This window comes from Saimiri boliviensis, chromosome X (genome assembly GCF_048565385.1).
Source record: "Saimiri boliviensis isolate mSaiBol1 chromosome X, mSaiBol1.pri, whole genome shotgun sequence".
Classification (NCBI taxonomy): Eukaryota; Metazoa; Chordata; class Mammalia; order Primates; family Cebidae; genus Saimiri; species Saimiri boliviensis.
The window spans coordinates 24,860,468-25,004,646 of NC_133470.1; the positions used below are offsets into that span (position 1 = coordinate 24,860,468).

General features: G+C 37.4%; 7 protein-coding genes across 7 annotated transcripts; 3 read left to right on the plus strand and 4 right to left on the minus strand.

Moving 5' to 3' along the window:
- Positions 1 to 39,068: 39,068 nt before the first annotated feature.
- LOC101034805 (sororin-like) lies at positions 39,069 to 39,824 on the minus strand. Its single transcript, XM_039475464.2, has one exon. It carries the CDS (start codon positions 39,822 to 39,824, stop codon positions 39,069 to 39,071), a length of 756 nt encoding a protein of 251 aa, XP_039331398.1.
- Positions 39,825 to 69,841: 30,017 nt separating this feature from the next.
- Positions 69,842 to 71,632, plus strand: LOC120366599 (DDB1- and CUL4-associated factor 8-like protein 1). Its single transcript, XM_039475634.2, has one exon. The coding sequence runs from the start codon at positions 69,842 to 69,844 to the stop codon at positions 71,630 to 71,632; it is 1,791 nt and encodes a 596-aa protein (XP_039331568.2).
- Positions 71,633 to 80,012: 8,380 nt separating this feature from the next.
- LOC141582854 (DDB1- and CUL4-associated factor 8-like protein 1) lies at positions 80,013 to 81,827 on the plus strand. Its single transcript, XM_074392135.1, has one exon. It carries the CDS (start codon positions 80,013 to 80,015, stop codon positions 81,825 to 81,827), a length of 1,815 nt encoding a protein of 604 aa, XP_074248236.1.
- Positions 81,828 to 90,162: 8,335 nt separating this feature from the next.
- Positions 90,163 to 91,953, plus strand: LOC141582822 (DDB1- and CUL4-associated factor 8-like protein 1). Its single transcript, XM_074391921.1, has one exon. The coding sequence runs from the start codon at positions 90,163 to 90,165 to the stop codon at positions 91,951 to 91,953; it is 1,791 nt and encodes a 596-aa protein (XP_074248022.1).
- Positions 91,954 to 119,537: 27,584 nt separating this feature from the next.
- On the minus strand, positions 119,538 to 121,301 carry LOC101030172 (DDB1- and CUL4-associated factor 8-like protein 2). The gene has a single exon (XM_039475632.2). It carries the CDS (start codon positions 121,299 to 121,301, stop codon positions 119,538 to 119,540), a length of 1,764 nt encoding a protein of 587 aa, XP_039331566.2.
- Positions 121,302 to 129,102: 7,801 nt separating this feature from the next.
- Positions 129,103 to 130,932, minus strand: LOC141582858 (DDB1- and CUL4-associated factor 8-like protein 1). Its single transcript, XM_074392170.1, has one exon. The coding sequence runs from the start codon at positions 130,930 to 130,932 to the stop codon at positions 129,103 to 129,105; it is 1,830 nt and encodes a 609-aa protein (XP_074248271.1).
- Positions 130,933 to 138,802: 7,870 nt separating this feature from the next.
- Positions 138,803 to 140,593, minus strand: LOC101034487 (DDB1- and CUL4-associated factor 8-like protein 1). The gene has a single exon (XM_039475638.2). The coding sequence runs from the start codon at positions 140,591 to 140,593 to the stop codon at positions 138,803 to 138,805; it is 1,791 nt and encodes a 596-aa protein (XP_039331572.2).
- Positions 140,594 to 144,179: the final 3,586 nt, after the last annotated feature.

The window sequence follows — 144,179 nt, forward strand, 5'->3', positions numbered from 1 at the left end:
TGCAGTATATTCTTTCCCACTGTGACAACACCATCTTGTATTCAGATATCTGGCCCAGACGACATGTCAATGAACTTACTTAACTGAGCAGAGTAATTTTGGAGAAAGATTTCCTGAAGAAGGGCCAGAATTCTATCAAGAATAATCAGACTTAAAGGTAGCCATCCAGTGGAAGCTCCTTAAAGCCCCAGGGGACATTTGGTAATGTCTGAAGACATTTTTTGTTATCATAACTGAATGATAGGTGCTTCTGACATCTCAGTGGTAGAATCCAGGGATGCTGCTAAGCTAGGCATTTTTTAATGCACAGGATCTCCCAATACATACCCTGAAGAATTATCCTACCACAAAAGTCAACAGTGCTAGTATTGGGAAATACTGATCTACATAGGCGTGTATCTCATTTTCTACTATAATAATAATGTAGAGAGCTTTGCATAGTTAATATTCTAGCAAGCTCTAACTTACTGACAAGACAACAATCTATGACATATATCTAGTGCATTGTCTAGTATAGTAATCACTAGTCCACTTGTGGTTATCACATTTAAATTAAAATTACTCCAGAATAAAGTTGAAAATTTAGTTCCCTAGTCACACTAGCCAGATTTTGAGTGCTCAATAGCTACACGTGGCTAGGGAGTACTGCATTTTACCATTTCCAACATTACAAAAAGTCCTATTGCACAGTGCTAATCCAGAGACTCCCCACATTAACAAAATGAAAGTGAAATATTGTTGACACAATGATATCTCATGTGTGTGGGGGAGATGTTATAAGAAAGCTTATCTACTTTTAATGATCACTCATGCAACCACAAAAATATCTAGAGGAGTTGAGAAATTGAACGAGATAACAGAAAACAAAATTAAAATTTCCTGCGAATGAGGCCAAACTGGAATTTAAACTGTATAACAATGTAATATCCACGCATAATGTTCAACAGGTTTTGGACACCAATTTTTATTTCCCTCTTAATCAATAAATTAGAATAATAGTTAAGCAATTGGTTTTCTCTTCTGAGTGTCAAAAGCTGCTATGGTTCCACTCCACAAAATCTTCGTTGGGATATAGATCTTTTTCCCAAGCTCTGATTGTATTGACCTTGCTGCGTTTTCTAAGAATGGACTTTAATAATAAAGTCTATGTTATAATTTCTCTCTACAAAAAGCATCGCATCTCTTTTGATATGCTTAGTGTAATGTCAATTATGGTCCCCAGTATAGGTGCAATAATTGATCTCATTTTACATAACATTAAAGATAAACAGCTTTTCTTTCATACTCCAAAAGAAAAATTATACCAGACCAATTAAATTGGGAAGGAAAAATTTACTTAACACTACTGCAATAGGAGAGGGAGATTGAACTCAACTCCCCGAAACAAAAGGCAAGAGGATTTTAAATGCCAAAGAGAAGATAGAATGGGGGAGGTGTGTCTGTATGATTAGGCCATCCCTGTTTACTAATTGGCGCTTATCTAAGTTAGGTTCTTAATCTCCCACAGAGTCTGGGAGACCAAGGCCCTATCTTCCCGGATGATTATATTTCTAAGGGATGGCTCATAGGCTCTTGAAGATAGCCCTAGTTTGTAAAAGATTTACATCTCAAAGAGCCAGAGAAAGGAATTTGTAATTGAAAGTTTTCTAAAGAAAATTCTCTAAGAAAATAAGGTCAGGGGCCTATAGTCAGGAAGAAACCTGTCTAAAACTTGATCATTCCAAAGTGAACATTAGGGCCGTCTTGGTTAACACACAGTGAACTATGTCATTTTGAACCTTAACTGCTGAGAATAGTAATTTCTGATTTGAATTTCAGTCAGAAAAAGAAATATTCCATTGAGCAATACCTTGTACTCCCCCTTATGTAACCAAATTACACATTTACATATTTTATCACCCTGACTGAGGCTTACATTAGTGCTGTTTGTCTTTTTTTCCAGGTTATCAATTTTAAGAAACTCAGTAGTGATTAATGGAAAAAAGAAAGAGTAGAAAGTAGTAAGGACAATTGCACCTAATTACCAACTCAGAATTGTTACGAGAAGATTCATTCATTTTCGGATTTTCTAACAGCAACTTCTGGGTGCATAGCAATGCTACAGTGAATCATACTTGAAGACGGAGTCTCAATTTCAGGAGTTCACAGGGTGGAAGAGATGAATTAATAAACAATTTGGTCATCTCAATGACAATTTGCATGGGACATACATGCAGAATCTCCTTGACTCTAAATAATATTTTTATTTTAATTTCATGTGCTACTTTTCCCTTACAACCAACAGTATGGGTTCTAACTTCTCTTCAGAATGAGGCAAATCTCCCAGTTTCATTTACTCATAACACTGCATTTTAAAGCGTCGCTCACAATTGCAACTATTTAAATATTTGCGTAACTGTTTATTTTTAAATGACCTGTCCTTGTTGTTTGCGAATTCCACAAGAGCATAAACGCTCATAGCTGACTTCGCCATTGCTGTGTCTCTGATACAGGAGTTAAGAAGAAATTACTTAGGCAGATAGTGATGGTATGGAAGTCCCTGGTAAGGTTTTTATTTTAATGAAAAGCAGCCCCACATCATTTTCCTTTCTAACAATGAGCAGCCTGTAAAATAGAGCTGCTGACATAGATGCTGGCAAATCATGTTCAAGATGGCAGCTCTAATGTCCCTTATCTTTGTCAGCCACGTGTTCAGTAAGGAGCAGACTAGATGTTACAGGCCTAAGGAAACGTTCATTTGCATAATAAGATTAGGGTGGGACAGCCAGCCTTCCCACCTCACCAGGTAAACTTCATACCTGATGGACCCAATCTGCGAGCTCTATATAAATCAAACACCGCCTCCTCAAACCTGACCATAAAATCCAGTGCGTCTGCCACAGGCCCTCTTGGAAGTGCCCTCTGTCTCACCAGAGAGAGGGCTGTTTTCCTTTCTCTTTTTATCTCTTTCTTTTGCCTATTAAACCTCCGCTCCTAAACTCCTCATGTGTGTCCCTGTCCTAAATTTTCCTGGTGCATGAGGAGGAACCCTGGGTATTTATGCCTAACAAGGTAGCCACTTCATCTAGCCCAGCACCTGACCAAGAGTAAATTTTAAATAATTATTTTAAACATACTGATATTGTGTCACAAACTTTTGCTTCTTGAGAAACTGACAGGTAAATTACTTTTACTCTTCATCATGTTTCCTTAAAACGTTTTCCAAAATGCAATCTGTTTATTAAAAACAATACACATATTCAAAATAATCCACAATTGCACATTTTGTAAGCTATGACCATGGATTTTTCTCATTGTGTTATATGTTATATGTCATTACATTTCAAGATGAAAATAAACTAAATCCCTCAAATACTTCAAAACAAAACGTTTTGTAGATAAAAGTGGCATAATCTAATGTACCACATCCGTTTTAAAGAACATTTAAAAATATTTGGCCAGTAAGGTTGGTGTGTATTTCCATTAATGTTGGGAAGAAACAACTTCTGGATTAAAAAAAAAAAAAGGTATAATGATTAAAACAAGAGATAGAAATGAGACATAATAAGAAAAAAAGGTTATTTTATTCAAATATAACTAAAATATATGACTAATATATCTTAGGCACACTCATAGAAGCCTCACTTTGGAACTCCAACACAATGTCATGTTTATCAACATCATGGTTACATTTTCAAATAGTTTACTACCAGCCAACATTTGTTTATAATAAGGATTCAAAAAAATGATATACAGAATAAATAATATTTTACATTTACTCTTTTCTCTCACCAATTGGCATAATATAGTAACATAATGTTCAAATCTGTATCAGATTTTATAATCCCATGTAATTTGGCTGTAAATATTTTTGAGTTACTCAAACTTTTTTGAAAACAGCATTTCAAATTAAATTTTGTGTATTTAATTTTAATATAAAGTCAGAAGATTTTGACCAAATTTTTTTTTTTTTTTTTTTTTTTGAGACAGAGTCTTGCTCTGTTGCCCAGGCTGAAGTGCAGCGGCGTGATCTCGGCTCACTGCAACGTCCTCCTCCCAGGTTCAAGCGACTCTCCTGCCTCAGCCTCCTGCGTAGCTGAGGTTACAGGGGCATGCCATTACACCCGACTAATTTTTGTATTTTTTAGTAGAGATGGGGTTTCACCATGTTGGTCAGGCTGGTCTCGAACTGCTGACCTCACGATTTGCCCGCCTTGGCCTCCCAAAGTGCTGGAATTACAGGCATGAGCCACCGCGCCCAGACCGTTGACCAAAGTTTTTTTCCTGAAATGTCTTTTATGAAAATTATTTAGCAGCAAACTGTTTGTCATATAGAAAATATTGGCCTCCCAAGCTATTTTAGATGATCAAATACTCTTTCATTTTTTAACCAAAAAACCCTTATATAAAAAATGAAACATCATGAAAATGTGTTTATTAAAATTTCCATTAGCATTGCAGATATTAAAGATCTGAAGGTTATTCGGGATAAACAAAAAGAGAGTTAATTCATTAGTAAGTTCAAAACATTAGGCCAGGCATGGTGGCTCACGCCTATAATTTCAGCACTTTGGGAGGTCCAGGATGGTGGATCACTTGAGGTCAGGAGTTCAAAGCCAGCCTGGCCAACATGGCAAAACCCTGTCTCTACTAAGAATACAAAAATTAGCCAGGCATGGCGGTGCACACCTGTAATCCCAGCTACTCTGGAGGCTGAGGCAGGAGAATGGCTTGAGCTGGGGAGACAGAGGTTGCAGTGAACCAAGATCGTGCCATGGCACTGTAGCCTGGGCAACAGAGTGAGACTCTGTTTCAAAAAAAAAACATTATTGAGTGACTACTATATGTTGGGTACATCATTTGCATTCCAGAAATAAAAGGGTTGATAAAATAATTGTAAGGCAATTTAAATTATACAGGATTTATTGTCGTATTTATTTTTTTCAAAAAATATAGATTCAGTGGGTACATGGGCAAGTTTGTTACATGAGTATATTGCTTAATGCTGGGGTTTGGGCTTCTAGTGAACCTTTCACTCAAATGGTGAACACTGTACTCAATAGGCAGTTTTTCAATCCTTGCCTCCTTCTCACCCTCCCCACTTTTGGAGTCCCCAGTGTCTATTGTTTCCATCTTCATGTTCGTGTATACCCATTGATTAGCTCCCATTTATAACTTGAGGTATTTGGTTTTCTGTTCCTGAGTTACTTCTCTTAGGATAATGGCCTCCAATTCCATCCACGTTGCTGCAGAAGATACTATTTTGTTCTTTTTAATGTCTGCATAGTATTTCATGGTGTATGTATGCCACATTTTCTTTATTCAGTCCACTGTTGATAGACACTTAGGTTGATTCCATGGCTTTGCTATTGTAAATAGTCCTTTGATAAACTTATGTGTGCAGGTGTTTTTTTTTATAAAATGATTTCTTTTCCTTTGAGTAGATACCCAGTACTGGTATTGCTGCATCGTATGGTAGTTCTATTATTAATTCTTCGGGAAATCTGCATAGTGGTTTCCATAGAGGTTGAACTAGTTTACATTACTGCCAACAGTGCATTAGCTTTCTCTTTTCTTTGCATCCATGTAAATATTCGTTATTTTTTGACTTTTTAATAATAGCTATTCTGTGAAATAGTGTCTTATTGTGGTTTTGATTTGCATTTCTCTAATGATCAGTGATGTTGAGCATTTTTTCATATGTTTGTTGGCCGCTTGTATGTCTTCTTTCCAGAAGTGTCTGTTCAAGTCCTCTGCCCAATTTTTCATGGGGCTATTTGTTTTTTGCTTATTGGTCAAAGTTCTTTATTCTTTCTGAAAAGTCCTACTTTTGCTTAAAAAATATTTGCATCATTATAGCATACTGTAGTATATGTTGAGGCTATTGTTTCTAAAACAAAAATGAATGCTTAATATTCTGTTCTTAATAAATGATATAATATGTTGTATTTTAACTTTTGGAGAAAACCACAATATTATTGTATTAACAAGTACATGAGTGCCATCTCACTCTCTCACTCTCTTGGTCTTACTTTTGCTCTCTTGCTCTTGCTCTCATTCTCTCTTACTCTGTAATTTTGGAAGAAATATTAATATATTACCTTAACAGCCCATATCCAAATGGCTAGGAAATTTAACCAACTTCCAAAAGCTTTGCTTTTCTATTTTCTTACATTTTCCTATTATCACTTATATCCGTAGTATTATATTTGCTTACAATACACGATGTAGTGTCTGTCTTGTTGTGCAGGGCTCAACAAAGTACCTTTCAAGGGCCAAATCCAGCCCACCACCTGTTTTTGTAAATAAAGTTTTATTGGAACATAGCCATTCCCATTTTTTTGTCTATTATCTATGGTTGATTTTATTTTACAACAACAGAGTTGAATAGCTGTGACAAAGATTATACAACCAGTGAAGTCTAAAATATTTGCTATCTGGCTCTTTGCCCCAAAAGTTTGCTATGTCCTATTTATTGTCTGAAATACAGCAAGTGTTGAATATATACTTATATCTTAATTAAATTAATAGATGGATACACGAATGGATGACAAGTGATAGAGAGATGCAGCTTTATGTAAGAGAATACCACTTCATTTCATTCAGGGTGTTGAGATCCGAATTGATTTCTGGAGTACAAGAGAGTTTTATTTTTGTTAGAGGGAAAGAAGAATGTATCTCTTCAAAGAAATAATAAATATTGGGACAAAGTATTGAAGTGAAAATAACTAAAAACTTTAGTTATTGACTTTTGTAAAAACTATTTATTTAATTTCAAATCAGAAGAGTGGACTAATTTCTGATTGCCTCCAGTTCTGAAAAAAACAAAACAAAACAAAACAAAACTGAATACTCAATAAGATCATGAAGTGTGGTAGAGTTCACTATTACATAACTTAAAATTTTTTATACTCTAATATATTTCTTAACTTGAGGTGGTTTCATTGCTACTTCTTCCTTCACTATGGAAATGTTAATTATTAAGAATTGAAAATAAACAGCATTAATGAAGTTTTTTCCTAAAGATTGTTATAATTTTTTTTTTTTTTTTTTTTTTTGAGACGGAGTCTTGCTCTAGTCGCTCAGGCTGGAGTGCGGTGGCACGATCTCAGCTCACTGCATCTCACCTCCCGGGTTCAAGTGATTCCCTGCCTCAGCTTGCTGAGTAGCTGGGGCTACAGCTACACACCACCAAGCCCAGCTAATTTTTTGCATTTTTAGTAGAGACGGGGCTTTACCATTTTGGCCAGGATGTTCTGGGTCTCTTGACCTCGTGATCCACCCACCTCAGCCTCCCAAAGTGTTGACGCCACCGCACCCGACCGATACCAAAGTTTGGAAGTAGAAGAGCTTTAAATATTTAGGGAACTTTTGATTATCAGATTTTCCTGTCCTATTTTGATATCAGAACAGTCCTTTGAAGTCTGGATAAGTGGGGTACATAGACCTGGCTTGAGTAAGAAGTTTGATGGAAGTTATGCAGCAGAAATTCAGAGACAGTTTTTTTTTTTGTTTTGTTTTGTTTTGTTTTTTGTTTTTGCTTTTTTGAGGTTGGTTTGTTTGTTTTTGTTTTGTTTTGCTTTGTTTTTCCTTTAGTATGTGAAGCTTAATCTCTTGGATTTCTCAAATAAATAGATTATGGATTATAGAATCTTCAGAGAAGTGTCTGGAGACCAGAAATTTCCATGGTTTGTAGGAATACATTTTCTTTGGTCATCTCTGAAGCAATCTTGACAATGGGCAAATGTACTATATAATAAGACTGTCAACTTTAATGTTTAAATTTCACTGCTTTTGTGGATTTAAGGCAGCTTTATAATTTTGTAATATATCTAGTATAAAAACAGAATGTATAATTGGATTCTTCAAAATATATAAATGACATTTATGTCTCATTTCCACTCTCAGAATTTTTATTTTATTTTTTTCATTTAAATTATCTCTGTCATGCCATTTTCCATTTTTATCTGCTTTTTTATTTATACTTGTTTATGATGAAAGAAAAATGCATAATAAAGGCTGTGGTTGGCAATAAATAAGCCGTGAGACTGCATATTTTTAAACAGTGGAGGCTTGGGACATGAAACAAAAGCCCTGAGCATTCAACTTTCCCTATGTCTGGCCACAGGGGACTGCTGTATTACCTTCTGAATAAAAGAAGACCTGGCTACAGAGCTGTGAGGACTAGAAAAATTTCTCTTTGCAAACACTGTCCAATTTGCAAGTTAAAATGGAATACAGCCGGACAATAAATTTAAAAAGCAAATCTACCTGCCATAAAAAGCATTACTGCTTTTCAATCAAGGGACCAGAGAAAAATAATAGTTAGGAAGATACTGATTTTAGAAATCAGCACTTTGAATACAAATGTTTAACACTGGAGAGAAAAATGACTTTATATGAGGTCTATATCAAACTATCTGACATATCTAGGCATAAGTTATTTGTGGGACACAAAGCAAAATATCAGTCCATTGTTAGAGTCTCTTCTATCCTCTCCCAAATGATAGAATCTAAGAATGAAAAAAGACTCCACGAATGAGAGAAAAGAGACTCTAATTTCAAAAACAGCCTACAAAAGAATTCCTTCCTTTGATTTTATCAGTCTTTCTTCATTTCCTTCCTTTTTTCTCTTCATTTGATGATTTATGCATTCAATAAGCATTAAGTGGCTATTATAATTTATTGTGATAAACACTGATGATAAAATATAAATAATAAAATAATGTAGTAAATTAAATAATAAAAATGTGCACATAATATTATTGCATACCTGGTAGAAGCATATGACATCACTTAAAATGAGAAATTCAGCATGGAAATAACCCGTGTACTGGGTCATGTTATGAGTAAACTGTAGGAATGCTGACAGAAAGGAGGTGAACCAGTAGAGATTGGGAAGAGGATCTTCTTGATCATTAGTGCATTATAATAGAAGTCTTTGTGAAGCAAAATTATATAGTGTGTGGAGAAAACAATGGCCACTCTGGGTTACTAATTAAGTCTAAAATAGGGAATGGCCAGTAGTAGGGACAAAAAAGGAAGTTGGGTCAAGTCATATGATAATTTAAAATTTTTGCAACTATTCTATGAGAAATTATGAACCATGGAAGCATTTTAAGCAGATGAATTATTTGGAATATTGCTTTACTGCTTTTTAAAGAGATCACACTGGTGGTTTTTTGCAAGGTGGGTTTATACAGGTTGAATGAGAGGGAATATTAATTATTGTTTGCTCACCCAACAAGCATACTTAGGATGTTGTTTTAATACTGAAGAGTTACATTAAAACCCGAAATTAAAAAGCTATGTAGACGAATAGAAATGAGCTCATTTAAAAAATATTCAGAGGGTGAAATGACAACATATTACAACAAATGAGATGTCAGAGTTGAGAGAAAAAGAGATTTGAAAATGAACCTCATTTTCTTTTCCAATCCAGATACCTTTTATTTCTTTTTCTTGTCTAATTACTCTAGCTAAAGAGTTCCAGTGCCAGGTTGAACAGAAGTGGTGAGAGCAGGCACCCTTGCTTTGTTTGTGATTTTAGAGGAAATGATATCAGCTTTTCAGTATTGAATATGATGTTAGCTGTGGTCTTTCATATATGGCCTTCAACATGTTGAGGTCATTTTTCTTCTACTTTTACATTTTTAAGAATTTTTAAACATGAAAGAGTGTTGAATTTTGTCAGACAATATGATAACAGTGATTATTTAACAATGTATTCATGTAGCAAAACACAGAATTGTACACCTTACATATACACAATTTTTGTCATTCATAAGTCAATAAAGTTGAAAAAGAGATGAGCCTCAGGTATCTAGCTTGAATAATTGGGTGGATGGTAGGATAACTAAATAAGATGTAAAACAATCTAGAACAAAAAAATTTGGTTGAGGAAAGTTTAGCACAATGTTCTTATGTGCTACAATGAAAGTGCCTGCAGACAGCTGGACTTAGTGTTTGGCTCCAGGAGAAATCTAGGTAGCCTAAGGGTGAGGATGAAATCATGACAGTGAATGGACTCATACCATGCAGTGCAATAGGTGAAGGGTAAACAACTAAATATTTTCAATATTCAACAGATATTTCCAGAGTTGAGAAGGCAATGGGTGAAGAATGGAAAATAATATTAGAAAAAGGGGTCCAAAGAAGTAGATCATTGAAGTGAGGAAACAAAACGTTTGAAGTAATATGTCCGTTAATCCAGGGTAGCTCCATGTCATGTTCATGGAACTACTTTTCAACCAAAACATGGCTGACCAAGGGGGAAGGTCCACTGTTCATTTCATTTTTATTTGTTTTCTCACTGTCATCTTCAATTTAAATATTTGCTATACCCCAATATGTGTATGTGTGTGTGTGTGTGTGTGTTTCATTATTCTAGAAAATTAGCCTTTGATTTGCTTAGCTTTTTGTAATCATATAAATACGCTGGCAGACTCATTGTGAGATTATTTTGTTGTTATTTAGTTGACTTTGCCATGTGTTTTGCCAGGCACTGTGGTAGATATCAAAGAAATAAAAAAAATACGAGAATGGTAATCCAAGGTCTCTGGGATTTATAATCTAGGTAATAAAATATACTTAAGAATCATTATCATTTGCTATACGAATTAGAGTGAGATAGGTGGGAAAAAATGTTATATAATAGGATCCCAGTATTTTTAGTTTCCTTCCTTTCTCCCATTTTAGAAATGATAAAACTGAAGCAGAGAAAACTGATCTTGACTTTCCCAAGATCATGAAACTAGTTAGTGTTTAAATATATAGTTTTCAGGTGAACAAATGGATGCTTTGAAATTACGATTTAGGAGATGGCCTCAGGATTAACTATGCTCCAAAGAAGTACATGTTGTCATAGAGTTGACTATATTTAATTGCTTCTTCTTTAAAAAGCACATTATTTAATGGAACATTCAAAATACATGACATATCAATTTCCATTCAGTATACTTTGCTACAACAATTCTATGCATTTTATAAAAGAAGTCAAGCTCTTTTAAAACAGAAAAGTCAAAGTTCTTCCTTTCAAAGCCCTTCACTGCTTCTTTCAGGATATATAGTATATCCTTCTGGCTGATGCTGAGTTGCACACAAATAAACAGATTGTTCTTGATAGGCTCCACGAGGAGGAATGACAGGAACCCAAGCATGAACACACAGCCATGGTCTCTGACATGGTAGGGTGCAGCAGTCCCTTTATTTTGCATAGAGCCATGTGCTTAATGTATACCTCTTGAAATGTTGCTGCTTCCAGTCCTGATCTGCAGAACACTATTAAGATAGTTCTCAGGGAGAACTGAGGAAATTTTTATGGCAATGATATATGAAAATGAAAGCATCTGATCCACAGCTTCCATAAAGTTAGCTACAGTGACCAGGCCAGAGGAGATAGGCTTCTGCTGGGAATAGACCTTTGTGGCATGCCTGTAAATTTCCACACAGTCATCATGGATCTCTGGAGAAGGCTACTACCTTGAAGCACATCCTCAAAGGCCTTTAAATCTTTGAGTGAGGACACTGAACTATGCTGCTGTTTGGCTGTTGTGTACAGCACTGGAAGGACATCCTTGCAAGACCCAGTAGACTAGACACTTGGTTCATCATAATTTGTTCTGTGTTATAAATGGTCAGGATTACCAGTGGGACATCCTTGTGATTGGGCCAGTCAAAGAGATTGTACATTATGTTTTGTTTCGAGTCCATAGAAGGTTGAACTGCTCACGAGCAGCACAATAGTCTCCAGAGACAGTTTCCAAATTATGTTACAGTAACTTTATTATGGACTATATGTGTTGGCCTTTGTACATTGTAATTCACATGGTACCACTAAAAAGGCCAAATATCCAGGGCAATCATGAGCAAAAAGAACCAAGATAGAGGTATCACACTACTGCTTTGCAAACTATATATCAAAGCTGTAGTAATTAAAGCAGCATGATACTGGCAAAAAACAGACACCTCAACCAATGGAACAGAATAAAGAGCCCAAAAATAAACCCATGCATATACAATTGATTTTTGACAAAAGTGCCAAGAATATGCAATGGGAAAATAATAGTCTCTTCAGGAAATGGTGCTTGGAAAACTAGATATCCACAAGTAGAAAAGTAAAATTGGGCCCTTATCTCAAAACACATACAAAAATAAACTCAAAACAAGTTAAATACTTAAACATAAGAACAGTAACTGAAATTCCTTAAAAAGAACATAGGGGAAAACCTACAGGACAGTGGTCTGGGAAATTACTTTTTAGATTTGACCTCGAGAGTGCAGGCAACAAAAGTAAAAATAGACAAATGGGATTACAACAAACTAAAAAGCTTCTACACAGCAAAAGAAACAATTAATAGTGTGCAAAGACAACACATAAATTGGGAGAAAATATGTGCATATATACATCCAACAAGGAGTAAATATCCAAAATATATATGGAGGAAAAACATCTCAATAGCAAGGAAAAACAGTTAAAATATGAGCAAGGAATCTGAATAGACATTTCTCAAGAGAAGTGGTCAGAAAATATATGAAAAAAAAATTCACTAATCATTGTGGAAATGCAAATTAAAACCACTATCAGACATCACCCCACACCTTCCAAAATGGTTGTTGTCAAAAAGGTGAAAGATAAGTGCCGACAAAGATATGGAGAAAAAGGAACTTTTATACCCTGCCGTTGCCAATGTAAATTAATATAGTCATTATAAGAATTGGTATAGAGGTTCCTCACAAAACTAAAAACAGAATTACCATATAATACAGTAATCTCACTTCTCGCTATTTACTCAAAGATTAGAAATCAGTTTGTTGAAGAGATGTCTGCACTTCCATGTTCATCCCAGCACTATTCACAATAACCAAGTTATGGAAGCAACCTAAGTGCCCATTGGCAAACGAATGGATAAAGAAAATGTATATATGTAATGGAATACTAGCAATTAGGTTTTTTTTTTTTTTTTCTTTTTAATTAGGTTCCAAACATCTGCCTCTCATGCTTGGGTCTTCTGTCCTTTAAGTCTCTTTTACTTTATAAGAGCTCACCACTCCTATTTCTTCCCTTTGTCATTGATTTTCTGGAGAAACTAGCTCACTTGTGCTTACGTATTTTTAGTTCCGTGTCTTCTTCATCATTTACCTTGTTCATTTATGCCATGTATTTCCTGTAAGCTCTGAGTTAAATCTAGAGTTAATTTGATTTAGGTTCCGTTTTTTTAGAGCAACAGCACTTCATTACATTATATCATAAGGCACATGATGTCTTTTTGTACCACTTACAATGATGCTGAGATTGATCTTAATGGATTCAGGTGAAGAAATGAAAGAAAAATTGTTGGGGATGTATTCCATTCTAAATGGATTGCATTCCATTACATTTTATTACAAAAATAAATCAAATAATGGGTAGGGAAGAAATATATTTGGACATTTATGATTCACCACCTTCCTCTTTAAAAGGAGACTTCCATGTGGACAGTCAGAAAGCTTTACGTCTGCAGTAATGAGACATGGAGAATCAGTGCTTGACTTCTGTTTGAGTGAGCTTGAAGTATTTGTAATCACCAAATTTAGGTGGTTACATTGAGAATAGCCTACAATCTTTGGGAGAATGAAATGTTCAAGTGTGTTCTGTGGACTAGATACGAGAAAAAGCATGAATTTGTTTTTAGTCCTGTTCATTAATAGCATTACATTACACCACTGAATAAAATGGGCAGGATGAGACTAAAAATTGTACTGTGCTCATATCCTAAGTTGAATATTCAATATTCTGGTAACACATGAAGACACAGACTGGATAGAAACGCAACTAGTGAGGATGACTTGCAGATGAGTAATGTAGGCATAATGGAGAGACACTTCCCAGAAATGTGGCTGGGATTGGGCTAGTAAAGAGACTGGAATAAAACGAAGGGATTGAGAGACTATCCAACAAGGCCACATAGTGGGAAGCAGACACCGTTATCAAGTAACTGGAAGTACTTTGAATGCCTAGACCTTTGAAAAAAGTTGCAAGCAATCATTTGGAAGACAGAGAAATATACTTGTATCAAAGGAATTGCAGGAATGATTCCTACCGATAGGAATTTCCAAAGACTACAGGAAAGTTTCCTGGGAGAAAAGGAAGGTAAAGTTTAAAAGTAAGGAAACCCATGACAATCCTTTCAGATACTTCCAAAGTAGAAGTATTAACAGCCATAATTGTAAAAGGCTGCACACTGGAATCACTTGGTCCATATCCCCGAATTATTAAAGCAGAATCGATGCTGGCAACCCAAGCATCACTATTGTATCAGAGACTTCCAAGTGATCCCAACATGCGGCGAAATTTGAGAACCACTGTAATAATGGTATAATCAATTCAAATGAGAATCAAGTTTCAGTAAAGGCAAAAGTATGTTATAGTGATTCTAGAGTATGAAGTAGAAAGGGTACAAGAGGAAGGCTGCAGTGGGAAACTGTTTCAGAGATCATAATGAGCACAACAGCATTGGAATCATGGCGGGTGTAAAGCCTGAATTTTGGAGTATCATAATCCTACGTTCTAATCTGGGCTCTACCACCTTCAGCAAGTTACCAATCTTCTCTCAGATTCAATTTCCTCATTTATAAAATGGTTTTGTTACTAGTACCTTTCTTGTTTATCTGTTTGTTGTTTGTATCCTCAATGAAATATCAACTCCATGAGAATAGGATTCTTATTTGTCTTGTTCCAAATTGAATTCCCAGTGCCTAGAACAATCCATGGGCATGTTGCAGATATTCATGACATATCTATTGAATGAATGGATGGAAATACGTTTAGTTTTTTACTATATTCTGAGCACTTTTTTAAAAGCACTCATCTTAGTCGATTTTGTTTTTTTATAACTGAATACTTGAGACTGGGTAGTTTATATAAAAAGGAGGTTTATTTAGCTCATAATTCTGGTTGTTGAAAAGTTCAAGATTAGGCATCTACATCTGGCAAAGGCCTCAGACTGTTTAAATTCATGGAGGAAAGCAGAAGGAGAGCCAGTGTGCACAGAGTTTACATGGTAGGAGGGCAACCCAAACAGAAAAACCAAGAAAGCCAGACTCTTTTTAGAACCCTACTTTCTCAGGAAGCAATCCATTCCTGTGAGAACTCACTACAGCAGAAAGGCATTAGAGGGAATTAATCTATTCATGAGAGGTCTGCCCTAATGACCCGAATGCCTCCCACTAAGACCTACCTTTCATAGCTCCCACATTGGGGATCAAATTTTAACATGTTTTTATGAGGACACACAAACCATATCCAAACCATAGCAGCAGTTTGCATCCATCATTTTGTTTAATCCTTAACCCCAGAAGGTAGGTACTATGATTATTTCCAATTTTCAGAAGGAAATGAACCAGGAAACAGTTAATTAGTAGACAGTGGAGCTGGCATGATACATGTATAGCATGTAATTAGCCCAGAAAATTCTCACTAAATGCTAGCTAATAATGAGAAGAGAATAAAAGTCATAGTGAAATTAAGTGCCCTCAAGTTTCACAGATTAATAAAGGTGTTACGTTTTGTATGTGAAGTCATGTACATGGAACTGGATATTGAGATATCACAAGCAAGATGTTTAGAAGTATGCAGCCTTTGTTGACATTCCAGATAAAGCATGAGTAAAACGGGGATTGGGTAGCAAGCCCTATATACCAAGAAAGAGAATTTTACTCACCTTGGACTTTGGCCTTTCCAGACCTCAATCTCTTGTATCTAAACTGTCAAAATTTGTATTTGATTATTATTGCATGGAAGGAAGAACTGAAGAAAGTGATAGTGTTTTGAGCCAAGAACTATAGTATTCTTGGGAAAAGCTTATAATGGGCAGGTTTTTTCGGTTAATAGAAATGCCAAAAACAAAAAAAATGCTGCACAAAACTCAACTCTCAGGTCCCATAGATGTGATGTCAACTCTGGACACTTTTTAGCTTTACCATTACTAACCATATGAGCACAAATGTATTTATATCTTCAAACTCATCTTGAATCTTGCCATTCTGTTGAGATTGTCAACAACAAAGACAATTATCTCAAGACATTTTCATGAGCAGAATGTTTTAAGTGATATGGTTGTATTATTTTTAAAGTGTCAAACTTCATTGTAAATCACTGGCCTATTTTATTCTGAATTGCAGCATTTTTCCCTTGCACAGATACTGTGCACTTAAGTTGACAGTTTAGTCAAATGATCTTTTTGCAGTTCATCCAGCACAAAAAATGACCATTAAAAGATCAGTATTGAAATGCATGGGAATGTGCAAGCAATCTCTGGACAGGATTAAAACCAAATTATCTGCCAACTTGGTACCAATAGGGAGAACTGTGTTTTATGCACTGTCCGGTAAACTACACGCCCTATTTAACAAAGGAAATATGTAAAACTAAATTAAAAATAATATTTCTACTTACATAATTGCTGAGCTTCCATAAGATTTCTATTTCTTGAAATAATGTAAGCAAAACAACAATGTAGATGAAATGAATAATTAATACTATCAGAGCCTTGTAGTATGTATTTAAAATTTAATCCACTAAATGCAAGCATATTTTTCTAATGTGAATTTTTTATTAGCCTGTAAATAATATAACATAATTCTACCAAAGGGTCATTGCACATGCACATCATTTCTAAAGCTATGTGTAAATATGCAGCTCCTTGAAATGAAGTTTGTTGAAATAGTTTCATGTATCAAAGCACAGCTGCATATCCAGTGGCTGAAGAGGAATAGAGTAGATTCAATTGTCATTCCTAATTTTCTACTCTCTCCTTGAAACTGAATTCGCCACACATTCCTTTTGCCCTGAAACTTGGTACTGTCTATTAAACTAATAGGTAGATTTTTCTTCTTTGCTCCATTGGCTTTGAGCTTCATCATCTGAGTAGCTTTGGATTATGAATAGTTAGCAAATATAATGTGAGTGGAAGCTTTAATTGTGTTTGTGTGGTTTGGCTTGGCCTCTTGTCTTTCTATGCGTGCAGCAAAAATAACTGCTCCTTTCCAATGAAAGACATGTGGAGAAGACCTAGACCCAACCCACAGTCTGAAACAAAGGTCCTCTAGTTGACCTGCAAACCTGTCAGTGAGGGAAAAAAAAAGAATGTTTATTGTTGTAAGCAGTTGGGATCTACCAGAGGTTTTTGCAGTATTGCCGTAGCAGAGAAGTAAAGGATACAAGAAGAAATGAGGAAACAGATTTGCAGAGCAAGAAAAGGGCCTTTCTCAAGGCTACATAGCAAGTCGACAGACACTCAGATTTAAAACCCGACTGTTCTTCTTTAATCCAAGTACATTATTCCCTTGACCAATGTATTATTTTTGATAGAACAATTTATTTTCTTATATAGGTATATATATATGGTATCCACAAATTATAATGAACTTAATCATTTGGGAAGGAAGACAAGTCAAACTTTAAATGCCCATTCAAATAAACAGAGGAAGCATTGAGCAAACCAGAGCTCAGAAACTCTGGCTTTAAAATCCACATAATATTTTACCATCTACTTGCTTATTGTTCTGCACCATGTTTTTTTTTTTTTGAACCTCCATTTGTTTAATTGCCGAAAAGATGTAACAATTTTTTCAAGAGTCTGTGAAAAAAATATTTTAAGTAATGGCTTAGTAATTGACTAGTGCATAGTATGTAATAAATGTTTTCTATTAAACATAAATTTAAGTTTTCAACATCCTATTATGTGAATTAAACATATTTTATTGCTAATTTATAATTTTCACATTGTTGATGTCAATACATCACAGTTGATGAAATCTTCCTCTCTAGAGCTTTTCCTCTAAGTCATGTATAGTAAACTTAAAAGTGAATTTGATAAAATTGTATATTCCCAAATATCCATCTATTGTTAACAGAGTGAAAATGTCTTTTAAGAAGCATTTTGTTCTCCTGTTTTCTTATTGGAAATGCTTTGATACTACAAAATAATTGCATAGGATGGAGAACAAAGAAATATACCATAAAAAACAAAATACTAATATAAAGAATTTTTTCCTTCTCAGCATTTTCAGAGTTTTGCGATTCCTGGAATCAACAGTAGAAGTAATAAAACTGCAGCTGTTCTTTAATTTCTGAAAGGAGATTTTGCCTTGCTTACTGTAATTTAAATGCCATTGACTGAAAATATCACAAAAATATTTGGTTTTCGTGGTCAATTAAGGTAATAAAACTCAGAATCAAATGCTTTCACAGGGAATCTTTTTAAAGAATTTTTAAAAGATTTTTAAAAGAATCTTCTACTGCTATGCAAATTGATACAAGTTTTTAACTTGTAGCCTACAGTCCAGATGTCTTCCTATTATGGAATCTTATTGTTATGCTGAATATTTAGAGTTTATCAATATTATTTTTATTATACCTGTAAATTAGAAATAATAAATAGTGTCTGTTTTTCTAAGAGGGTTTTTAGCTATCCGTAATTCCTCTCCAATGCAAACCTAGGAATGAACTGATGCTGTTGACCAGCCAATAAAAAGATTAGAGCGGCTGTGCACAGTAACTCATGCCTATAAACCCAGCACTTTTTGAGGCCGAGGTGGGCGGATCACCTGAGGTCAGGAGTTCAAAACCAGGCTGACCAACATGAAGAAACACCCTGTCTCTACTAAAAATACAAAATTAGTCTGGCGTGGTGGTGCATGCCTGTAATCTCAGCTACTCGGGAGGCTGAAGCAGGAGAATTGCTTGAACCCAGGAGGTAGAGGTCACGGTGAGCCGAGATGGTGCCATTGCACTCCAACCTGAGCAACAAGAGCAAAACACTGCTTCAAAAAAAAAAAAAAAAGATTAGAGCAACAGCAACTTAAGTCTTAACCTTATTATTATCATGTATTTTATAGTTACATTTCAAAGCCAAGAGGTATGTAATAAGTGAAAGGGATAAAAAGGAAAATATAATGGTGTCTGTTATACTATTGATGGCCTGGCAGAAGAAATTTAATTATCTAGTGCCCTTATGCCTTGAACAAACTCAAGTATTTCAGGTGGGTAGGCAATACATTACCAGTAAAATATTTATTTCCTATAACATAATGTAAACATAAATCTATTTTGAAGTCTTTTTCATTTTCACATTATTACTTCTTCTGTTTTTTTGAGAAAGGCTCTCCTTTCGCCCAGGCTGCTGGAGTGCAGTGGCACAGTCTTGGCTCACTGCTCACTGCAACCTCCACCTCCTGGACTCAAGTGATCCTCCTGCCTCAGCCCCCAGAGTAACTAGGACTGTAGCTGCACGCCACCATGCCCAGCTAATTTTTGTATTTTTAGTAGAGATGGGTTCGCCATATTGGCTAGGCTGGTCTCAAACTCCTGGCCTCAACTGATTTTCCTGCCTTGGCCTCCCAAAGTTCTTGGATTACAGGCGTAAGCCTATTTTTTTTTTTTAATTAAATAACTAGCAAAAAATAATGACATCTATAATTCATCAGAGGTAATTGTTAAATTGACACATTTATACTAATTAATTAGATTAATATATAAAATTATGCTGGATCATGGTTATACTTTATTGGTATACTTATTGGGGTATTTATCAGTTTGATAAACATTCAACCATTTCCCTGAATATAAGTAGCATCATGTGTTTTAGAAAAATAATATATTTTTTTCTTCTGAGAAGAATCAAAGTCATATTCCCATGTTATTTATGTATCTCTAAATATTAGGATTGAAAAAAGTAATAAAAAGAGAATAAAGTTAAGAGCAATGCTAAACACTGGAAATTAGAAAGATAAACAATGCTGTTTGGTGCTTAGGATAGGTCAAATCTTTGAAAGCATTTGGAAAATTCTTAGACTTTCACCGGTCTTAAGTGCTTCAGTGTTTGCACTAAGCTTAAGCTAGTTTAATAAAATATGGAAACCTGCAAAATTATCAAAATGCTCCCTTTTTCCTCTATAATAATTTGGCAATGATTCAAATTATTTTTCCAAAGTTACATTACACCGATTTTTAAGAGAACTACTTGAAGAACAGTTAATTTTGTCAAAAGGGTTATAGCTGAAATACTTTGAGAAACTTTTATTAAAATAGAAACTTTACCCTGGAAAGTCATATATAGATGCATATATATATAGATGTATATAGGTTTAGATATGGGTTGGTGTTTATAGCTTGCGTCCTCCACTTTGTCCTTGTCTCTTATCTCTCCCTGGCATAATGTAGCTGCTAACTACATTAAAACAGTTGCAGTTTCTACATTTTTCATGCTGGTTAGTTCATATGTGTCTTCACTGCCTTGATCACTTTGCTTTCCACTTTGATAATTCAATGCAAGAACCACATTTTCCAAGAAGCTGTCCTGCCCCTGACCCCCACTCAGGGTTATGTGCTGTCTTTTGTGCACTTATTGAATCCTACAGTCATTTTAAAGCAGTTTTCTCACTCTATTATTGTTTTCCTGTCTATCTCTCCTCCAGACAAGTACTGTACACACTTCTATGACTGTCTACTCTAAAATATTAAAAATGTATGATAATAAATATGTGCTTTCTGAGATCTATGTTTGTATGTACACTTCTTGATAAGTTTCTGGCAATATTTCACTCATTTATATGCGTATTACTACTAATCCTTAGAATAAATTCTTCCGAGACTTGTTTTATAAGAAAAAATAAAAATAGAAAGAAGTTTTCACATACCATTCCTTCAGTTCAGTAATTCAGTCTGGATCCTCCTGAGGTATAAGGGACTTTACTTTTAGGCCATTCCTCTCAATAAAATGATTTCTTTGAGAGAAGGTGCTTTGTGAAAACTTATCTGTAACCCCAGCACCTGTGTTTGATGCAGAGCAAATACACATCCCTCATTAAATGATATGCATGATAATTTTGGGTTGATTTCAGGTAGCAGAATTAGAGGTTTCTAATACAGACTGAGAATTACAGAAACCGATGGAACCCTAAGGGCCACTAAACACAATATCCTTATTGTATAGATGAACAAACACATAACTTAGACAGGTCAACTCACACATTCAGTAATTGGGAACTAGAGTCTATGCTCTCATTCTGAATCCCCATTCCAGTAGGATGTTCTTGCCGTGATGTCCTTATAATGGTAGAGGAATGTGAGGATGGGGCATTTTCTACTACCCTTCCTCCTACACTCATAACTTGCATAAAATAGCTTGCTATTTCAGAAATAGACCAAGTGTACTGGGAATAACCCCTTGAGTTAACTAGATTTTCTCTTTCTACTGGTTATTCTGGTTCACTGAAGCTGCCAGTCTGATCTGGAAGCAGTTGCAACCAGCAGTCTCAAAGCCCAACCTAGACACTTGCTGTTCAACAAAACTTTCTGCGATTATGTAAATGGTCAGTATCTGCACTATCCAATACATAATCTGTATTTAAATGTGATCAGAGTGACTGAGGAACAGAATTTTTTATTTTATTTAGATTTTAGTTAATTTAACTCTAAATAGCCAAATGTGGGTATTGGGTGCTGTATTTAATAGTGAAGCTCTTGACTCAAAAAATTAAATACCACGTTAATGTTGAAAAAGCATTTACATGAAAATGGTACCTTTTCAATTTAGTCTCTGCAAAAAATAAATAAGTAAATAAAACCCAAAAAACAAAAACAAAAACAAAAAACAGTATATTTTTAGATATCTTGAACAGTTAGCATCCAGGCAAAGATGTGCTTGTCCATTGTGGTCTAGGCCTGAGAAAAGTAGTGAGTATATTATCTGAAAATTAGGATGACCAAGTGAAATTTTCTTTTTCATTTCAGAAAATATTTTGAACGGTGCTTTTCAATCCTTAATGTGCATATGAATCATCCAAGGAGAGGGTCTTCTAAAAATACAGATTGTGATTCGGTGTCTGAGGTGGGGTCTGAGGTTCTGCATTTCTGATGACTTCCAGGCAATGGTGATACTGCTGATCTATGGGCCACAGTTTAAGCAGCAAGAATTTAGACAAAATGTAAGCTCTCAAGGAAAAAATAATAATAGTTGTGAACAAAGGGTAAATAAAGACATTCCAAAGAAATCATGAACCATATAAAGCTAGATTTAGAAATGAATCCCACACAAATCCATATTGGATTATTTTGACAAACAAATAAATAACTATGAATTTCCAACACTAGATACTCAAATTGCATCTTTTATGAGATGTGACAGCAGCAGAAAAATCCTTTGCCAAGTTATGTATCCTTGTGTCACTGTGGCCAGAAAAATACTTTTAAAGCAACAAAGGGAATGGAACTTGATTGTTACTGGCAAGGAATTAACTGAAACTCTCTGAAGGAAAATCTGCAAGAAGCACTTCAATGTAGTGATAACCAGAACCATGTCTTTGGGAACAGGATAAAGTGGAAATCATTAATGATTTATGAATGAAAATGGTGAGGCTTCTTGCTTGATATAACTTGGATATAGCAGCATGACATTTTCTGTGTTAGTTATTTTGCAGATACATTTTGAGGAGAAAATAATCAAAACTTATTATTTCCAGGAGCAATCTGGATACAGACAACCATGGATTTTATTGTTCCTATCAAGAATTTTAGAAAACAAAACTAAGTAATAGTTAACTAGCAAAAACGGCTAGCGGGGCTTGGATTAGGGCAGAACACAAGGAGATGGTCTAGACTCAAAATGTTTTGATGATATAGATAACAAGCAAGTTCAGAGTTGCCTTCACTTATGTTTACAACTGAGCCCACACACACAAAAAAATGTAGTACAATTTTAGGAGACACAAACATTGCCTCCCATATATCCATAGTAGTTTATGAAGGCAAACATGGAGTTTGAAATCTGTTTATCCTACAAGGAGTGGGGAATCTGTTATGTTTTTAGAAACAAAGAAACAATGGACTTAACCAATTTTATGCATTAGGTTAATGAGAGGCAATATCAACATTCGAGTGTCTATGTATTACTAGGGAAATTATTTGATGTTCCACAGTTACATAATATCATGTTCTAATTCTTATTCATTTTTCATTCCCACGGTATTCCTGGCAAACCAACAGAAAAGTAAAATCCTCTAATGGTCATATCTTGCTATATTTTACAGTAAGAAACAATTAACAGCCAATCATTTGTCATCATAATGTCAAAAGATGCTGATGACTTCATTGACTTATAGTTTGCTAAAATGTTTATATATTTTGTGAATTTAAACCACCAGAGCCATAGCTTTTCCATTGACCAATAGAAACACTACAGTGATAGAGGTTATAACGAGGGTAGTGGTGTAGTCATGTTCGAAAACAGTATGTCCTTTCCCTTGTTACTCAACCACTCAGCACACACTTATAGGTATCATTTGGGATGCTTACAGTTTCTACAGTCTAATATCCCATGTCAGTTCTCAAAATGAGGTCATCTGTAGAATTGCTAAAAGATGTTATTTAGATAGTAAACCTGCAGGTATGCAGAGAAAGATTTCCTATTTCTGCTATAGGTTCGTAGAAAATGAATTATTTTGTAGTTGTAAAAGCTCTAAGATGCTAAGATATTTAGGGAAATCTGTAATTTTACTGTTATTTTCCTTATCAATACATAAGTGGCATTCTGCAATTTGATAGAATCAAGTTCAAGTTGTTGATTTTGCTTTACTCTCTTTCATATGAACGAAGAATGCTCCTGAATTTTTACATTGCCAGAAGGAAATACAATTAAAAAGAGAAACAAAATCTCATCTATGTGCATAAAGTACTTTTCTTTGTCTTTGGCAGAAACAAATTGCATAACTTCATTTTAAATCTCCTTCCTTGACTTGTCTCTCTTGCCGTAAGTTCCAAGAAGAGAGAAATCAAACAATATGCAGATGTCAGAAATCAATTCAATTTTAAATTAAATGTCTAATAGAAAACTTTAAACAAATCATTCAGTAAACATAATACAACAAAACAGGTTTGTTACCTAAAGTTACATTATAATATGAATTAAGTTCAAAGTTATAAATTAAATCCCTCTCTCTCTATATGTATGTGTGTGTGTTCATATATACAGAAACAGAAAGACAGTGAATAGATGTAAAAAATACAGACATTTATCTAGTGAATGATTATTTTGTCCTGTATGCTCTTACAGATCTTCAAAACAAATGTCTTGTTAAATGATGAGAATGTTTGACTATCCTGGGAATTTTGTGTTGGTTTGTTTTCTAAAATAAGAAGGTAAAGGGAAGGAATGAGGATGTTTGAAGCACAGGAAAAGCAAAAGTGCAAAGAGGAATGATAATTGTATTTTCTACAAAATTTAAGAGCTGAAAAATAATAATTTCAGTATACACAAAATTCATCATATCTCAATGATAAAAAAGTAAAACATCTCTGTATAAGCTAAAAGATTTAATTCTTCCAATATAATATTTTTTATATTCTTAAGGAATAAAGAAAAAATCTAGGATCTCTGATTACTCTAGATAACACAAATTAAATAGAAAATTTATTCTGTTCTGTTCTACCACTTCTCAACTTTGTGATCTTTGTGGATAGTGGTCCATAAATGTTATCTATTATTATTATGACTTGTTACCTGCCCAAAAAACATATTTTTCTCCCTGTTTTTCTAGATGGAAGTTGATTTCATACTAGAAAAATACTTAATGACCATAAATATGCCACAAAATGTCTAACAGAGTGATTTCTATGGGAAACTAGTATAGTGTATATGTGTGGGAGGGTGGTTTTCATTTTTACAGGAGACCCTCTATGACTTAAAGAAAGCATTCATTTTCCAACATCTACAAATTTATCTGGGGACACAACAAGAATTAAAGAAGAGGCCAGAAACATCTCTACATTTCAAAATTTAAATTACTATTACAAACATCCTATCACCTCCATATTTTTTACCCTAGTGGTAGAATTTTGATTTAGGATGTCTAGTTTAGGAATGTTAAGGCTAACCTGACCTTTATTCTTTGTCTAGAATATATGCGTATGTTTGGGATGTTGGAAGAACTGCAAATTTCAGTGATCAACATTAATAGAAAAGAGAGATATAGTGAGTTACATGAATAAAATCAATGTATTTTTTTCTATTGTAATAGGTCAATTGAACTTGTAATTGGAGATGATGAAAAGCTACACTAGAATTAAGAACCTGTCACTATTTTCATACAATTTTCTTACTTTCCAGGGGCTAACATTTAGATACTAAAAGAAAATAATCCCTCAGACACATAATAAATACTTGAAGTCATTTTAATTGGCATTTTCTTCTTAACAAATTTGGTTGGTGGCACATTGGTCATTTACAACATGTAGATAAGTGAGATTAACTTCTACATGAAAGGCTTTCTTTCTTCTTAACTGTGCTTAACACTGCCCTCCCTTGGCAATTCCAAATGTATCCATAGAAAAATACTTTAAATTTGTGATTCCTTTTGACAAATATGTTGTATTACATCATGACTAATATATAACTGTTATAAAATACAGAAATATTTTGAAAAAATATATTTTTGCTTCCTTGTTCTCAGTTTTAAATTGATCATCATTTAGTTTTAATTGGAAAATGTGTAAACAGATTATGAATAGAAACCCAATTCTTCTCCCCTTCTTGAATGCATACCCTTTGGATGTGACCTCAGTGTTTCTCACATTAGGAAACGCAGTTTAGTATCCCATCTCTAGAATCTGCCTTGACCTCCTAACTTGCTTTGACCCATGGAATGTGGTAGAAGTGACATTGTGTTACTTCCACACCTAGGCTTCAAAGAAATCTTTTGTGCCTGTTCTCTTTCTGTTAGAACCCTGCCACAGCTACAAGAATATGTCTCAACTAGCCTTCTGGAAGACGTGGAGTAGAGACATGTATTCTCAGCCAAGGGCACCATTAACCCTCTAGTCTCCAGCTAATCTGCCAGCAGAGCACAAACTCATGAAGAAGCCCAGCTGAAACCAGGTGTGACCAGCTGATCCCAGCCTGAATTGATGGCCTGCAGAATTGCAAGCTAAATGAATGGTCTTTGTTTTAAGCCACTAAGTTTGGGGATGGTTTATTATGCAGCAAATACTAACTGATATAGACCTAAATATTCAAGTCATGGTGCACACAATTTTGATAATGCCATAAGAAGTTACAGTAATCTACAAAACACATACCAATATTGACTTTACTCCTATTCTTTAAACAAAGAAAAAAAACTAGAAATTAATTTGTAAGTGATAGGAAAAAAAATGAAAAAGAAGCTTTTAGAGTTTGTAATCATTGTAACAACAGATATTATATTTGTTCTTTATCATTTGCATATAGACAGTTTCTGGGTTAATAGACTTTATTATCTTATGTATTTTGCACTATTTGACATACAACATGTCTCCTCGTGTTTACCATAGAAATTCAATAAGGTAGTATAATCTTCCTTTGATATGTCTTGTAATAAGGAAATTCTAAAGTCTTCCTTTGAGTTCCACTAGAAAGCAACTGATCTTCAGTATAAGGATTGAGTGAAAATAATTTAATTTGGAGATTAAAGATATAGCAGTAAAAGATTGGGAAAATGAGACAGGAAAGGGAAGTCAGCCAATAAAGGATAATTATCAAGCAATTTAACAATGTGAATGAATGAAGCTTACTTCTACTGAAGACACACATCTCATAGTTATCCCACTTGAGAGGCAAGGAAGTGGGAATATTTATACTGACTTCCATCAATCATTGATTGAGGGGTGTTCTTGGGTGCTAATAACTGATCATCATTTCTGGCCTGCTGCCTAGCTACAAATCAAACCCCAGAGGCCAAAGGAGTATAAATTCAGCAGCTGGGTGAATTTCAAAGTCCACAGGCATGAACAAGAGATGGTAAGGGTGAGATGATCCATACATGTGGGATGCCAACTATGACTACTACAAGTACTATTTTACAGAACCACTTCAGGGTTTGATTCAACTTATTGAAATTAAAAAAGAATTCAAGTAAACATTTTTCATTGCATCAGTCTCCCGAAATATTTTCTTAACCTTTCAAAATGGCATAGAATCAGCATGTTTAATGCAAGTAAATCTATATCCAGCATTGATCTTAGATTTCCTATAGAGTTCCCATGACAAAGAAAATGCCACTAAATCATGGCCTTTGATTATGAAAAGGTATAGTCAATTTGGATTCTTTATTGTGTATTACTCCAATAGCTTCGCTTGAAATTACTATCACTTTGTACATTTAATCTAACATATAGCTCTAAGGGTCTTAGTATAGGACCTAGTCTCTATTCCCTTTCACACAAATCACTACATCTTCTTCATCCTCATTTTTTGTCAACTGAAACATCAGCCTCCCATTCCATTTCCATTGCCTTTAACCAAACTATTTTCTCCTTTGAATTAGTTGATTGGAACGTTCTTACTTTTCTGAAATCAGAGGCTTCACTGTTATTTGCTAAGGAATTACTTTACAATCCCATTATCTCCTCAGGTCACGAGGTTATGGGCATGATGACAGCAAAGAGCCTAGATGTCTAGGAAGAAGAATACTGAAGCTCTTAATGGAAATGTCAAGTGAGAAGGGACACGTAGAGGGGAGTGTGATGCCACTACTTTTCAAAAGGGTCAAGGTAAATGATGCGATTGTGGACTACTTTCTGTATTACCTAAAGCTATAACAATACTTTTCATTATACTTTGTATGATATCCATAATCCTGAGCTTTTGATTCAACAATTTTCACCAAAATATAGATTTTCTCATTTTTATTGTTGTTTCCTTTATCCATGTAAAAGTTGTTTGATACATATACATATAAGATTTCTCAGGTACTGTTCTCTGTCTGATTCTACATCTTCATCTCCTGAAACTAGTCAGCAGAACTCAGAAAAAAAATGTTGGCCCTTGCTTAAGCAAGGCCTAACATTTTTTGCACCACTAAACAGACTACTACTTCTCTTGCTAGGATATGACACTTCACACATCTCCGTGAGAGAACTCTAGCCTTTTGGCATCAATATTAGTTATCACTTCCCGGCAGGGCCTTTTTGACATTAATACGTTGAGTAAACCACTTTGTCCTCTGTGCTTTGGATCATGTTTTCTACTTATATTGTAGTAATCAGCTTACGAATAATAGTATTTATTCATTTCAATATTCATCTTCTAACTGGACTTTGAAGTCCCTCAGAGAGAAAACTTAGTCTTATTTTTTTGTCACCCAGAACCAAGAAACATCTGGAACATATTAAGAATCCAATAAATATGGTTCATTATTGAGTTGCTTTTTTTCTTGATTCTTTCTTAGAACCTCTCATGCCTTTATGACTTTTTATATTGTAAAATGCATATAGAAATCAACACTTAAAATTTTTACTCTTCTTAAAAAATAATAAAAGGGCATATTGAACTTTACCTGACCCTCCTTTGATTTCTTCTCTTTCAGATCAAAGAAAACTTGTACTTTATTTTTTATAAAGCAAATGCTTACTTTCCTCATTTGAAAATGTTTCATAATTAGCTACACTTACGGAATTTATTTATATAATAAGCATCATCAACCTTATAAGTTACTATAAGACAGTAATTGTATCTAAGTGCTTTATACTCTGTTTTAGTAATTAAGGATGAAAGAAAGAGGAATGGCATGTTCAAGGAGGTGCTTAATAACATAATTATTGTCATCAACGTAATCTTAATTCTCCTACTTTTCCAATATTGTTTCACCGTTACTATGACTACTTATGAAGGTGAGTTTATTGTGGTATAGCAGCAGAACATCAAATAGCAGTCAAGATAAAAATGATCCAATTCAGCACTTGTCCTTTGTTGTGTATCCTGGAATGTACCACTTAACTTCTTAGGCCTTTGATCTTCTTACAAATAAAAGAATTGCCGAAAATAATCTAGAAGCTTCATTCTAGTTCTAAATTATATCTGAGTTTAGGATACAATGCATATCCTTTGCCTTTTCTGATATTGATAGGTCTACATGCTGTACATACAAGATATGTCAAATAAGTGAATTTATAGAATAAGGACTTAAATTTCTATGATCTTAGGAAGAGTATGAAAATGAAGAATACTGATTTTGCATACCTACATGAAAAAGATAGGCATCTAGGCATTAGGTCAAAGAAATGAAAGCCTGGAAGATGATGACTTTTAATTTAGACTGGGCTTATTTATGTTGTGGCCTAGAGATGACAATAAAACCTTTATTTTAATCATTCTTATTGTTAAGTCTATGTAAAAGCTGAGGTTAGGATCTAGATTCTTGAAAGTGATAATTAATTAATAATAATGAGGATAAACTCAAAGAGAATGAAAAGGTGGAAGCTTTTAGTAAAGAAAAGTAAAAAAATGGAAAACAGATGCTGCTTCTCAAGCACTCGTTAATGTGAAATGTGATAAACAATAATGAACAAGTTTTTTCTTAAGAAACAAGTACCACACAAGAAATGCATTAATTTACATGAGTGTGCTAGCATTTAGGATCATGGGGCTTTCAATTAAGGAAGCATAAAACAATGGAATGCTTTGAGGGTAATGAGAAATCTAAAGGTGAAAAAAGAGATCTCATTACTTATTTTCTTTTATTCTAACATTAAAAATGGAAAAACATTTTTAAATATTATTTTTCATCTAAAGCTTACAGTTAGCTATTTCAAACTTAACAGGGACCAGAGAAATTGCATTTCAGATCACAGTGAAGTTATAAAAAAATTAAAAAGACCTATGATAGATTTTTACCTAACATAAAAAGGAATTTGAAGACTATTCTAAAGTTGAAGAATCACGTAGTAAATTGTCACTTGATAAAATCAAAGACACCATGCAGAATAGTATTGAATTTACGGATGATATTCTGCAAATATTTATTAATAGACCAGTAGACATTTCAGTAATATCTGAGATGACAAACCTAACTAAAGCGAATAGGAATTTACCTCAGTGTATCTCTCCTTAATAATAATCAGAAATGTTATATATAACAAAATAAATTCAAATGTGTGAACTCTTTCACCCCACATATTGTCTACTTAGTAAACTATCAAGTAAATTCTTATTTGAAAAACAAAGCTCAGAGAGTTCTTACTGACTCATGCTGTCACAGTCTCAGCCTATCCTAGGCAAATGTGAAGTTATTTTCTACGAGAAATGTCAATGAAAGGTTTTCTAAGCAAATGCCTTTCTGATGTATCAAAGGCAACATGTTCTCTTCACATGGTGTCATAAATCTAATTAACTGTAACTCCTGTAAAAAATTTGAAACCATTTGGAGAAAAAGGAAATTTCAAAACTATAAAAATAAGGCAAAACAGAGAAGTTTCTCCCTATTTAGTACCATTAATTCAGCTGAATTGCAGTGGTCTTCTACCTGCTTTCTCTGCTCCTACCCTGGTCTCCCTATAGTGTTGTCTGACAAGGAGTGAACTTTTTTTTCTTTGAGATGGAGTATTGCTCTTGTTGCCCAGGCTGGAGAGCAACTTCCGCCTCCTGAGTTCAAGCCATTCTACTGCCTCAGTCTTCCGAGTAGCTGGGATTACAAGCATGTGCCACCACACCCAGCTAATTTTTTTGTATTTTTATTAGAGATGGGGTTTCTCCATGTTGGTCAGGCTGGTCTCGAACTCCTGACCTCAGGTGATCCACCCGCTTCGGCCTCCCAAATTGCTAGGATTACAGGGGTGAGCCACCATATCCGGCCAAGAGTGAACTTTAAAAAGTTATCATATTGGCCAGGCATGGTGGCGCACACCTGTAATCCCAGAACTTTGGGAGGCCAAGGTGGGCAGATCACAAGGTCAGAAGTTTGAGACCAGCCTGGCTAACATGTTGAAACCCTGTCTCTACTAAAAATACAAAAATTAGCTGAGTGTGGTGGCACGTGCCTGTAGTCCCAGCTACTTGGGAGGCTGAGGCAGAAGAATCACTTGAACTCAAGAGGCAGAGGTTGTAATGAGCCAAGATTGCACCACTGTACTCCAGCACGGGTGACAGAGCGAGACTCTGCCAAAAAAAAAAAAAAATTGTATCACCATCTTCAAAACTCAGAGGCTTCTGGTTTCACTTACAAGGCCCTTAATTAGCCCCATAACCTCTCTTTCCTCCTCAACTTAGCTCCAGTCACATACTGGTTTCACTGTTACTTGAATACACAGACATTGTTCTCAGAACTTTTTACTTATTCTTCCTCTGTTTATATGCTCTTTCCCCAGTATCATCATGACACAATTTTGTCTTCCTTCAAGGCTTTGCAAAACTAAAAACAACCACAAAGAAAGCTTTATATCCTCTTCCGAACACATTTTCTTCCCATTTCCTTGTTTTGTTTGTCTGCATTGTATATATCAAAGGCTGACGTTTTATGCATTTTTAAAATTTATTCTGTCTACCACCCACTAGAATATAAGCTTCCTGTGGGCAGGGACTTTATCAGTTTGGATAGTACTGCTTTCCTAGCCCCTAGAATTGTGTGTGGTACATGATAGATATTCTGTAAATGTTCATTGAAGGAAAGAATAAGGTTAGATAATACCTAATGGTAATAAATACGGCAATAAATATTAACTTTCTGCTGGACCTTCTGCTCTTAATGTAATGACTTGTCAATTGAACCAATCTTTGGCACATTCAATATAACTAGAGTATATATCTTAAAAGTTTGTTGTGAGCTGCAAAGTATGCAGGTCTGTATTTTTTTCTTCCTAAACATAAACTCAATTATCAATATATGTGCTTTTGAGAAGGCAGCCTAGACAGTCAGGTCTAGAGATGATGCTAGAGAAGCTGGATTTGAGGACTTTGTTTTATTTCTTCTTAGAAGTGTTCAGTTGGACAAGTCAACTGGGTTTTCTGAGTCTTAATTTCCTCATTTCTTAAATCAGATCAATAGAAATAATTACTTTCTGGCTTACCTCATAGGATCATTGTGAAATTCAAGTAACCTAAGCATTTAAATATATTGTATAAATGGACTAAGTGTTTCTGATGTTTGCAAGTATAAGGGAAAATACACATATAAAATAAGAAAAGAATTAATTCTCTCTGATGCAAACAGGGAAACAGGTTTCTCTCTTCTTCCTTTTTGAAAGCACATTTACTATATAAAACTTGTAATTATAACACTTTTTTCTGCCTGTTTGAAATGTACTTACAATTTTTCAAAAGCTAAATATACCTCTTGCCAATTTTAAATCCAAAAATGTTTTCTCAAGGACCTGAGAGCCATCTCTTTGATAGGTTATCATTAAGGAATATAGCACTCCTATCTCCCAGTTTTTATGGAAAGGTAGAAACCTAACTTTGGCTCAGGTCTGGTTCTAAATTACAAAGCTAACTTCTGTCATAAAGATTTGAGGAATTCATATTTCCTTAAGATAAAGACAATTAGAAACACCAATGGTCAATATAACTTCTAGGTGAATTTAAGATGAACTATGTGTGACAAAGAATACTGTTAAGTCTTCTTACTTGAGGACTAGTTATCACTTATCTTGAGAATAATAGGCATCTCCTTGGCCCTATAAAAGGATAAACTTTCTTTCTGTTTTTACAGTCTAAAGAGATTGCCCATGATATGCATCAGATTCTGGTTTTATGCTAAAATAATAATAAAACTGGTTTTTTTTCACTTATAACTCTGTGGATAAGTTTTTTGACTTGGCAGGAGATTTTGTTTTTAATTATATTCTCCCAACACAGGTAAATGAAATGTACATTAATAACAGAACAAGGACTTCTGGTTTCTACTTGGGAAGTAGAGAACTAGAAAAAGCATTAATCCTCACTCTTACAATAACAACAAAAACTAAACAAACTATAAGTTTATAATCTTCTTTGGATCCATAAGTGAGCTTCAGTCACAGGTCAACCAACTAGCCCAAAATCTCAAATTCAGGCGACAAATTGGTAAAAAACAAATGCGAACTGGCAAGATGGTGTAGAGCCCTGGGGATTACAGAGGGAGAGTGCAAGCCCACTCTTAGAACCTAACCTCTTTGGCTCACCCTGGGCTCCCTATCCCTTGCCCTAAACACACAGATTGGTAGAAAACCTGAGAAAGCAAAATACATTGTCAAGAAAATGAAAAGACAAGCCACAGACAGGACAAAAATATTTGTCAAACACATATCTGTCAATCACATATCTGTTCCCAGAATGTATAAAACATGTTCAGAACTTATCAATGAGAAAATACGCAACTCAATACAAATATAGGCAAAAGGTTTTCATTGTCACTTAGTCAAACAAGATATATGGCTAGGAAAAAGCAGATAATACGATGCTCAACATCTATAGTCATTAGACAAATTCAAATTAAAACCATAATGAAATACTAACACATATTTAGTAGAATGGCTAAAAAAATCAGTTGCTGGCAAGCATGTAGAGCAACTGTAACATACCATGCACAATGGTACAATCACTTTGAAAAGCAGAAGCAGTTTGTCAGTTTCCTATAAATGTAAACATACATATACCACGTAACCCAGCAATTCGACTTTTCCCCAAAAAAGAGAAAACTTGTGTTCACACAAACACCTGTATGTGGATGTGTATAGCAGCTTTATTCATAACCACCAAACACTGGGAACAACCCAAATGTCCTTCCATCAGTGAATGGATAAACAAACTATGGTATATCTATACAGGAAAACACTATTCAGCAATAACACTGATTTAAAAACAAACAATTAATACAAGTAACAACATGGATAAATCTCTAATGTGTTTTGCCAACTGAAAGAAACCAGATCAAAAGGCCTCTGTTTTTATAACATGTAAATGTCATATAACCATTTATATGACATTCTAGAAAAGGCAAAGACGTAGAAATTGAAAATAGTTCAATGGTTACTAGGGACTCTAGGTGGAGGGAAAAACACAACAAAAGGAAAGCATGATGAAAGTTTTTGAGTTGATGGAACTGTTCTGTATCATGACTTTGATCATAATACCAGACTTTGTGTATTTGTAAAGCCTCATAAAATTGTATATCACAAAGACCGTATTTTGTGCATGTAAGAAAAATTTTTAAAGAATGAAACAACTTTATAATTTGTCATCAGTAACTATTAAATCTTAACTATGACACATTATAAGTTTCAATTTTATTAAGCGTCATTTATTTTGTTTTAGTGTATCAACAATAGATCAAACAAAAGCCAAAATATTTTCAAACTGAGGTTACAAATGAAAAAGAACATAAAATGTACTTTATAACAGCATGATTAGGTCTGTCCCATTGAAAGAAGGTAGTATTATATTTGAAATATCAGGCTAACCTCCAGTCTCTTTAAGCTAGGAAAAGGATAGTAGTGATTGAAAAGCAGGGGTCAAATGGCACAGAAATAGTTCAGGGTTGTGGATATGCATTACAAGGACAGATTAGTCAGAGTTGACTGGTAGAGTTAAACAAAATTGTAAGATCACTGAGTGGTACAGAGATTTTAAGTAGAAAGAAATAGATTGATTCCAGTAAGCAGTTTGCACCACTGTAATAACTAATTAGATAAACAAGAGGTTGATCAATCAAATTTTAGGAGGGTATTATTCTATAAGCAATTTAAGCAAATTTCTTTACAAAATGGTACTTAGACTACAGAATTAACTGTCAAACTTTTCTATAAAAGAGGAAAATAACTAGGTAAATACATATTGATTACAGTACAGGCTTAAAAGGGAAAATTACTGATAGGCAATGTGCAATTAATCAATAACTAGGAATAGGGAAGTGAAAATTGGAATTCAGTTCAAAGCAGGTTATAACCGATATGGAGATTATAAAGGAATTTGTCAGATATAGGCCAGTTTTATTCAGCATATACAAAGGTTTGTAAAGCATCAAGTTAAGTTTATCCATGTAAGCAGCCTAGTTTAAAGTGACAAAGCAGAGGGCTGAATTATCACTTGAAGTGTAAAGTTTAAGCAAAGCTTTTTGTTTTTGACAACTCAGGGTTGGATGGAATTTTTGTAATGAATAAAAAGCTAACATGTTCAGATGAATTTTCATCTGATCATCTACTATTTGTTAAAAAAGAACAAAAAATAGGACTAGATCTGCCTTCAAATACTCTCTCAATTCTCCATATGTGGGGGAGGCAGAGGAATAAAAAATGAAATGATATTATAAGAGTTTATAATAGAATTAAGCATAACTACAGCCTAGATACAAAAGAACCTTGTCATTACAGGGATAATAGAACTCTGAACTTGACAGTGGACGGCAGGCCTCTGAAAACAGTCTTTAATAAGAAAAAAGTTTTTGGTGAAAAATTCTTTGTTCCTCCTACCATCAGCTCAGCCTTCAGTTATTATCTTTTCTGAAGAAAAAAAAAAAAAAAAAAAAAAAAAAAAAGATCCTACCTTGTCTGAAAGTTTACTCAGCAAGTGTCCTATAGATATCTTCATGAGTTAGACTGTTTTAGATACAGGGGATACAGTGATGAATAAGAAAGACAAAGTCCTTTCCCTCACGGAGCTCACTTAACTAGAAGACAAGTCCAATTACAGACAAGTGAATGTATAAATAAAATTAGATACTTTAGAGTGTTATGTGTAAAGTTGTAAGCAGAACTTTAAATTGCTTTATATAAAATGCCTAGCTGAGAGTGACAACTTAGTGATCATCCAAGAATATTGGTTCTTCTTTTCCTTCCACCCACTTTCCTTCTCTCCCTTTCTTCCTATATCCCACTGCGGCCCTTTATTTTCCCTTTATTTTCATTTCCTTTATTTTCTTGCTTGTGTATAATTTCTACTGCTCCTACCCCTCTTCACCTTCCCAAATGAGATTATTCTATTGTGATTTTCACTTTGGGGAATGACTACTCAAAACCAATCTGAATGCTGCAATGGCAACACTTCCTGGAAGAGCCTTTTTAGTTGTGGGTTTGAATTTCACTGAACTGCCCCCATTTCATACACTTATTATCAATCTCCATTATTATTAATTTAATGCTATTCTCAGCGATTAGAATCTATGTGTGGCTTGAGAAATTCTAACAGGAGCAATTCAAGGTCAATGACTTCCTACCCCGAGGGCCACTGAAATATATTTCTCTGTTCAAGTCTGTAGCTGTTCTCCTGAAAAGCAACAAATGATTTTGTCCCCCCTCTTCACATCTCAGTTGCATTTTCATCTTTTCTCAGAGAATCTCTTGGATTAAAAGTGTCCAGGAAGCAAGATTGGAGGTTATAGTTTTCCCTTCCATTGACAGTCATGTCACACCATGTGAGGCTGTAATATGGTAGATACTAAAATAGATTTGAATGACCTTTCTGCCTGATTATGACATGCTTTAAACATGCTGCACACCAATTCTTAACATGCATATAAAGAGGAAATAATATATAAACAGATATTGATGACAGTGACTTGAGAAAGTATATAATAAAATAATTCCCTTCCTTTGAAATGGTTTTATTCCTATGCCTTGAAATGAAAGTATATATATTTGGATAAAAATTAGCAAAAATATTATCTTGTTAATTTCAAAATGCCCCCATCTTCCTTTTAGATACTTTATCAACAATATTCATCTTGAATGATTTCTAAAATACTGCAACAAAAGACTTGAAGGTATTCATCTCCATTTTCTCTTCTTTCTAAAGAAGTTATATGTCAAATACTTCCATGCTTTAAATAAAGACAGAAGATTCAGAGTTAAAGACTGATCTGGAAACAAAGGCAAACAGAAGATTTAGACTTAAGGACTGATCTGGAAACAAAGGAGTAATCTGCAAAAATGGGAATCTATACTTAAGTAATAAGCTAATTTTGCTTCAGAAATAGTTTTTGTTTAACCCACTGTACCCATTCCACATAACCATGCATCATTGTAGTCCCCTCCAGGACCATTCAAGCCATGAATCACCATAGCAACTCATCCTAAATAAAAATACCATGACAGTGATTTGGGAGGAAAAGTATAGGTGCCGAACTCAAAGCTATTATCTCTCCACTAAAGTTATGTAACAACTGAAGTCACTTCACGGGTATAAACACTTACAGACGTATATGTTAGTGTCTAAAGAGCTTAGCTAATGAGTCATATTTCACAACCTTGAGCTCCGCTCCAGCCACAGCCCAGTTTGTTGTCTTCACAGTTAATGTTAAGATCTTTACTTATCTTCAATTCACTCTCACTCACCTCTGAGGAAATACGTATACCTTTCCCTGATGTGCTTTCTCTATAAACCCATGTCCTTATGCTCCTTCAAAAAAAAAAAAATTTTTTTAACAGACAGAAATTTTATTTTATTTTTAGACAGAGTCTTGCTGTGTCACCCAGGCTGGAGTGGTGGTGCAATCTCACCTCGATGCAACCTCTGCCTCCCCAGTTCAAGCGATTCTCCTACCTCAGCCTCCCAAGCAGCTGGGACTACAGGCGCCCACCACCATGCCCAGATATTTGTTTTTATTTTTAGACACAAGGTTTCACTATGGTGGCCAGGGCTGGTCTTGAACTCCTGACCTTGTGATCCACCTGTCTCGGTCTCCCAAAGTGCTGGGATTACAGGTGTGGGCCACCGCAGCCGGCCAGAAACTCTTTAATTGGAGCTTTTTCCAACTCTAAAACAAAACCCCATTTCCCCCTTATACTCGGTTCCTCAGGAGCAGAGAAGTTTGCAATGATGATCTCAACTCCATATCATCTGGTGACCCCAATTTTGTAGGACTAAGACATTTCCCAAGAGTTCTGCCCCATCAGCCAGTGAGGACGAGGGTTCTTCAGTACGGCTAAGCTCAAGGACACCTAGGCTTGCTTGTAGGTCTGACAAAGCACGGAGCGTTGAACAGATGGCCTGGGACTCCCAGGCCTGGCAGAGTGTTTTCATTGAGGCCCGCCTAGCCTATGCCATTTCATCCAAGTACCCTGACCCAGAGCTCATCTTCCCTGGCATTCTCTGTTATCCACCAGCTCTTCTGTACACCTCGGCTTCTACTTCCATGAACTTGTTGTAAACATCAAAAGGTCCAACGTCCTGGAATGCAGCAGGAGAGTGGGGGTCAGGGCAGCCTCCGAAACCACACCTTCTACCAGTATTGAAAGAAGAGAAAGTGGGGAAATTCTCCAAAGATCATGAGATGCATCCCAGGCAGTGTTCTCATGTGAGAGGGTAGGAAGGCCAAAAACAAGCTGCTGTAAACCCCTGCCGCTGTCTGGCGCTTCTGAGGACTTGACAAGCGTAGTCGCACAATGCTAGTAGGGCTGGGACTCTTCAACGTTTTCTTCTAGGGCCAAGTAGACTCTGTGTAACTTATTTTGTAAGAAATGGGTGTGGTGACAAGAGGGGACACCTTCCGCCCCTGCAGCAGAGTGGTAAGACTCCAGCCTGGGCCCTGTGCAGCAGACCAGCCCAGAGGCTGTGAGCCACGGAAACTCACCGCACCTGGTGGCCATAGGCTGAAATGTACACTGTGCTCCAGGCAGCCAGCGTCCTATCAACCTGACATTTACCAAACATCTCAACAGCAGACCAGAACTAGAAAACACAGCTTCTGGTAGTAAACACTTACCGTCTGAGACCCAAATAAGGCCCCCCATGTCCTTCAAAACCCAGACTCTACAGGCTGAATGTCCAGCTTCTTCCTCCAAGACGGAACTGCTCTCAGCCCACGAATTCTCTACAAAATCGAAGAGGAAACCCACAGAATCCAAAACCTCATTACATAGCTGGGCTCAGGAAGAAAGCCACCAACTGAAGGCAACTCAGGAGGAAGAAGCCAAGGCTGGCAGAGTCCCTGGGCCTGTTTCTAAGAAGTCACCTTCCCAACAAGAGCAGAGGTGCCCTTCACCATAACCCCCAGTCCTTTAACTTCTGACTGGGCCAGTGATTCTCCTCCCCAGTCTGCGGCCCACCTGGAAACTGGCTGTGCTACTTTAGGGAGATAGGAAGGACAGGATGGCAAGAGGACACTAGCGAGTGGCTGGGCCAGGCGGCCCCATTTCCTGAAACCAAGATGGCTGCTGCTGCTGCCCAAGCCCTCAAAGGCGGACAGGCCTCACACGCAGCACCAGCACACACACACACACACACAAGTAACAAGACCAGGGGAGGGGACCCTGAGTGTCCACTCCACAGGGAGGTTGCTATGTACAGGGACAGGAGGGAGAATCTGGCCAGAGACACCCCCACTGCAGCTCATTCAACCAGGAGATCAAACTGCTCAGCAGCTTCAAACTCGACATTCGTGGCTGCAGCCCACTCATCCAGCTCCGTTTTCAGAATCTCTGGCATCTTCTTCTTTGGTTTCTGTGTCTTGGGTGGTGGAGAGATTCCAGGCGGAGTCGTGTCTGGGGCCCAGGGCTTTGCACCGACCCTGGGGACCTCGGTGAATTTTGAGCACACCACTGGTGAGACTCCGGACAAATCTTCTGCCCCCAGCTGCCCATCGAAGCCAAAGCAGGACCAGCGGCCTGGGGTAGAGTTGGAGGCAGAGCCCAGGGTCTCCAGCCGGCTGTAGGAACGCCTGACTTTCTTAAACATTTCCAAGTCTCTGGCGTCCAGCTTTCTCTCCTTGGAGCTGAACTCAGCCTCAGGGTTGAGCACGGGAGAAGTGTTGGGAGTGGCAGGGACGCTGTATATCTTGGAAAGGTCCTCCTTAGTCAGCTCCCTGCAAGGGGGCTTGTTTTCCTTCTCCAAGAAAAAGGCAATCCTAGGGCTCCTGCGAGGCGAGTGAACAGCTGGGACGTCTACAGCATGGGCCACCATCTTCTTCAAGACGATGGGCTTTCTGATTGCAGCCGCACTGGGTGTCTTCGGCCAGATTTCAGGGGGGGTGCTTCGGAGAACAGAGCCTGATTTCCGTTGGGACTTCCGCACAGACTTAGTAGGAGATGGGGCCCTTGGCCCGGAGCGCTGAACGGCCCCTCCGGACCGCGTTCGCCTCCCAGACATAACTGGGCTCCGTATAGATCTCCTCCAGCACCGCCGCCCCAGGCACACACCAACTGGGAGGGCCACTCGCTGCAAGAAACTTTCGAATTGCTCCTTCAAAATTTTACCTTAATGTATCTCCCTTTTGTGTTATGTCAGAACCTACTTAGGATGAATTACTTCTATTATTTTAATGATTTTTTTCGTCTCTCTTCTTTCATCTCAGTTTTATTTCCAATTCATCTTATGTACAACATTTAGTTCTTTCTTGGGACAGCTGTATGCAGTTGATAATGCATGTTTATATGTTCCTGTCACTTGAGCTTAAAGACATTTTTCTATATATCCCTTGTCACTTGCTGATTGATATGGCTGACAGATGACATTTTTTAGAAGAAGCATCATCAACTGCTCAAAATATGCTGACATCTCCAGCAGTAAATAATTCAAGACAGTCATGGTTTAGAAAGCACAGTTCCTGCATTTATAAGAAAAAGAAAATCATAAACTTCTAAGAATATGAGAAAGTAGACCTTTATTCAGAGTGCTCTAGAAAATCATCCCAGTACTTTCAGTAAAAATTTGCAAAGAATATTACTTTTTCCTTCATTTAAAAGATATTTTCTGTGTGCATTTCAATCACTGTCCAAGGCACTCAGGGAAGTCACGGTGAATAAGAAATACAAGAAACTTGTTTTTGTAAAATTTACATTCTTTGTGGGAAAAATAAATATAAACAAGCAAACAAATATGTAAAAAAGATAATTTTGATAATGATAAATGAGAAGAAATAGAAATGTGCTAATAAGTGACAAGCTGTGCAGACATAGTGGTATGCATGTATGTCTGAGGGACAGGGATGTGTAACAGATGCTATTGATGTTCTTCCCTGTGTCTCCTTGGCCTACCTCTGAGATCACCTGCAGCTATGGTAGACTATAGTTCTGAAATTATCAAGTACTGCATATTTTGCCTCATTTTCTGGAGTTTTCTCTGGAATCAAAGGAACATGTTTGACCAGGCACAACTCAGAAGTACTGGAATAGAGTTGACCTCAACCCTTAACCAATGAGGGATGAGAGTTAGTATATGGATATCACAGCCTCCTGCTCTGTTTTAGGTGTGGTCCACAGTTTCTTAGTTTCCCTGAAAGAGTTTGTCCTAATTGTTCAAAGCAGCAGCCTGCCAATTAAAACACATTTTTAGACTTTTTTCACTTCCCTGTCTCATTTTCCCTTCTCTTTCATTTTTGTTTCTTGGTATCAACTCCTAAATAAATTACTTACACTCAAATCCTTGTCTCAAGAATTACTTTTGAGGAAAACTAAAAGTAAGATAGTAGGAAGGGGATATAGAATATTTTAATTGGATGATTAAGAACAATCACACTAAGATAGTTATATTAGAAATGAGATCTAAATGACAAGAAGTTACCACGCATGAGAACATGTGGGGAAGATAGTTCCTGGTGGAATCAAGAACAACTGCAAAAGCCCCAAGGTGAGAATGAAGAGCACAAAAACAGAGTGGCTAGAGTAGAGTAAGCGGTGAGTGGTAGGCAAGGAGGTCAAAGGGGCAAATAAAATATTAGTGTTACAGAAATTTGTATATAAAGGAGTTCAGGCTTATAGTCAGCCTTTGTAAGACTGTAAACCAGGGACTAATATAATTTGATATCTAAGTAACTCTGGCTATTTGGAGGAGGAATAGATTTCAGGAAGACAAGAGTTACGAACTTTAACAGGAAGGAAGCAAGAAGACTAGTTATGAAACTACTGTACTGGGCTAGGTGAGAAAATATATATATAAGTTTTTCTTAGCGAAGAGCAGTGGAGATGGAAAGAAGGTTTATTCTGAAGATACATTTTTAAAGACATGAAACCAGATGTGACCCTTAGGAGTAAAAAATAGCCTAGGGAAAAACTTGAGGAAGAGTTAAAGGAGCTATAAAGCAAACTGTGACAGAAGTGAGCTGAGTAGGTGGAAGTCAGCAGAGTAGATGGAAGACAAGAACTAAGATTTAATGGGCACCAAAAATAATACTTATCAAGAAATACCAGGAAGTAGGAAGTGGTCAACTGTGTGGACTGTTGCTGGAGTACAACTAAGAGGAAGATAGAAATCCAGCCATTCTATTTGTCACCTTTCAGATCATTGATAAGAGCAGCATGAATTAGTGGCATGGAAAAATGGATTGTTATATGTGGAAGAGAAAAAAGAATTTGAGGATGTTGAAATAGAGAATAAAGACACAACTTTTAAAAATCTTTGTTCTTAAGAAGAACAGGGGTATAAAGCAATAGCTTAATTGGGGTATGTGGGATCAGTGCTACCATGCCAGAGAACATGGTATGTGTTCACAACAGTGTTTCCTTTTCCTGAGCATAGAAAGAGTACATTTATCAGCCTTCCTTGCAGTTAAGTTTCTATTATAGGGTTACATATGGACCCCATATAGCGTGTTGTTAGAAATATTGTAACATTACATATGCAACCCCCAATAGCGTGTTGTTAGAAATTATGCATGCCATTTCCAACAAGGAGCTTTAAAAGTATTCTATGGAAGGGGTATAACTCAGTGGCAGAGCATTTGACTGCAATAGTATTCTATGCAATCCTCCACTTATTTTTTCCCTCCAATGGCAAATTCGAAAGTCATGTGTTCCAGATGGTAAAATCACAAAGTGGAAGCCACCTGGGTTGCTGAGTCCATTTTGAAGAAAGCCACCAAGAAGATCCAAGCTACCTATGTTGGACTGTGATATGAGGAAGAAACAAACTTTTGCTGTGTTTAGCCACTGAGTTATCTAGGCTCATTTATTACTTCATCAGAGCTAAGCCTATCCTGACTAATACCCCAGCAGTTGTTTACAAGATTGTTGATAAAATACTATTTTGCATGTTTTAGAAAATGTGTAGTAGGGAGACAGATTTGATATTGCAGAAGAAATAGTATGTAATTACAAGAATATCATACTTAAGAAGATGAAGTTTGAGATCAAGAGTAGCAATTTCTTAGGCTGGCCTTAGAAGTGGGGGCATTGCAAAGAAAGAAATGCAGAGAATGTGAATACAAAAGAAGTCACAATGACATATTTGGTCAATGGAAGCTGAGGAAGTTTCTCATTTAGAATTTCTATTTGATCACAGAAGAATAAGATAAGAATACAGCTGAGAGATAGGATAGATGTAAAAATATTGGCTCTTTGAGGAAAGAAGGCAAATTATGAAAAAATGAAGAGGGGGCAATCAATTAAATTAAAGTAAAAGAAGATCATCTGGCAATGTTGAGTGTATCTGAGGTGTGTGATCATGAATGTAAAGTATGTCCAAGTAGAATATTTGTGTGCATTTTTATGCTGATTGCAATTTCCTGGATGAAGGCATAAAGTATTTGGATAGATTCATTTAGGCAGGCATGCATAATAGAGAAAGAGTGGAGCAAGAATATTGCAAATAATGGCGAAGAAGTGATTTTAATGATGGATCAAGGATCCTTAGCTGGATAAGAAAGAAATATAGACAACCACAAACAATGGATAATCTATCATGTGTATGTGAGAGGCCTCCATAAAGAAAAATAGTTACTGAATTAAGAGTACTGATATACGTGACCTGAAAGGATAAGAAATGGTGGTCAGAATGTCTTATGCTTCAAATCGAGATTTTTAAATAGTTCACTTATTGATGATTAAGAAGTCAAATGTATTGTACAGCAAAGGAAAAAATAGGATTTTATGGTAGCTCTTGGGGGAAATCATCCTAATTCTGACACAAAAAAACTGCTATTTCTGAGCAATAGTTGTTATTGTTTTATGGGTACTGGGAATCATATGAGTTACGGGAAAGAGTTATACACATGGAAAGAACATGAAAGATATTTCTGTTAAATGTGGCACAGAGGATAATAATTCTTAGAAAGAGACCAAGAAATAAATAGTTGCTTATCTTAAAAAGTATGGATCTGTGAAAAAAGAAATTCAAAAGAAAAAAGACTAAAAGTGTAAAGGCAAAAGGAAGAGCAGGCAATTTAGGAAGGGGAAGAAGGCACCATGTGGTGGCCTCTTCACTGCACTAGATCAGCAGTACTTGGAGTAGATAAATATCAGGCCCAGGATAGGGGCTCCAATAGGAAAAAGAATTTATCTGCAGGTGCCGTGAGGATGATACATCTCAAATAATATGTATCTTACCTGATTACAAAGACAGCAGTAGGAAGGAGCCAAGCAAGTCACACTACACTTTGCCTTCTTCACCAAACACAGAGAAGAGGGAGCTATGTAAATGTTCCCTGATTAGATGTCCTATAGACCTCACTGCCCCTTTTTTCCTCGTAGCTGATGGATAACTACTTACCAAGCAGCTCTAGAGCTTAGTAAATGATAAGAGCCTTGTAATGGTGGTAGACAGCAGAAAAATGAAAGTAGCCCTTGTTTACTACCTTGGGAAAACAAATACCAGACCTGTTCATAATTACCATTGTTCAAATAAACAGAATCTGAAGACATATGGAGTTTACACAGTAAGTTCTATATGATAAAAACATAAGAAAAGCAAAGAAAACAAACACTTGAGAAATGCAAACATAGAGTAACCAATTGGTATGTCATTTCAACTAAATTCAAGAAGATGTGGATTTCTGAAGCAAGATTAGGCAATGAGATAGTGAGATAACAGAGTTATCCAGAAAGGAGACTGGGTAACATGAAGAAGCAAAAATTGGGAGGCTCTAGTTCATAAGAAAAGTAAAGATAATATAATTCTGATTATAAAAAGTAAATTGCGTAAGAAAAGGGCAAGGGCAAAAATTATAATTCCAAGATTATGGAAACAATAATATGGAGGACAAATCTGAAATTCTCTTCAAAAATGAATAGGGAAAAGACAAGATGATATAAATTGTATTAATCACCTGGGGCAGCTATATTGAAATGCCATAAATAAGGTGGCTTATAATTAACGGAAATGCATTTCTCACAGCTCTGGAGGCTGGAAGTCTGATATCAGGGTGCCAGCAGGGTCAGGTTCTGGTGAAGGCCCTCTTTCAGGTAGATTGTTGTCGGTTTGTTGTATCCTCACATGGTGGAAAGCAGAGAGGGGAAGCAGGCTCACTCTCTCCTGACTTATAAGGCCACTAATTTCATTCTTGAGGGCTTATCCTTATGATCTCACCTAATCTTAATTACCCCCCAAATGCTCCACCTCCTAATATTATAACATTGGGGGCTAGAAGTTCAATATACAGCTTTTGGAGAGACACAAATATTCAGTCCATAACGTTAAAAGAAGAGAAAATGACAAATGTGAAATTAAAAAAAAAGGAAAATAAAATATACAGAAAATTTGTGATCATATAAAGTAACCAGAAAAATTAAAACGAATGCTGCAAAAATATGATAATAAGCCCAATTCTAAATGTGAATATAGACACAAAACTTTGGTCTAAAGCCAGGGTTCTTGATTTCCAAAGTTGTTGAAAAAGGAACTATCTCCAGATATGGGCTTGAAATATATAATTTTCAATAACATAATAAAAAAATCTATAACCATCCAAGCAGAAAGAGAGAATTTAAAAAATGATTCCTCTAAAGGACGAAAGCCTTACTGCTATCAGTCTTCTCCTGTTTTACATTAAAAGCCAGAAATTAAAGAAACGGTAAGTACAGTTTTAGAATGGAAAAGAATTCTATCCCTAGAAGAGGTTTCAGGTTTTTTTGTTTGTTTGTTTTTTTGTTTTTTATTATTATACTTTAAGTTCTGGGGCACACATGCAGATCTTGCAGGATTCTTACATAGGTATACACATGCCATGGTGGTTTGCGTTTACATCTGAACTGTCATGTGAGCAAGGATTAGAAAATAGATCACTCAACTTTGAAGGAGCATTCAGAAATGAATTTAAAAAACTCAAGAACTAGGGAGACTGATGGGAATAATTAAAACCATTTAACAAAAATTTAATTTTAAATAATTGTTAAAAATGTAGCCAGAAAGAGAAACAAAAAGCGTCTATAAGTTTTAAATTAATAAGAAAAATGAAATCAAAATAATGTTTAAAATGAAGACACCAATTTATACAAACAAACCCTAGAGAAAAGGCACCAATTTATTTTTATATATAGGGATGGACAGTTCCAGAAGGTCTAGTTTAATTTCTAACATTGTCAAATAAAGAAGTGTGAACTCAGTAATTCTTAAAGTATACATATATATATATATATATATATATATATATATAATTACCAGTAGATTTTTCTTAATTGAGGATATACATTAAAATGCACAAATCTTAATTTCTGTGGATTTTTACATTTGTTCACATATGTGACCACTATCCAGATCAAGTTATGAAACAACTTCAACGCCCCAGAAGAACTCTCTTGTGCCCCTACACAGCCAGTAGCCTCCCCTTACAAGGGTACACACTATTCTGATCTCTACTACCACAGATTAATTTTGCCTTTTTGGACTTCATGTAAATGGAATCATATGGTGTGTACTCCTTTTTGTCTGACTCCTTTCTCTAAGCATCATGTCTGTGGAACTAAGCCACATTGTTGCATGTAATGATAGCTTTGCTATTTTCTTTATTGTGTAATATTCCATTGAATAAATATATCATGATTTACCCATTCATTTTTTGATGCACATTTGAATTGTTTCTAGCTTTTGGCTATTATGAATAAAACTTCTGTAATCATTCCTGTACATTCCTTGCACATTCTTAAACACTTTTTTCTGTTGGGTGCATGTCCAGGTGTAAAATTAGTTGCTGAAGTTGATGTATTGCTTAAGTTATTACTGTTAGGTTATTTTCTCTAAAACAGCTGTACAAATTTAAATGATAACAAGCAATGTAAGCTTTCTAGTATCTCCATATCCCTAATACTTGATAATGTCAAACATGTTAGTCATCCAAATGTACAAGTTTTAAAAAGATTTTTTGCCTTCTAAATGACAGCGTAAAAGAAAAACATGTAAAGAAACTTTGTCCAGTTAGAAAAAGGTGTGACAAAACCACAATAGATCAGAAAATAGCATTTATTATAATTATTATTATACCTTGTTAAATTCCATGTTACATCAGACAACTCTACTTCTGTTCTGGAGTTTCTCTACAGAATATGTATTGATGGCTGATCTGTCTTTATAGCTAACTACCAATTTTGCATGAACTTATTGGCTGGGTTTATAAGAAACACACTCTTAATTATCACACTAGTGAAATAAATAAACAAAATAAACAAGCAAAAAAAAAAAAAACCCCTATTAAACAGAGAGATTCTCTGAAAGTGGATTTCAGAGCATAACATCAATACACAAGTGCAAGAGTGGTTAGGGAAGCTAAGTTCTGCCACTGCAGAAACACAGCCAAAGTAGAACAGCTGCTGCAATGAAACCATGCAGTATCCATTGGGATTTCTGAAGCTCTTCATCCTGATTGTTCTTTCTGCTCAGTGTCATCAATTGTAGCAATTGATTAATGTGATAGAAGATCACTCACTTTCTCCTCAGTCAGGAAATTGTTATTATACTCTCAAGTCCTCTAACATTTTCATAGGTATAGCTAATATAATTTAACAATGCAATAGAAAAACAGAGTTAGCATCATCCTGGGGTTGTGAATAGGTAACTATAAATCCAAATTTACTTGAGACCAGTACTTTCCAGGTTCCCCTCTATTATTATGAGTACTTGAAAATGTATATCCAGTATTGTAAATGGTATTTCTGTATCTCATTTTCATTTCGAAGTTAAATAATATTGAACTTAAAGAGATTTTTTTAACATAGTAAAGAACATAGTAGTCATTCTAATTTATAGAATTTAGATAACATTTTATACATCCCTATTTCTTACCAAAAACACAATATTTGTTTTTGCTTCACGTAACACTGAAAACATTTTAAAGTATTTCTGCTTCATATTCAGATTTAAAAAAAAAAAAACAGGTCATGTACCCAATGATATAGCCATGAGTTAAGCATATTTTTGCAATGCTGGAAAATGTTCAGAAAGATTTCATCTGCTTAGTTACTCCCCATAATACACTTAATACCAGTGATTACATGCTTGTTGCCTTTTTCTATAAAAAGAAACTTCTGAAACAGGAAAACCTTTACCCTTGCATGAATATGTAAGTCATGTTCAATGCCAAAAACATCATTACCTTGGATAATGCCATGAACTCTGCTTCCTATTGTGGCATCTTATAAATATCTCAGCTAATTTTTAATGTATTCTCTCTGTATCTACAATGTATTACCTTTATTTAATCTTCAGCAGTAATATCTAATACACCCAGTGAAACTGAATATGATTTTTTTCTGTCACTGACAGTAACAGATAGTTCTTGATAATTATGATCCATGTGTAGCTCTTTCTTTCATTAAGGCGAAGAGCATACAATGCCAAATCAACTGCTGGAGCAGTTTTGTGCCATCAATCTCAAACCACTTGCCAACGTCATGAAAGCACATATCTCCACAGAGTAATATATCTGTGTCATCTCATTGTCATATATCCTGAATTGTTTAGAAAAGCAAACGAGAAAGGAGAAAAACAAGTATGAGTAGTTTTCTGCTCTGTATGAAACGCAAGATAAATGGAATTTTGCTGAGTCTGTGTTTTCCTGTGTGTGTGTATTAGTGTGTGTATGCACATATTATGGGAGGGAGGGGACGTATGATTGCTAGTGTATACATTTAATGTGTGTATTATATGCTGTGATACTCCATCTGTAATTTAACCACCAAAACCATACAGATGAAAAAGGATAGAAAGGGAATTTCTTGGTCGTCTTCCTTTAGTCAGTGTTAAAGGCAAGAGCCACTTTTCCTCAAAATAATTAATGGCTCACTGCTTCATTGTTTAAGATGATAATCTCTTATAGAGTCAAGTTGATGTAATATCGACATCATTGTTATAGCTATGATCCTGAGGTTTTATGATCATCACAACCCATTTTCCTGAATTAAACTCTCCCAGAAGGACTATTTGGGGTTCCAACCATCTGTTTTGGTGGACATACCAAATAACCACATGGAATGGATAAAAAAGATCTAAAAACAATCTCTATATTATTTAAATATAAGAGATTAATACCATGAAAAATAGTTACAAGATTATTTAAAGAATTACTGAAGACACAAATGTAACAAACCATATTTCGTTCTTCCACCTGTTATCAGATTTGCTATAATATGGTTATTTCACATAAAAATAAGACTACATTTATTAATGCTAGTAAAATAGAAGGAATACAGAAGCAAGAAAAATCATCTGTACTCCACCTCTTGCTGAGTCTTTTGACAAAATCACTTAAATTGTTATGCCTCAGTTCCCTCACTTAATTTGTATACAGATTGAGGATCAAATAGCATAAAATCTTTGAAATCATTTTGCAAAATTGTAATCAATGATATATCTGTAACATAATTGTTAGTTGCTTCTTTTTAAATCTTACCAGACATTCAAAACAAATGAAGAATCCCAAGTGGGCAAGACTATTTGGAAACATGTCATCGCAAAATTATATAATATCCCTTGAAATATGTATTAAACAGGATTGCATTACACACAATCTCCAATCTCAGTGGCTTAGCACTGCATGCAAATTTTCTTGTCGTTCTGGGCAACTCTTCAGGTCAGTAATACTTCATGTGGCGATATAGTAGTCCAAGCTTATGAAAGCTCTGTTACCTTCTCGCTGTACCATCTGGAACATGCAGTCTCCTTGGTTAACAGGGAAAGAAAAGCACTAGAGTCTTACTCTGAAAGTTAAATCTTTCAGACTAGAAGTGATTCAAGACACAAAGATTTTAATTCACTGTAGCCTAACATAACTGTAGACAAGTAAGAATGCATAGACCTCTTGTGTTCCTTGAAAGAGAATTGGTTATGGGAGAGCACTGGAAGTCTCTATTATAAGCTTCATTAGTTATGGTAAGTTTTCAATAGCCCCTAAGTTCAATCTCTTATTAGATGATTTATTATTGTAACTGTTTCTACCTTTCTCTTATGTACAGATGAATCAATAGGATGAGATTAAACCACCTGTAAATAAAAATATACTTGGGAAATAAAGATTATATATTATACTATAAATGTAATTTAGGGTTTGAATTATATATTTTTTTCTGTACCAACTTACTCTATTATCTTAAACTGGGCATAGGAATACCAGGTAACTCAGGTAATTTTAGGGCCACAAGTAACAACATAAAACTTTTCCCTGTTTCCCAAAGTTCAGAAACCACATCCACATGTATAGTCATACATATATGCACACAGTTGCATAGACAAACAGGCTGGCTTATTTATTAATTTATATTTCTAATAGTACCCAGACTGGTGTGAAAACATGTCCATTTAAATGGAATAATTTTAAACATCTTAGAAGATTCTAAGTCATCATTACAGAGAGTATTGTTGGAGAAATGGCAATGTTATAAGTTCAAATAACTTTTGAAAATTTCTTTCCCAGTGTAGACAGGCAGAGCACCAGAGGGATATCAAGCTATCATACTCTACATGAAGAAGATTATGAGCATTTCTAAATAACATAGATGTATAGTTATGTGTTTGCTCAACAGAATCTATGAGTAAGAACTGGTAGGACATGCTCCGCATTATCAAAATTATATGAATAGATCATATTTTATATGGCTTATTTTTGATGTAATGACTTGTAAAGGCAGAGTGTGATTGCTGTAGATCTCTGATGTTTGCAATCAAAATCTTTTTCTGTTAATGTTTGTAACATAGCTAGCCTAAAGTTAGAACCTGAGCAATGCCATTTTATACAAGACAAAGCTGTTTTCCCAAATTAAGTTGTAACGGCTGCCCCACTCTCTCACAATAACTGCTGGCCTTGGATTCTGTAAATAAAACTGCTAGTTTGCTCTGCAAAATAACTGCTATGTAAAGCCGCTTACTTTTGCTTATCAGTAACTGCTTTCTGTGGCCCTAATGTGACAGGCAAGCAGTCTTAACCCAAGCCATCTTGGCTCCTGCGACTTTAATAAGTAACTAAGGTCTGTGAATTCCACCCTACCCAGATAATGTGTAAACTAATGTTTATCTTGACTTCTGTGAACCACTTAAGTAACAATCGGAATGACAAAAGTCCCCTGGCCCTTGGAATGTCCGGAGCCCTGGTCTCCGCCCAGGAGGTGATTTACAGAATCCACTAGCCCTCGGAATGTCTGAAGCCCCATCCCCGCTCCTCACCCCGACTCCCAAGGTGGCTTTTCGGGTATAAAAAGAATTGGCACCCTCCTTTCAACACCACGGGTTGGAGAGACGCAAGTCCTCCGTGGCCACCGGCAATAAAGATCCTGCAATTTGGCGTACTTTGGTCTTGGTGTTGACTTTCTATGCTTGGTCCAGTACAACATGTTGGCCTTAAAACCATATAATTTTAAAGAGGAAATCTGAAGGAAGTCTTTCTTAGAGGCCCAGGTAGAATTAAAACCCTTCTTTTTTGTTTCTGCTCTCCAGCAAGTATTTTACAGAGTGTTTCTGATACTTCCCTGATCTTACTTTCTAAATAATTGACTTTTCCTGATAGGCTGTTATTTCCCTAAAGGCAAAAGCTCTATTTTATTTGCATCCTTACCTTTAAGTTTCAAATAATCCCCAAAACATTATGGATGCTCCATAAATATTTGTTGAATGGCTGAATGTGCTGAGAAACTAAAGACAAGTGACAGACAATAAGGAAGACATTAATTTAGGCTAACACTTTTGATACCAGATTTAACTTGGGTCCTACTCAATAGTAATAGTTTCATGATTGAAGAAAGCTGAATTATGAAGGAGTAACCATCTCATATACAATTATATGATATAAAAATAAGAGCAGAGGCTCTGAAATAAGACTACCTGGGTTCAAATCTGGTTTCCACTAGTTAGTTCATTCTCCTGTGATACTAGGTAGCTACTTACATTTTCTGTGCTCCAATTATCTTATCTTTCAAATGATGATAATGATGTCCATCTCACAGGTTTGTGGAGAATATAAACAGAGACAATATATGGAGAGTACTTAGAAAAGTGCATGGCAAATTGACACAGTCGATTAAGCTTACAATAAACCTTATCTGTTTGTGTTATTTTCCAAGGTGACTCTCTGACACATACCCAGAGCAATCTTTGTCTAAAAAGCTTGGAAATTTTCCAGGGATATGACCCAGTGGGAACTATGCTACTACTAGAAGACATGGTCTTTTCTGTTGGAGAGATAGGATTAGGAAGAGATCACAGGCCGGACGAGGTGGCTCAAGCCTGTAATCCCAGCACTTTGGGAGGCCGAGGCGGGTGGATCACGAAGTCAAGAGATCGAGACCATCCTGGTCAACATGGTAAAACCCCGTCTCTACTAAAAATACAAAAAATTAGCTGGGCATGGTGGCGCGTGCCTGTAATCCCAGCTACTCAGGAGGCTGAGGCAGGAGAATTGCCTGAACCCAGGAGACGGAGGTTGCGGTGAGCCGAGATCGCGCCATTGCACTCCAGCCTGGGTAACAAGAGCGAAACTCTGTCTCAAAAAAAAAAAAAAAAGAGGAAGAGATCACAAATGAATTACAACTATCCACATTACAATTTGAAAGGGTCACATTGTTGAGGGAACTGTTTTTCCTTTAGCAGAGTAGGCCATCTGTTTCACATTTGTTGTCCTCCCCCTTACAAGAAAGTCCCTGAACTTTGAAAGAAGGAAAAAGTTGGGGACTACACAATCTAGTGATCAATAATACAGTATCTCTACCAAAATTTGACATAATTGTTAAGTGAAAATCTCCTGAGATTTAAGAAACCAATATGGAACTTGAAGAAAAGAATATTCTCAAAAGTCCAGAAAGATAAGTAATTACAAACTTATCTCCTCAATGAGTTATAAGTTACCAGAGGCAGCCTGTTTCATTTTCCTTTGTTCTATGTCTAATAGTACATACCTTTTACTATAGTATGTAGTACTACATGTCTATTTACTATTAGACATATTCAATCTGAAATATTGGGATATTTGATCTAAAAAGGCCAGAAAAATTATCCTCCTCCTCATCATTGCCTGAGGACAATTGAAAACCACTTAGCCATATTTGCTGAACTGTGCTGGGAAGTTCAAATTAATTGGATCTGCTGAATAGAGCCCAACTGAAAATCAAATCATCAATTTCATGTGAATGATAATAAATCTCCAATTTTCATTGCACTAAGTAAATATGGACTTATTTACATATATAAGTATCTAACATGAAATTTAACAACAAAAAATTTTCTTTCTCTACAGAAGTTCATGTCAACAAAATCACAACTAGATTTCAGGCTGAAAGACCATTTTAGTTTATGAAGAAGTAATACAGAAATTGGCTTACTGTTTTGGCTTCCTGAAATACTTCTGCATTATGAGAAAAGCTGCTTATGCAATTGCATAAAGTTTTTCAGAAATTGTCAAGACAGACCCAAAGGAAATAACTTCTTCTGTAATATACCCTACTTCTAACCTACAGATTTCATATTAATAAGAAGGAGTATTCATTGGTAATTACTAGATATATTTATTAACTTGTTTGAGAGAGTGAATAAAAAAATGTTTAGTTCACCTTTTCTATGAGGCTAATTTTCAAGGTAGAATATGAGAATGTACCTATTCTAAGAAAAGTAATTATTTTCTTATTGATCTACTTACAGCTAAGCTATGAAAACTAATAGAAATTTTAGCTATAAAAGTTGTGTTTTATCAGATAGGAAATTTTGAAGCTCAGTAGAGCTCTCTGTATCAGCACTTCTACCTATATGGAGTGCTCAAACTGGGGCAGAAGTTAAGGCAAAGAAATAGTAGAATGGCATGCAGTAGTGACGAATATTTGCCAAGCATTCATTCATGCATTTTGCATGTGCCAGCTTATTTAACTATTCCCAAAACCCTTAGAGGTGTGTAATTTTATATCTAAGATAGAGTTAGGAAACTTCATAAGGTACAGAATGCCCAGCTAAATTTTATTATCAGATAAACTTCGAATAATTTTTAGTATTACTATACCCCACATATTCTATAGGACATACTTATTCTAAAAAAAAAAAAAAAAAAAATCATTGTTTACCTGCAGCTGAAATGTTACTGAGCATCTTATGTTTTATTTGGAAACCGTATGATAAAAGGAAGGTGAATTTTAGGATGACAAAACCGAGACACATAGGGTTTGAATGAAACACTGTAGCACTCTCAGAATTGAATTATAGGTTTATCCATCTCCAAAGCCCCCAATTTTTCTACCCTACTCCACTGTCTTAGGTTATAGAAATTCTCTAGACTTAATTTATTTATACATATGAGTGTGTGTTTTTCAACTATATTTTTCATATTTTTTTTTTCATATGAAAAACATAGGTAAAAAGTCACCACTTGACCTTTTGGGGGGCTCTTTTTATCCGTGGTTACACAAGTTAATTATCCCTCTTTAGATTCCCAGAAGTTTCATGCTAATCACATAATCTCATGAATAGAACTTTTCATGCAACTTGCTTTGTACTGAAAAGTCACTTTTAAAAATTTTACCATTTTTTTCTTCTGCTACTGTACCATATAACAATGTGAAGCCCTGAAGCACAGACTTCCTAGCGTCGTAACCTACCTGGAAAAAATTAATGATAGCATATTCAAAAGCCTTTTAGGTGATCTACTATTCTGAATAAAGTTGGGAGAAATTGAAGAGATTTATAAAACTCGAGAGAAGTTGGAAATAGTCTCTTAATTGAAATATATTATTGATAGAAGATAGAAATACACTCAATATCAAGGTAATATTTGTCACTAAAACTGAGAGCAGAGTTCATGAAAATAAGCCTCATGAAGCTCATAAAAGAAGGAATGCTGAGATTGAAAGGGTCTAGGCACTTTGTAAAAAAGCCAAACAACTCCAATTCTTATCCGCCATTTATTATTATTTTTTGACTTGGATGTTCATAATAACCTTGTAAGGAGATTCTTGAAAATGCAAACATCTGGGCTCTAAAACCAGAAGTTATAATTGAGTAGGCTGGAGGTGAGGGCAAGTCATGTGCGCTTGAGCAAGCTGTCTAGGTGATTCTGATATGGGTGGTTCATGAAACAGTCTTCAGAAACACCACTGTGTATGTCTGTGAGATCATTTTCAAGATAAAGAAATCCCTATACCAGGAGTTTACTGTTGACATTGGTTCTATAGGCAGACTTGGTAACTTTTTCAGGTGTGCTCAAACTACTTTTCAGTCACTCTTAATGTAGTTTATTAATGATGCGGTTGATTGCTTCTCAAAGGTAGATCAATGAACCCGCTTTAACAGAATGAAATTGAAGAATTATCAAAAATATGGATTCATGTGTGTTGAGAAATACCATAATTAACTGTTTGGAAGTCTAATGTTAATGTCAGAGGAAAATTTGCAGTTAACTGAGAAAAATAGAAAATGTTCAATCTTCGGGCCTGGCGTGGTTGCTCACATCTGTAATCTCAGCACTTTTAGAGGCTGAGGTGGGTGAATCACGGGGTCAGGAGATCGAGACCATCCTGGCTAACATGGTGAAACCTCGTCTCTACTAAAAATGCATAAAATTAGCCGGGTGTGGTGACAGGCACCTGTAATCCCAGCTACTAGGGAGGCTGAGGCAGGAGAATTGCCTGAACCCGGGAGGCTGAGGTTGCAGTGAGTCGAGATCATGCCACTGCACTCCAGCTTGGCGACAGAGGGAGACTCCGTCTCAAAAAAAAAAAAAAGAAAGAAAAAAGAAAAGAAAATGTTCAAATGTTCAATCTTATAATCATTTTTATGGCTCAGGTGTTAAGACAGGATGGCTTTTTGTTGTTGTTGTTTGAGACAGAGTATTGCTCTATCACCAAGCTAGAGTGCAGTGGCATAATCTCAGCTCACTGCAACCTCCACCTCCAGGGTTTAAGCTATTCTCCTGCCTCAGCCTCCTGAGTAGCTGGACGACAGGTGCAGGCCACCACACCCAGCTAATTTTCCTATTTTTAGTAGAGATGGGATTTCACCATGTTGGTCAGGATGGTCTCGATCTCTTTACCTCATGATCCGCCCACCTCAGCCTCCCAAAGTGCTGGGATTATAGGTGTGAGCCACCGCGCCCAGCCAGGATGGCTTTTAATAAGCAAAGTCTTTTGTTCTTGATTTTGCGGATAAGTGAGTTGAATATCAAAGATAGATATTAGGATAATTGGTTATCCTTAATTAAAATAATAGTAATTATTTAAGAAAGAATAATAATATAGAATGAAAATACTGGATGTGTAGCCTAAGATGACAAAGTAGCCTGATCATGGCCATTTTGGAATATTAGATTTTCTGGAACATAGATACCTCTCAATAATGCTCTCTCCATCCTCATTCCTCCAGAACATTGTATGTTATTTGAATGGAAGATAAAAGAATTGTACGAAAGCTTAGGATATTATTGACACTTTGGTAATCACAGATGCATTAATATATTTATACATACGTTTTTCTCTTTAAGTCAGTTTTGGGAGGCTATTACCTGATTTTCATGCTGCATATGCATAAAATCTCATAAAATTCATTGTATGGGTCTAGTGGTCTTGACTTTAATTTTTTCCCAAGAACCACTGAAATATGTTCCTGGATAGCTTTATCTGCAGGCCACATCCTCAGACCTATTGATTTAGAGCCCAGGAATTATTGTCTACTCACTATGTACTCTCTTTCCCCTTAACTCCTCTGAATTCTGAGGAATTGAATTACACTGAATATTAATAACATTCTATTATTTCAAATACTTTAAAAATAAAAATGTTACAAACTGTCTTCTCTAAAAATACAAACTGATTGTCCAGTGTTAGTTTTCTGTTGTTCTATAACAAATTACCACAAATTTCGAAGCTTAAAACAATACCTCTTGGCCGGGCACGGTGGCTCAAGCCTGTAATCCCAGCACTTTGGGAGGCCGAGGCGGATGGATCACGAGGTCAAGAGATCGAGACCATCCTGGTCAACATGATGAAACCCCGTCTCTACTAAAAATACAAAAAATTAGCTGGGCATGGTGGCACGTGCCTGTAATCCCAGCTACTCAGGAGGCTGAGGCAGGAGAATTGCCTGAACCCAGGAGGCGGAGGTTGCAGTGAGCCGAGATCGTGCCATTGCACTCCAGCCTGGGTAACAAGAGGGAAACTCCGTCTCAAAAAAAAAAAAACAATACCTCTTTATGTGCTCACAGTTTCTACAGGCCAGAGGTTTGCCATAGCATGACTGAGTTCTCTGTTCAGAATCTCACAAAGCTCAGCTCAAGGTGCTGACCAGTTACATTCTCATATGGAGCTTGGGATCCTCTTCCAAGCTCATTCAGGTTGTTAGCAGAATTTAGTTCTATGTGGTTGTAGGACTGAGGTTCCCATTCCATTGTTGGCTACCATCTGGGGCTACTCTCAGCTCCTAGAGACCTCCCACAATCCTTGCCATGTAGCCCCCTCTATCTTCAGTGTCAGCAACAGAGACTCTCTTACATTAAATTCCTCACATTTCAAATTTCCTGCATTATGAAGAGCTCAGTGCCTTTTTATAATTTTTATTTTTTTGTTTTAATTTTTTTAGTACATAATAACTATATATTTATGGGGTACATGAAATGCTTTGATATAGACATTCAAGACATAATAATTACATCTTAGAAAATGGTGTATCCATCCCCTCAAGCATATATCCTTTGTGTTACAAACAATGCAATTTACTCTTTCAGTTATTCTTTTAAATATACAATTAAATTATTATTGACTATAGTCACCCTGTTGTGCTATCAAATATTTGGTCTTATTCATTCTTTCTAACTATATTTTTGGTACCCTTAGTGCCTTTTAAGGTTTCATCTGATTAGGTCTGACTCATCTAGTATAATCTCCCTATTTTGCCATCAACTGACTTGAGATCTTAATGATATCTGTAAAATTCCTTTTTCTGTGTAATCAAATATAAGCATAGAAGAAATACCTTATTATGTTCAAGGGTTCCACTCACACTCAAGGGCAGAAGATCACACAAGGGCGGATGAATGGCATACAGGGTCATCTGACAACCCTACTCAACATATTGATTTTATACATCTAAGTAAAATATGTAACGCTTTAAAAGGCTGAAATACTTTGTTGTTTATCTTTGTACAGCTCTGTAAAGAGCACTGAGTTGACAGGTCTATTTCACAGAGATGAGAATTTCTGGGGTTGCACTGCCATACTCTTGTCAAGCTGTTTATCAGCTTTCTTTCACAACCAGAAGATCAACTTTTAGCATGAGAGAATGCAATACACATAATTTGCATAAGTCTTGACAGTGTACTAAGTATATTCAAGCACATTTTCTTCATGTCCTCTTAGCAACACTCCAATTGGTTTTATTTTATCAACAAGGCACTGAGATCCAAAGATGTCACACAGTACCACAGGAGAGTAGTAGAGTGGGGACATGGGCATACAGCATTCCTTATAGGAACTCACAGCTCTCTGCTTTCCACTCCTCACAGCCCAACTGGCACCATAGAAAGATTGCAAAGTAATACTCAGGCTGATTTAGAAGAAAATGAAGTTAAATCGAAGCCTTTACAGGTTTCATAAATGGTTTATTCTGTTTTCTATCAGCCCCTTCCAACATCCAGGGATCAAAATTTTTTTTTTCTATCATTTATACCATCAAATGAGAACTTTATGAAACTCTTATAACTCACCGAGTATATCTCACATGATTAGAATGTGTAGGAGGCAATCTTTCCCAGTATGTAAGTCTTTAAATTGGATTGAAGCCACAAAGATTAACTTTTAGATATTAACTGCTGAATGAGAAAAAAAAACTTTGTGCGTATGTGTGTGTGTGTGTGTGTGTGTGTGTGTGTGTGTGTGGTGTGCGCATATGTGTGCACTTATACACAGATGCTTTGAGCTGGAGGGAGATGGTGAGGAAGGCCAAATGCTTGAAATCACACTACAGATGGATCTGCCTGCTCTGCTTATGCAAAAGGCTGGTCTGGGTTTACGCTACTTAACAAAAGTAAAGGAAGACTCTATTAACTATCCAAAACAACTTCCTTTGATGAAGAAAATGTTCTTCTCTGTCCAATCTAGTAGCCACTAGCCACATGTGGCTGCTAAGCACTTGGATGTGGCTAGTATGACTGAGGAACTGGACTTTTTTTTTTTTAACGTAATTTTAGTTAATTAAAATAGCTGCATATACCTAAGAGCCACTGTATTCAATAGGGAAGATCTAGGTTCATGGGTTAGTTAACAAATCTTGAGATTTAGTCTTAAAGATAGTTATGTTTGTGTATTTATATTTTATTGAATACCAAAGATTTTAGGTGATTATAGAAAACCAATGAAGAATCTTAGTTTGCAAATCTAAAAATTTTACAAATGTTTTGGGCCAATGGTTCTCAAAGTGTGATCCCTAGACCACCAGCAGTAGCATCCTCTAGGAACTTGTTAGAAATGTAAGTTATCAAGCCTCATTCAAAACCAGAGATTTGAAAGTAAGGAGTCCAGCAATCTGCTTTTAAAGAGTCCTCCCAGGTGATTCTAAAGCACTTTTGAAAATAACTGTGGTGAAGCAATAAGTGTATTAAATAATTAACATAAGTCATTGTCTTTACTAAATAGTTAAGTAAATAATTATGTAGTTCTTCAGAAGTATTTCAGATATTAATAGCTCACATTCATTTTATGATTCTGTATAAAATAGAGTGAAAAAGCAAAGGAGGCAATCTAGGCTGATGGATCACTTAGTCTACTGGCATATTTCCTGGGATCCTAATGGTTGTCCCAGTGAGAGGAGTTCCTGTCAGATATTTTGTCATACAAAACACTGCAGCAGCTTTCAGAATCCTGCCAGTGAGGGTTTCTCAAGGTGCATTGCTGCTATGGGGGCAGAAAAAGGTCTCAAAGGTATCATTTGGTTTAAGCAAACTGTGTTGAAGCTGTTCAGTATCAGACCATCTATGTGAGAAGTGAAATTTTTCAATTAATCAGCCACCTTTATGTCTAGGACATTATTGGATAAGAGCTTTATTCCTTATATTCTTTCTTTCCATTTTTAGTCTTTTTATTTCCTCCAGTAAACAGACTGAAAATAGCCATTGTTTAAAGATCAAACTTCTAATTTGTAAAGGTGTAGCATTTCATAACAAAAGCACAGCTCAAAACCCATTTTGCCATCCAGAGGAATCTCATTTCGTTTTTCATTGAAAATGATCTTGCTTATTTTAATTTAATATATTTTAATGAATCACCTTGTGCTAAGTGCCAAAGGCTATGGTAGAAAAAAAATATGGGATTAAAATCATGCTGATGCAGGTGTGAAATCCAAGAATGCTACCTGTGTGCCCTTCAGCAAATTATTTAGTGTCTGTAAGCCTCAGTTTACTCATCTACAAAATGGAAATAATAACACAACTCAGGGAATGATTATGTAAATTTTTTTAAAATAATAAAAGTGAAAGTACCTAACATATTATTAAAAAAATGTTACCAACGCAGAAATCCACAACAAAGGAAACATTATGGTTAAAATGGATATTTTCTGTGAATGAAGCCAACATATTTTAATAATACTATTAGTTGGAATATATTATTTTATTCTCTTGATACTTTTTTCATTAAAAAACAATTAAACTAATATATCCCATTTCTCTATTTAACTCTAGGTTTTCATTACTTTCAAGTATTTCTTCTCAGATAATTACATTCCTGATATTAGTTTCAATTTCATTTGTCTGCTGTAGTGTTTGATGGTTTATCAATCTATATTTTAGTAAGTTTATGAATTAAATAATTGATAACATACATTCTTCTATTCCATTAATTTAGTGTTATATTTTGATATAATTTCACACTTACAGAAAAGTTGCAAGAAAATCCCCTTATTCCCAACATTGCATTTCTCAATTGTTTATATTTGCATTTTACCCTATTTGCTTTAACATCCTATTATTATTCAGTGTCTATTTCTTAAAAACAAGTGTATTTTTTTAATATAACCACAGTACAGGAAATTTAACACTGATACAATACCATTATCTAAACCTCAGCTCATATTCTATTTCTGTCAATTTCCCCAATAATCTGCATTTTATCTATCTCCCTTTACACCAAGTCTTGAATCCAATCAACATTATGCTTTCATTTAGTTGTCATGCCTCTTTAGCCCCCTTACCCTTTATTCTGGAACAGTTCCTTAGCTTTTCTTTGTATTTTTGACCTTGACATTTTGGAAAACTACAATTATTGTATAGAGTGATTGCTGGTTTTTATGGCTATATTCTGTTTGTACATCTGTGGCAGGGATAGAAATAAAGTGTTTCTAATCTATTCTTAATTATGTACTATAAAAAGTTACTTATATCCACACACAAGGGGTATGACATTTATTAAGACTTTATTTTCTCCAGATACAAATCACATAATTGATGCTTCAATGTTATCAGAAATAATCTAGTATTGTGGGGGGTAAGAACCCAGATTCTGGAGCCAAACTGTTTGGGCTCCACAACTTTGTAATTGTATAATATTGCCATGAAATTCCATGCCTTAGGTTTCACATTATGAAACAATATGTTAATTGCACCTACTTCATCTGCTTGATGTTAACATTTATTGCAATATTATTGCAAATCAGTGAGCATGGTGCCTGACATACAGTGTGGCTCAACAATGCTAATGGTCATTGGTGATCATATATATATATATATATATATATATATATATATATATGTGTGTGTGTGTGTGTGTGTATGTATGTGTGTATATATATATATATACATACGTACATATTTTATATGGTAAATATATTAATATGTATATATACAGCCTTTTTATTTTTATTTGTACCCAAAACCTTGCTAGATAGATAAATGAGAGATTCTTTAAAATTTTTAATTCCTGCTTTTCTACACAGACATATCATTTGAAAGATTCAAACTTTGTAATTACAGAGAAATAAATATGTTTTAAAACATTTGCAAATCTAAAGTTATATGTTTTTCTTTTGAATATTTGTTTTAACTTCCTCCTACTTAGAAAAATAGTATTTTGTTTTCTTAAATTATTTTTCTAAAAATACCAATAACCATAACTAGTCTCAAAACAAACAGTATTAACTCACCACTGTTGATAATATCTGACTGAATGGTGAAGTGCTGTTTATATCATTTCCCCTTGTTCACTGTTCTGTAGTCAATTTTAGCTTTTTTTGACAACACATTCTAACCAAAATAAATGGCTGGCTCTTGAAACAACCACTGCTATTCTCTCTGTCTCTCCCTCTCTGTCTCTCTCTCTCTGTCTCTCTCTCTCTCTCTCTCTCTCTCTCTCTCTCTCTCCCCCCGCCCCCACCTCCCTCTCCCTCCCCACCCCCACCTCCCTTTTTCTCTCCTGGTTTCTTGGCAATCCAGATGGAAGGAATCCTGTGAAAAGATTTGAGGAGTCACACACATTTTCACTTTTTTTTTGTAATCAGAGTATGTCTTAAAATGAAGGTGATAAGAAAGCAGTGTGCCATTGCTTAATTAGAATAGTTTGGTATTTTTCTTAACTCTGCACAAAATGATGCATCTTACGATAAATGACAGATTTCATAAAATGCTGAAAATTTTCATGTGTTAAGACAATAAGATTATGGGAATTTTTGTTTCCTTTAGTTTTGTTACAGCAGGCAGCGTTAATTACTCTATTAGAAGTGGAATGTGGTTCCCAGAGAAAAAGAACAGTGTCAGCAAGCACCCGAGACTTAGACAGTTTTGTTTGTTTTAGAAGCTACAAGCAGTTAGGTCTGAGTGGGGTGTAAATTATGTCATGGCAAATGGCAGTAACTACTATCCAGCAGAATGTGACTGGAGCTAGCAAATGCTCTGATACTTAATAACGCATTTTCCTTTGATGGCAAACTGCAAAATCAAGAATATTTATTTGAATGATATTGTAGCTTTTTCATTTAAGATTTTAGTAATGGAAGCATATTGTAAGAAATATTTTGAGGGGGATAAGCCAAATAATTAGCATCAATATGTTATTTTGTTTGATCACTTATTAAGAATAGTCACACGTGGTATAAAATTATTTTACTGAAAATAAGGTTATGACATGTAACTATTTTACTTGGTTTATATGGTTATTTTTATATAAAACATTTTCAAACTACAATGTCTCTTTGTTAACTCTATATTTTTATTCTTAACTTTTGCCTGGAAGAAATGCAAACAGATTTGTTGATGATTCCTTTAATACATTGTAGAACCTTAAATGCATGCAAACTTCAATCTAGGAACATCAGTAATCACAGATGCAATTCAAACTTTATCCCTCTGGGCCTTAAGAAAAGTTCATTTCAGTAAAAGAAACAACATATTTACACTTAAAAAAAGAAAAACCTGAGGCAACTGACCCTAACATGGTGTTCTTAATAAAATGGTAAAAATATTGATATACCTTTAACACCCTCCAAAATTTTTTTAAATAGAATAAACATGTACCTACTTAGCCAGAGGCAATAGACTGAGGAATAATGCTTCTTCTATCACATTTGAGCTTTCCCAGTGATTCCTTCTGCCAATAAAGACATGGTAAAAAGCAACTTACAGGAGTCATTGCAACGAGGAGTTAAGATATTCCCACACAGAATTTGGGGTAGGTTTTATCAATGTTCTCCCAGACTTTTAAATATGTATTTCCTTTTGATCTGTTCGCCATAGTTTTCATCCACAAAATGGAATTGTATTTTGTGCACTCTGATATATATTTATTTGTGCACTCTAATATATATATGTGTACAAACAGAATATGTACAGAGCATGTATATATACATATATACACATGTATATATAAAATATAAACATGTTAAGTGAATAAAGCAAAATAATTTGGCTCTAATAACAATGCCAATCTCTAGGATATCTCATCTGGAGTGTTCCAAGCTGTGTTTAGAGACACAGGATAAGGCAAGTGGTTGTCATGGAGTTTTAGTAGGTAAAATGTCAAATTCCCTGCTTTCTCAAATCAAACCAAACATATCCACTATTATCTATTTTATATGTTTGTATATCCATGATATTTCATTAAAAACTATTGTGTAAAAACTTTTAAAGCCCATTAATATCCTGAACATCAGTAAAGCACCATAATTAAATAAGAGAACACTGGAGTCAATTTGCATTGAAAATCTTCAACCAGCACTTTCTAAGAGCACAATCTTGAGTGAATTACATTTACTCCCTGGATCTCAATTCCTTATAAAATGGGGTTAATAATTATTCCTCACCACATTGATTTGAGGATTAAATTAAATGATACGTGTAAAACTATGCTACACCAAGTTCACATACTGGCTGGCTGTCCATGAACTAGTACTACAGGCTGCAATGAGACAAGGAGTTTACGCCAGAATGTAAATCAACTACATCACTAAGCACAGTATCCAATTTAGCTAACTTTCTGTTTTTCACAGTGAGGCTTTCTCAATGAAGGAAGCAGTGCATTGAGTTTCATTCTAGCACAAGGTCCTTATCTAACTGAAGATTGGTCCTTAGGGAAGCACCAAATTTAAAAATACATAGAAAACTGCCTGGTTAATCTAAATGCTTAAGAAAGTTTCACCACGATGACGATAACTCTAACCCATCTCCTTACCAAAGTTGGCATCCTCTAACACCAAGGATTTTTTTTTTTTTAATTTTACTTTAAGTTCTGGGATACATATGCAGAACGTGCAGTTTTGTTACATAGGTATACATGTGCCATAATGGTTTGCTGCACCTATCAACCCGTCATCTAGGATTTAAGCCCCACATGCATTAGGTATTCATCCTATGCTCTCCTTCCCCTTACCCACCGCCCTTGCCCTTCTACAGGCCCCAGTGTGTGATGTTCCCCTCCTTGTGTCCATGTGTTCTCATTGTTCAACTCCTACTTATGAGTGAGAACATGTGGTGTTTGGTTTTTTTTTTTGTTCCTGTGTTAGTTTGCTAAGAATTATGATTTCCGGCTTCAGACACGTCCATGCAAAGGACATGAACTCTTTTTTATGGCTGCATAGTATTCCATACACCAAGGTCACTTTAATAAATTATTTTTGGCCAGGTGTAGTGGCTCACGCCTTTAATCCCAGCACTTTGGGAGGCCAAGGTGGGCGGATCACCTGAGGTCAAGAGTTCAAGACCAGCCTGACCAACATGGTGAAACCCCCGTCTAAAAAATAATAATAATAATAAAAAGTAATTACTTAGATTTCATTAAAATAAATAAATTTTCTTATAATCTTTGTGGTTATTTGCCATTGTGACCCTGAAATAGGATAATCAAGAGATAAAATCGTACTACTGTCTTTCTAGAATTGTCCACTAAGAAGGACTACCCTCAATTGCATGCTCTCTATCCACCTATTCCTAGCTCCTACACCACTGCTCCTATCATGCTCCTTAATGTTTACTTCTCTGTATTATAATCTACCTGAGGAAGTTGTAGGTACACTGGAGCCAACATAATGGTTGTTTGGGACACTGCCCTGAGACATTGAAGGTCCCCTGGCTTTACTTAGCACTGGATTCTTCAGCTTGAGCTTCCTCAATTGTCATTAGTGAGTGATTCATCCTTTAGCTTCTAAATTTATTATGCATGTGACAAGAATAGTAATACAACACTGGTATCTTCCAACAATCTAAACACTTTTTAAAAAATAATTATTTCCAAAATTAGCAAATCAAATCTCCATTTTTGTACAAAGTGGCATTCTATTTCTTCTCCTTCTCCTTCTTTTTAATGGAGACACTGTCTCACTCTGTAGCTGAGGCTGGTCTTGAACTCCTGAACTCAAATGATCCTCCTGCCTTAGCCTCCCAAAGTGCTAGGATTGCAGGCATAAGCCAGGTGACATTCTATTTCTACCTTGTTCTATACTAGTGACTACTAGAATAATAAATAACATACTCACTGTCACTCTAGAAAAAGAGTTTTTGTCAGGACCAACCAGGACAAACCACACTTAATTCTTTGGATTTTAGCTTTTATATGGGGAAGATTTGGTAAACTGCTATTTCCTAGCTATTGAGCCAGTCCTATGAAAAGGAATGTTAGATGAATTCCAGATTGAAATTCACCTTAATATAGCAGCCAGGTCCCAAGGCAATACATCCCAATTTGCCTCTAAAATATTGTGAAGACATATTCACAAAAGATGAAAAAGAGATTATATCGCTGCCAAAGACTAAAACACTCTGAGAACTTTGTGCCATAGCCTGGGGAAGTTTTTTCAGTAATTCTCATGTGATGAAGCTGCAATCCTGGAGGCTGCTGTGGTGCCTTTCTACCACTGAGCTGCTGAGAATAACAGTTTGGATGCATTCTAAAATAACCAGCCCCAACATGCTTTATATGCCTGCAATGCTTGGTCACAGCCCAAAACATTAGCCACTCTGGTTATCTGTCTGCCTTAAGACTTGTATGCCCATGATTTCTTTTTCTTACCTGGATCTCCTTTTCACTTTGTCTGTATCTGTAAGGACTTTTCTCACAGCTCTTGGTTACGGAGAAATGCCTTTAAATTCTCATTCCTTTCACTGAGTATGCCATCTATTTCCCTGCCTTATATCTGAGCTACTTCAAAAGCCTAGCTATTCTCTAATACCTCCTAATGGTGTACTGCTTATGCTCCACTATTTCATGTATTTCAGAGAACACAGTGTACTCCCCCACTACTTTCAGTATAGACATCCCTAAATACCAAGCAATACCTCTCTCCCTTTGACAATCATGCCATCCGTTATGCTATAATTTACCATCATCTCAGTAAGTCTGTCTAATTTATTAAAGACTTTAACACCTGCCTCACTTTTGTCCACTCTATCCCAGATCCTGCTATTATCATTGGTGATTTCAATGTCTACGTATCAAAACTTTACACTCTCAGTTACTTAATCACCTTCTCTCCAGCGACCTTCAACTCATCATTACTTCAACTATCCACTCCAATGAAGGAATATTTCCTAAGAAAAGCTGTAGTACTGAAATCTTAAATATAAATCTACTACTACCTAACTTACATACCCACTATGTCTACTATACCCATAAATTTCCTTTGTTCTATGCTTAAACCTCATTGAGCCCTACTTGACTTATTTGATTGCTCAGCACCTCTCATAAGCCCCTGATTCCCACTATCAACTTTCCATATCTACTTTCAGATATATGCTTTAACATTTTAATCACTCTTTAGGGGTCAACTGTGAGAACAAATTCATCACTGTCATCACTGTGGGAACAAAATGTTGTGGTACCAGGATATCAAGGTTGTCTGGGAAAGCTAGCTGCCGTGCCTTTGGAAACACTGAAGTTCATGATATGTGTGTAGCCCTGCTCTCAATAGTAGGAAGTCATCCATCCTTGGAGAAGTTAAGTAAAAGTACATCTCCTCTCCCTGGAAGTAGGGGGTGCTCTAGGTCTCAGCCAGCTAATTGCTTGGCTAACTGAAATGAGTTCCCAGGATCATACTTGGCCATTTTTGCTTATTGCTTGGCCCCACTTAAAAATGTTAATTACTATTAGTTCAAGTTACTACTTTTCATGCTAAAGAGATGTCGTTATATTCACATTATATTTAAAAAATTGTAACAGTAAGCTGATTTTTCACCCAGCCCTAATCTTTTTTCTCAGCAGATACATCACTTAATGAATGACTGAGTTTGTTTTCATGAAATCAGGTATTCTGATTTAAATATACTTGAGATTGGACTATTATGGAAACATGGTTGCATGGGGATGCGTGTATATGTGTGTGCACATGGGCTCCTGTGTGTCTGTTACCTTTGCCAATTACTGATAATTGTGATTGCCTTATTGTGCTCCATTCGAAAACAAATTGCTTGGCTTTCCATTATTTTATATGTGATCAAACATTTGTTCAGCATGGAAATTATATCAGAAAAACAACACAACATCTTTACTGAGAACTTTTTTGAGAATCTTGATACAATTTTTACATTCCTCCATGTTAGTTAATTGGTTCAGGTTTTGTATACTTACATCATTTTAGATAATTTTTATTCTCCATACATTTATTTTTCTTTTCAGGTAGATGGAATGGATTTATTATTCCTCTACATTTTTAAACAACTCTCAAGTTTTTCTTTTTTATGCCTCAAATTATATTTATCAATGTTTTCTTTCTTTCTTTTTTCTTTTTTTTTTTTTTTTCAGAGAGAGTCTACCTCTGTCACCAGACTTGAGTGTAGTGGCATGGTATGGGTTCACAGGAAGCTTCACCTCCTGAGTTCAAGTGACTCTCCTGCCTCAGCCCCACAAGGAGCTGGGATTACGGGCACCCACCGCCATGCTCAGCTAATTTTTATATTTTTAGTAGAGACAGGGTTTGACCAGGTTGGCCAGGATGGTCTCGAACTCCAGACTTCGTTATCTGCCCGCCTCAGCCTCCCAAAGTGCTGGGATTACAGATGTGAGCCACCACGCCCAGCCTTGTCAATGTTTTCTATCATTATTTAATTTGTCAAAAATACATGAATGAAACACTTTAAAGAAAACAAGTATTCCATAGCTAATTTGCCAAAATTTCATGTATGACGTACTTTTAAAAACTAGTATTCTGTTTACTGAATTATAATAGACTATCCATATTATAATTTATGATTTTATGCTTCAAATTATCTGATTTTTTAATGGTTTTCTGGGTTTTTTCTAAAATTGTTGTCTAATTAAATAATTTTTTAATAAGGAACATATTCAAACCTATGAATCTTCTTTCAATGAATATTGCTTTTATCACATTTTTTATACTCTTATATTTTAACCAGTAATATTCTCACTGTATTCTGAATTGTCCACAGTTATATGTTTTATGCTTTTCCAATTTACATATTTTAGATATTAAAAAGAATGCATGTTTGTTTTAACAACTGAAGTAATACAAAGTTTAGAAAAATGTAGATACCTACTCTATCCACAGATTACCAATGTTAATCAGTTTGTTCAGTATCCTTTTGCATCGTTTTTTTTCTAATAGTCACTATTAGCTACCCTGTGGCTGTTAATGTTCATGCTCCTGGAAGATCCTTTCAAATCCCTTTTTGTACCATCTACTTTTTCCTTTCCAAGCATCAGTACTAATGTACAGCTCTCTAGTTCTCAAGCTGCCGAAGCTGCTTTCACCCACAGGTGCAGAGATTTTAAAGCATCTGGGACATCTGGGAATTGATGTGCTCATCCCTCCCAGCGGGGCCTTTAACCAATGACTGAACAGTCTAGGACTATGAAAGTTCACTCCCTTGACTGGTGTAAGGATAACTAGGACATAACTCACTCTCCAGAGTTTTCCAGAGGGATCGGGCTGAAACTATCCTTAGAGGGTTGTTCACCCGAGATTTCATTCTTCCTTGGTGTCTGCTGTCTTTCCTTCGATCATTTTCTTACATTAATCAGACATACATCCTCATCTGAGAGCCTATGTCTAGCTTAAGATACACCTATATAGTACAGACGTCACTATCATGCCAAAATATTGCCTTCTGGTGGCAGGGCTAAGAGTATCAGAGTTCTTTGCATTCACGGCGTGACCGTTCTAATGAGAACATTTTCCAAAGTGCAGCAAGTTTCAATCTTCAAAAAACCACAGCGACTTACAGTGTAAGACCTCATGGCACTGGGGCTCTGGGGCTGGAAAAATGAGAGCAGTCTGGATGCATGCCGCTAAGAGAGGAGCAGGTAAGAAGCCTTCTGAACCTCACGGGCTCCCATACTGCCGTGATTAGTTTGTCGCCCTCCTTTGCCGGTCAGAGCGAGCAGGTAAGATGCCTTCTGAACCTCATAGGCTCCCGTACTGACGTCATTATTTTGTCGCCTTCATTAGCCAATCAGGTTAGGGTCTCTTTGCCGCTCAGCTACGGCTTTCTGCCACCGTCCGTCCTCGGCGCAGGCCAGCTCTCTTCTCTGAGCTTTCAGGCGTTTGCTTTTCTAGAACAGCTAGAGCAAACATTGTTCAAGATGTCCCACCAAGAGGGCAACACAGATGGTTTGCCAGACTTAGGGACTGAAAGCCTGTTCAGTCCAGAGGGGCAGTCCGGAGCGGCGGCAGTGATGGAGGCATCTTCAGACACAGAAATGGCGGCCGCAGAGCCATCGACCCGAGCTGGCGGCGATACCAGGGATGGTGGTTTCCTGAACGATGCCAGCACAGAAAATCGAAGCACTGACAGAGAAGGTTCAGGTGAAGACGTGGAACTTGAGATCGTGGCAGACTTTGACCGTTACCTCATGCTTGGTGGAAGCTTATTTTTTTACCCTGTACTGGGAGAGGAGGAGAGAGAAGGGGAGGAGGAAGGAGAGGAGAGAACAGAGGAAGGGGAGGAGGAAGAGGAACAGCCTCAGGTGTGTCCACGATTCGATGGTGCCAACCATGAGCAGTGTTTGTTAGATGAGGATAGGGTGCTGGAGGAGTGGATTTCCGCAGAGACATCTGCCCTGCCCCGACCTCGCTGGCAAGCCGTTACTGCTCTTCGCCAGCGGCAACTGGGTTCAAGTACCCGCTTTGTCTATGACGCCTGTGGGGCAAGAGCCTTTGTGCAGCGTTTCCGCCTGCAGTATCGTCTTGAAGGCCATTTCGGGTCTATCGGTACTGTATGCTTTAACCAGCGTGGTACCCGGCTGGCCACTAGTGGTGGTAACCTAAAGGTGACAGTTTGGGACTGGGTGCGGCAGCAGCCAGTACTGAACTTTGAGACTGGTCACGAAATTAACGTCACCCACGCTAAGTTCCTTCCTAACTGTGGTGATTCCACACTGGTCACGTGTGGCCACGATGGGCAGGTACGGGTAGCAGAACTAATTAATGCATCATATTGCGAGAATACTAAGCATGTGGTACAGCACAGGAGAGCTGCCCACGAGTTGGCTGTGGAACCAGACTCTCCTTATAAGTTCCTCACTTCAGGTGAAGATGCCGTTGTCTTCACCATTGACCTCAGACAAAGCCGGCCGGCTTCAAAATTTGTGGTAACAGGAGAAATGGGGAAGAGAGTGGGACTGTATACAATCTCTGTAAGTCCTGCCAATACCTACCAATTTGCAGTGGGCGGAGAAGATCAGTTTGTCAGGATTTATGACCAGAGGAGAATTGATGAGAATGAAAACAATAGAGTACTTAAGAAATTCTCTCCTCATCATCTGGTGGATTGTGATGTCTCAACAAACATCACCAGCATTGTGTACAGCCATGATGGCACAGAGCTCCTGGCCAGCTACAGTGATGAAGATATTTACATCTTCTACTCCTCTGACAGTGATGGTGCTGAATACGTTAAGAGATTTAAGGGACACAGAAATGATGACACAATCAAAGATGTTAAGTACTATGGCCCCAGGAGTGAGTTTGTCGTGAGCGGTAGTGATTGTGGGCACATCTTCTTCTGGGAGAAATCATCTTGCCAGATCATCCAGTACATGGAGGGGGACAGAGGAGGTATAGTAAACTGTCTTGAACCCCACCCTTACCTACCTATGTTAGTGACCAGTGGCCTAGATCGTGATGTCAAGATCTGGACACCCACAGCTGAAGCTGCCACTGAGCTTACTGGGTTAAAAGATGTGATTAAGAGGAACAAGAAGGAACGAGATTTAGATAGCTTGCACCCTACTGGCATGTTTGACAGCTATAGGCTCGGCCTTCTCACGCAACAGATGTCACAGCGAGGTCATGACCCTGGCTGGAGATATCACAGAGCTGAGTTCCCAGATGAAGAGTTGGATGAGGCTTCCAGCACCTCAGATCCATCTTAAGAGGAGGGCCAAGATCAAGGGGAGTGCTTGCCATCTTGAAGGCCTCATATCCAGTCCAGCTAGATGCCACTTAAGTACACTGGACTTGAAAATTCAGTTTGACTAATTTAGAATTGTCTATAGATAATAGATTTGCTTGTTGTCTTCTAGTTTTCCAAATATATGCTAAAAACCATCTCTTTCATCTCCTTCGTTACTTTCCTTTCTTCCTTCCACACATTCTTTGCCTCTCATTCTTTTCCTCTGTTTCTTTTGTTATCTGTTACCGCTTATAGGAGGGCATACACAACTGATTTATGCCTCTTTTTCTTATACTTGACCTCTAAAATTTCCTAATTTTGTTGAAAAAGTTAATGGCCTTATTAATGTATCTACTCATTTCTAACATTCAGAAAACTGTTACCTATTTACTTTTTTCATCCTTTAACAATTTCTTTTGAAGACCAAGTTCTTCACTTGAGTTGAAAGTTTCATAAATGTGTTTATTCTTTAGGGGTAAAATAAAGCAAACCATAGTTTTGTTCTTTGAATACTGACACTTGGCCACACACGTACACAGGCACACACACACACACACAGTAGCAGAAAAGGAAAGAGAAGTAGTATTTAGATTAATTGCTAACACATACAAACACCCATGCAGCCTCAGAAAAGGAAAACAAGAGTAGTGTGTAGATGAATTCCTACCCAGGTAATTCATCCCCTCAGAGCAAATAACTTGGGATTATCTGCATTTTCTGAATCCATACGTTAATCATATTGGTGAATATGAGTACACTGAAGTTGATAAGAACTCAGTTGAATTTAATCACATGACATTGTTTACTCTGCACATTAAATTTTCCTGAAATTTTATGGTTGAGAACTCCCACAGCATTGCATTCCAGGAAGTCCTCCTGGGACAAACATCTCCTATAAGATGCTAGCTAGGAATATAAACATCTCTCATATTTGGGAAAATATATTTTAATTAACTTTTAAGAATAAGTTGCAATAAAAATTGTTTATACATGCATATAACCATTTGATATAGCTGTTAGAAAAATTCTATTTGACATCTATGTAGTATTTAAAATCAGCTGTTTTGAGTTTAAATTGTTTTCAAAATTGTTGCAATAAAAATTGTTTTATACTTACATATAACCATTTGATATAGTTGTTAGAAAAATCCTCTTTGACATCCATACATTGTTTAAAGTTCTCTGAGTTGTTTTATGAGTTTAAATTGTTTTAAAAATTGCTGTAAGCTTTACTTAGAATTTGACATCCATGCATTGTTTAAAGTTCTCTGAGTTGTTTTATGAGTTTAACTTGATTTAAAAATTGTTTTAAGCTTTACTGAAAATAAATTTAAGTTGCTAGATATCCAGTTACTGTTCAAAAAAATATTTGTTTTTATTTTATATCTCTTGTGTAAATGAATTCAGAAGATTGTGTTTTCCCTAACACCCATGAACTATACTACACCATTCTTCTTTTTTTTTTTTTTTTTTGAGACGGAGTCTGACTTCGCTGTCCAGGCTGGAGAGCAGTGGCACAATCTTGGCTCACTCTGCCTCCTGGGTTCAAGCAATTCTGCCTCAGCCTCCCAAGTAGCTGGGACCACAGGTGTGTGCCACCATGTCTGGCTAATGTTGTATTTTTAGTAGACACAGAGTTTCACCATGTGGGCCAGGTTGGTCTCAATCTCCTCACCTCAGGTGATCTGCCCACCTCAGCCTCCCAAAGTACTGGGATTACAGGCATGAGCCAATGCACCCAGCCTGTACTGCACCATTCTTTGCTGTCTTGTCTTGGAAAAGAAGGATGTAATGAAACATCCTATGTCCTGGCAATGGCTTTTCTTTGGTAATACCTCTTGAGGTGAATATTACCTATCTTTTTTTTTGGGGGGGGGGGATGTAGAATAATTTGCATAATGAGATTAGAATTCAGAATGGAATATAAGGAATGATGTTCCCGCTAACTGAGATCCAAAGTTAGGGACAACTGTCCTCTGGTCTGGGAGCCTCAAGAAGCCCCTACCAAGCTCTCCTGTCAGGAAAGAGTCTTAAAGAGTCCCAAAAGAGAACTTACGGGCCATAAGAAGAGAGTTATAAAGTTGAATTCCAAGCTTGGGGCCCCGTGTATAACTTTATTGGATGTATACCAGCAATAATATTAACAAAACATTAAACAAAACATCATTTGGTGTTTCAAGTGACAGTTGGTGTCAATGAGAGCAAAAGCGAAAGCACATAAGTTATGCGGTTATTTTTCCACCTGCTGTTTGGAAGGTCTGCCTCTGTGGGGAATTTATATTCTGCCCTCTTAGCTTAACTGAAAGTTTACTCAGGGTTCCCTGAATGGTTCTGAGATTGCTTGTGCTACAAGAGGCATTTGGTGAAAGATTGGGGAGACAAAATAAAGTAGTAGCCACATTTATTTTATGCTTTATGCTTAGAAAGGCGCTGCTGCAGCTCATCAACCTTTTTGCTTATATCCTGGCTTACCTTGTTGGTGTGGGGCAGCATCTGGGCCCACACCTGCTCCAGTTCTCCCTCATATCTTCCTTCTTCACCAGCTCCATAGAAAAAGAATGCCCGCTTTTACGTTAAGGGCATTGATGTCATTGAAATTGGAGGTTTGAAGGCGGTAAAAGATCAGTTTGGGTTCCAGTCAGTCCTTGTGAACTCCAGATATTCCCCATGGATTCCATTTACCCTTGCTTCCTGTACTTTGCATCGTCTCTTCTTCCTGATTTCCTGCTGACCTCAGGTTTCAGCATCTGATGCAAAGACAGAAGCCTCGCTGAAACTAATTAACCAGCTTCCACAATTCAATAAGGCCTGGACCCTATTATAAGTCCCTGCTTATATGTGTATCACGCTCAGAGTGTTTGTTTCTCTGATAGAACCCTGACTGATGCAACCTCCCATGCTTTGGACTGAAGAAATCCCCTGGTTACTTAGACTTGGACATTTGCCATGCGGAGGAATTATAGATCCCTAAAAGGAGAAATTGAACTTGACACACACACACGCACACACACACGCACTCTCTCTCTCTCTCTCTCTCTCTAGGTCCCTAAAGGGAGCAATTGAACTTGATACACAAAGACATACACACAATTCTTTTCGTTTTTCACATGAAGAATTTTTTAGTCACCTTTGCATAACATTTTGACAAAGCTACTCAGTTCTTCCACTATATCCTTTTACTTTTTAGTTTGAAGTAAGTTTAAGTTACAGAAAACTTACAGAAAATAGTTATCATATTCCTTTCATCTGGCTTCCTGTATTATTAACATCTTAACAATCGTGTAATTATCAAAACCAGGAAATTAACAATATTAACTATATTATAGAACTAATTCAAATTTCATCTGTGTCCCCATTAATGTTTTTCTTCTTTTCCAGTATCCAACAATATATGTTAATTGTTAAGTCTCCTTAGCCTCCTCTCATCTGTGACTTTTTCTTAGTCTTTTCTTGTCTTCCATGACCTTAACAGTTTTTTAGTGTACTGATCAGGCATTTAGTAAAATACCTCCTAATTTGAGTTTTTCTGATGTTTTCTTATGATCAGATTGAGGTTATTCATTTTTGGCAAGAATACCACAGAAGTATTTTCTACAGTTATTTTTGAGTTATGTGTGTGTGTGTGCACGCACACATATACTTTGCTGTGTTTTCTTCCCGTCTGACACAGAGTCCTGAAGCTAATGCCTCATATTTGAGGTTTTTCTTATGGCAGTACCCACTTTCTAGTAACCAATTTTGTGGCAGTCATAAAAGACTATGTTACAAAGACTACAACTTGCATATCTCAGTGCTTTAAACACAAAGGTTTATTTTCTATTAATGCGAAATGTCGATCACAAGTTTGCTGAGGGGCTTTGCTCCTGGTTGCTTCTCAAATACCTAAGCTGATGAAATATCCACCACTTTCAATATTTCTGGTTATCAATGCAGAGAGGAAAAAGAACTTTGGAGTATCTTATAGCAGCAATTAAATGCTTCAGCCTTGAAGTGATACATCATACTTCTCTCAACTCATTGTTTCAATCTAATCATATGCCCCACTTAGCTATGAGGCCACCAGGAAGAGCATTCCTACCATGTGCTTGGAAGCAGGGGACCAGGAATATTTGACAAACAGCTTCAATGATGACCACATTTCTACTATGATAGTTGGTGCATTTTAAAATTATTTTACAAAATGATTTTCTGACTGCATTTTATGCATAATTAAAATTTTGAAAATAGTTAAAAGCATAGAGGACGAACAAGAAAGTATTCCTCATTCAACCTTCAAAAGTTATGCATGAATGTTTGTGTTTGTTTCTTTGCATCTGCTTTTTCTGCGTGTGTGTGCGTTTGCGTGCCTGCATTTGTGTATGTGTGTGTGTGTGTGTGTGTGTTTGTGTAATCAGGACCACACCAGAAACAGAGCTATATACTGATAAATTTCACTTATTTTGAAAATCTTACCATTTCAGCACAGATTCTTTGAAATGACTGATTTATTAAATAACTAGTACTTCAGTGAATAGATGCAGACTTGTTTTACATTTTTCTTTTAAAGACATAGTCAAGTTTAATATTCTATTATAGATACAATTATTCTATTATAGATACAATTTAATAGATACAATTTATTCTGTTTTTCTACTTATTAGCATATCATTTAAAAACTGGACATACTGTCATGAGGTTCTGAGGCTTATAGTGGTAGTTGGTTTATTATTATCATTCCTGATTTACACAGGGATCGTAACTGACAGAGGTCCCCAGCTACTGCCCTCTATCATGATATTGGCACAAATGCCATGCCTTTCATGAGCTGTTCCTAGCCAATGACAATGTGGCAGAGATGCTAAGACAAACCCATTCTGTAAAACACAGGGCTCCTCTGACAGCCCATTTTGACTCGAGGACTGTTGAAATATTCTTAAAACTGTGCCACCGTCTGATACATTTCCTACCCAAATGTACCCTCTTTTCTCTCCTGCACAATGGTTAGACTTGCACCACAGTATGATGACTACTCCAGCTCCCTCAGGATTCCTCCCCATTTTATCCACTAAATATCTTGCCTGTTTAATCCCATCTTGGCATCTGCTTCTCAAAAGACAGGAACTAACATTAAGGAAAAGGTTTTATTGCAGAAATTTATAGGGCAAGAGTATCAAGAGAAGGTGTGAATATTCTGATTTTTTTCCACCTTTCCGCAAGGAGCCATGCCATGGTCAGTCAAGTGGAGGGACACTTCCTGTTTCCTACTTTCCCGTGTTAGGGGTCAACTGTGAGAACAAATTCATCACTGTCATCACTGTGGGAACAAAATGTTGTGGTACCGGGATATCAAGGTTGTCTGGGAAAGCCAGCTGCCCTGCCTTTGGAAACACTGAAGTTTATGATATGTGTGTAGCCCTGCTCTCAATAGTAGGAAGTCATCCATCCTTGGAGAAGTTAAGTAAAAGTACACCTCCTCTCCCTGGAAGTAGAGGGTGCTCTAGGTCTCAGCCAGCTAATTGCTTGGCAAACTGAAATGAGTTCCCAGGATCATACTTGGCCATTTTTGCTTATTGCTTGGCCCCACTTAAAAATGTTAATTACTATTAGTTCAAGTTATTACTTTTCATGCTAAAGAGATGTCGTTATATTCACGTTATATTTTAATAATTGTAACAGTAAGCTGATTTTTCATTCCTGAAGTAGCCCTAATCTTTTTTCTCAGCAGATATGTCACTTAATGAATGACTGAGTTTGTTTTCATGAAATCAGGTATTCTCATTTAAATATACTTGAGATTGGACTATTATGGAAACATGGTTGCGTGGGGATGTGCGTATATGTGTGTGCACATGGGCTCCTATGTGTCTGTTACCTTTGCCAATTACTGATAATTGTGATTGCCTTATTGTGCTCCATTCGAAAACAAATTGTTTGGCTTTCCATTGTTTTATATGTGATTAACAATTTGTTTAGCATGGAAATTATATCAGAAAAACAACACAACATCTTTACTGAGAACTTTGTTTTGTTTTGTTTTGTTTTGAGACAGAGTTTTTGCTCTTGTTACCCAGGCTGGAGTGCAATGGCGCGATCTCGGCTCACCACAACCTCCGCCTCCTGGGTTCAGGCAATTCTCCTGCCTCAGCCTCCTGAGTAGCTGGGATTACAGGCACGCGCCACCATGCCCAGCTAATTTTTTGTATTTTTAGTAGAGACGGGGTTTCACCATGTTGACCAGGATGGTCTCGATCTCTTGACCTCTTGATCCACCCGCCTCGGCCTCCCAAAGTGCTGGGATTACAGGCTTGAGCCACCGCGCCCGGCAACTGAGAACTTTTTTGAGAATCTTGATACAGTTTTTACATTCCTCCGTGTTAGTTAATTGGTTCATGTTTTGTGTACTTATATCATTTTAGATAATTTTTATTCTCCATACATTTCTTTTTTTTTTCAGATAGATGGAATGGATTTATTATTCCTCTATATTTTTAAACAACTCTCAAGTTTTTCTTTTTTATGCTTCAAATTATATTTATCAATGTTTTCTTTCTTTCCTTATCCTTTTTTTTTTTTTTTTTTTTTTTTTTTTTTTTAGAGAGAGTCTAGCTCTGTCACCAGACTTGAGTGTAGTGGCATGGTCTCATCTCACGGGAAGCTTCACCTCCTGACAAGTGATTCTCCTGCTTCAGCCTCCCGAGCAGCTGGGATTATGGGCACCCACTGCCATGCTCAGCTAATTTTTACATTTGTAGTAGAGACAGGGTTTCACCAGGTTGGCCAGGATGGTCTTGAACTCCAGACTTTGTTATCTGCTCGCCTCAGCCTCCCAAAGTGCTGGGATTACAGACGTGAGCCACCACACCCAGCCTTGTCAATGTTTTCTATCATTATTTAATTTGCCAAAATTAAATGCATTAAACACTTTAAAGAAAACAAGTATTCCATACCTAATTTGCCAAAATTTCATGTATGAAGTACTTTTAAAAACTAGTATTCTATTTACTGTATTATAATAGACTATCCATATTATAATTTATGATTTTATGCTTCAAATTATCTGATTTTTGATGGTTTTCTGGGTTTTTTTCTAAAATTGTTGTCTAATTAAATAATTTTTTAATAAGGAACATATTCAAACCTATGATTCTTCTTTCAATGAATATTGCTTTGATCACATTTCTTATCTTTTAATCAGTAATATGCACACTGTTTTCTGAATTGTCCACAGTTATATGCCTTATGCATTTCCAATGTACATATTTTAGATATTAAAAAGAATGCATGTTTGTTTTAACAACTGAAGTAATACAAAGTTTAGAAAAATGTAGATACCTTCTCTATCCACAGATTACCAATGTTAATCAGTTTCTTCGGTATCCTTTTGCAACTTTTTCTTCTAATAGTCACTATTAGCTACCCTGTGGCTGTTAATGTTCATGTTCCTGGAAGATCCTTTCAAATCCCTTTTTGTACCATCTACTTTTTCCTTTCCAAGCATCAGTACTAATGTACAGCCCTCTAGTTCTCAAGCTGCCGAAGCTGCTTTCACCCACAGGTGCAGAGATTTTAAAGTATCTGGGACATCTGGGAATTGATGTGCTCATCCCTCCCAGCGGGGCCTTTAACCAATGACTGAACAGTCTAGGACTATGAAAGTTCACTCCCTTGACTGGTGTAAGGATAACTAGGACATAACTCACTCTCCAGAGTTTCCAAGGAGGATCATGCTGAAGCTATCCTTAGAAGGGTGTTCACCCGAGATTTCATTCTTCCTTGGTGTCTGCTGTCTTTCCTTGGATCATTTTCTTACATTAATCAGACATACACCCTCATCTGAGAGCCTATGTCTAGCTTAAGATACACCTATATAGTACAGACGTCACTATCATGCCAAAATATTGCCGTCTGGTGGCAGGACTAAGAGTATCAGAGTTCTTTGCATTCACGGCGTGACCGTTCTAATGAGAACATTTTCCAAAGTGCAGCAAGTTTCAATCTTCAAAAAACCACAGCGACTTACAGTGTAAGACCTCATGGCACTGGGGCTCTGGGGCTGGAAAAATGAGAGCAGTCTGGATGCATGCCGCTAAGAGAGGAGCAGGTAAGAAGCCTTCTGAACCTCACGGGCTCCCATACTGACGTGATTAGTTTGTCGCCCTCCTTTGCCGGTCAGAGACGGGCAGGTAAGACGCCTTCTGAACCTCATAGGCTCCCGTACTGACGTCATTATTTTGTCGCCTTCATTAGCCAATCAGGTTAGGGTCTCTTTGCCGCTCAACTACCGCTTTCTGCCACCGTCTGTCCTCAGGGCAGGCCCGCTCTCTTCTCTGAGCTTTTAGGCGTTTGCTTTTCTAGAACAGCTAGAGCAAACATTGTTCAAGATGTCCCACCAAGAGGGCAACACAGATGGTTTACCAGACTTAGGGACTGAAAGCCTGTTCAGTATAGAGGGGCAGTCCGGAGCGCCGGCAGCGACGGAGGCGTCCTCGGACATAGAAATGACAGCCCCAGAGCCATCTACCCAAGGTGGCGGTGATACCAGGGATGGTGGTTTCCTGAACAATACCAGCACAGAAAATCGAAGCACTGACAGAGAAGGTTCAGGTGAAGACGTGGAACTTGAGAGCATGGATGAGTTTGACCATTACCTCATGCATGGTGGAAGCTTATTTTATTACCCTTTACTGGGAGAGGAGGAGAGAGAAGGGGAGGAGGAAGGAGAGGAGAGAGAAGGGGAGGAGGAAAGAGAGGAGAGAACAGAGGGAGGGGCGGAGGAAGAGGAACAGCCTCAGGTGTGTCCACGATGCGATGCTGCCTACCATGAGCAGTGTTTGTTAGAGGTGGATAGGGTGCTGGAGGAGTGGATTTCCGCAGAGACATCTGCCCTGCCTCGACCTCGTTGGCAGGTCGTTACTGCTCTTCGCCAGCGGCAGCTGGGTTCAAGTACCCGCTTTGTCTATGAGGCCTGTGGGGCAAGAGCCTTTGTGCAGCGTTTCTGCCTGCAATATCGTCTTGAAGGCCATTTCAGTTCTATCGGTACTGTATGCTTTAACCAGCGTGGTACCCGGCTGGCCACTAGTGGTGGTAACCTAAAGGTGACAGTGTGGGACTGGGTGCGGCAGCAGCCAGTACTGAACTTTGAGAGTGGTCACGAAATTAACGTCACCCACATTAAGTTCTTTCCTAACTGTGGTGATTCCACACTGGCCACGTGTGGCCACGATGGGCAGGTACGGGTAGCAGAACTAATTAATGCATCATATTGCGAGAATACTAAGCATGTGGTACAGCACAGGAGAGCTGCCCACGAGTTGGCTGTGGAACCAGACTCTCCTTATAAGTTCCTCACTTCAGGTGAAGATGCCGTTGTCTTCACCGTTGATCTCAGACAAAGCCGGCCGGCTTCAAAAGTTGTGGTAACAAGAGAAATGGGGAAGAGAGTGGGACTGTATACAATCTCTATAAGTCCTGCCAATACCTACCAATTTGCAGTGGGCGGAGAAGATCAGTTTGTAAGGATTTACGACCAGAGGAGAATTGATGAGAAAGAAAACAATGGAGTACTTAAGAAATTCTCTCCTCATCATCTGGTGGATTGTGATGTCTTAACAAACATCACCAGCATTGTGTACAGCCATGATGGCACAGAGCTCCTGGCCAGCTACAGTGATGAAGATATTTACATCTTCTACTCCTCTGACAGTGATGGTGCTCAATATGTTAAGAGATTTAAGGGACACAGACATAATGACGGAATCAAAGATGTTAAGTACTATGGCCCCAGGAGTGAGTTTGTCGTGAGCGGTAGTGATTGTGGGCACATCTTCTTCTGGGAGAAATCATCTTGCCAGATCATCCAGTACATGGAGGGGGACAGAGGAGGTGTAGTAAACTGTCTTGAACCCCACCCTTACCTACCTATGTTGGTGACCAGTGGCCTAGATCGTGATGTCAAGATCTGGACACCCACAGCTGAAGCTGCCACTGAGCTTACTGGGTTAAAAGATGTGATTAAGAGGAACAAGAAGGAACGAGATTTAGATAGCTTGCACCCTACTGGCATGTTTGACAGCTATAGGCTCGGCCTTCTCATGCAACAGATGTCACAGCGAGGTCATGACCCTGGCTGGTATCACAGAGCTGAGTTCCCAGATGAAGAGTTGGATGAGGCTTCCAGCACCTCAGATCCATCTTAAGAGGAGGGCCAAGATCAAGGGGAGTGCTTGCCATCTTGAAGGCCTCATATCCAGTCCAGCTAGATGCCACTTAAGTACACTGGACTTGAAAATTCAGTTTGACTAATTTAGAATTGTCAATAGGTTAATAGATTTGCTTTTTTGTCTTCTAGTTTTCCAAATATATGCTAAAAACCTATTCGTCCATTTCCTTCGTTACTTTCCTTTCTTCCTTCCACACATTCTTTGCGTCTCATTCGTTTCCTCTGTTTCTTTTGTTGCCTGTTTCCCCTTATATGAGTGCATACGCAACTGATTTATGCCTCTTTTTCTTATAGTTGACCTCCAAAATTTCCTAATTTTGTTGATAAAGTTAGTGGCCTTATTAATGTATCTACTCATTTCTAACATTCTGAAAACTACTACCGTTTTACTTTTTTCATCTTTTAACAATTTAATTTGAAGATTAAGTTCTTTAGTTGACTTGAAAGGTTCATAAATGTGTTTATACTTTAGGGGTAAAATAAAGCAAACCATATTTCTGTTCTTTGAATACTGACACTTGACCATACACATACACATACACATGCACACACAAACACACACACACACACACACACACACGCAGCCTCAGAAAAGGAAAACAAGAGTAGTGTGTAGATGAATTCCTACCCAGGTAATTCATCCCCTTAGAGCAAATAACTTGGGATTATCTGCATTTTCTGAATCCATACGTTAATCATATTGGTGAATTTGAGTACACTGAAGTTGATAAGAACTCAGTTGAATTTAATCATATGACATTGTTTTCTCTGCACATTAATTTTCCTGAAATTTTATGGTTGGGAACTCCCACAGCATTGCATTCCAGGAAGTCCTCCTGGGAAAACATCTCCTATAAGATGCTAGCTAGGAATATAAACATCTCTCATATTTGAAAAAATATTTTTAATTAACATTTAAGAATAAGTTGCAATAAAAATTGTTTATACATGCATATAACCATTTGATATAGCTGTTAGAAAAATTCTATTTGACATCTATGTAGTACTTAAAATCAGCTGTTTTGAGTTTAAATTGTTTTCAAAATTGTCGCAATAAAAATTGTTTTATACTTACATATAACCATTTGATATAGTTGTTAGAAAAATCCTCTTTGACATCCATACATTGTTTAAAGTTCTCTGAGTTGTTTTATGAGTTTAAATTGTTTTAAAAATTGCTTTAAGTTTTACGTAAAATTTGACATCCATCCATTGTTTAAAGTTTTCTGAGTTGTTTTATGAGTTTAAATTGATTTAAAAATTGTTTTAAGCTTTACTGAAAATAAATTTAAGTTGCTAGATATCCAGTTACTCTTCAATAAAAATATTTGTTTTTATTTTATATTTGTTATTTGTGTAAATGAATTCAGAAGATTGCATTTTTCCTAACACCCAAGAACTATACCATACAATTCTTTTTTTTTTCTTTGAGACAGAGTCTTACTTGGCTACCCAGGCTGGAGTGCAGTGGCACAATCTTGGCTCACTCTGCCTCCTGGGTTCAAGCAATTCTGCCTCAGCCTCCCAAGTAGCTGGGACCACAGGTGTGTGCCACCATGTCCGGCTATTGTTTGCATTTTTAGTAGACGCAGGGTTTCACCATGTGGGCCAGGTTGGTCTCAGACTCCTGACCTCAGGTGATCTACCCACCTGAGCCTCCCAAAGTACTAGGATTACAGGCATGAGCCAATGCACCCAGCCTGTACTGCACCATTATTTCCTGTTTTGTCTTGGAAAAGAAGGATGTAATAAAACATCCTGTGTCCTGGCAATGGCTTTTCCTAGGTAATACTTCTTGAGATTAATATTACCTCTCTTTTTTTGGGGGGTGGGATATGTAGAGTAATTGCATAATGAGATTAGAATTCAGAATGGAATATAACGAATGAAGTTCCTGCTAACTGAGATCCAAAGCTAGGGACAACTGTCCTCTGGTCTGGGAGCCTCAAGAAGCCCCTACCAAGCTCTCCTGTCAGGAAAGGGTCTTATAAAGAGTCCCAAAAGAGAAATTATGGACCATAATAAGAGAGTTATAAAGTTGGATTCCAAGCGTCGGGCTCCGTGTATAACTTTATGGGTTGTATATCAGCAATAATATTAACAAAACATTAAAACATCATTTGGTGTTTCAAGTGACAGTTGGTGTCAATGAGAGCAAAAGTCAAAGCAGATAAGTTATGCGGTTATTTTTCCACCTGCTGTTTGGAAGGTCTGCCTCTGTGGGGAATTTATATTCTGCCCTCTTAGCTAAACTGAAAGTTTACTCAGGGTTCCCTGAATGGTTCTGAGATTGCTTGTGCTACAAGAGGCATTTGGTGAAAGATTGGGGAGACAAAATAAAGTAGTAGCCACATTTATTTTATGCTTTATGCTTAGAAAGGCGCTGCTGCAGCTCATCAACCTTTTTGCTTATATCTTGGCTTACGTTGTTGGTGTGGGGCAGCATCTGGGCCCACACCTGCTCCAGTTCTCCCTCATATCTTCCTTCTTCTTCACCAGCTCCATAGAAAAAGAATGCCCGCTTTTACGTTAAGGTCATTGATGTCATTGAAATTGGAGGTTTGAAGGCAGTAAAAGATCAGTATGGGTTCCAGTCAGTCTTTGTGAGCTCCAGATATTCCTAGTGGATTCTATTTACCCTTGCTTCCTCTACTTTGCATCGTCTCTTCTTCCTGATTCCCTGCTGACCTCAGGTTTCAGCATCTGATGCAAAGACAGAAGCCTCGCTGAAACTAATTAACCAGCTTCCACAGTTCAATAAAGCCTGGACCCTATTATAAGTCCCTGCTTATGTGTGTATCACTCTCAGAGTGTTTGTTTCTCTGATTGAACCTTGACTGATGCAACCTCCCATGCTTTGGACTGAAGAAATCCCCTGGTTACTTAGACTTGGACATTTGCCATGTGGAGGAATTATAGATCCGTAAAAGGAGAAATTGAACTTGACACACACACACACACACGCACACACGCACACACACACACACACACACACACTCTCTCTCTCTTTTTCTCTCTCTCTCTCTCTCTAGGTCCCTAAAGGGAGCAATTGAACTTGATACACAAAGACACACACACAATTCTTTTCGTTTTTCACATGAAGAATTTTTTTTTTTTTTTTTTTGACACGGAGTTTCGCCCTTGTTACCCAGGCTGCAGTCCAATGGCGCGATCTCGGCTCACCGCAACATCCGCCTCCTGGGCTCAGGCAATTCTCCTGCCTCAGCCTCCTGAGTAGCTGGGATTACAGGCACGTGCCACCATGCCCAGCTAATTTTTTGCACTTTTAGTAGAGACGGGGTTTCACCATGTTGACCAGTATGGTCTCGATCTTTCGACCTCGTGATCCACCCGCCTCGGCCTCCCAAAGTGCTGGGATTACAGGCTTGAGCCACCGCGCCCGGCCACATGAAGAATTTTTTACTCACCTTTGCATGACATTTTGACAAAGCTACTCAGTTCTTCCACTATATCCTTTTACATTTTAGTTTGAAGTAAGTTAAAGTTACAGAAAACTTACAGAAAATAGTTATCATATTCCTTTCATCTGGCTTCCTGTATCATTAACATCTTAACAATCGTGTAATTATCAAAACCAGGAAATTAACAATATTAACTATATTATAGAACTAATTCAAATTTCATCTGTGTCCCCATTAATGTTTTTCTTCTTTTCCAGTATCCAATAATATATGTTAATTGTTAGATCTTCTTAGCCTCCTCTCATCTGTGACTTTTTCTTAGTCTCCTCTTGTCTTCCATGACCTTAACAGTTTTGTAGTGTACTGATCAGGCATTTAGTAAAATACATCGCAATTTGAGTTTTCCTGATGTTTTCTTATGATCAGATTGAGGTTATTCATTTTTGGCAAGAATATCACAGAACAATTGTCTACAGTTATTTTTGAGATGTGTGTGTGTGTGTGTGTGTGCGCACACATACTTTGCTGTGTTTTCTTCCCATCTGACACAGAGTCCTGAAGCTAATGCCTCATATTTGAGGTTTTTCTTATGGCAGTACCCATTTTCTAATAACCAATTTTGTGGCACTCATTAAAGACTATGTTACAAAGACTACAACTTGCATATCTCAGTGCTTTAAACACAAAGGTTTATCTTCTACTACTGCTAAATGTCAATCACAAGTTTGCAGAGGGGCTTTGCTCCTGGTTGCTTCTCAGATACTTAAGCTGATGAAATATCCACCACTTTCAATATTTCTGGTTATCAATGCAGAGAGGAAAAAGAACTTTGGAGTATCTTATAGCAGCAATTAAATGCTTCAGCCTTGAAGTGATACATCATACTTTTCTCAACTCATTGTTTCAATCTAATCATATGCCCCACTTAACTATGAGGCCACCAGGAAGAGCATTCCTACCATGTGCTTGGAAGCAGGGGACCAGAAATATTTGACAAACAGCTTCAATCATGACCACATTTCTACTATGATAGTTTGTGTATTTCAAAATTATTTTACAAAATTATTTTCTGACTGCATTTTATGCATAAGTAAAATTTTGAAAAAAGTTAAAAGCTTAAAAGACAAACAAGAAAGTATTCCTCATTCAACCTTCAAAAGTTATGCATGAATGTTTGTGTTTGTTTCCGTGCATCTGCTTTCTCTGTGTGTGTGTGTGTGTGCGTGCCTGCATGTGTGTATGTGGGGGGTGTGTGTGTGTGTAATCAGGACCACACCAGAAACAGAGCTATATACTGATAAATTTCACTTATTTTGAAAATCTTACCATTTCAGCACAAATTCTTTGAAATGACTGATCTATTAAATAACTAAATACTACTTCAGTGCATATATGCAGACTTGTTTTACATTTTTCTTTTAAAGACATAGTCAAGTTTAATATTCTATTATAAAACTGTGATAATACAATCTATTTAGATACAATTTATTCTGTTTTTCTACTTATTAGCATATCATTTAAAAACTGGACATACTGTCATGAGGTTCTGAGGCTTATAGTGGTAGTTGGTTTATTATTATCATTCCTGATTTACACAGGGATCGTAACTGACAGAGGTCCCCAGCTACTGCCCTCTATCATGATATTGGCACAAATGCCATGCCTTTCATGACCTGTTCCTAGCCAATGACAATGTGGCAGAGATGCTAAGACAAACCCATTCTGTAAAACACAGGGCTCCTCTGACAGCCCATTTTGACTCGAGGACTGTTGAAATATTCTTAAAACTGTGCCACAGTCTGATACATTTCCTACCCAAATGTATCCTCTTTTCTCTCCTGCACAATGGTTAGACTTGCACCACAGTATGATGACTACTCCAGTTCCCTCAGGATTCCTCCCCATTTTATCCACTAAATATCTTGCCTGTTTAATCCCATCTTGGCATCTGCTTCTCAAAAGACAGGAACTGACATTAAGGAAAAGGTTTTATTGCAGAAATTTACAAGGCAAGAGTAGCAAGAGAAGGTGTGAATATTCTGATTTTTTCCACCTTTCCACAAGGAACCATGCCATGGTCAGTCAAGTGGAGGGACACTTCCTGTTTCCTACTTTCCCGTGTTAGGGGTCAACTGTGAGAACAAATTCATCACTGTCATCACTGTGGGAACAAAATGTTGTGGTACCGGGATATCAAGGTTGTCTGGGAAAGCCAGCTGCCCTGCCTTTGGAAACACTGAAGTTTATGATATGTGTGTAGCCCTGCTCTCAATAGTAGGAAGTCATCCATCCTTGGAGAAGTTAAGTAAAAGTACACCTCCTCTCCCTGGAAGTAGGGGGTGCTCTAGGTCTCAGCCAGCTAATTGCTTGGCTAACTGAAATGAGTTCCCAGGATCATACTTGGCCATTTTTGCTTATTGCTTGGCCCCACTTAAAAATGTTAATTACTGTTAGTTCAACTTACTACTTTTCATGCTAAAGAGATGTCATTATATTCACATTATATTTAAAAAATTATAACAGTAAGCTGATTTTTCTTTCCTGAAGTAGCCCTAATCTTTTTTCTCAGCAGATATGTCACAATGAATGACTGAGTTTGTTTTCAGGAAATCGGGTATTCTGATTTAAATATACTTGAGATTGGACAATTATGGAAACATGGTTGCATGGGGATGGGTGTATAGGCGTGTGCACATGGGCTCCTGTGTGTCTGTTACCTTTGCCAATTACTGATAATTGTGATTGCCTTATTGTGCTCCATTCGAAAACAAATTGCTTGGCTTTCCATTATTTTATATGTGATCAAACATTTGTTTAGCATGGAAATTATATCAGAAAAACAACACAACATCTTTACTGAGAACTTTTTTGAGAATCTTGATACAGTTTTTACATTCCTCCATGTTAGTTAATTGGTTCAGGTTTTGTATACTTATATCATTTTAGATAACTTTTATTCTCCATACATTTTTTATTTTTTCAGATAGATGGAATGGATATTTTATTCCTCTATATTTTCAAACAACTCTCAAGTTTTTCTTTTTTATGCTTCAAATTATATTTATCAATGTTTTCTTTCTTTCTTTTCTTTTTTTTTTTTTAGAGAGAGTCTAACTCTGTCACCAAACTTGAGTGTAGTGGCATGGTCTGGCCTCACGGGAAGCTTCACCTCCTGAGTTCAAGTGATTCTCCTGCCTCACCCTCCCGAGTAGCTGGGATTATGGGCACCCACCGCCATGCTCAGTTAATTTTTATATTTTCAGTAGAGACAGGGTTTGACCAGGTTGGCCAGGATGGTCTCGAACTCCAGACTTCGTTATCTGCCCGCCTCAGCCTCCCAAAGTGCTGGGATTACAGACGTGAGCCACCACGCCCAGCCTTGTCAATGTTTTCTATCATTATTTAATTTGCCAAAATTACATGCATTAAACACTTTAAAGAAAACAAGTATTCTATACCTCATTTGCCAAAATTTCATGTATGAACTACCTTTAAAATCTAGTATTCTATTTACTGTATTATAATAGACTATCCATATTATAATTTATGATTTTATGCTTCAAATTATCTGATTTTTTGATGGTTTTCTTGTTTTTTACCAAAATTGTTGTCTGATTAATTTTTTAGTAAGGAACATATTCAAACCTATGATTCTTCTTTCAATGAATATTGCTTTGATCGCATTTCTTATCTTTTAATCAGTAATATGCACACTGTTTTCGGAATTGTCTATAGTTGTATTTGTCCTATATTTTTCCAATTTACATATTTTAGATATTAAAAACAATGCATGTTTGTTTTAACAACTAAAGTAATACAAAGTTTAGAAATAAATGTTGATACCTTCTCTATCCACAGATTACCAAAGTTAATCAGTTTGTTCGGTATCCATTTGCAACTTTTTCTTCTAATAGTCACTATTAGCTACCCTGTGGCTGTTACTGTTCATGCTCCTGGAAGATCCTTTCAAATCCCTTTTTGTACCATCTACTTTTTCCTTTCCAAGCATCAGTACTAATGTACAGCTCTCTAGTTCTCAAGCTGCCGAAGCTGCTTTCACCCACAGGTGCAGAGATTTTAAAGCATCTGGGACATCTGGGTATTGATGTGCTCATCCCTCCCAGCGGGGCCTTTAACCAATGACTGAACAGTCTAGGACTATGAAAGTTCACTCCCTTGACTGGTGTAAGGATAACTCGGACATAACTCACTCTCCAGAGTTCCCCAAGAGGATCGTGCTGAAGCTATCCTTAGAGGGTTGTTCACCCGAGATTTCATTCTTCCTTAGTGTCCGCTGTCTTTCCTTGGATCATTTTCTTACATTAATCAGACATACATCTTCATCTGAGAGCCTATGTCTAGCTTAAGATACACCTATAGTACAGACGTCACTATCATGCCAAAATATTGCCGTCTGGTGGCAGGGCTAAGAGTATCAGAGTTCTTTGCATTCACGGCGTGACCGTTCTAATGAGAACATTTTCCAAAGTGCAGCAAGTTTCAATCTTCAAAAAACCACAGCGATTCACAGTGTAAGACCTCATGGCAGTGGGGCTCTGGGGCTGGAAAAATGAGAGCAGTCTGGATGCATGCCGCTAAGAGAGGAGCAGGTAAGAAGCCTTCTGAACCTCACGGGCTCCCATACTGACGTGATTAGTTTCTCGTCCTCCTTTGCCGTTCAGAGACGAGCAGGTAGGACGCTTTCTGAACCTCACAGGCTCCCGTACTGACGTCATTATTTTGTCGCCCTCATTAGCCAATCAGATTAGGGTCTTTTTGCCGCTCAGCTACGGCTTTCTGCCACCGTCCGTCCTCAGCGCAGGCCAGCTCTCTTCTCTGAGCTTTTAGGCGTTTGCTTTTCTAGAACAGCTAGAGCAAACATTGTTCAAGATGTCCCACCAAGAGGGCAACACAGATGGTTTGCCAGACTTAGGGACTGAAAGCCTGTTCAGTCCAGAGGGGCAGTCCGGAGCGGCGGCAGCGACGGAGGCGTCCTCAGACACAGAAATGGCGGCCACAGAGCCATCGACCGGAGCTGGCGGCGATACCAGGGATGGTGGTTTCCTGAACGATGCCAGCACAGAAAATCGAAGCACTGACAGAGAAGGTTCAGGTGAAGACGTGGAACTTGAGATCGTGGCAGACTTTGACCGTTACCTCATGCTTGGTGGAAGCTTATTTTTTTACCCTGTACTGGGAGAGGAGGAGAGAGAAGGGGAGGAGGAAGGAGAGGAGAGAACAGAGGAAGGGGAGGAGGAAGAGGAACAGCCTCAGGTGTGTCCACGATTCGATGGTGCCAACCATGAGCAGTGTTTGTTAGATGAGGATAGGGTGCTGGAGGAGTGGATTTCCGCAGAGACATCTGCCCTGCCCCGACCTCGCTGGCAAGCCGTTACTGCTCTTCGCCAGCGGCAACTGGGTTCAAGTACCCGCTTTGTCTATGACGCCTGTGGGGCAAGAGCCTTTGTGCAGCGTTTCCGCCTGCAGTATCGTCTTGAAGGCCATTTCGGGTCTATCGGTACTGTATGCTTTAACCAGCGTGGTACCCGGCTGGCCACTAGTGGTGGTAACCTAAACGTGACAGTTTGGGACTGGGTGCGGCAGCAGCCAGTACTGAACTTTGAGACTGGTCACGAAATTAACGTCACCCACGCTAAGTTCCTTCCTAACTGTGGTGATTCCACACTGGTCACGTGTGGCCACGATGGGCAGGTACGGGTAGCAGAACTAATTAATGCATCATATTGCGAGAATACTAAGCATGTGGTACAGCACAGGAGAGCTGCCCACGAGTTGGCTGTGGAACCAGACTCTCCTTATAAGTTCCTCACTTCAGGTGAAGATGCCGTTGTCTTCACCATTGACCTCAGACAAAGCCGGCCGGCTTCAAAATTTGTGGTAACAGGAGAAATGGGGAAGAGAGTGGGACTGTATACAATCTCTATAAGTCCTGCCAATACCTACCAATTTGCAGTGGGCGGAGAAGATCAGTTTGTCAGGATTTATGACCAGAGGAGAATTGATGAGTATGAAAACAATGCAGTACTTAAGAAATTCTCTCCTCATCATCTGGTGGATTGTGATGTCTCAACAAACATCACCAGCATTGTGTACAGCCATGATGGCACAGAGCTCCTGGCCAGCTACAGTGATGAAGATATTTACATCTTCTACTCCTCTGACAGTGATGGTGCTGAATACGTTAAGAGATTTAAGGGACACAGAAATGATGACACAATCAAAGATGTTAAGTACTATGGCCCCAGGAGTGAGTTTGTCGTGAGCGGTAGTGATTGTGGGCACATCTTCTTCTGGGAGAAATCATCTTGCCAGATCATCCAGTACATGGAGGGGGACAGAGGAGGTATAGTAAACTGTCTTGAACCCCACCCTTACCTACCTATGTTGGTGACCAGTGGCCTAGATCGTGATGTCAAGATCTGGACACCCACAGCTGAAGCTGCCACTGAGCTTACTGGGTTAAAAGATGTGATTAAGAGGAACAAGAAGGAACGAGATTTAGATAGCTTGCACCCTACTGGCATGTTTGACAGCTATAGGCTCGGCCTTCTCATGCAACAGATGTCACAGCGAGGTCATGACCCTGGCTGGAGATATCACAGAGCTGAGTTCCCAGATGAAGAGTTGGATGAGGCTTCCAGCACCTCGGATCCATCTTAGGAGGAGGGCCAAGATCAAGGGGAGTGCTTGCTATCTTGAAGGCCTCATATCCAGTCCAGCTAGGTGCCACTTAAGTACACTGGACTTGAAAATTCAGTTTGACTAATTTAGAATTGTCTATAGATAATAGATTTGCTTGTTGTCTTCTAGTTTTCCAAATATATGCTAAAAACCATCTCTTTCATCTCCTTCGTTACTTTCCTTTCTTCCTTCCACACATTCTTTGCCTCTCATTCTTTTCCTCTCTTTTTTTGTTATCTGTTACCGCTTATAGGAGGGCATAAACAACTGATTTATGCCTCTTTTTCTTATAGTTGACCTCTAAAATTTCCTAATTTTGTTGAAAAAGTTAATGGCCTTATTAATGTATCTACTCATTTCTAACATTCAGAAAACTGTTATTTTCATCCTTTAACAATTTCTTTTGAAGACCAAGTTCTTCAGTTGAGTTGAAAGTTTCATAAATGTGTTTATTCTTTAGGGGTAAAATAAAGCAAACCATAGTTTTGTTCTTTGAATACTGACACTTGGCCACACACATACACAGGCACACACACACACACACACACACACACACACACAGAATCTCAGAAAAGGAAAGAGAAGTAGTATTTAGATTAATTGCTAACACACACACACACACACACCCATGCAGCCTCAGAAACGGAAAACGAGAGTAGTGTGTAGATGAATTTCTACCCAGGTAATTCATCCCCTCAGAGCAAATAACTTGGGATTATCTGCATTTTCTGAATCCATACGTTAATCATATTGGTGAATTTTAGTACACTGAAGGTGGTAAGAACTAAGTTGAATTTAATCACATGACATTGTTTACTCTGCACATTAAATTTTCCTGAAATTGTATGGCTGGAAACTCCCACAGCATTGCATTCCAGGAAGTCCTCCTGGGACAAACATCTCCTATAAGATGCTAGCTAGGAATATAAACATCTCTCATATTTGGAAAAATATATTTTAATTAACTTTTAAGAATAAGTTATAATAAAAATTGTTTATACATGCATATAACCATTTGATATAGCTGTTAGAAAAATTCTATTTGACATCCATGTAGTATTTATAATCAGCTGTTTTGAGTTTAAATTGTTTTCAAAATTGTTGCAATAAAAATTGTTTTATACTTACATATAACCATTTGATATAGTTGTTAGAAAAATCCTCTTTGACATCCATACATTGTTTAAAGTTCTCTGAGTTGTTTTATGAGTTTAAATTGTTTTAAAAATTTCTTTAAGCTTTACTTAGAATTTGACATCCCTGCATTGTTTAAAGTTCTCTGAGTTGTTTTATGAGTTTAAATTGCTTTAAAAATTGTTTTAAGCTTTACTGAAAATAAATTTAAGTTGCTAGATATCCAGTTACTGTTCAATAAAAATATTTGTTTTTATTTTATAGCTCTTATTTGTGTAAATGAATACAGAAGATTGCGTTTTCCCTAGCACCCATGAACTATACCACACCATTCTTCTTTTATTTATTTATTTATTTTTTTGAGATGGAGTTTAACTTGGCTGCCCAGGCTGGAGAGCAGTGGCACAATCTTGGCTCACTCTGCCTCCTGGGTTCAAGCAATTCTGCCTCAGCCTCCCAAGTAGCTGGGACCACAGGTGTGTGCCACCATGTCCGGCTAATGTTTGTATTTTTAGTAGACACAGGGTTTCACCATGTGGGCGAGGTTGGTCTCAATCTCCTCACCTCAGGTGACCCGCCCACCTCAGCCTCCTAAAGTACTGGGATTACAGGCATGAGCCAATGCACCCAGCCTGTACTGCACTATTCTTTGCTGTCTTGTCTTGGAAAAGAAGGATGTAATGAAACATCCTGTGTCCTGGCAATGGCTTTTCTTTGGTAATACTTCTTGAGGTGAGTATTACCTCTCTTTTTTGGGGGGGTGGAAAATGTAGAATAATTTGCATAATGAGATTAGAATTCAGAATGGAATATAACGAATGAAGTTCCTGCTAATGAGATCCAAAGCTAGGGACAACTGTCCTCTGGTCTGGGAGCCTCAAGACGCCCCTACCAAGCTCTCCTGTCAGGAACGGGTCTTAAAGAGTCCCAAAAGAGAATTTACGGGCCATAAGAAGAGAGTTATAAAGTTGAATTCCAAGTTTCGGGCCCCATGTGTAACTTTATGGGATGTATGCCAGCAATAATATTAACAAAACATTAAACAAAACATCATTTGGTGTTTCAAGTGACAGTTGGTGAGAGCAAAAGCCAAAGCAGATAAGTTATGCGGTTATTTTTCCACCTGCTGTTTGGAAGGTCTGCCTCTGTGGGGAATTTATATTCTGCCCTCTTAGCTAAACTGAAAGTTTACTCAGGGTTCCCTGAATGGTTCTGAGATTGCTTGTGCTACAAGAGGCATTTGGTGAAAGATTGGGGAGACAAAATAAAGTAGTAGCCACATTTATTTTATGCTTTATGCTTAGAAAGGCGCTGCTGCAGCTCATCAACCTTTTTGCTTATATCTTGGCTTACGTTGTTGGTGTGGGGCAGCATCTGGGCCCACACCTGCTCCAGTTCTCCCTCATATCTTCCTTCTTCACCAGCTCCATAGAAAAAGAATGCCCGCTTTTACGTTAAGGGCATTGATGTCATTGAAACTGGAGGTTTGAAGGCGGTAAAACATCAGTATGGGTTCCAGTCAGTCCTTGTGAGCTCCAGATATTCCTAGTGGATTCCATTTACCCTTGCTGCCTCTACTTTGCATCGTCTCTTCTTCCTGATTCCCTGCTGACCTCAGGTTTCAGCATCTGATGCGAAGACAGAAGCCTCGCTGGAACTAATTAACCAGCTTCCACAATTCAATAAAGCCTGGACCCTATTATAAGTCCCTGCTTATATGTGTATCACTCTCAGAGTGTTTGTTTCTCTGATTGAACCCTGACTGATGCAACCTCCCATGCTTTGGACTGAAGAAATCCCCTGGTTACTTAGACTTGGACATTTGCCATGTGGAGGAATTATAGATCCCTAAAAGGAGAAACTGAACTTGATACACACACACACACACAGACACACACATACACTCTATAGGTCCCTAAAGGGAGCAATTGAACTTGATACACAAAGACATACACCCAATTCTTTTCGTTTTTCACATGAAGAATTTTTTACTCACCTTTGCATGACATTTTGACAAAGCTACTCAGTTCTTCCACTATATCCTTTTACTTTTTAGTTTGAAGTAAGTTAAAGTTACAGAAAATAGTTATCATATTCCTTTCATCTGGCTTCCTGTATCATTAACATCTTAACAATCCTGTAATTATCAAAACCAGGAAATTAACAATATTAACTATATTACAGAACTAATTCAAATTTCATCTGTGTCCCCATTAATGTTTTTCTTCTTTTCCAGTATCCCACAATATATGTTAATTGTTAGATCTTCTTAGCCTCCTCTCATCTGTGACTTTTTCTTAGTCTTTTCTTGTCTTCCATGACCTTAACAGTTTTGTAGTGTACTGATCAGGCATTTAGTAAAATACCTCCTAATTTGAGTTTTCCTGATGTTTTCTTATGATCAGATTGAGGTTATTCATTTTTGGCAAGAATACCACAGAAGTATTGTCTACAGTTATTTTTGAGATGTGTGTGTCTATATGTGTGTGCGCACACACATACTTTGCTGTGTTTTTTTCCCGGCTGACAGAGTCCTGAAGCTAATGTCTCATATTTGAAGTTTTTCTTATGGCAGTACCCATTTTCTAGTAACCAATTTTGTGGCACTCATTAAAGACTATGTTACAAAGACTACAACTTGCATATCTCAGTGCTTTAAACACAAAGGTTTATTTTTTACTATTGCTAAATGTCAATCACAAGTTTGCAGAAGAGCTTTGCTCCTGGTTGCTTCTCTGATACTTAAACTGATGAAATATCCACCACTTTCAAAATTTCTGGTTATCAATGCAGAGAGGAAAAAGAACTTTGGAATATGTTATAGCAGCAATTAAATGCTTCAGCCTTGAAGTGATACATCATACTTTTCTCAACTCATTGTTTCAATCTAATCATATGCCCCACTTAACTATGAGGCCACCAGGAAGAGCATTCCTACCATGTGCTTGGAAGCAGGGGACCAGAAATATTTGACAAACAGCTTTAATCATGACCACATTTCTACTATGATAGTTTGTGTATTTTAACTTTATTTTACAAAATGATTTTCTGACTGCATTTTATGCATAATTAAAATTTTGAAAATAGTTAAAAGCATAGAGGACGAACAAGAAAGTATTCCTCATTCAACCTTCAAAAGTTATGCATGAATGTTTATGTTTGTTTCTTTGCATCTGCTTTTTCTGCGTGTGTGTGCGTTTGCGTGCCTGCATTTGTGTATGTGTGTGTGTGTGTGTGTGTGTGTTTGTGTAATCAGGACCACACCAGAAACAGAGCTATATACTGATAAATTTCACTTATTTTGAAAATCTTAATTTCAGCACAAATTCTTTGAAATGACTGATTTATTAAATTACTAACTACTACTTCAGTGCATATATGCAGACTTGTTTTACATTTTTCTTTTAAAGACATAGTCAAGTTCAATATTCTATTATAAAACTGTGATAATATAATCTATTAAGATACATTTATTCTGTTTTTCTACTTATTAGCATATCATTTAAAAACTGGACATACTGTCATGAGGTTCTGAGGCTTATAGTGGTAGTTGGTTTATTATTATTATTCCTGATTTATGCAGGGATCATAACTGACAGAGGTCCCCAGCTACTGCCCTCTATTATGATATTGGCACAAATGCCGTGCCTTTCATGAGCTGTTCCCAGCCAATGACAGTGTGGCAGAGATGCTAAGACAAACCCATTCTGTAAAACACAGGGCTCCTCTGACAGCCCATTTTGACTCGAGGACTGTTGAAATATTCTTAAAACTGTGCCACCGTCTGATACATTTCCTACCCAAATGTATCCTCTTTTCTCTCCTGCACAATGGTTAGACTTGCACCACAGTATGATGACTACTCCAGCTCCCTCAGGATTCCTCCCCATTGTATCCACTAAATATCTTGCCTGTTTAATCCCATCTTGGCATCTGCTTCTCAAAAGACAGGAACTGACATTAAGGAAAAGGTTTTATTGCAGAAATTTACAAGGTAAGAGTATCAAGAGAAGGTGTGAATATTCTGATTTTTTCCACCTTTCCACAAGGAGCCATGCCATGGTCAGTCAAGTGGAGGAACACTTCCTGTTTCCTACTTCATCAGCAATCTCCATAATGTGTTTTTTTGCCATTATCCTACAATTTTACCTTCCTGACAGGTCCAAGGTTAGTAGAATATTCTGCCTTTTCTGTGTTTGCAATCTGGCTGAAAATGGCTGGCAATTGTGCACACTAGCCTCTATTCCCGTGGAAATAGGGCAGTGAAATATCGGTCAAGAGACTTGTAAGCATAGCCAAGAAAAATATAGTTTTTCTGTTATACTGATTCTTGACAGATCTCACTTCATTCAAGAAAGAATTTACAAAAAAGTCTACCTAAAGTTTTTTTTTAAATTTTTAATATTGATTTTATATCTTCGGTTTAGTCATTATATTCATTTTGTTTCATACGGTGAATGCTTAATTAAATGTACCCATGTGTTAGCTCTTCACTGCCTGCCATTTGTTTTACATGGGAAAGCATCATTTAGTTATTTTTGTTTTCCTTAATTATTTGTTTTATATGTACATCCTTTAGTATATATGGAAACAAGAACTCCTCAGTTATAAACACTCTTAGTCTGAAATAATATTTTAATTCTATCTCTGAATATAGATTAACCTTTCTTTATTGACTAAAGATGTTATTCCAATGTCTTCTAGCTTCTAATGATCAATAATTTTTCTTCAATATAATTTTTATTATTTTGAAATTAACATGTTTTGCTCCATGGTTGCTTTTAAGATACTCTATTTTATTTCGATTACTCTATTTACATAATGATATAGGTGTGCATTTCTTAGGACTTGCTCTTATTGAATCTACACATTCATGTTGTTCTTCAATTCTGGATAATTCTTAGCTATTACCAGTTCATGTATTTCCTTTCCCCCATTTTCTTCTTTCTGTTTGTAACTTCTATTAAAAATAAGTTGGTTTTGTCAAAATACCAAAGATTTCAATGGCCAATGTTTTGTTATTTTCTAGCTATAACACATTTTATTGCTTTCTCTCTGCTCTAATAGTTATTTATGTTTCTACTTGTTAATGTGTCAAATAACATTTGGAAGGATATTCTGTAGCTCAAAATTGTTGGGTAAGCTTTTGTGATGATTCTAGAAGTCCTCTGACTCCCTATTCTGGAAAAATTTTCTACTAATATGTTATATGCTTGCTTTGTCTAGTACTAACAGATATAAGTGAAAACATTCTATTTTGTGGTATTTCTGTCTATTTCTCATATTTTCTGAAGTTTTGCTTTACAAATAGCTGAAGCTATATAAACTAATAAATATTAACTCATAACAATTTGCATGCTAAAAATAATGTTAGAACTTAGTTTTATATTCCGTGTTGTGGGTTGAATGGTGGCCCCCTAAAAGACATATCCATGTCCTAGCCAGCAGATCCTGTGAATATGACTTTATCTGGAAAAAGATTCTTTGCAGATGTAATTAAGGATGTCTAGATGAGGTCATCCTGAATTATCCTGGTATGCCTAAATCCAATGACAAGTGTCCATATTGGAGACCCACATAAGAGAGACACATAGTGAAAGGAAGAGAAAGCTATGGGAAAATGGAGATAGAGATTGTAGTTATGCAGCCACAAGGCAAGGAATCTGTGAAGCCACCGAAAGCTGGAAGAGGTAAAAATGTATTCTTTCCTAGAGTCTTTGGAGGGAGCATGGCCCTAATGACCCTTTGATTTGGGACTTCTGACCTCCAGAACTGTGAGAGAGTACATTTCTGGGATTTCTTTAAAGCCACCCAGTTTGTGGTAATTTGTTATGGCAGCCTTGGGAAACTAATACATCTCTATGTGTCTTGACATATTTTTCATATATACCCTATCTTTATGTCTTCATGTGAAATTCAGACCTATATTCTATTGTTCTGACACTTTCTTTAACTCTGTCTGAACTTTAGTTTATTCTTTCACTTCCAGGTCTTCTATTAGGTTGGTGCAAAAGTAATTGTCATTTTTTTTGCCATTATTTTCAATATTTATTTCTTATTAAAATAATATCATATTCCTTTTTTCCATTGCTTTTTTATTTCTATTGACAAATACTGTATATCTGGTGTACAGCATGATATTTTGATATACGTATAAGTTGTAGAATGGTTAAATCAAGCTAATAAACATATGCATTACCTCACTAATTTTTTTTGTGGTGAGAACACTTAAAATCTACTCTCTTAGCAATTTTCAAGAATATAATACCTTATTATTAACTATAATCCATGTGCTACCATGTGATATAATGGATCTCTTGAACTTACTCCTCCTATTTAACTGAAATTTTGTAACTTTTGAACATCTGCCCAATATCCTCCCTCCCAAGTCTCTAGTAACCACCTTTCTACTCTCTGCTTCTACAAGTTTCTCTTTTTTAGATTCCACATATGAGTGAAATCATGTAGTATTTGTCTTTCTGTGCTTGGCTTATTTGACTTAACAAAATGTCTTCCAAGTTCATCCATGTTGTAGCAAATGACAGGATTTCCTTCTTTTTAAGGCTAAATAGTATTATATTGTGTATACATATCACATTTTCTTTATCTAATCATTTGTTGATAAATGCTTAGGTTGATTCTCTACTTTGGGTATTGTGAATAATATTATAACAAACTTATTCATTACTTTTTAAGAATTTATATAATTATGTCTTAAAATATTCAAGTGTATGTATTTAAATGTTGCTAGTTGCTTGTTCTATTATCTAGAGTTTTCCAGTGTTTAGCATTTCTTTTGTGTATGTGTCTGCTAAATTTTGCTCATAATGTATCATTTTCCCATGTGCTTTTAAATTTGGTGTACTGAGTTCATCAAGGTTTTATCTGTGGAAATATCATGTGTCCTTTATTGAGGATAGGTAGCTGAAAATAATGTTGAATATAGGGGCTGAAGATAATAAGTAGCTTAAGGATAAGAAACATGTCTCCCTAGGTTATTATAGCAGGAGAATTTCCAGGTTATTTAGTTATCTATATTGCCAATAAAATTGATATTTTCTTTTTATCTTTGATTGATTAACACTTATTTTCTTACTAAGATCTCTCAGTGGAAACTACTTATTATCATCGTATCAAATATCTCTATATAGACTGTTAAAATTCCTATGCTTCGTTATTCCGAATACAAAAAAAAAAAATAGGTATGACTTATCTAGTATGTGAAGTATTACAAATATTTACAGTTTTCATTTATCATTTTTTCTGCTTGCCTTCTTCTGAGATGGCAAAGCGAATAACTGTCCATGGCTTGGAGACTACCTAACATGAGCCCATTACAGTATATCTTGTGATATTTTCAGTCTATTCTATTTTGGATACTGTCATTTAACAGTTAGGTAACTACTACTCATTTGTATCAGTTCCCTCTTGCTTCTAAATAAAAATGAATGAATAATACAGTAAGAAATTATGGCACCAATTCATTTTATATAAAATACAAGAATACCTGGCAGCTGTTTATGAAAATTCTAGGTCTATTGGTCCAAATAGCCATATGATATACAAGTTTTATTAATGCCATAAAATCAGTATAATAAACTTATACCAACATATGAAAATGAAAAAAATCTAGCATTTTAATCTCATTATTATACTTGTTGCCTACCGCATATATAAAAGCAAAATCTTTGCAGGCATTAAAAGCTTGAATAAATTATAAATTATAGCAAAATCCAAGCACACCCAAATTTCAAATTAAACATTCCATGAGGTTTAGATTTTTAAATATTGTTAAAAATTATTTTACTATATAGTGGCTTTATAAAATTAAAAGGCTTACACATACCATTTTTGTCATCAATTTCTGCATGGTAACTTGTTGAAAGTGATACAAAACTTATCAGGTTATTTTGAAAATCAACTCAAGGCCCAGGGACTATCGCAGAAGAGGTGGGCATGTGAGATTGTAAGGGCCGATTTTGGGAAATGAAAAAAGTTCAGTTTGTCTATAAATTCACCATTAATGTCAAAGGGACACTGAGACAAAACCAGCATATGGGCCCCTGTGTCAGATTAACAATGTTTTCTTGAAGCATTAACCAACTCCTTAATGTCTTGCCTAATGTTTTTTATTTTTATTATTTTCTACAGTTTGGACTGAATTCTAATTTTTCTGGCTACAGGTTTCCAAAATAATGTAAGGTTTTCCCCCACATTTTTCCTATTTTGAAAGCACTGAAAACTGAGTTGTGCTTTCTTCAAGTCCTGCAAACTGAAACTAGACAACTTAAACTTCAGAAGAAAATAACCATGGAATATTATGCAGCCATCAAAAATGATGAGTTTGTGTCCTTTGTAGGGACATGGATGAACCTGGAAACTATCATTTTCAGCAAACTGACACAAGAACAGAAAATCAAACACCACATGTTCTCACTCAAAGGCGAGTGTTGAACAATGAGAACACATGGACACAGGGAGGGGAACATCACACACTGGGGTCTGTCGGGGGGAAATAGGGGAGGGACAGTGGGAGGTGGGGAGATGGGGAGAGACAGCATGGGGAGAAATGTCAGATATAGGTGACGGGGAGGAAGGCAGCAAACCACACTGCCACCTGTGTACCTATGCAACAATCTTGCATGTTCTTCACATGTACCCCAAAACTTAAAATGCAATAAAATAAAATTAAATTTTTTTAAAAAAGAAAAGAACAGCAAACTATTTACATACATAAGCCACTTTCATACTTACCTACTGATGTATTACGGACTTCAGAGTAATGTGGCCTATATCGATTTTCCAGGGTTGTTCCTTTGTTTGTTGTTTTCTCCCTTCCTCCCACTGTTTTCTCTTCATAGGACATGAGACTTCACAACCTGCTAAAAATCAGCTTTCCTAATAACTCAGGACCTACCCATCTAGGAATAAACCATCCTAACCTTGAGAGATCAGAAGAAGCCTGAGACCAGAGACTCATTTTCCTCTAAAATGCTTTCTCCAAAACATTTTTAAAAGAAAAGGGGGAAATGTGAAGGGAAAATAAATCGTGGGGCCCACAAATCACTAAGCTGAAGGGAAAAGTCAAGCTGGGAACTACTTCTCATTCTATTCAAAGTCATTCCTCTGTCACTGAGATAAATGTGTATCTGATTGCCTCCTATGGAAAGGCTAATCAGAAACTCAAAAGAATGCAACCGTTTGTCTCCCACCTACCTGTGACCTGTAAGCCCCTACCGTGCTTCCAGCAGTCTCACCTTTGCAGTTGGAATCAATGTACAGCTCACATATATTGATTGACGTCTCATGTCTCCCTGAGATATATGAAACCAAGCTGTGCCCTGATCACCTTGGGCACATGTCTCAGGCCGTCCTAAGGCTGTGTCACAGGCACACATCCTCAACTTTGGCAAAATGAACTTTATAAATTAAAAAAAAAAAATTCCTAGGACCAAGTCCTGTGTTTGCCATAAATTAAATTCAAAACAAAAACAAAAGTTTCTGTAAGATGCAATAATTATTGATTGTGTTCCTTTTTAAAGTCATGATTAATTTTGCATTTTATTCTGTTAGGCCTCTCCCTGTTAGTATCAATGTGGATCTTCAACATTTTGAAGTTGAATTTGTTTTTAATAATCTTTTTTTCTCCAATTATAGCTTCTGATCAAAATAAAATTATTGAATGTCAGAATGTTGCAATGTAAGTTACATTAACAATAGTTCCATTTTTTACCAGGAGCATTAGCAATCTGGTAAAAAATGTGTCCTTGTAAGTTTTCCCACGTAAATTTGTAAAGAACAAGGTTCTGTTTATTTTTTTCAGTCTAAAATTTCGAGCTCTTTGCAAAGTGATACACAGACTATTAATTTCTTAACTGTTTTGTTTTTCACATGTTCTCTGTATTCATTTTCCTTTGGCCATTGCTGTAGTCTCTGTTACCTGACTTGCTCAGAGTATTTTCAAAGCTAAACTAGTGTAGTAATTTTAAGTTGTTTTCCTGAATGATATGGCTTGTTGAAGTAATTGCGAAAGCTTTGCTTAGCAAGAAGTAATCACGTTTAAGATGTCAGTTAACATTGGAATGTGTGGTAATCAGAGAGAAATATATGGCAGTTGAACCTAAAGGGGAATGGGTCTTGGATACACATCATGGCGAATTTAGTTGTTTAAATATTTGAGGCCAATGCTCACAATCAAAGCTTTCCTTAGTGACCTCATGGCAGGAGTCTGCATTTGGGAAATGGAATTCTTGATCCAGAAAGTTTTACTATTTTTAGTCATTATATTAAAAGATGAGTAGGTTAATGGGTACTTACCCCTTTTGCACTTTAAAGATTTCTGTTCTGAGGGAGCTTATAATCTCATTGGGAGTAAAATCTATGTTTTGTGTTTAATGTTCCTCACTGCAGTTAACTCCCTGATGTGCACGAAATATCTTCAATGTGCTGAATGCTTAGTGTGGCTGTACAAAAAAATAATCTCTACAGCAACACTGTAAATATTATTATTCTCTTTCAGATAAGAAACCTGAGGTGCAGAGAGCTTAAATGATTTATATCACCTATATTATAAGAGACATTCAATCACACTTGCAAACTTGAATTTATTACACTTAATCTTCACTTACCAAGTAAAACATGTTATATGCATTTATATAATGCATATATTATCACACATAAACAAATGAAAACACAAATGCATTCTTTGGCTTATGAACAAACATGAGCTAATCTTTGCATTTACTCCTCACCTACCCCTTATGCCCTAAGTTTTCTATACCTTCTTGTGCTTTTATGTTTTCGCAAATGATGCTTGCTTGGTGTGTAATGTCCAGCCCCCACTTTGTGTGCCTAGGTCTTCTTGTTTAAACTACAGCTTAAACATCACTTCCTTCAGGAAAGCTTCCTTGGCATTTTCTCATTTATCCTCAGACTACAGTCTTTTTTGTTAGGCCTCCATGTGCAAGCCCGGACCCAGAATGTCTAAAGTCCTGCCTGCCTCTGCTGATCACCACCTACACCCCAACCCCTAACGCCTGCATTAGCCATTATCCCTGATTGCCCAGCAGAGCTTCCCCTGGACAAAAGTTTCCCCTCACCCCACCCTGCCATCTTAACTGTTGTTATGATAATGTGAATACTCACCACCCCACCCTACCATCTTAACTACTCTCACCCCACCTGCCATTGTAACTGAACTTACGGTAATGTACACTCCTTGCCCCTACCCCCACCATTGTAACTGATCTTACTCTGTAACTTTCCACTGCCCACCCCAAACCTATAAAACCAACTTCTATCCCATCGCCCTTCACTAATGCCCTCTTCGGCCTTAGCCCACCTGCACCCAGGTGAATAAACAGCCATGTTGCTTACACAAAGCCTGTCTGGGGGGGTCTCTTCATTCAAAGCGTGCATTTTAACATTTTTGAAGCCTATTAGGTGTTGTGTTTGTCTTTGATTTTTAACCTTAAGGGTGATGACCAGTACATAGTATGTGTTCAATAAATGTCAGATACTCCCCTGCTTATTTCATAAGAATCTGCATATAATTGTGTTTAAAAGTTAATGGCTATTCTATAAACCTACTAGCATGGCAGAAATTTTAAAAAGCCATACAATGTCACCTGTTGGTATGAAGGTAGAAAATGAAGATGAGTCTCATTGACTGTTAGTTGGACTGTAAATCTATTTTAACTTACTTTGGAAAACTAATGGGCAGTATCAGTTAAATCCAAACATATGCTTACCCGTGGGTCAGAAATTCCATTTCCATGTGTAAACCCAACAGAAATATGTTCACTTGCTCATTAAATGATATCTATTTAAATGTTCATAGAAGCATTATTTCATTAGCTGAAAACTGGAAATTATCAAAACTCCCTTTACTATATTAGCTCAAAACTGGAAATTATCCACATACCAATAAATACTAGAAAGAATAAATATATCATAATATATTCATCCAGTGAAATGCTACCAAGAAAATAGAGTTACTGATATTCAACCACACTCAACAATTTTAGATCCAACTCACAAAAAGAAGCCTAACACAAAGTATATCGTATATAATTCCATTTTTATGAAAATAAACTAATTCACACTATTAGAAGTCAGGAGAGGAATTACTCAAAGTGTGGGAGAGAAAGCACAAGGAGGGTTTCTGAGTTGCTGGTGATGTTCTGTTTCTTGATCTGGGTGCTGACAATACAGGAGTATCAAAGTAGTGAAATTCATTTATCTATATTCTCATGTTCCTCTTTTTGTCAGTGTAGTATACGTAATATTATAGAGTCATCACTTGTTTTCCATTCAACTTATCTGGCTTCTTAGTTTTCCTATGAGCACTTTATCAAGAATGATCAAGAGTCTGAGATTTTTATCCTATTTCAAACTAACAAATTAGCTTTAAAATGTCTTGTATCAGTATTCAGTTCCCCCATCTCATTTTTGGCATTTTGGTATAGTTGATGGCCAAACACGAGACTCCTAAGTTACAATTGAAGGACTTTATTACCAGTGGCAATAACAGTAGCCAATCATTTGTGTTGGTTCCCTGAGCTTAGGTCCCACAGAGTGATGTGAAGACGGCTAGGTGAAGCATGCATAAAGAGTGGGTTGCATTAGTATGAAAGGAGTCCCGAGCTTAGGAAACCTAAATGTTTTATTCTGGGTAAGCATGCCTGCCTTTTGCTCCAGAAGGATCTCTGTCTTCCAAGGACGTTTGCTGTACAAACATCCTTGAAAAGATCGTTTAGAACAAATCAGTCAGAGACTGTGTTTTCAAGTTATACAGTAGCACAAAAGACAAAAGAGGAATTTCCTCTCAGCCCTCTTTTTCTTTTGATTGTCTTCCATTTTCCTTGGCATCATCCCCCTTGACACTTTGTTTTTATATATGAGATATTTTCTTGGGTAATACCATAACTCTTTTAATTCAAAAGTCTTGTATCAGTATTGAATCCCCCCATCTAATTTTTGGCATTTATGTCACCTCTACTCAAAAATTTATCTGTTAATTTAGCTTTTTTTTTTTTTTTTAAACTTTAGGAAGTTCTAGAAACCTGTGCTGAACATGCGGGTTTGTTACGTAGGTATACATGTGCCCTGGTGGTTTGCTGCACCTATCAACCCATCATCTAGGTTTTGAGCCCCCATATGCATTAGGTATTTGTCTAATGCTCTCCCTCCCCTTTCCCTCCACCTGCCAACAGGCTCCAGTGTGTGATGTTGCCCTCCCTGTGTCCATGTGTTCTCACTGTTCAGCTCCCACTTATGAGTGAGAACATGCAGTGTTTTGTTCTCTGTTCCTGTGTTAGTTTGCTGAGGATGAAGTCCTTGGTGCATCATGAGAAAATAAACCTACAAAATTCCATTTTCTCTAACTCAGGTTGCGTGTTCCACTTCTTCGTTTGCCCTCCCTCCCTCCCCAACCCCAAACATACAGACATATGCATACACTAAAGGAGAAACATTGAGCATGTTTAGAAAATCACATGTTTTATTGCAGGTTCACTGGTTATAAAAGCATGGGCCACCCTGGAATCTGAAATGTTGGATTACTTCAGTTCATTTGTTGAACCAATAAAAAGAAATTGAAAGTTTATTAGATGATTGTTTCCTTTCTCTTGCTAGCATGATCAGATAAGAGTGATTGTCATGATCTTATTATTGGGGGTAGAGAAGAAAAGGTAGAGGCCATAGGGTCATCAGCAAACCCAAGCAATCCCTTTACAGGGTAGAAGAGTTATTTTCTACCTTTCTTCCTTTAATGATAGACACTGTATGAGAAAAAAATAACCATAAATGTTCAAACTTGCAAACATATACATTTTTTTTTTCTGAAGAAATGTTATTATAAGTAGGAAGAGGGAAAAATTGATTCTTACCCCCCTCTGCCTTGGTCTATTATTAATTCATCTCTGATTTTTTTTATGGAAAATTCATATTTCTTAGGCATGGAAAGGGTTAGATGAGATGAATGCCATCCAGCTGTTCACAAATAATTAGGAGGCTGGACAATGATGGCTAGAGGTTGAATGTTCAATTCCCCATCTAAATCTCACTAGTTGCTGAGGTTGTCTGGGTAAGGATGATAGAGGCAATATGGTTGAGGTGAGTTATGAAGATCTGGAGCACAGAATATTCTCCTAAAATGAAGATATCATCAGGGCTAGAGTAGCAGAACAATTTAGAGCTGATACAAGAGTACAAAGTTTTGCACAATGGAGAAGGTTTATCTGAGTAATGTTGAGATGAATTAAGAACAGAAACTGACATGAAGAATGAAGACCAGCACAAAAGGATGCCTCTGTGTAAGAAATGCTGCCTTGACTTGAGTCTTTAAGAAAGCAATAAAATTCCCAAACCATGTAGCTTTTAGTGTGGAAGACATTCAGCTATTAAACATCACACAAATAAATATATCATTCTGAATTTTGATAATACCATGAAGCACATGTATAGAAAGGATAGGATAAGCCCAATTTATTTTAGAGAGACGTCTGGGAAGGGTCCTATGAAGAAATGATATTTAACTTGAGATCTGGGAGAAAATTAGCCAGATGAATTAGCCTGCAATGGAAAAAATAGTTTTTTCAGAAAAGGGATTTTCAGAGTATATGATAAAAGATAGCAAGGCTGACATAAGTAGAAGAAATAGAGAATTTAAGACTATGCTTGAGACTTTAAATTTTCTTCTAAGACCATGCTTACGACTTTAAATTTTCTTCCAAGTGTGATTGGAAATTATTTAAAAGTTTAGTAAAAAAAAAAAAAAAAAAAGACAATGTGATTTTAATGTTTAAAATGTCACTTTGACTATTACATGAAAAATGAATCAAAATTAAAAGTAGAAGTAAAAAAATAATTTTTAGAACATATAAAGTTTCTCTAATGTTATTAACAGTAATAGGAAAGGAAAAATACTATAATACTCAGAATTGTCAAGTTATCACACTATAAATGGAGGAGACCTGAACAAAAGAAAACTATGTTTTGAAAAATAATGATGTAGTCGTCTTTTTAAATCAATAATGCAAATACTAGAGATATGTAGAAACGTCTTGTGCAAGTTCTGTTTTTCCTACTGAAACACTGAGAACATTTAGAAAGTCAGAGGTTTTTATTGCAGGTATGCCACTCAACTTATGAAAAATTTTATAGCTTATCAAGGAACTAAATTCTAGGATCTCCCCTTTACAAAACTGTGGCAGGATTCACCTGAATGAAGAGGGAAGAAGGAAATTAATGTTTTAACTTACAGTTCTGAATGAATCGGTTTACTTTGTGACTAATGTAATGCACATGAATAAAGAGAGTTTCAAGATGCCATTACCCTGTGCCCAAGTTTCTGTTAGGTTTCATGAGTTAGTGAAAGCGCATGTCTGAAAGGATAAAATTAGATAGATATGCTTAACTGTATTTCCTTCTCATATACTTTTTTGAAGTTTCAATAATTATCTTTTCCTTCACACAATACAAAATAACAAGTAACACTGAGCTAAAGAGGAAAATATTAAGACTAAGGATCTGGAATGTGAATAGACAATCTTAGAGAGAGAGAGTCAGCTTATATAAATCACCATGAGAAGATTCAAGAAAACTAGAGCAAAAGAGATGGGTAAAACTTCCCTCACTGATCATTTGTCTTGTTTAAGAGATTCTTCATGAAATGATGTGGAATAAAAACAATAGATACAACTAAAAACACCATACTTTAAGGAGGCAATACTTCAAGAGGAAACATAATCATGACTGTCTTGATTTTAGCAGAGTTGTGTCTATACTATACTGCTTTCATCAAGTTTCCCCAGGCCTAACATAAGGAGAAAGGAACTTGAAAAATTGTAGAGAGTAAGAAAAACTGGTTTTCAGCATGCCCCATTGTATCAGTTATCTACCACTATGGCACACAACATAACAAATGCAAAATCTACGTTACATACAACACTATGCATCGAATTCTTATGCATTGGTGCATAAGCTGGGATCACCTAATCTAGGCTGGGTTTGGCTGGAGCAGCTCTGCTCAGTGTCTCTCCTCCTCCTGGTTGATTTGACAGACAAGCTCAGAGGTATTCTCATGGCAATGGCAGAAGCACAGGACTGCGAACAGGAAAACAGAAGGTCCCTAAGACCAAGGCTCAAGCCAGGCAAACTGTCACTTCACTGCCTTCTATTAGCCGAAGCAAGTCACACAGATAAACCCAAAAAGTCAAAGAATGGGGCAATATACTCCACTCCTTAAGTGGGGGAGGCAGGAGTAAGTAAATATTTCTGAGCAATAATATAATCTACCACATCCTCCTTTCTTCTCTGCTTCCTCTCTGTTGGCCCCTCCTTTAGCTCTGGTAGAAAAAAACAATTAGTAAGACACGGACTCACAATATGAGCAATTTGATGTACTATCTTTTGGAAAAGTATTTGCATTTTGAAAAACAAACATAAGATACGTGTAATCACTGATGGTGTCATTTCAGAGCTCCCATGTGAGCTGTATTTCTAGAGAGAACCTTTATAGACCATAGACAGACCAGCCCTGAATGACGGGAAAGGCTTTTCTTCACCTTTCTTCTCCTCCTCCACTTTCTCCTCCTCCTCCTCCTTCTTCTATTTCACTTCTGGATAATATTATTTAAATAAGCTTTCTTTTGCTCTGTTTCTCCTTCAGAAACACTCAGACTCTTATGGAACCACAGGACGAAATCAAACTATGTAATCACTGTAATTGGCAAGCCACCAACTTTTAGGCTTTACTGGCCTAGTGAACTGTTGATATTTTCGTAACAAAAAACCATAACATCATAATTATAAAATAATCCAAAACCCAGCCTACTGAAACTGCAACATTATCATTTTCATTTGTGTTCTTTATTATCTATGAGGATTCAATCTTCTGAAGACTTTTGGGCTTTTAACACTTACCAAACCCACAACAGCTGCAAACTGCTATGGATGCTCTTTTATATTAAACAATGTAACACAGATATCTTACATTTTCATTTGGTCACTTTATTTTCTAAGTTACATATACAAAACTTTCCAAAGTACTACCAAGTACACAACTATGTCCAGTACTAAATTATTTACTTAAGAACTTTTCAGGATTCTGAATTCCCTGTTAGTTTTCCATTCCCTCCTCTGGCTCCTGCTTTGCACACATTTTTCCATAAGGCTTACCTCCATACCAACACCAGACAGAAAAATACAGGCACACACCTACTTAGTAACTATCACATCTTATTATATTTTTAAAAGTAATTATTATATACAAGCTGCATTTATCAAATGAGGACTATCAGCCTGTGAAAGAATGAATAACTGATCCAGTTTATGGATCTAGTAGCTTGTAGAAGCAGACTTCAATAAACTTTTTCTAGGAGGGAGGAGACAGTGGTAGCAATTATTGTATAGATATTGCAATAGCCACTGCAATAATGATAATAATTATAGCTATATTTTATCAAATGCTACTCTGTCAGGCATCATGATAAACTGTTCAAGTAAATTGCTGGGTTTTTATCATCATAATGATTGCATGATTTATGTTTTTTTATTATCTCTTTTGGTTGGTGAGGAAACTGGCACAGAACATTCATGTTATTCCCTTAAAATTAATACTCAAGTTAATCCCTTAGCATGTTTTATTTCCTAAAAACATGCTAACTTTGAACTCAGAGTTTGACTCTTGACAACTGTGTTCCAGAACCATCTGTCAGCGTAGGTCTATGTTTGGTGGTGGATTAGAAATCAGGCAAAGGACCAGAACCCTATCTTCTGACTCTCAGACCACACAGTTGGGCCACAGTGCAATTGATTGGGGATACCTCATTCCCTAATGTTTCATGACAGAAGTTACAGCAAGAATTTATCAAATATGAAAAGGTAATCCAAGATGTCAATAATTAACACATCAGGAGGTAATCCCCAAGGAGAGAAATTCAACCTGAGTCTTCTTATCATTTTGAGTACTAGGCAGGAATGGATTCCGAGGTATGGAAATCCCAGAGACAGTGACTATGTCAGGCTGGAGGAGGACAGAAGAGCAGGTCATAGCATCTGGCACCTGGCTTTTGCCTGTTCCTCTCTCAATACTCATGGTGAGGAGGGAGACCCAGGCATTTAGGATTCCCTCCCCCTCTGTTATCCTCTGGGCATCTCAATAGAAGAGAGAGCAGGCCCGCTGGCGCCTGAATCTCCTTCCTGAAACTGTGAACCGGAACCCTTTCATATGTAATTCCTGAAACCGTGAACTGAAACCTTTTCACATGTGAGTCCTAAAACTATGAACTTAAGATTCTTCCATGTGTAGCATCTAAAGTATAAGCCTATATAAAGGCTGAACCTCTCTTTGTTGGACGAGTTTTGCTATTAGGCACGCATGCCAAGAAAGCTCCCAGCTGTAATACATTCCTTCCTCCTGTAATAGGTATCCAAGAGATCCTTTCCTGGGGCTGCTCCTGCTACAATGGGACTATGTAAAACCATGACATCTTGGACACAATCATACCAATTGATAATTGTCTGGGAAACCAGACATGCGTGTTTGGTTAATTAATATTGCTACCCAGTGAGCAATGAAGAGAATAAATAAGTCACATAAAATATACACAAAGAAAAAAGGAAAGCTGAGTGTTGGAGTCAGTACAGTGAAGAGAGAAAAATCCAAGGGCAGAGTGTTGTAAGATTAAATTCCAGCCCCATGGTGGCCTAAAAGAAATATCTGATCTGATCACTTATGCTTACACAGCTTCAGTTTCCAGATCTTTAAAATGGAGGTAAGAAGTGGAGAGTAATTAAACACCATTGAGTTTTCTTTCCTGCATTAACATTCTAATTTCCATGTTTTGGAAAGTTTTCAGAATTTTTGAAAAAGAATTCATTTATCATACTTAGTTAAAATAGGCAAAATAATGAACTACTCTAACCTTGTAGGTATGCAACTCTGTGTTTTATCACATTTGTCAAATCACACCACAATGTAATGAGCCACTTTCAGTCTAGTTTTCAGCTAGGACTTTTGTCTCTGCCCATGTATACACTAGAACTTTCTGTAGCAATAGAGGCACTTAGAATTTCCTTAAGTGAATTCCATTACTTCAAGGGATTTCAATCCAGACTTTAACACATATGATTGGATGATAACAGAAAGAAATCTCTTTGCTTTTTGTTATTTGTGTTATTTATTTTTAAGCATGGACATTTAGATTTTTAAACTACATTTTTTCCTCCCTCTGTTAGCTAGGACTTACCTGTCTTCCAAAATGAGCAAACACTATAATCAGTTTTCCTCAGGCTTGAAATTATCAGTGCTACAACTTGAGTTCACATGGCACCTTCCTTCCAAATTCTTGCTTCAGTTACTTGCCGTGAAAAAATTACTTTTGGGGGCTGAAATTTCTTGCTTGCTTTTTTCCCAGAAGTGAATTATTTTAAGAAATTTAACTAAAATACATCCAGATAAGGTTTATGTGCCTACCAAATGTCATTTTAAATAAACAGAGCAACCCCCTCCCTGATATCTTTTGTGCTGCATTGGTGAGAAAAAATAAAATCTCAAATTTTTAGGTACTTATTATTTTTACCAAAATAAAAAGGTTTCCTATTTTCCTTTAATTTTCTATGAATTTCTTTTTCTTTAGTTTGCGTAACCTTTTGAAATTAGCTCAACACTAGATTTGTTGACTATGTGAGGAGCAGTTAATACTATTCCCTAGTGCTTTGCCACATTTGAGATAAAGCTCAGAAAAGTAGTTCCATAGAAATTGTACATCAGCAAATTTAATTTTTTTTTACAATTAAAAATTGTGAGATGGGTACTACCAAATGTCAATTTGATTTTCCTGTATTACAAATACTAATACTACATGAGCACAATATACTTCATAGCAATTAGTCATGAAGGTGAACTCTCATAATGTTTTAAAATACTTCCCAATCCTTTGGGAACCATAACACTGAATTTAGAAACAGAAATTCCCGCATTGTTATAACTTGCAAGTCTCCTACACAAAGTCATTTTTATACCTTTTAAAAAGTAATTGGCACTTTTTCTTCTGTAGTTGCAAGATATAAATTATTTTTATTATGTACTATTGGTGCTGTGAACTAAGTATATGTTTTCCCATTTATAACCAATAAAACCCAGGTTGTCTAATGAACTTGGTTTATTTAAGTAAAATGTAGAATCATAGAAATTTAGAATGTCAGAGCTAAAAGAAATATCACAACCAAATTCCTGATCTTATCAATGAGGAAACGGAGGCTTAGCTGGTTAAATGAATTGTTCCACCTCCCACTGGTGCTTTTACATTTACATTCAAATCATTAATGTGCTTATTCAAGTTAAGCTATGGTGCAAGTCTTCTGTAAAATGATATGCATTTTTTAAATTTATTTTTTATTTTTTTAAGAAAATTTTTTTGTCTGCCTTTGCCCACCTCCTCAAAACCCCTCCGATATGCATGTTTAATAATGTATTAAACTTTTCCCAACTCAAGGTAAGCATATAGCAATGTATTTGATCATAGTTGGGGGAATAGATTTATTGTTAACTTAAATAATGTTATCCTGTAACTTCTTTTCTCTTTTAGAACCCAATGCAAAATTATTCATCCAGTATTTATTAAGTATTTTCTATGTACCAAGCTGTGTTCTAGACAACAGAGACAAACAAGACTCATTATATTCTTATGTAAATAAATATAGTTTGAATCACTGATTTTCTTTTTAAATAATTTATATTATTTTTCTATTTAACCTTCCAAAATTTTAAAATTTCCTTCATCAGACTCAAGCTACTCCTTACAAAATATAACAAGTTCACCAATATTATGTTTAAAGAAAAAATGAAATTTAATTTTTTATTGTAGACAAAGTAAACCTTCCAAGGCTATGCTTGGATTTCCTCAGTAATTTAGACTGATTTTATTAACTAAGAAATTATTCCTTAAAAAACTAGGTAATGATACTATTAGTACATCTAAGGGATAACAATTGTCATTTCCATAGAAATTTACAATTCACCAATCACTTGCAAATGATTCTGAAGGGTGATTACCATTGCATTCTGTGTTTAGCTATCTAAGACTTTAAGTCTGAATCAGTATATGTTATCTATATCTATATTCATACTATCTAATTTATAAATACAAATATGTAATACATTTTCATATACTTTATCATTTATGTTTAAATGCTAAATTGTGTGACATATGCTACTGATTTTTGCTTTTCACGATAAAGAAGAGATGCATAATGAGAACGTGAGAAGCCACGGAAATTTAGGAAATACTTTTGGGGCTGTCAGATGCAGCAGCAAAGGGATGGTAAGTACTATTACAGACAGTTGCAAAGGAAACAAGCCCAGAATTGGACAGGGGCAAGGGTTGGGGGAACTTTACAGAAGCGATTCCTAAGCTGATTGTTGAAGATGTGCAAGAATCAATCAGAAACAGAAAAGAAGAAAGGATATTCAAGGCAGAAAGAAAAACTTGGATTTAGATAAGGAGAGTAAGGAATAATTTAGGGGTGGAAAGTGACTGGGGAATGCCTGAGTGTCTGTTTGGAAATGGAAAGTGGCTGTTGAAGAGGCTGGAGAGATATAAAGAGGAGGAGATATAATGGAGGCCTTTGTGTATCTTGCTGAGAAGTTTGATTTTGTGGTTGTAATTTGAAAAAGTAAAAACTGTCATAAATGAAGAGGATTGAGAAGCAAGACTTCTCGAAAAGACTTATATATGAATATGAAAGAGAGAATACTAACTTAAAACTGGATACGGCTACTAAAATACCTCCTTTCATAGTCTTTCTAAATAGTATCTGTTGAGCCAAAGGTAAAGCAAAACAAAAAAACCTTCACTATACCTCAGGTTAAATTAACTGAAACTAACTGAAAAACCTAGAAAGAATCTCACTAGTTACAAAAGGTAACAGAACAGTGTTGAGAAATATAATCTGGAGCCTGCTTTCTAAATATTTCTATAGAGAGCTTCAGTACTAAGGAATATTAAGTGATTCTTTAAAAATAATGAGCTATCATGCAAGGCAAATATATAGAATATTACTAAGGAAAAATAAATAAAAGTTAAAACTTATTAAGTAATACGAATAGAATGATCTCATTTTTATGAACACATTGATGAAGAGGAAAAATTATGTTTATGTATACTTTTGAATAGATCCACAGAAGCACACGCACACAAAAAAAAGATGCAAAAGGATACTGAACAAACTGATTAACATTGGTAACCTGTGGATAGAGAAGGTATCAACATTTATTTTTTATTTTCTTATTTATTTATTTATTTATTTTTATTGCATTTTAGGTTTTGGGGTACATGTGAAGAACATGCAAGATTTTTGCATAGGTACACACATGGCAGTGTGATTTGCTACCTTCCTTCCCATCACCTGTATCTGTCATTTCTCCCCATGCTATCTCTCCCCACCTCAACACCCCCCAGTCCCTACCCCATTTCCCCTCAATGGACCCCAGTGTGTAGGGCTCTCCTCCCCGTGTCAATCAATATTTATTCGTAAACTTTGTATTACTTCAGTTGTTAAACAAACATGCATTAAATATCTGAGAAGCAACCAGGAGCAAAGCCCCTCTGGAAACTTGTGATTGACATTTAGCATTAGTGAAAAATAAACCATTGTGTTTAAAGCACTGAGATGTGCAAGTTATAGTCTTGGTAACATAGTCTTTTATGACTGCCACAAAATTGGTTACTAGAAAATGGGTACTGCCATAAGAAAAACCTCAAATATGAGTCATAAGCTACAGGACTCTGTGTCAGATGGGAAGAAAACACAGCAAAGTATGTGTGCGCGCACACACACACATATCTCAAAAATAACTGTAGATAATACTTCTGTGGTATTCTTGCCAAAAATGAATAACCTCAATCTGATCATAAGAAAACATCAGGAAAACTCAAATTAGGAGGTATTTTACTAAATGCCTGACCAGTACACTAAAAACTGTTAAGGTCATGGAAGACAAGAAAAGACTAAGAAAAAGTCACAGATGAGAGGAGGCTAAGGAGACTTAACAATTAACATATATTGTGGGATACTGGAAAAGAAGAAAAACATTAATGGGGACACAGATGAAATTTGAATTAGTTCTATAATATAGTTAATATTGTTAATTTCCTGGTTTTGATAATTACACGATTGTTAAGATGTTAATAATACAGGAAGCCAGATGAAAGGAATATGATAACTATTTTCTGTAAGTTTTCTGTAACTTTAACTTACTTCAGACTAAAAAGTAAAAGGATATAGTGGAAGAACTGAGTAGCTTTGTCAAAATGTCATGCAAAGGTGAGTAAAAAATTCTTCATGTAAAAATCGAAAACAATTGTGTGTGTGTCTTTGTGTATCAAGTTCAATTGCTCCCTTTAGGGACCTAGAGAGTGTATGTGTTTGTGCGTGTGTGTGTGTGTGTGTGTGTGTGTGTGTGTGTCTGTGTGTGTGTATGTGTCTGTATCAAGTTCAATTTCTCCTTTTAGGGATCTATAATTCCTCCACATGGCAAATGTCCAAGTCTAAGTAACCAGGGGATTTCTTCAGTCCAAAGCATGGGAGGTTGCATTAGTCAGGGTTCAATCAGAGAAACAAACACTCTGAGAGTGATACACATATAAGCAGGGACTTATAATAGGCTCCAGGCTTTATTGAATTGTGGAAGCTGGTTAATTAGTTTCAGCGAGGCTTCTGTCTTTGCATCAGATGCTGAAACCTGAGGTCAGGAGGGAATCAGGAAGAAGAGACGATGCAAAGTAGAGGCAGCAAAGGTAAATGGAATCCATGGGGAATATCTGGAGCTCACAAGGACTGACTGGAACCCATACTGATCTTTCACTGCCTTCAAACCTCCAATTTCAATGACATCAATGCCCTTAACGTAAAAGCGGGCATTCTTTTTCTATGGAGCTGGTGAAGAAGAAGGAAGATATGAGGGAGAACTGGAGCAGGTGTGGGCCCAGATGCTGCCCCACACCAACAAGGTAAGCCAGGATATAAGCAAAAAGGTTGATGAGCTGCAGCAGCGCCTTTCTAAGCATAAAGCATAAAATAAATGTGGCTACTACTTTATTTTGTCTCCCCAATCTTTCACCAAATGCCTCTTGTAGCACAAGCAATCTCAGAACCATTCAGGGAACCCTGAGTAAACTTTCAGTTTAGCTAAGAGGGCAGAATATAAATTCCCCACAGAGGCAGACCTTCCAAACAGCAGGTGGAAAAATAACCGCATAACTTATCTGCTTTCACTTTTCCTCTCATTGACACCAACTATCACTTGAAACACCAAATGATGTTTTGTTTAATGTTTTGTTAATATTATTGCTGGTATACATCCCATAAAGTTATACACGGGGCCCGAAGCTTGGAATTCAACTTCATAACAATCTTCTTATGGCCTGTAAATTCTCTTTTGGGACTCTGTAAGATCCTTTCCTGACAGAAGAGCTTGGTAGGGGCTTCTTGAGGCTCCCAGACCAGAGGACAGTTGTTCCTAGCTTTGGATCTTAGTTAGCAGGAACTTCATTTGTTATATTCCATTCTAAATTCTAATCTCATTATGCAAATTACTCTACATTTTCCAAAAAAAAAAAAAAAAAAAAGAGGTAATATTCATCTGAAGAAGTATTACCAAAGAAAAGCCATTGCCAGGACACAGGATGTTTCATTACATCCTTCTACCTGTGTCTACTAAAAATACAAACAATAGCCGGACATGGTGGCACACACCTGTGGACCCAGCTACTTGGGAGGCTGAGGCAGAATTGCTTGAACCCAGGAGGCAGAGTGAGCCAAGATTGTGCCAGTGCTCTCCACTCTGGGCAGCCAAGTCAGACTCCATCTCAAAAAAAAAAAATAAAGAAGAAGAATGATACTGTGTAGTTCACGGGTGTTAGGGAAAATGCAATCTTCTGAATTCATTTACAGAAATAAGAGATATAAAATAAAAACAAATATTTTTATTGAACAGTAACTGGATATCTAGCAACTTAAATTTGTTTTCAGTAAAGTTTAAAACAATTTTTAAAACAATTTAAACTCATAAAACAACTCAGAGAACTTTAAACAATGTATGGATGTCAAAGAGGATTTTTCTAACAACTATATCAAATGGTTATATGTAAGTATAAAACAATTTTTATTGCAACAATTTTTAAAACAATTTAAACTCAGAACAGCTGATTTTAAATACCACATGGATGTCAAATAGAATTTTTCTAACAGCTATATCAAATGGTTATATGCATGTATAAACAATTTTTTTTGCAACTTATTTTTAAAAGTTAATTAAAATATATTTTTTCAAATATGAGAGATGTATATATTCTTGCTGGCATCTTATAGGAGATGTTTGTCCCAGGAGGACTTCCTAGAATGCAATGCTGTGGGAGTTCCCAACCATAAAATTTCAGGAAAATTTAATGTGCAGAGTAAACAATGTCATGTGATTACATTCAACTTAGTACTTATCAACTTCACTGTACTAAAATTCACCAATATGATTAACGTATGGATTCAGAAAATGCAGATAATCCCAAGTTATTTGCTCTGAGGGGATGAATTACCTGGGTAGGAATTCATCTACACACTACTCTTGTTTTCCTTTTCTGAGGCTGCGTGTTTGTGTGTGTGTGTGTGTGTGTGTGTGTGTGTGTGTGTGTGTATTAGGAATTAATCTAAATACTACTTCTCTTTCCTTTCTGAGACTGTGTGTGTGTGTGTGTGTGTGTGTGTGTGTGTGTGTGCCTGTGTATGTGTGTGGCCAAGTGTCAGTATTCAAAGAACAAAACTATGGTTTGTGTTATTTTACCCCTAAAAAAAACCACATTTTTAAAACTTTCTACTGAACTGAGAAGTTGACCTTGAAAACAAACTGTTAAAGGATGAAAAAAGTAAAAAGGTAATAGTTTTCAGAATGTTTGAAATGAGTAGATACATCTAATAAGGCCAGTAACTTTTTCAACAAAATTAGGAAATTTTAGAGGTCAACTGTAAGGGAACAAAGAAAAAGAGGCATAAATAAGTTGTATATGCACTCATATAAGGGGTAAACATAAGAGGCATAAAGAAAAAGAGGAAAGGAATGAGAGACAAGGAATGTGTGGAAGGAAGAATGGAAAGTAAGGAAGAAGATGGAAGAGATGGTTTTTAGCATATATTTGGAAAACTAGAAGACAACAAGCAAATCTATTAATCTATTGACAATTCTAAATTAGTCAAACTGAATTTTCAAGTCCAGTGTACTTAAGTGGCATCTAGCTGGACTGGATATGAGGCCTTCAAGATGGCAAGCACTCCCCTTGATCTTGGCCCTCCTCTTAAGATGGATCTGAGGTGCTGGAAGCCTCATCCAACTCTTCAACTGGAACTCAGCTCTATGGTATCTCCAGCCAGGGTCATGACCTCTGTGACATCTGTCGCATGAGGAGCCAAAGCATATAGCTGTCAAACATGCCAGTATGGACCAAGCTATCTAAATCTCGTTCCTTCTTGTTCCTCTTAATCACATCTTTTAACCCAGTAAGCTCAGTGGCAGCTTCAGCTATGGGTGTCCATATCTTGACATCACGATCTAGGCCACTGGTCACCAACATAGGTAGGTAAGGGTGAGGTTCAAGACAGTTTACTACACCTCCTCTGTCCCCCTCCATGTACTGGATGATCTGGCAAGATGATTTCTCCCAGAAGAAGATGTGCCCACAATCACTACCGCTCACGACAAACTCACTCCTGGGGCCATAGAACTTAACATCTTTGATTGTGTCATTATTTCTGTGTCCCTTAAATCTCTTAACATATTCAGCACCATCACTGTCAGAGGAGTAGAAGATGTAAATATCTTCATCACTGTAGCTGGCCAGGAGCTCTGTGCCATCATGGCTGTACACAATGCTGGTGATGTTTGTTGAGACATCACAATCCACCAGATGATGAGGAGAGAATTTCTTAAGTACTCCATTGTTTTCTTTCTCATCAATTCTCCTCTGGTCATAAATCCTGACAAACTGATCTTGTCCAGCCACTGCAAATTGGTAGGTATTGGCAGGACTTATAGAGATTGTATACAGTCCCACTCTCTTCCCCATTTCTCTTGTTACCACAACTTTTGAAGCCGGCCGGCTTTGTCTGAGATCAACGGCGAAGACAACGGCATCTTCACCTGAAGTGAGGAACTTATAAGGAGAGTCTGGTTCCACAGCCAACTCGTGGGCAGCTCTCCTGTGCTGTACCACATGCTTAGTATTCTCGCAATATGATGCATTAATTAGTTCTGCTACCCGTACCTGCCCATCGTGGCCACACGTGACCAGTGTGGAATCACCACATTTAGGAAGGAACTTAACGTGGGTGACGTTAATTTCGTGACCACTCTCAAAGTTCAGTACTGGCTGCTGCCGCACCCAGTCCCAAACTGTCACCTTTAGGTTACCACCGCTAGTGGCCAGCCGGGTACCATACTCGTTAAAGCATACAGTACCGATAGAACCGAAATGGCCTTCAAGACGATATTGCAGGCGGAAACGCTGCACAAAGGCTCTTGCCCCACAGGCCTCATAGACAAAGCGGGTACTTGAACCCAGCTGCCGCTGGCGAAGAGCAGTAACGACCTGCCAGCGAGGTCGAGGCAGGGCAGATGTCTCTGTGGAAATCCACTCCTCCAGCACCCTATCCTCGTCTAGCAAACACTGCTCATGGTTGGCACCATCGCACAGTGGACACACCTGAGGCTCTTCCTCTTCCTCCTCTCCTCCCTCCGTCCTCTCCTCTCCTTCCTCCCCTCCTTCTCTCTCCTCTCTTTCCTCCTCCTCTTCTGTCTCCTCTCTTTCCTCCTCCCCTTCTCTCTCCTGCTCTCCCAGTAAAGGGTAGTAAAATATGTTTCCACCAAGCATGAGGTAACGGTCAAATTCTGCCACGCTCTCAATTTCCACATCTTCACCTGAACCTTCTCTGTCAGTGCTTCGATTTTCCGTGCTGGCATCGTTCAGGAAACCACCATCCCTGGTATCGCCACCAGCTCTGGTCGATGGCTCTGCAGCCGCCATTTCTGTGTCTGAAGACGCCTCCGGCGCTGCCGCTGCTCTGGACTGCCCCTCTGGACTGAACAGGCTTTCAGTCCCTAAGTCTGGTAAACCATCTGTGTTGCCCTCTTGATGGGACATCTTGAACAATGTTTGCTCTAGCTGTTCTAGAAAAGCAAACGCCTGAAAGCTCAGAGAAGAGAGCTGGCCTGCCCTGAAGACGGACGGTGGCAGAAAGCGGTAGTTGAGCGGCAAAGAGACCCTAATCTGATTGGCTAATGAGGGCGACAAAATAATGACATCAGTACCGGAGCCTGTGAGGTTCAGAAGGCGTCTTATCTGCTTGTCTCTCACCGGCAAAGGAGGGCGAGAAACTAATCCCGTCAGTATGGGAGCCCGTGAGGTTCAGAAGGCTTCTTTACCTGCTCCTCTCTTAGCAGCATGCATTCAGACTGCTCTCATTTTTCCAGCCCCAGAGCCCCACCTCCATGAGGTCTTATACTGTAAGTCGCTGTGGTTTTTTAAAGATTGAAACTTGCTGCACTTTGGAACGGTCACGCCGTGAATGCAAAGAACTCTGATACTCTTAGCCCTGCCACCAGACGGCAATATTTTGGCATGATAGTGACGTCTGTACTATATAGGTGTATCTTATGCTAGACATAGGCTCTCAGATGAGGATGTATGTCTGATTAATGTAAGAAAATGATCGAAGGAAAGACAGCGGACACTAAGGAAGAATGAAATCTCGGGTAAACACCCCTCTAAGGATAGCTTCAGCACGATCCTTCTGGGAAATTGTGGAGAATGAGTTATGTCCTAGTTATCCTTACACCAGTCAAGTGAGTGAACTTTCATACTCCTAGACTGTTCAGTCATTGGTTAAAGGCCCCGCTGGGAGGGATGAGCACATCAATTCCCAGATGTCCCAGATGCTTTAAAATCTCTGCACCTGTGGGTGAAAGCAGCTTCAGCAGCTTGAGAAATAGAGAGTTGTACATTAGTACTGATGCTTGGAAAGGAAAAAGTATATGGTACAAAAAGGGATTTGAAAGGATGTTCCAGGAGCATGAACATTAACAGCCATAGGGTAGCTAATAGTGACTATTAGAAGAAAAAGTTGCAAAAGGATACCGAAGAAATTGATTAACATTGGTAATCTGTGGATAGAGAAGGTATCAACATTTATTCCTAAACTTTGTATTACTTTAGTTGATAAAACAAACATGCATTGTTTTTAATATCTAAAATATGTAAATTGGAAAAATATAGGACAAATACAACTATAGACAATTCCGAAAACAGTGTGCATATTACTGATTAAAAGATAAGAAATGCGATCAAAGCAATATTCATTGAAAGAAGAGTCATTGGTTTGAATATGTTCCTTACTAAAAAATTATTTAATTAGACAACAATTTTAGAAAAAAACAAGAAAATCATCAAAAAATCAGATAATTTGAAGCATAAAAATCATAAATTATAATATGGATAGTCTATTATAATACAGTAAATAGAATACTAGTTTTAAAAAGTAGTTCATACATGAAATTTTGGCAAATTAGGTATAGAATACTTGTTTTCTTTAAAGTGTTTCATGCATGTAATTTTGGCTGAGGTAGGAGAATCACTTGAACTCAGGAGGTAAAGCTTCCCGTGAGCCCAGACCATGCCACTACACTCAAGCTTGGTGACAGAGTTAGACTCTCTAAAAAAAAAAAAGAAAAGAAAGAAAGAAAACATTGATAAATATAATTTGAAGCATAAAAAAGAAAAACTTGAGAGTTGTTTAAAAATATAGAGGAATAATAAATCCATTCCATCTATCTGAAAAAATATAAAATGTATGGAGAATAAAAATTATCTAAAATGATACAAGTATACAAAACCTGAACCAATTAACTAACATGGAGGAATGTAAAAACTGTATCAAGATTCTCAAAAAAGTTCTCAGTAAAGATGTTGTGTTGTTTTTCTGATATAATTTCCATGCTCAACAAATGTTTGATCACATATAAAATAATGGAAAGCCAAGCAATTTGTTTTCGAATGGAGCACAATAAGGCAATCACAATTATCAGTAATTGGCAAAGGTAACAGACACACAGGATCCCGTGTGCACACACCTATACACCCATCCCCACGCAACCATGTTTCCATAATTGTCCAATCTCAAGTATATTTAAATCAGAATACCTGATTTCCTGAAAACAAACTCAGTCATTCTTTGTGACGTATCTGCTGAGAAAGAGATTAGGGCTACTTCAGGAAAGAAAAATCAGCTTACTGTTATAATTTTTTAAATATCATGTGAATATAATGACATCTCTTTAGCATGAAAATAGTAACTTGAACTAATAGTAATTAACATTTTTAAGTGGGGCCAAGCAATAAGCAAAAATGGCCAAGTATGATCCTGGGAACTCATTTCAGTTAGCCAAGCAATTAGCTGGCTGAGACCTAGAGCACCCCCTACTTCCAGGGAGAGGAGGTGTACTTTTACTTAACTTCTCCAAGGATGGATGACTTCCTACTATTGAGAGCAGGGCTACACACATATCATAAACTGCAGTGTTTCCAAAGGCAGGGCAGCTGGCTTCCCCAGACAACCCTGATATCCCGGTACCACAACATTTTGTTCCCACAGTGATGAATTTGTTCTCACAGTTGACCCCTAACACGGGAAAGTAGGAAACAGGAAGTGTCCCTCCACTTGACTGACCATGGCATGGCTCCTTGTGGAAAGGTGGAAAAAAATCAGAATATTCACACCTTCTCTTGATACTCTTACCTTGTAAATTTCTGCAATAAAACCTTTTCCTTAATGTTAGCTCCTGTCTTGAGAAGCAGATGCCAAGATGGGATTAAACAGGCAAGATATTTAGTGGATAAAATGGGGAGGAATCCTGAGGGAGCTGGAGTAGTCATCATACTGTGGTGCAAGTCTAACCATTGTGCAGGAGAGAAAAGAGGATACATTTGGGTAGGAAATGTATCAGACTGTGGCACAGTTTTAAGAATATTTCAACAGTCCTCGAGTCAAAATGGGCTGTCAGAGGAGCCCTGTGTTTTACAGAATGGGTTTGCCTTAGCATCTCTGCCACATTGTCATTGGCTAGGAACAGCTCATGAAAGGCATGGCATTTGTGCCAATATCATGATAGAGGGCAGTAGCTGGGGACCTCTGTCAGTTACGATCCCTGTGTAAATCAGGAATGATAATAATAAACCAACTACCACTATAAGCCTCAGAACCTCATGACAGTATGTCGTTTTTAAATGACTTGCTAATAAGTAGAAAAACAGAATAAATGTATCTTAAAAATTATACTATCACAGTTTTATAATAGAATATTGAACTTGACTATGTCTTTAAAAGAAAAATGTAAAACAAGTCTGCATATATGCACTGAAGTAGTAGTTAGTTCTTTAATAAATCAGTCATTTCAAAGAATTTGTGCTGAAATGATAAGATTTTCAAAATAATTGAAATTTATCAGTATATAGCTCTGTTTCTGGTGTGGTCCTGATTATACACAAACACACACACATGCAGGCACACGCACACACACACACACACACACAGAAAAAGCAGATGTAAGGAAACAAACACAAACACTCATGCATAACTTTTGAAGGTTGAATGAGGAATACTTTCTTGTTCATCCTCTATGCTTTTAACTATTTTCAAAATTTTAACTATGCATAAAATGCAGTCAGAAAATAATTTTGTAAAATAATTTTAAAATACACAAACTATCATAGTAGAAATGTGGTCATGATTGAAGCTGTTTGTCAAATATTCCTGGTCCCCTGCTTCCAAGCACATGGCAGGAATGCTCTTCCTGGTGGCCTCATAGTTAAGTGGGGCATATGATTAGATTGAAACAATGAGTTGAGAAAAGTATGATGTATCATTTCAAGGCTGAAGCATTTAATTGCTGCTATAAGATACTCCAAAGTTCTTTTTCCTCTCTGCATTGATAACCAGAAATATTGAAAGTGGTGGATATTTCATCAGCTTAAGTATCTGAGAAGCAACCAGGAGCAAAGCCCGTCTGCAAATTTGTGATCGACATTTAGCATTAGTAGAAAATAAACCTTTGTGTTTAACGCACTGAGATATGCAAGTTGTAGTCTTTGAAACATAGTCTTTAATGAGTGCCACAAAATTGGTTACTAGAAAGTGGGTACTGCCATAAGAAAAACCTCAAATATGAGGCATTAGCTTCAGGACTCTGTGTCAGACGGGAAGAAAACACAGCAAAATATGTGCGCGCACACACACACACACACATCTCAAAAATAACTGTAGACAATTGTTCTGTGATATTCTTGCCAAAAATGAATAACCTCAATCTGATCATAAGAAAACATCAGGTAAACTCAAATTGCGATGTATTTTACTAATGTCTGATCAGTACACTACAAAACTGTTAAGGTCATGGAAGACAAGAAAAGACTAAGAAAATGTCACAGATGAGAAGAGGCTAAGGAGACTTAACAATTAACATATATTGTTGGATACTGGAAAAGAAGAAAAACATTTCATCTGGGACACAGATGAAATTTGAATTAGTTCTATAATATAGTTAATATTGTTAATTTCCTGGTTTTGATAATTACACTATTGTTAAGATGTTAATAATACAGGAAGCCAGATGAAAGGAATATGATAACTATTTTCTGTAAGTTTTCTGTAACTTTAACTTACTTCAGACTAAAAAGTAAAAGGATATAGTGGAAGAACTGAGTAGCTTTGTCAAAATGTCATGCAAAGGTGAGTAAAAAATTCTTCATGTAAAAATCGAAAACAATTGTGTGTGTGTCTTTGTGTATCAAGTTCAATTGCTCCCTTTAGGGACCTAGAGAGAGAGAGAGAGAGAGAGAGAGAGAGAGAGTGTGTGTGTGTGTGTGTGTGTGTGTGTCTGTGTGTGTGTGTGTGTATCAAGTTCAATTTCTCCTTTTAGGGATCTATAATTCCTCCACATGGCAAATGTCCAAGTCTAAGTAACCAGGGGATTTCTTCAGTCCAAAGCATGGGAGGTTGCATCAGTCAGGGTTCTATCAGAGAAGCAAACACTCTGAGAGTGATACACATATAAGCAGGGACTTATAATAGGGTCCAGGCTTTATTGAACTGTGGAAGCTCGTTAATTAGTTTCAGCGAGACTTTTGTCTCTAAATCAGATGCGGAAACCTGAGGTCAGCAGGGAATCAGGAAGAAGAGACGATGCAAAGTACAGGAAGCAAGGGTAAATGGAATCCATGGGGAATATCTGGAGCTCACAAGGACTGACTGGAACCCATACTGATCTTTTTCTGCCTTCAAACCTCCGATTTCAATGACATCAATGCCCTTAACTTAAAAGCTGGCATTCTTTTTCTATGGAGCTGGTGAAGAAGGAAGATATGAGGGAGAACTGGAGCAGGTGTGGGCCCAGATGCTGCCCCACACCAACAAGGTAAGCCAGGATATAAGCAAAAAGGTTGATGAGCTGCAGCAGCGCCTTTCTAAGCATAAAGCATAAAATAAATGTGGCTACTACTTTACTTTTGTCTCCCCAATCTTTCACCAAATGCCTCTTGTAGCACAAGCAATCTCAGAACCATTCAGGGAACCCTGAGTAAACTTTCAGTTAAGCTAAGAGAGCAGAATATAAATTCCCCACAGAGGCAGACCTTCCAAACAGCAGGTGGAAAAATAACCGCATAACTTAACTGCTTTCACTTTTGCTCTCATTGACACCAACTGTCACTTGAAACACCAAATGATGTTTTGTTTAATGTTTTGTTAATATTATTGCTGGTATACATCCCATAAAGTTATACACGGGGCCCCAAGCTTGGAATTGAACTTTATAACTCTCTTCTCATGGCCCGTAAGTTCTCTTTTGGGACTCTTTAAGACCCTTTCCTGACAGGAGAGCTTGGTAGGGGCGTCTTGAGGCTCCCAGACCAGAGGACAGTTGTCCCTAGCTTTGGATCTCAGTTAGCAGGAACTTCATTCGTTATATTCCATTCTGAATTCTAATCTCATTATGCAAATTACTCTACATTTTCCAAAAAAAAAGAGAGATAATATACACCTCAAGAAGTATTACCAAAGAAAAGCCATTGCCAGGACATAGGATGTTTCATTACACCCTTCTTTTCCAAGACAAAACAGGAAATAATGGTGCAGTACAGGCTGGGTGCATTGGCTCATGCCTGTAATCCCAGTACTTTGGGAGGCTGAGGTGGGCAGATCACCTGAGGTGAGGAGATTGAGACCAACCTGGCCCACATGGTGAAACACTGTGTCTACTAAAAATACAAACAATAGCCGGACATGGTGGCACACACCTGTCGTCCCAGCCACTTGGGAGGCTAAGGCAGAATTGCTTGAACCCAGGAGGCAGAGTAAGCCAAGACTGTTCCACTGATCTCCAGCCTGGGCAGCCAAGTCAGACTCCGTCTCAAAAAAAAAAAAAAAAAAGAAGAAGAATGGTGTGGTATAGTTCATGGGTGTTAGGGAAAACACAATCTTCTGAATTCATTTACACAAATAAGAGCTATAAAATAAAAACAAATATTTTTATTGAACAGTAACTGGATATCTAGTAACTCAAATTTATTTTCAGTAAAGCTTAAAACAATTTTTAAATCAATTTAAACTCATAAAACATCTCAGAGAACTTTAAACAATGCAAGGATGTCAAATTTTAAGTAAAGCTTAAAGCAATTCTTAAAACAATTTAAACTCATAAAACAACTCAGAGAACTTTAAACAATGTATGGATGTCAAAGAGGATTTTTCTAACAACTATATCAAATGTTTATATATAAGTATAAAACAGTTTTTATTGCAACAATTTTTAAAACAATTTAAAACTCAAAACAGCTGATTTTAAGTACTACCTGGATGTCAAATACAATTTTTCTAAAAGCTATATCAAATGGTTATATGCATGTATAAACAATTTTTATTGCAACTTATTCTTAAAAGTTAATTAAAATATATTTTTCCAAATATGAGAGATGTTTGTATTCCTAGCTAGCATCTTATAGGAGATGTTTTTCCCAGGACGACTTCCTGGAATGCAATGCTGTGGGAGTTCCGAACCATACAATTTCAGGAAAATTTAATGTGCAGAGTAAACAATGTCATGTGATTAAATTCAACTTAGTTCTTACCACCTTCAGTGTACTAAAATTCACCAATATGATTAACGTATGGATTCAGAAAATGCAGATAATCCCAAGTTATTTGCTCTGAGGGGATGAATTACCTGGGTAGGAATTCATCTACACACTACTCTTGTTTTCCTTTTCTGAGGCTGCATGTGTGTGTGTGTGTTAGCAATAAATCTAAATGCTACTTGTCTTTCCTTTTCTGAGACTGTGTGTGTGTTTGTGTTTGTGTGTGTGTGTGTGTGTGTTTGCATGTGTATGTGTGTGGCCAAGTGTCAGTATTCAAAGAACAGAACTATGGTTTGCTTTATTTTACCCCTAAAGAATAAACACATTTATGAACCTTTCAAGTCAACTGAAGAACTTAGACTTCAAAATAAACTGTTAAAAGATGAAAAAAGTAAAAATGTAATAGTTTTCAGAATGTTAGAAATGAGTAGATACATTAAAAAGGCCATTAACTTTTTCAACAAAATTAGGAAATTTTAGAGGTCAACTATAAGAAAAAGAGGCATAAATCAGTTGCGTATGCACTCATATAAGGGGCAACGGGTAACGAAACAGACGAAAGGAATGAGAGGCAAAGAATGTGTGGAAGGAAGAAAGGAAAGTAAGGAAGAAGATGGAAGAGATGGTTTTTAGCATATATTTGGAAAACTAGAAGACAACAAGCAAATCTATTAATCTATTGACAATTCTAAATTAGTCAAACTGAATTTTCAAGTCCAGTGTACTTAAGTGGCACCTAGCTGGACTGGATATGAGGCCTTCAAGATGGCAAGCACTCCCCTTGATCTTGGCCCTCCTCCTCAGATGTATCTGAGTTGCTGGAAGCCTCATCCAACTCTTCATCTGGGAACTCAGCTGTGTGATCTCTCCAGCCAGGGTCATGACCTCTCTGTGACATCTGTTGCACGAGAAGCCCGAGCGTATAGCTGTCAAACATGCCAGTATGGTGCAAGCTATCTAAATCTCGTTCCTTCTTGTTCCTCTTAATCACATCTTTTAACCCAGTAAGCTCAGTGGCAGCTTCAGCTGTGGGTGTCCAGATCTTGACATCACGATCTAGGCCACTGGTCACCAACATAGGTAGGTAAGGGTGGGGTTCAAGACAGTTTACTATACCTCCTCTGTCCCCCTCCATGTACTGGATGATCTGGCAAGATGATTTCTCCCAGAAGAAGATGTGCCCACAATCACTACCGCTCACGACAAACTCACTCCTGGGGCCATAATATTTAACATCTTTGATTGTGTCATTATTTCTGTGTCCCTTAAATCTCTTAACATATTCAGCACCATCACTGTCAGAGGGGTAGAAGATGTAAATGTCTTCATCACTGTAGCTGGCCAGGAGCTCTGTGCCATCATGGCTGTACACAATGCTGGTGATGTTTGTTGAGACATCACAATCCACCAGATGATGAGGAGAGAATTTCTTAAGTACTCCATTGTTTTCATTCTCATCAATTCTCCTCTGGTCATAAATCCTGACAAACTGATCTTCTCCGGCCACTGCAAATTGGTAGGTATTGGCAGGACTCACAGAGATTGTATACAGTCCCACTCTCTTCCCCATTTCTCTTGTTACCACAAATTTTGAAGCCGGTCGGCTTTGTCTGAGGTCAATGGTGAAGACAACGGCATCTTCACCTGAAGTCAGGAACTTAAAAGGAGAGTCTGGTTCCACAGCCAACTCGTGGGCAGCTCTCCTGTGCTGTACCACATGCTTAGTATTCTTGCAATATGACGCACTAATTAGGTCTGCTACCCGTACCTGCCCATCACGGCCACACGTGGCCAGTGTGGAATCATCACAGTTAGGAAGGAACTTAGCGTGGGTGACGTTAATTTCGTGACCACTCTCAAAGTTCAGTACTGGCTGCTGCCGCACCCAGTCCCACACTGTCACGTTTAGGTTACCACCACTAGCGGCCAGCCGGGTACCACGCTGGTTAAAGCATACAGTACCGATAGAACTGAAATGGCCTTCAAGACGATATTGCAGGCGGAAACGCTGCACAAAGGCTCTTGCCCCACAGGCCTCATAGACAAAGCGGGTACTTGAACCCAGCTGCCGCTGGCGAAGAGCAGTAACGACCTGCCAGCGAGGTCGAGGCAGGGCAGATGTCTCTGCGGAAATCCAATCCTCCAGCACCCTATCCACCTCTAACAAACACTGCTCATGGCTGGCACCATCGAATCGTGGGCACACCTGAGGCTGTTCCTCTTCCTCCTCCCCTTCCTCCGTTCTCTCCTCTCCTTCCTCCTCCCCTTCTCTTTCTTCCTCTCCCAGTAAAGGGTAATAAAATATGCTTCCACCAAGCATGAGGAAACCGTCAAAGTCTGCCACGCTCTCAAGTTCCATGTCTTCACCTGAACCTTCTCTGTCAGTGCTTCGATTTTCTGTGCTGGCATCGTTCAGGAAACCACCATCCCTGCTATCGCCACCAGCTCTGGTGGATGGCTCTGCTGCCGCCATTTCTGTGTCTGAAGACGCCTCCGTCACTGCCGCCGCTCCGGACTGCCCCTCTGGACTGAACAGGCTTTCAGTCCCTAAGTCTGGTAAACCATCTGTGTTGCCCTCTTGGTGGGACATTTTGAACAATGTTTGCTCTAGCTGTTCTAGAAAAGCAAACGCCTGAAAGCTCAGAGAAGAGAGCTGGCCTACGCTGAGGACGGATGGTGGCAGAAAGCCGTAGTTGAGCGGCAAAGAGACCCTAACCTGATTGGCTAATGAGGGCGACAAAATAATGACGTCAGTATGGGAGCCTGTGAGGTTCAGAAAGCGTCTTACCTGCTCGTCTCTGACCGGCAAAGGAGGGCGACAAACTAATCACGTCAGTATGGGAGCCCGTGAGGTTCAGAAGGCTTCTTACCTGCTCCTCTCTTAGCGGCATGCATCCAGACTGCTCTCATTTTTCCAGCCCCAGAGCCCCAGTGCCATGAGGTCTTACACTGTAAGTCGCTGTGGTTTTTTGAAGATTGAAACTTGCTGCACTTTGGAAAATGTTCTCATTAGAACGGTCACGCCGTGAATGCAAAGAACTCTGATACTCTTAGCCCTGCCACCAGAAGGCAATATTTTGGCATGATAGTGACGTCTGTACTATAGGTGTATCTTAAGCTAGACATAGGTTCTCAGATGAGGATGTATGTCTGATTAATGTAAGAAAGTGATCCAAGGAAAGACAGCGGACAACAAGGAAGAATGAAATCTCGGGTGAACAACCCTCTAAGGATAGCTTCTGCACAATCCTCCTGGGGAACTCTGGAGAGTGAGTTATGCCCGAGTTATCCTTACACCAGTCACGGGAGTGAACTTTCATACTCCTAGACTGTTCAGTCATTGGTTAAAGGCCCCACTGGGAGGGATGAGCATATCAACTCCCAGATGTCCCAGATGCTTTAAAATCTCTGCACCTGTGGGTGAAAGCAGCTTCGGCAGCTTGAGAACTAGAGAGCTGTACATTAGTACTGATGCTTGGAAAGGAAAAAGTAGATGGTACAAAAAGAGATTTGAAAGGATCTTCCAGGAACATGAACATTAACAGCCACAGGGTAGCTAATAGTGACTATTAGAAGAAAAAGTTGCAAATGGATACCGAACAAACTGATTAACATTGGTAATCTGTGGATAGAGAAGGTATCAACATTTATTTCTAAACGTTGTATTACTTTAGTTGTTAAAACAAACATGCATTATTTTTAATACCTAAAATATGTAAATTGGAAAAGCATAGGACAAATATAACTACAGAAAATTCAGAAAATAGTAAGCATATTACTGATTAAAAGATAAGAAATGTGATCAAAGCAATATTCATTGAAAGAAGAATCATAGGTTTGAATATGTTCCTTATTAAAAAATTATTTAATTAGACAACAATTTTAGAAAAAAAAACAAGAAAACCATCAAAAAATCAGATAATTTGAAGCATAAAATCATAAATTATAATATGGAAAATCTATTATAATACGGTAAATAGAATACTAGTTTTTAACAGTAGTTCATACATGAAATGGCAAATGAGGTATAGAATACTTGTTTTCTTTAAAGTGTTTAATGCATGTAATTTTGGCAAATTAAATAATGATAGAAAACATTGACAAGTCTGGGCGTGGTGGCTCACGTCTGTAATCCCAGCACTTTGGGAGGCTGAGGCGGGCAGATACCGAAGTCTGGAGTTCGAGACCATCCTGGCCAACCTGGTGAAACCCTGTCTCTACTAAAAATATAAAAATTAGCTGAGCATGGTGGTCGGTGCCCATAATCCCAGCTACTCGGGAGGCTGAGGCAGGAGAATCACTTGAACTCAGGAGGTGAAGCTTCCTGTGAGCCCAGAACATGCCACTACACTCAAGTCTGGTGACAGAGCTAGACTCTCTCTAAAAAAAAAAAAAGAAAAAGAAAAAGAAAAAAGAAAGAACAAAAACATTGAAAAATATAAATTGAAGCATAAAAAAGAAAAACTTGAGAGTTGTTTAAAAATATAGAGGAATAATAAATCCATTACATCTATCTGAAAAAATATAAAATGAATGGAGAATAAAAATTATCTAAAATGATGTAAGTATACAAAACCTGAACCAATTAACTAACATGGAGGAATGTAAAAACTGTATCAGGATTCTCAAAAAAGTTCTCAGTAAAGGTGTTGTGTTGTTTTTCTGATATAATTTCCATGCTAAACAAATTGTTAATCACATATAATATAATGGAAAGCCAAGCAATTTGTTTTCGAATGGAGCACAATAAGGCAATCACAATTATCAGTAATTGGCAAAGGTAACAGACACACAGGAGCCCATGTGCACACACATATACACACATCTCCATGCAACCATGTTTCCATAATTGTCCAATCTCAAGTATATTTAAATCAGAATACCTGATTTCCTGAAAACAAACTCAGTCATTCATTGTGACATATCTGCTGAGAAAAAAGATTAGGGCTACTTCAGGAATGAAAAATCATCTTACTGTTATAATTTTTTTAAATATAATGTGAATATAACGACATCTCTTTAGCATGAAAATAGTAACTTGAACTAATAGTAATTAACATTTTTAAGTGGGGCCAAGCAATAAGCAAAAATGGCCAAGTATGATCCTGGGAACTCATTTCAGTTTGCCAAGCAATTAGCTGGCTGAGACCTAGAGCACCCCCTACTTCCAGGGAGAGGAGGTGTACTTTTACTTAACTTCTCCAAGGATGGATGACTTCCTACTATTGAGAGCAGGGCTACACACATATCATAAACTGCAGTGTTTCCAAAGGCAGGGCAGCTGGCTTTCCCAGACAACCTTGATATCCCGGTACCACAACATTTTGTTCCCACAGTGATGAATTTGTTCTCACAGTTGACCCCTAACACGGGAAAGTAGGAAACAGGAAGTGTCCCTCCACTTGACTGACCATGGCATGGCTCCTTGTGGAAAGGTGGAAAAAATCAGAATATTCACACCTTCTCTTGATACTCTTGCCTTGTAAATTTCTGCAATAAAACCTTTTCCTTAATGTCAGTTCCTGTCTTTTGAGAAGCAGATGTCAAGATGGGATTAAACAGGCAAGATATTTAGTGGATAAAATGGGGAGGAATCCTGAGGGAGCTGGAGTAGTCATCATACTGTGGTGCAAGTCGAACCATTGTGCAGGAGAGAAAAGAGGATACATTTGGGTAGGAAATGTATCAGACTGTGGCACAGTTTTAAGAATATTTCAACAGTCCTCGAGTCAAAATGGGCTGTCAGAGGAGCCCTGTGTTTTACAGAATGGGTTTGTCTTAGCATCTCTGCCACATTGTCATTGGCTAGGAACAGCTCATGAAAGGCATGGCATTTGTGCCAATATCATGATAGAGGGCAGTAGCTGGGGACCTCTGTCAGTTACGATCCCTGTGTAAATCAGGAATGATAATAATAAACCAACTACCACTATAAGCCTCAGAACCTCATGACAGTATGTCCAGTTTTTAAATGATATGCTAATAAGTAGAAAAACAGAATAAATGTATCTTAATAGATTATATTATCACAGTTTTATAATAGAATATTAAACTTGACAATATCTTTAAAAGAAAAATGTAAAACAAGTCTGCATATATGCACTGAAGTAGTATTTAGTTATTTCATAAATCAGTCATTTCAAAGAATTTGTGCTGAAATGATAAGATTTTCAAAATAAGTGAAATTTATCAGTATATAGCTCTGCTTCTGGTGTGGTCCTGATTACACACACACACACACACACACACACACACACACACACAGAAAAAGCAGATGCAAGGAAACAAACACAAACACTCATGCATAACTTTTGAAGGTTGAATGAGGAATACTTTCTTGTTTGTCCTTTATGCTTTTAACTTTTTTCAAAATTTTAATTATACATAAAATGCAGTCAGAAAATAATTTTGTAAAATAACTTTAAAATATACAAACTATCATAGTAGAAATGTGGTCATGATTGAAGTTGTTTGTCAAATATTTCTGGTCCCCTGCTTCCAAGCACATGGTAGGAATGCTCTTCCTGGTGGCCTCATAGTTAAGTGGGGCATATGATTAGATTGAAACCATGAGTTGAGAGAAATATGATGTATCACTTCAAGACTGAAGCACTTAATTGCTGCTATAACATGCTCCAAAGTTCTTTTTCCTCTGTTCATTGATAACCAGAAATATTGAAAGTGGTGGATATTTCATCAGCTTAAACATCTGAGAAGCAACCAGGAGCAAAGCCCCTCAGCAAACTTGTGATCGACATTTAGCATTAGTAGAAAATAAACCTTTGTGTTTAACGCACTGAGATATGCAATTTGTAGTCTTTGTAACGTAGTCTTTAATGACTGCCACAAAATTGGTTACTAGAAAATGGGTACTGCCATAAGAAAAACCTCAAATATGAGGCATTAGCTTCAGAGGTCTGTGTCAGAGGAAAGAAAACACAGCGCGCGCGCACACACACACACACACACACACACACAATCTCTAAAAAACCTATACGCAATAATTATGTGGTATTCTTGCCAAAAAGGAATAACCTCAATCTGATCATAAGAAAACATCAGGAAAACTCAAATTACGATGTATTTTACTAAATGCCTGGTCAGTACACTACACAACTGTTAAGGTCATGGAAGACAAGAAAAGACTAAGAAAAAGTCACAGATGAGAAGAGGCTAAGGAGACTTAACAATTAACATATATTGTTGGATACTGGAAAAGAAGAAAATCATTAATGGGGACACAGATGAATTTTGAAATAGTTCTATCATATAGTTAATATTGATAATTTCCTGGTTTTGATAAGTACACTATTGTTAAGATATTAATGATACAGGAAGCCAGATGAAAGGAATATGATAACTGTTTTCCGTAACTTTTCTGTAAATTTAACTTACTTCACACTAAAAAGTAAAAGGATATAGTGGAAGAACTGAGTAGCTTTGTCAAAATGTCATGCAAAGGTGACTAAAAAATTCTTCATGTAAAAAACTAAAAGAATTGTGGGAATGTGTTTGTGTATCAAGTTCAATTGCCCCCTTTAGGGACCAAGAGTGTGTGTGTGTGTGTGTGTGTGTGTGTGTGTATCAAGTTCAATTTCTCCTTTTAGGGATCTATAATTCCTCCACATGGCAAATGTCCAAGTCTAAGTAACCAGGGGATTTCTTCAGTCCAAAGCATGGGAGGTTGCATCAGTCAGGGTTCTATCAGAGAAACAAACACTCTGAGAGTGATACACATATAAGCAGGGACTTATAATAGGGTCCAGGCTTTACTGAATTGTGGAAGCTGGTTAATTAGTTTCAGCGAGGCTTCTGTCTTTGCATCAGATGCTGAAACCTGAGGTCAGCAGGGAATCAGGAAGAAGAGACAATGCAAAGTAGAGGAAGCAAGGGTAAATGGAATCCACTAGGAATATCTGGAGCTCACAAGGACTGACTGGAACCCATACTGATCTTTTACTGCCTTCAAACCTCCGATTTCACTGACATCGATGCCCTTAACGTAAGAGTGGGCATTCTTTTTTGTGGAGCTGGTGAAGAAGAAGGAAGATATGAGGGAGAACTGGAGCAGGTGTGGGCCCAGATGCTGCCCCACACCAACAAAGTAAGCTAGGATAGAAGCAGAAAGGTTGAGGAGCCGCAGCGCCTTTCTAAGCATAAAGCATAAAATAAATTGGCTACTACTTTACTTTTGTCTCCCCAATCTTTCACCAAATGCCTCTTGTAGCACAAGCAATCTCAGAACCATTCAGGGAACCCTGAGTAAACTTTCAGTTTAGCTAAGAGAGCAGAATATAAATTCCCCACAGAGGCAGACTTTCCAAACAGCAGGTGGAAAAATAACCGCATAACTTATCTGCTTTCGCTTTTGCTCTCATTGACACCAACTATCACTTGAAACACCAAATGATGTTTTGTTTAATGTTTTGTTAATATTATTGCTGGTATACATCCCATAAAGTTATACACGGGGCCCCAAGCTTGGAATTCAACTTTATAACTCTCTTCTTATGGCCCATAAATTCTCTTTTGGGACTCTATAAGATCCTTTCCTGACAGCAGAGCTTGGTAGGGGCGTCTTGAGGCTCCCAGACCAGAAGACAGTTGTCCCTAGCTTTGGATCTCAGTTAGCAGGAACTTCGGTCGTTATATTCCATTCTGAATTCTAATCACATTATGCAAATTACTCTACATTTTCCAAAAAAAAGAGAGATAATATTCATCTGAAGAAGTATTACCAAAGAAAAGCCATTGCCAGGACATAGGATGTTTCATTACATCCTTCTTTTCCAAGACAAGACAGCAAAGAATGGTGCAGTACAGGCTGGGTGCATTGGCTCATGCCTGTAATCCCAGTACTTTGGGAGGCTCAGGTGGGTGGATCACCTGAGGTCAGGAGTCTGAGACCAACCTGGCCCACATGGTGAAACCCTGTGTCTGCTAAAAATACAAACAATAGCCGGACATGGTGGCACACACCTGTGGACCCAGCTACTTGGGAGGCTGAGGCAGAATTGCTTGAACCCAGGAGGCAGAGTGAGCAAAGATTGTGCCACTGCACTCCAGCCTGGGCAGTAAAATCAGACTCCATCTCAAAAACAACAACAAAAAAAAGTAGAATGGTGTGGTATAGTTCACAGGTGTTAGGAAAAACGCAATCTTCTGAATTCATTTACACAAATAAGAGCTATAAAATAAAAACAAATATTTTTATTGAACAGTAACTGGATATCTAGCAACTTAAATTTATTTTAGGTAAAGCTTAAAACAATTTTTAAATCAAGTTAAACTCATAAAACAACTCAGAGAACTTTTAACAATGCATGGATGTCAAATTTTAAGTAAAGCTTAAAACAATTTTTAAAACAATTTAAACTCAAAACAGCTGATTTTAAGTACTACATGGATGTCAAATAGAATTTTTCTAACAGCTATATCATATGGTTATATGCATGTATAAACAATTTTTACTGCAACTTATTCTTAAAAGTTAATTAAAATATATTTTTCCAAATATGAGAGATGTTTATATTCCTAGCTGGCATCTTATAGGAGATGTTTGTCCCAGGAGGACTTCCTGGAATGCAATGCTGTGGGAGTTCCCAACCATAAAATTTCAGGAAAATTTAAAGTGCAGAGTAAGCAATGTCATGTGATTAAACTCAACTTAGTTCTTATCAACTTCAGTGTACTAAAATTCACCAATATGATTAACGTATGGATTCAGAAAATGCAGATAATCCCAAGTTATTTGCTCTGAGGGGATGAATTACCTGGGTAGGAATTCATCTACACACTACTCTTGTTTTCCTTTTCTGAGGCTGCATGGGTGTGTGTGTGTTTTAGCAATTAATCTAAATACTACTTCTCTTTCCTTTTCTGAGACTGTGTGTGTGTGTGTGTGTGCCTGTGTATGTGTGTGGCCAAGTGTCAGGATTCAAAGAACAAAATTATGGTTTGCTTTATTTTACCTCTAAAGAATAAACACATTTACGAACCTTTCGAGACAAATGAAGACTTCAAAATAAATTGTTAAAAGATGAAAAAAGTAAAAATGTAATAGTTTTCAGAATGTTAGAAATGAGTAGATACATTAATAAGGCCATTAACTTTTTCAACAAAATTAGGAAATTTTAGAGGTCAACTATAAGAAAAAGAGGCATAAATCAGTTGCGTATGCACTCATATAAGGGGCAACAGGTAACAAAAGAAACAGAGGAAAGGAATGAGAGGCAAAGAATGTGTGGAAGGAAGAAAGGAAAGTAAGGAAGAAGATGGAAGAGATGGTTTTTAGCATATATTTGGAAAACTAGAAGACAACAAGCAAATCTATTAATCTATTGACAATTCTAAATTAGTCAAACTGAATTTTCAAGTCCAGTGTACTTAAGTGGCATCTAGCTGGACTGGATATGAGGCCTTCAAGATGGCAAGCACTCCCCTTGATCTTGGCCCTCCTCCTAAGATGTATCTGAGTTGCTGGAAGCCTCATCCAACTCTTCATCTGGGAACTCAGCTGTGTGATCTCTCCAGCCAGGGTCATGACCTCTCTGTGACATCTGTTGCATGAGAAGCCCAAGCGTATAGCTGTAAATCATGCCAGTATGGTGTAAGCTATCTAAATCTCGTTCCTTCTTGTTCCTCTTAATCACATCTTTTAACCCAGTAAGCTCAGTGGCAGCTTCAGCTGTGGGTGTCCAGATCTTGACATCACGATCTAGGCCACTGGTCACCAACATAGGTAGGTAAGGGTGGGGTTCAAGACAGTTTACTATACCTCCTCTGTTCCCCTCCATGTACTGGATGATCCGGCAAGATGATTTCTCCCAGAAGAAGATATGCCCACAATCACTACCACTCACGACAAACTCACTCCTGGGGCCATAGAACTTAACATCTTTGATTGTGTCATTATTTCTGTGTCCCTTAAATCTCTTAACATATTCAGCACCATCAGTGTCAGAGGAGTTGAAGATGTAAATATCTCCATCACCGTAGCTGGCCAGGAGCTCTGTGCCATCATGGCTGTACTCAACGCTGGTGATGTTTGTTAGGACATCACAATCAACCAGATGATGAGGAGAGAATTTCTTAAGTACTCCATTGTTTTCATTCTCATCAATTCTCCTCTGGTCATAAATCCTGACAAACTGATCTTGTCCAGCTACTGCAAATTGGTAGGTATTGGCAGGACTCACAGAGATTGTATACAGTCCCACTCTCTTCCCCTTTTCTCTTGTTACCACAACTTTTGAAGCCGGTCGGCTTTGTCTGAGGTCAATGGTGAAGACAACGGCATCTTCACCTGAAGTCAGGAACTTAAAAGGAGAGTCTGGCTCCAGAGCCAACTCGTGAGCGGCACTCCTGTGCTGTACCACATGCTTAGTATTCTCGCAATATGATGCATTAATTAGTTCTGCTACCCGTACCTGCCCATCATGGCCACATGTGGCCAGTGTGGAATCACCACAGTTAGGAAGGAACTTAACATGGGTGACGTTAATTTCGTGACCACTCTCAAAGTTCAGTACTGGCTGCTGCCGCACCCAGTCCCACACTGTCACGTTTAGGTTACCACCACTAGTGGCCAGCCGGGTACCACGCTGGTTAAAGCATACAGTACAAATAGAACTGAAATGGCCTTCAAGACGATATTGCAGGCGGAAACGCTGCACAAAGGCTCTTGCCCCACAGGCCTCATAGACAAAGCGGGTACTTGAACCCAGCTGCCGCTGGCGAAGAGCAGTAACGACCTGCCAGCGAGGTCGAGGCAGGACAGATGTCTCTGCGGAAATCCACTCCTCCAGCACCCTATCTTCCTCTAACAAACACTGCTCATGGTTGGCACCATCGCATCGTGGACACACCTGAGGCTGTTCCTCTTCCTCCTCCCCTCCCTCCGTTCTCTCCTCTCCTTCCTCCTCCCCTTCTCTCTCCTCCTCTCCCAGTAAAGAGTAATAAAATATGTTTCCACTAAGCATGTGGTAACCGTCAAAGTCATCCAGGATCTCAAGTTCCACGTCTTCACCTGAACCTTCTCTGTCAGTGCTTCGATTTTCTGTGCTGGCGTCGTTCAGGAAACCATCATCCCTGGTATCGCCGCCAGCTCGGGTGGATGGCTCTGCGGCCGCCATTTCTGTGTCTGAGGACGCCTCCGTCGCTGCCGCCGCTCCGGACTGCCCCTCTGGACTGAACAGGCTTTCAGTCCCTAAGTCTGGCAAACCATCTGTGTTGCCCTCTTGGTGGGACATTTTGAACAATGTTTGCTCTAGCTGTTCTAGAAAAGCAAACGCCTGAAAGCTCAGAGAAGAGAGCTGGCCTGCGCTGAGGACGGATGGTGGCAGAAAGCCGTAGCTGAGCGGCAAAGAGACCCTAACCTGATTGGCTAATGAAGGCGACAAAATAATGATGTCAGTACGGGAGCCTGTGAGGTTCAGAAGGCGTCTTACCTGCTCGTCTCTGACCGGCAAAGGAGGGCGACAAACTAATCACGTCAGTATGGGAGCCTGTGAGGTCCAGAAGGCTTCTTACCTGCTCCCTTCATAGCGGCATGCATCCAGACTGCTCTCATTTTTCCAGCCCCAGAGCTCCACTGCCATGAGGTCTTACACTGTAAGTCGCTGTGGTTTTTTGAAGATTGAAACTTGCTGCACTTTGGAAAATGTTCTCATTAGAACTTTGGTCACGCCATGAATGCAAAGAACTCTGATACTCTTAGCCCTGCCACCAGACGGCAATATTTTGGCATGATAGTGACGTCTGTACTATATAGGTGTATCTTAAGCTAGACATAGGCTCTCAGATGAGGATGTATGTCTGATTAATGTAAGAAAATGATCCGAGGAAATACAGCGGACACCAAGGAAGAATGAAATCTCGGGTGAACAACCCTCTAAGGATAGTTTCAGCCCGATCCCTCTGGAAAACTCTGGAGAGTGAGTTATGTCCTAGTTATCCTTACACCAGTCAAGGGAGTGAACTTTCATAGTCCTAGACTGTTCAGTCATTGGTTAAAGACCCCGCTGGGAGGGATGAGCACATCAATTCCCAGATGTCCCAGATGCTTTAAAATCTCTGCACCTGTGGGTGAAAGCAGCTTCGGCAGCTTGAGAACTAGAGAGCTGTACATTAGTACTGATGCTTGGAAAGGAAAAAGTAGATGGTACAAAAAGGGATTTGAAAGGATCTTCCAGGAGCATGAACATTAACAGCCACAGGATAGCTAATAGTGACTATTGTAAAAGGCTCTTACTACTGTGTATGCTCTTGAAAATACAAGTTAAATACAACTTTAAGAAATGTATAGAAGCCTAATTTGGAAGGTGAAACTAAAACTAAAGTCATGGCGAACAAATGCTGTTCACTTCCCATATCTTGTTAAATGAGGGTTCAAATCCCACAGTTGCCATGCCCTTCTTCATGCCAGTTGAATGAATAATCTGGGGACAATGGTGCAGAGCAGAGACTGACAGTCTTAAATAATAAGGCTTGAAAGTCAAAAATAATGTTTGACTCAAGGTCTGTCAATGAATGAAATGTTAGCAGATGTGAAATCATTAATCTCCGTATGTATCAACAGAGCTCTTGAGTGACCAGGACCAATGTTAATGATCAGTAACATTTTGAAAGGAATGTTCTTCCCCGAACAATAGAACTCAACAGGGAATTAAAAATATTCAGTAAACCGTGCTGGAAACAGGTGTGCTGTCAACCATGCTTTGTTGTTCCTTTTTTTTTTCTTTTGAGAAGTTTCACTCTTGTTGCTCAGGCTGCAGTGCAGTGGCACGATCTTGGCTCACCACAACCTCTGCTCCCCTGGGTTCAAGCAATTCTCCTGCCTCAGCCTCCCCAGTAGCTGGGACTACAGGCATATGCTGCCACGCCCAGCTAATTTTGTATTTTTAATAGAGATGAGGTTTCACCATGTTGGTCAGGCTGCTCTTGAACTCCCGACCTCAGGTAATCCGCCCACCTCAGCCTACCGAAGTCCTACAGTTACAGTGCAAGCCACCGCAACCAGTCTGTTGTTCCTTTTTTAGAGCACAAAGTAGATTTAGCATGGTTCTTACTGGCCCTAGGATTTTCCAGATAGTAAATTAGCATTGGCTTCAAGTTAAAGTTACTAGCTGTATTAACCCCCATCAAAAGAGCCAGCCTGTCCTTTGAAGCTGTAAAGCCAGGCATTAATTTCTGGTCTCCAATTATGAAAGTCCATGACATCTACCTCCAATAGAAGGCTGTTTGTTGTACCATGAAAATCAGTTGTTTACTGTAGCCACCTTCATCAATTAGATATGCTCTGTATGAGAGAACTGGGGTGATCCAAATATTGTATGAGAGAACTGGGGTGATCACTTAATGAGCAGTGATCATTAAGTGGGGCGATTTGTCAATTACTACTGGTTCTTCAGTTATTAGTGTTATTTAACAAATATTTCTGGTTTTTCTCCCATTGATGCATGTGATTGGCCTGTACTTTCTGGTCTTTATATGGCTGGATGGCACTGTCTGACCAGATTTACCTGCTCCCTTGTGAATAGAAGTGATGTTTGTTATTACTGAGCTGGCTCATTTAATTGCTAATTTGTGGCCATCCATACATCTCTTTCCCCAGTTTGCTGATGACCTTCAATGTTCCAGATGTCAGCTAGTCTCCATGAATACCTACCATGAACAGAGAACACTTCTCCCATTCCTCCCCAGTAACCCATGATAGACATGTAGCAGACACAAAATAGCAACTATATCATCATCATCATTATAATTTTTGGAAAATTGGGGAATTTTCATTACTGCAGAATAGCCTAATCTATCTGACTGAGACAAACTACATTGTTGATTATTTATATAAATTTTAGAACTTAGGTCAGAATATTATGTTATGTTTTATATTTAGAGGATAACAAAACATCCAAGTTATTAAACACTTAAGTTTCTGACTATCCTTTTACAAGATAGTAATGTTTATTGCTCTTAACAACAAAGTATTCAGCACAGCATAGGTAGTTAGTATTTTTCTGGTGAATTCATGCATTAAAGCTGTATATTTATGAATGGATATATAGAAGAATGAAAAAAAATTCTATTGAATGTTCCATGGAGGATGAATAATAGTGAATAGCCTAAGGAAGATATCCATTTTGAGTTTAATGTCAATGTAAAAATCTGATATTGAACAATTTTACATCAGGGTGATGCAAACATTGGCTAAGACTCAGGCCAAAGATCATTCTCTGAAATTTTCATAAGAAACAGTAAATTTATGTTATCTTTGTAAAGTGTCCAGCTGAGGGAAGGTAGATTCAAAACCATGTTTAAAATGTTAAATTAAGGGCCGGGCGCGGTGGCTCATGCCTATAATCCCAGCACTTTGAGAGGCCGAGGTGGGTGGATCACGAGGTCAAGATATTGAGACCATCCTGGTCAACAAGGTGAAACCCCATCTCTACTAAAAATACAAAAATTAGCTGGGTGTGGTGGCACGTGCCTGTGGTCCCAGCTACTCGGGAGGCTGAGGCAGGAGAATTGCTTGAGCCAGGAGGCGGAGGTTGTGGTGAGCCAAGATCGCGCCATTGCATTCCAGTCTGGGTAACAACAGCGAAACTCCGTGTCAAAAAAAAAAAAAAAAAGTTAAATTAAGGTTGGGCACAGTGGCTTATAGCTGTAATCTCAGCACTTTGGGAGGCTGAGGCTGGCAGATCACTGGAGGTCAGCAGTTTGAGACCAGCCTGGCCAACATGGTGAAACCCTGTCTCTACTAAAAATTAGCTGAATGTAGTAGTGGGTGACTGTAATCCCAGCTACTGGGGAGGCTGAGGCAGGAGAATCGCATGAACC

Bases quoted from the DNA above. Each gene is read 5' to 3' on its own strand.
- LOC120366599 (XM_039475634.2), top strand. From the start codon at position 69,842: ATGTCCCACCAAGAGGGCAACACAGATGGTTTGCCAGACTTAGGGACT.
- LOC141582858 (XM_074392170.1), bottom strand. From the start codon at position 130,932: ATGTCCCACCAAGAGGGCAACACAGATGGTTTACCAGACTTAGGGACT.
- LOC101034805 (XM_039475464.2), bottom strand. From the start codon at position 39,824: ATGTCTGGGAGGCGAACGCGGTCCGGAGGGGCCGTTCAGCGCTCCGGG.
- LOC141582854 (XM_074392135.1), top strand. From the start codon at position 80,013: ATGTCCCACCAAGAGGGCAACACAGATGGTTTACCAGACTTAGGGACT.
- LOC101034487 (XM_039475638.2), bottom strand. From the start codon at position 140,593: ATGTCCCACCAAGAGGGCAACACAGATGGTTTGCCAGACTTAGGGACT.
- LOC101030172 (XM_039475632.2), bottom strand. From the start codon at position 121,301: ATGTCCCATCAAGAGGGCAACACAGATGGTTTACCAGACTTAGGGACT.
- LOC141582822 (XM_074391921.1), top strand. From the start codon at position 90,163: ATGTCCCACCAAGAGGGCAACACAGATGGTTTGCCAGACTTAGGGACT.